This window comes from Oncorhynchus tshawytscha, linkage group LG09 (assembly GCF_018296145.1).
Source record: "Oncorhynchus tshawytscha isolate Ot180627B linkage group LG09, Otsh_v2.0, whole genome shotgun sequence".
NCBI classification, from domain to species: domain Eukaryota; kingdom Metazoa; phylum Chordata; class Actinopteri; order Salmoniformes; family Salmonidae; genus Oncorhynchus; species Oncorhynchus tshawytscha.
Window position 1 is genome coordinate 29,921,660 of NC_056437.1, and position 128,563 is coordinate 30,050,222.

The window sequence follows — 128,563 nt, forward strand, 5'->3', positions numbered from 1 at the left end:
ATTGTAAGTTTATTTAATAGACTTAAATGCTATACAAATCAAATTGACATTCCGCTTGGGATTAAAAGGCAGCCAGAGATCCCACACCCTACACTCCCTTCCACCCCATGATACAAATGTTGCAAGCCTGATGCCTAAGCACAGCTAGATTCCTCTGTGCTAGGTAGCGGCCATGCTATCCTGCCCTCTGATGTCACACAGCACTTCATCTTTAAATCATAGAGCCCTTAGGGCCAGGGTGGGAGGAAAGAGGGAGGCATGCTCCGATTTCTGTCAGTTAGGATATTAATTTGCCCAATTGAGTGTTTTGAGCGCTGAAATGAAAGAGGAAGCTGTGGACTGAAGTGGTTCAGCTACACCTGAGGGGAAGAAGTGTTGGGACACAGACTAACATGAATTACTATGGGGATTAGAGATATTATTTGCCACATTGTAACGCACCCTCCACTCAAGAGGTGTCTATCCCATTAATTGCACCCGTTTACTGTAGGTGAAGTATACCTGAACCTCTAGTGAAAACATACATTGAGGAGAGTATCCATTCAGGGCTATAGTGCTAGGTTAGGAGGGATGTGAGACTCTTTCAACAGATCATGCACCTTCGAGCATGATTTTAGTCCAAGGCTTAATCTGTGTCCAGGTAACCAGACTCAAATGGCTGGACTGAGTTACTCTGCTTTGTATTTCTATTGTATCATTATCTGCCTGCTTACTGTACCTCCGGACACAGAGCGGGAGAAAACGAGAAGTCTCTGAGATCTCCAGGAGGATCTGCTGTTAGCTCTCTAGTCTTTCCTCGAAGTGGTAATTCTTCGATATGTTAATTCAAATTGAGGACATTTTCAGCTTTCGGTGAATATATATACATACATACATACATACATACATACATACATACATACATACATACATACATACATACTTACTTACTTACTGTGAAAAAGCTGAAAAAGTCCTCAGTTTGAATTACCATATCATACTGGTTATTACAATTGTTAATTATTATCAATCTCCTTTGATATGTATGGCCCCAGTTCCATCTCTCTTATTCAGACAGACCGAGGTATGAGATCGAGGAGAGACTAGAGAGCCAACAGCAGATCCTCCTGAAGATCTCACAGAGACTTCTCGTTTCCTCCCGGTAATTCAAACTGAGGACTTCTTTCAGTTTTCGGTAAATATATACAGTACATCATGTATGAGCCTTTCAAGAACCCACAGGGCACCAGTGTTTTTCCTTCTAGAAAATGATTGATGTTGAACAAAATGAAATGGATGTAAAAAGTTTTTGGGAATTCAAGGGATTACACCACCTCAGCAGTAACTCTGAAAGGGGAACAACTATTACATCTGCGGCAGGTAGTCTAGTGGTTAGAGCATTGGCCAAGTAACCGAAAGGTTGCTAGATCAAATCCCTGAGATAACGAGGTAAAAATCTGTTGTTCTGCCCCTGAACAAGGCAGTTAACCCACTGTTCCCCGGTAGGCTGTCATTGTAAATAAGAATTTGTAATTAACTGACTTGCCTAGTTAAATAAAATTTTAAAAATGTACACCTCATCCTAGATAGGATGAGTTATGTAGACTGCTATAATGGGATGTTGTGACGACTGCGTGTGGCAAAATATATTGAAAGCCCCTTTTCTTGCCAGTTGTTTTACCTTCCTTGATATTGACAGATTTAAGCAGATATTATGACAATAACCAACATTTTTCAAATATTGTATATTGTGTGGTGAAAAAACAATGTAGATCCAGTAGGCTAGGCTACCAAAGTCTAAATATAATATTGAACTACTCACAACATTCACTCTCAGCCTTGACTCTTACATGAGAATTAAAGCAACATTCGGAATACTGAAAGCACATGTTAGAAGTACTTATAGCAACAAAGTGGAACCAGGTGGGCATAATATGACCTGAACACCACAGAGGTGATGATGAGGACAGGAATCCAGGAGAAGATCCTCACACACCTGAACATCCCTGATAGAATCATGTTTTCCCTCTATCTGACCAGTTCATTACATTCACCCCACTGTAGTTTGCTAAGGCAAAGAATGGTTCACATTTCAGGACTATGTCAGACTGAGACAATATGTCATGTATGTAGCGCCCCCTGGCAGTGTAGAAAGTTGGAATCATGACGTACTCGTGGGTAGATGCAAAGTGGGATCCTTGGGACAACACTACCCTAAAACCTAACCATAACCAAAGGTTGTTTATTAAATTGAGAAGATATTGGAGTGACCACTCCAACATGTCCTCAAAGATGGAAAGCCGGTGGAAGGCAAGATCAGGTGGGACCATTCTAGCCAATGAGAGGGCATACACGCGTTTGAACAGGCCATTGTGATAGAGGACGCATATTTGCCATTTTTCAGTAGCGTCTGCAGCATGGGCAGCACCATTGAGGCTCTCCATTCTAAAGGAGTCAATTTTCTTCATTGGCTGATCGCTCCTAATTTATAGGAATCCCCACCCAGTAACTACTTTAAAATGGTGGAAATCCTCAATGGCAATGTCCATGCTAAAACGAGTCCTCTCTGACAATATGCACAACTCCGATAGTTTATTTTTTTCAAAGTTGCCGAAATGCCACATGCGTCGTCCACTTATACAGAGAACACAGAACATTAGCAACACCTTCCTGATATTGAGTTGCATATTTACCCAAAGTATTATTTCTAAGTCTTTTCTGTACTGTAAAAAGTGCTACCGAGACCCTTTGAACTGTGAAGAATGTCCTTAATACATAAAACCAAACATTCCTATGTAGCCATTCAAAAGTCAATGTGGAGAGGAGATTTTAATACAAGTTTATGGATTTGATATATTGAAAAGGTAACTAATGTTACTATAGCAAGGCTGCAATCTTTAATGCTTTAGAAAGCAAATTGAGTTACAGGTTGTATAGTCACATGATTTATAAAACATGTCAGGATGTCCATGAACTTAAGATGCGTATAGTTTGTCAAAAACATATGCAGGTGTGCCTGTTCAGAATTATGAGGTTACTTCAAGTCACCTTAAAGATGCACTCCAGGATCCTAAGCCCTACAAATTCGTATCATATTGCACAAATTGGATTCATAACATGTCACACGAATTGTATATCATACAAATGGCAAAATTTGTAACGTCACACAAAATGGATGACATAGTACTAAAAAAAAGGGGGGGGGGGATCCGTTTTGGCTCGTGAACACTTTCAAAACTAGTGGCTGAAATTATACAAAATTATACACCCTGACTTTTCAAGAAACAAGGATTTTGTATACAGTTGTGACCAAATATATTGGCACACTTGCACTTTTCTTAAGAAATCCCCATTCTGAAAGACCTGGTTATTGGATTCTTTGTCTATTTAAATGTTCATATTTATTTTAGAAAATAAAGATAAATGGCATGGACAAAATGATTGGCTCCCTGAAGTTGCACAGCCTTTGGCCAAGATAACTCCCGACAAATGCTTCTTGTAGTCATCAATGAGCTTGCTGCTCCTTTCAACTGGCAATGAGGCCCCTTCAGCAGAAAACTGCTATAATTCTTCAACGGTTGAGGGGTGCCTCCACCAACTGCTGTTTTCAGCTCTTGCCAGAGGTATTGGATGTAGTTCAGATCTGGACTCCAGAATAGTCCAGTGCTTCTTCTTGAACCATTTCGGGGTGCTTCTAATGTGTTTGGTGTTGTTGTCCTGCTGAAAGACCATCTTTCAACAGAGACCCCGTTTTTGGACATTGGGTTGAACATTGCACTCAAACACCTTGATAATCTACCGATTAAATGATGTCTTGTACACGTTCAAGGCCCCCAGTATCAGAGGCAGCAAAGAAATTCCACAGCATTATCGAACTTCCCCCATGTTTGATTGTAGGGAGGGCGCTCTTTTCTTTGAATGCTTCATTTGGGTCACTGGTAAATATAGACCACAATACTGAAGGATACACAAATCTTGATTAAATTTCTAAATCCTGGGGAAAATGTTCTGTGGACCATTGGAAAAATACAGTTCAGCTGTTTCTCGATGACCATATGAAGCATTCAATTAAAAGAAAACCCTACCCACAATCAAACATGGGGAAGATTGATAATAATGTGGGGTTGATTTGCTGCCTCTGGTACTGGAGGCCTTGAACATGTGCAAGGAATAATGAAATCAACAGATTATCAAGGTGTTTGAGTTCTACCCAGTGTCTAAAAACAGGATCTCAACTTAAGGTTGTGACCCCAAACACACCTCAAAAAGCACCCAGGAATGGTTCAAGAAGAAAATCTGGACTGTTATGCAGTGGCCAGCAAAGTGTCCAGATCTGAATCCCATCCAAAACCTATGGTGAGATCTGAAAACAGCACTTGGAGGCCACCCCTCAAACATACAGCAGTTTGCTGCTGATGAGTGGTCCACATTGCCAGGAGAAATGTACAACAAGCTCATTGATGGCTACAAGAAGTGTTTGTCTGCAGTTATGTTGGCAAAGGCTGTATAACCAAGAACAAGCTCCATGGGTGCAAATAAGTTTGTCCATGTCATGTCTTACTTTTCCTAATTAAAAACTTAAGTTTACAAAAATATAATTGGTTTTGCAATGTTGAAAATCCAATAACAAGGTGGAGACCAAATGCATTTTAAGTTAAATGATTTCCTATTTCTTCTAAAATAAGTTTAAGAAAAGTGCAAGGGAACCAATATATTTGGCTGCAACTGTAGCAGACCCTTAAAACTAATGTCTCTCTATAAAACATGGTGATACTCACAGGATCTCCCATAACAATTTATTTCAATAACAAGGATAAAAATATATTAAAAGCATTCATCTAAAGCATCCATATTTTGAATTCACAACATTACTCTCAAAGTATTCCTTTTTTTAAAGGGGGGTAGAAAGTAGTATCTGGCATCTATACTCTCAAACAATGCTGGACAGTAAGTCCTTCAGTTAAGTTCAAGGCTTGTCCTTCTGACTCTGCATCCTCCTTCATATTTTGTTCCTGCATGCGGGTCCAAGTGGAGCCTGGAAACAAACAGACATTGAGTTTCATTACAGTTAAGAGACTCCAGCACTTGAGGATGAAAATAAAACGCTAACTCACTTATCTCTGAAAGCTTCTGTAATCAGTGTCAAATCTCCATCAGGTTTCCTGTGATGAGAAGAGAGCAAGAAGACAGCAACATGTACCAGCCATGCCTCACCTCTGCATGAACACAACATTCTGCTGTCAAGTATAACCGTAATTCAAGCTAGTTAGCTGGGGAAGTGTCCTACCTCCCGTCAGCTTCGTCCTGTCCATCAATGTCAACGCATAACCTCTTCAGGGGCAGAGCTCATATCCAAACTCCTCTTCAAGGACCAACCACTGTTGTTCACCATTGTATTAATCTTCTGGAACTTAGAGGTCTGCAGAGGAAACAAGATGTAGAGAACGTCATTTTCGTGCACTGGACACAATTTATGTTTTGGTCCATTTTAGGAAAGAATCTTTTCCACTATGTGGATGAAAGTGATCACGTACCCCAAAGGATTCGCCGATCGATACCAGGATTCTAAAAAAAGAAAAGGAAAAAAAAGTGATTCATATCATTTGAAAAAATATATATATATTGATAAGGCTAAAATCAAACATGGACATTACCATAACAAAATAAGATAAATAATATAAATTCAAATTGATACTCGTATCTTTGCCAGTTTGGAACTGAAAAGTCTGTATAATGAGCTGTACCTCAGCCATGTCTGTGCATCTCACTCACATCCCCACCCAGTGAGTCAGTCTGGTTCATGGGTGGTAGGGTACTGACCTGGTGTGTGGGGTCATGACCCCTGGAGACATGCGCGATGGGCTCTTCATGGGAGAGATATAGACGTTGTTGCTACCATGCACTCTCATGGGGGAGTTGGGGAACTTGTAGGGGATGTGATGGTTGGGAGACATTGTGTGGGGCTGGGGGAGAGAGACCGTAGTGAGTGTGTCAGAGAATACTAGCACATTAGGTAGGCAGTCATTTTGAACATGCATATGAGAGATCAGGACCATGCGAAGTATGTTATGATGCCAAATGGGTCTCACCCTTGGAGAGTCGTACTGCAGGATGTTGGTCGTCAGTTTCTGCATGAACACCAGGTTGTAGAAAACGATGATGGACACATACTGGCCCTTCCGGAGAGAGAGAGGTGTGTCCATTTATGAGGGAGACAGAGTGTGTGAGGAAGGGAGGAGGGAGAGTGTTGGTCTGTGCTAAGAGTAAAGGTTTCATGCAGTGTTCTCCCTTTACTACCACAATGACATGTAGATCATTATGCATGTAGTGGCAAGAAAAAGTACGTGACCCCTTTGGAATTATCTGGATTTCTGTATAAATTGGTCATAAAATGTGATCTGATCTTCATCTATGTCACAACAGACAAACAGTGTGCTTCAACTAATAACACAAGTATTGTATATCTTTCTTGTCTATATTGAATGCATCATTTAAGCATTCACAGTGTAGGTTGGAAAACGTATGTGAACCCCTAGGCTAATCAATTAGCTTTTGGTGAATTCGAGTCAGGAGTCAGCTAACCTGGACTACAATCACCGAGACGAGATTGGAGATGTTGGTTAGAGCTGCCCTGCCCTATAAAAAAACTCACAAAATTTGAGTTTGCTATTCACAAAAAGCATTGCCTGATGTGAACCATGCATCGAACAAAAGAGATCTCAGAAGACCCAAGATTAAGAATGCTTGACTTGCATAAAGCTGGAAAGGGTTACAAAAGTATCTCTAAAAGCCTTGATGTTCATCAGTCCACAGTAAGACAAATGGTCTATAAATGGAGAAAGTTCAGCACTGTTGCTACTCTCCCTAGGAGTGGCTGTCCTGCAAAGATGACTGCAAGAGCACAGCGCAGAATGCTGAATGAGGTTAAGAAGAATCTTAGTGTCAGCTAAAGCCTTACAGAAATCTCAGGAACATGCTAACATTTCTGTTGACAAGTCTACGATACGTAAAACACTAAACAAGAATGGTGTTCATTGGAGGACACCACAGAAGAAGCCACTGCTGTCAAAAAAAAAACCTGAATTTCGCAAGAGCAGCTGGATGTTCCAGTAGTGCAAAATATTGTGGACAGATGAAACAAAAGTGGAGTTGTTTGGAAGGAACTCAACACTGTGTGGCGAAAATAGGCACAGCACAGCCACATCAAAACCTCACCCCAACTGTAAAGTATGGTGAAGGGAGCATCATGGTTTGGGGCTGCCTCAGGGCCAGGACAGCTTGCTATCGTCGACGGAAAATTGAATTTACAAGTTTATCAAGACAGCCTTACATTCTCCTGCAAACTATCTGTCCGCCAATTGAAGCTCAACAGAAGTTGGATGATGCAACAGGACAACGACCCAAAACAGAAGAATATCAACAGAATGGCTTCAACAGAAAAGTCAGATGAAGAGTCCTGACCTCAACCAGATTGAGATGCTGTGGCATGACCTTGAGAGCGGTTCACACCAGACATCACAAGAATATTGCTGAACTGAAACGGTTTTGGAAAGAGGAATGGTCCGAAATTCCTCCTGACCGTTGTGCAGGTCTGATCCGCAACTACAGAAAATGTTTGGTTGAAGTTATTACTGCCAAAGGAGGGTCAACCAGTTGTTATTAAATCCAAGGGTTCAAATAATTTTTTCACCCAGCACTGTGGATGTTTACACGGTGTGTTCAATGAAGACATGAAAACGTATAATTGTTTGTTTTACTAGGCAGATTGCGTTTGTCTATTGTTGAAACTTCGATGAAGATCAGATAAAATGTTATAACCAATTTATGCAGAAGTTCACATTTTCTTGCCACAGTATATTCCCACCTCCCATCCCTCCAGCCAAATCACAGGGAGGTCTTTGCAAATATTATCCATTATATGCAGAATTCTATTACACAGTGAACAGTGTGAAGTTAAATTCTATGTGTTGTATTGAGTACAAGTGTGAATATCAGTGACATGTGTTGTGTAGCACATGCACATAACTTAAAAAAACGAGAACAAGTGTCGGGGGCCACTGAATTCCCCCTGTGGTATTGCGATACTACTCAGCATCGTGACACTTGGCCTGGTATCATTAATACAATTTTAGTATCATGACAAGACTAATGTCTAGTGTGTTTTGATTGCATGTCTGAATTTGCTTTTGAGTATGTGTGTGTCCAGGTGGCGGTCTCTCATCAGTTCATACTAATGTTGTAGTGTGTGCTGAAGCAAAGTCCACATGATTGGTTTCAGCTCAGGGTGAGAGGTCAGCAGGTGTGTGTAGAGCATCTTCAGCCTCATGTAGGCCAGACGGTACACTACAGAACACAGACAAGTTAGAAACCCGTTAAAGACACAGCCAGTCATACACAAACACCTCACAGAGGACTACTGTAGACTCAACTATTATCTAGTGAAATGTTTAAATTTTTTGTAGAAGAGGCTGAGAGAGTTTGACTTGGGGTGCCAAGGGGTCTGATGGTTTGCCGTGGCAGGGGGCTGAGAGGGAGGGAGGGCCTGGAGATTCAGGTGCCGTCTGGGGTCTGTTTCTGGGGCGCACAGGGGAAAAATACCTGAGAGAAAAACTATATTAGAAAAACAATATCACAAGCATTAAGTCATAACATTGAGATGGATCAGTGATGCACATCGATTTCTTATACCACAATGTAAAAGGTTAAATGGTCAATATCCTAGAGAAAACTTTGAAAGGTTTTCAACCTGACTTCTGACCAGTCTTTCTTAAAGCTCAGGGCATTGATATGTGTTAGTCGGTCAGTGTTCATGTGGCCAGACAAGCCTATTTCCCCCCCACCCTGTTCAATTCACCCACTCACATACTTAACATTCCACAACTACTCAGTTTCTGCTTTGTCAGGGCTCAACAACTTTAATAAAATGCAATGTTGTTCCTAAATGCAGTTACAAGAGGACAAGGCGAGGACAGTGCCTTTTCATGAGAATTCAAGTGCAAATCAATGCATCTTTTTAACCTCAAATTGGTGATTATCAATCAGTTGGGCAGAATTACAACACTTGCCTGCCATCCCCAGCCTGGAAGGTATGCCACTTGAAAAACAAACATTTACTACTCAGATCTCTGGCACCCATCCCTGCTACACAGCTTGACCCCATCTTACCCCAGCTTTGTTTACATGCTAACATTCATCGTCTGCATGTAAACAAAGTTTGTGAGTGTTTGAGCCAATCGCTTATGAGCCAGCATCAATTACAACTAAAGGGCGATTCAGAGCATGTCTAAACCAGATAAGAACGCACAGGTCCAAAGCTGCTAACAGAGTGAGGGGCAGCCAGTAGGAGTATGGGTTATGAGTTTTACTAGTCTACATAAATTGGGTTGACATAAGATTAGGGTTGGGCGACGTCAACTTTTGTCCTATCATGATCGCCTGGTAGACAATTATCGCCCCCCTAGTGGCCATCCATTAAAAATAAAAATATATATAAGTCAGCTAGCACGAGCTCGCATGCTATGAGAGGCACAAGAGGAACCATGACATTGACAAAAACTTGGGAGTATAGTGTAGCCAAATATCTTCTAGTAGCCTATTCCACTCTGGTGTAACCGTGGCACGAAAGAGAGAAGTAGGCCTGAGTGCCGAAGTGCACGGATGGAGCGAGGGATATACAGTCAACGAAACTCGCTGGCGCTGCCTGCGAGTCGTGTGATGGGTTGTAAAATCATGGGCTACAGTCTGCAGAGCAAGCAACTCTGCTGTCCATAGAACTGGATAATTAAACTGATTCACATCCTCCTCACTTATTAGGCCTAGGCTACTATGCGATGGAGGTAGGTTGCACATTACTAAAATAATATGGGGGGCCCCAGTGTTGAGGATCAGTGGCAAACGTGTTGTTGCCTACCCTTACCACTTGGTGGCGACCCATCAGGAATTCCAGGATCCAGTAGCAGAGGGAGGTGTTTAGTCCCAGGGTCCTTAGCTTGGTGATTAGCTTCGTGGGCACTATGGTGTTGAACGCTGAACTGTAGTCAATGGACAGCATTCTGACATAAGTGTGCCTTTTGTCCAGGTGGGAAAGGGCCGTGTGGAGTGCGATTGCGTCATCGGTGGATCTGTTGGGGTGGTATGCGAATTGGAGTGGGTCTAGGGTATCCGGGAGGATGCTGTTGATGTGAGCCATGACCAGCCTTTCAAAGCACTTTCATGGCTACCGACGTGAGTGCTACAGGGCAGTTCATTTAGGGAGGTTACCTTCGATTCCTTGGGCACAGGGACTATAGTGGTCTGCTTGTAAATACAGTTGAAGTTTACATACACCTTAGCCAAATACATTTAAACTCAGTTTTTCACAATTACTGACATTTAATCCTAGTAAAGATTCCCTGTTAGGTCAGTTAGGATCGCCACTTTATTTTGTGCTTCTACAGTACATACAAATCATTAAAATCAAGACAGAAAATATTTACACAAGAAGCAATCTAATATCACACAGTCAAAACTCTCCCGTCGTGCTTCTACACCGGCATTGCTTGCTGTTTGGGGTTTTAGGCTGGGTTTCTGTACAGCACTTTGAGATATCAGCTGATGTACGAAGGGCTATATAAATAAATTTGATTTGATTTTAAGAATGTGAAATGTCAGAATAATAGTAGAGAATTATTTATTTCAGCTTATATTTCTTTAAATCACATTCCTATTGGGTCAGAAGTTTATATACACTCAATTAATATTTGATAGCATTGCATCAATTAGTATTTGGTAGCATTTAAAATTGTTTAACTTGGGTCAAACATTTTGGGTAGCCTTCCACAAGCTTCCCACAATAAGTTGGGTGAATTTTGGCCCATTCTTCCTGACAGAGCTGGTGTAACTGTCAGGTTTGTAGGCCTCCTTGCCCGCACATGCTTTTTCAGTTCTGTCCACACATTTTCTATAGGATTTGAGGTCAGGGCTTTGTGATAGCCACTCCAATACCTTGACTTTGGAAGTATGCTTGGGGTCATTGTCCATTTGTAAGACCCATTTGCGACCAAGCTTTAACTTCCTGACTGATGTCTTGAGATGTTGCTTCAATATATCCACATAATTTTCTTTCCTCGTGATTCCATCTATTTTGTGATGTGCACCAGTCCCCCCTGGAGCAATGCACCCCCACAACACGATGCTGCCACCCCCGTGTGTCACGGTTGGGATGGTGTTCTTCGGCTTGCAAGCCTCCCCCTTTTTTCCTCAAACATAACGATGGTCATTATGGCCAAACAGTTCTATTTTTGTTTCATTAGACCTGAGAACATTTCTCCAACAAGTATGATCTTTGACCCCATTTGCAGTTGCAAACCATAGTCTGGGTTTTTTATGGCGGTTTTGGAGCAGTGGCTTCTTCCTTGCTGAGCAGCCTTTCAGCTTTTGTCAATATAGGACTCGTTTTACTGTGGATATAGATACATTTGTACCGGTTTCCTCCAGCATCTTCACAAGGTCCTTTGCTGTTGTTCTGGGATTGATTTACACTTCGCACCAAAGTACAGTCATCTCTAGGAGACAGACCGCATCTCCTTCCTAAGCAGTATGACGGCTGCGTGGTCCCATGGTGTTTATACTTGAGTACTATTGTTCGTACAGATGAACGTGGTACCTTCAGGCATTTGGGAATTGCTCCCAAGGATGAAAGAGACTTGTGGAGGTCTACAATGTTTTTGGCTGATTTCTTTTGATTTTCCCATGATGTCAAGCAAAGAGGCACGGAGTTTGAAGGTATGCCTTGAAATACATCCACAGGTACACCTCAAATAATGTCAATTCGCCTATCAGAAGCTTCTAAAGCCATGATATCATTTTCTGGAATTTTCCAAGCTGTTTAAAGGCACAGTCAACTTAGTGTATGTAAACTTCTGACCCACTGGAATTGTGATACAGTGAAATAATCTGTAGACAATTGTTGGAAAAATTACTTGTGTCATGCACGAGGTAGATGTCCTAACCGACTTGCCAAAACTATAGTTTGTTAACAAGAAATTTGTGGAGTGGTTGAAAAACAAGTTAATGAATCCAACCTAAGTGTATGTAAACTTCCAACTTCAACTGTATTACAGACTCGGTCAGGGAGAGGTTGAAAATGTCAGTGAAGACACTTGCCAGTTGGTCCATGTATGATTTGAGTACATGTCCTGGTAATTCGTCTGGCCCAGCGGCTTTGTGAATGTTGACCTGTTTAAAGGTCTTACTCACATCGGCTACCGAGAGCGTTATCACACAGTAATCCAGAACAGCTGGTGCTACATTGTTCTCTTGCATTCTGTAAATATAACATTTATTTGAATAGGCTATAGCAAATAGCAATATAGGCAATTTACTGTGAATGTCACCCATGCACTGCCTTGCTCTTTACTGCATGGTGCCAGTCAAGTTGAAATAGGTATCTTCTGTCGTCACATCACAATGTCGTCACCATTGACGATGGCTGTCAATCATCCTTGATAGACTATGCCACCGTAATATTGCCCAATCCTACATAAGAACTAGCTAGCATAACAGACAATACTCATAAACAATGTTCCCCCAAATGTTTTTTGGCACTGAGCAAATTGAACATTGTTAAAATTACAGTGCATGTTTACTGTGAACACTGAGGCTGTACCCGCTTTACGTTAGACGGTGGTCAAGTAGGCCACTATGGCTACTTGATCATAATCTAAGCCTACCATCAGCCAATGTGTGGTGTTCAATGTAGGCCAACATTGTATGAGACTTAAAAAAAAATAAAACATGCAGAGCTTGCGATTAACCTGTTTATCCACTTGTCCTTCAGACAAAGGAGGTGACTGAAAATGTTGTTTGATGCAAGAAACCACTTTACAAAATAAAAATGCATTATTATTCCCATACCATTATCACAGAGAATCAGACAAATGTTACCCTCTGCCTATTTGCTACTTAGCTCATTCTCAAAATTACAACACTGCCCCTTTAAGACAAAAAAAACTCTTTACCTGATTCACTTTTCAACATGTACTAGAAATGTACATGTTTTGTGCTAGTGTAGGAAGCAATCACTCCCCTATTGCTGACTACAAATAATCTATAAGAGGCCTAAAAACTTACTAACTAGCAAAGGATATGAACAAATGTGCACGTGGCTACATGCAGCTCTCGCTTTGATAAGTGCATCTACTCACGACCGCTCATGCTATAAACACAGTCCAATTCAAAGAGAATGGCACAGATCCATATATGGCAATGGTCTATTTGCATATAGACCTACTGCAGTTCTGATTGGTTATGCGGCACCGGTCTGTGTAGAGTACAGGCTGAGTCATGTGTGTCAATGCAACATAATCCTACTCCAATGTGCTCTGCCTACAACAAAATCTCTTGCGTTGTTAGTTTTGCATACTAAGTCTAGTTCGTTTTGTTTCGGTATGTTGCATTGAAAGTGGCTAATATTGCATTGATTCGATCCCAATTCCCACAGTAAAGAGAAATGTTGATAATGTGAACTAAGGGGAAAAACACCAGAAATTTGAGTGAGGTTCAATCTCGTGCTTCTCTGCGTGGGCTGATATTTCTTCTGTGTAGTAGTCTGCACATGGGCACAGCTTAGGGGGGAACATTGCCCATAAAATACCAAGGAGATTTCAGAGTAGGACTGGAGGCTACTTTCCTCTCAATACTTTCCTATATGAAGTCCCAGGCCCCCTTCCCCTTCATCCTACCTACAAATAATCCGAGAAAGAGGTGGACTAAAGTTTTCTGACCAGGTAAACCTTGGGGCCCTACAAATAGGTGTACCACAGTCACACCATTAGACTTGAGGAAAATCGATGGTCTTGGCACTTCCAGTGAAAGGTTAAGATGATTACTGTACAGTACCAGGCTTTTCTCCAACACCAGAGAATTGTGTACACAACTTTTCCAGTGTGTCTTATCTGCCCTGTATTTTGTAAAGCTTTGCATCCCAGGCTTTTCTCATACAAATAAAACCTCAAAGCCAAGATGCTCATCGTAGAGGCAGAGTTCTAATTCACTGGCCTATTTACAAGTTTAATTCACACAAACCAAATGACAGAGGGGAAGATGAATGGAACCATAAGTCTGGTTTAAATCACATCATTGGTTGAGGGTGGCAGGTGGCTCAGCCTGCTCCACTGGACCCTCCTCACGAGTTTGTCTCAGCAGCTCAAACAGTGGACAGTCCTAGGGAGAAACACACATGGAAGAGCATTCATAAGATAGGCACTACAGCATTACGAAAACATCAACACTATGTAATCCCAAGGTCATGGAACTTGTTCCTAAAGCACAGGGGCCATGTTAATGCAGAATTTGTTATTTTTCCACACAGGAAAAAAAACAACAACCAGGGAGCGTGTATGTGCCGGAAGTCTGTCAGTGGCATTGGCAACGTGTTTCCAGCACACGCTCAGCTTGCGGCCCTTGCTGTGGTCCTCCCTTTGTCCAGTGTTCCCGCTGAAAGGGGATTCAGCTGCCAGGGTGAGATGAAGTAAGATGGGTTAACATGCTGACCACAACGCAAGCATTGCAAAAATAAAATGTACACCTACATGTTATTCAATCATTTTATCCAAACTGCTCGCACATGTCTGTGAAACACAACGTGGTTCCATTTTTTTTAACGCTCGATGTGCTGCAAGTCCCGCCTCTCCCATCTCTTCATTGGTTTTAGGAGCATATACCCACATGGGTGATTGAAAGCTGAACTGAGGGCCACACTCCAGCCCAGTTGGTGGAGGAAATGCACCTTAAAGTTGGTTGCCAACCGCCATACTGAAGGAAGGATTACTAGAAACTAACTAGGATTAATTGTCGGAGTAGGAGGACCTTCTACATTTCAGGTAAAATAACCTAATGTTTATATCCCAGGACAAATTAGCTAGCAACAGCAAGCGAGCTAGCTGTCTAAAATTGACATGAATGTTTCATGCGTTTTGACCTGTCCCCAAATGAATATAGGCGGTGGAGTTTGTTTTGATATTTCAACCTGCACGTCCTGAACGCATCTGTTGTGGATGGACAAAAATCAACACGAACGCACGTGCGTGCTCGCTCTAGTCAGCATGTAAGTGTGCATATTTAATGTTGACAATGTTGTAGCAATTCACACTAGTTTGTTTGTTACATTGTGGTTACAATGAAATCCAACCCCTTTCGATGCGTGGAACGGATGTGGGTGGGGCTAGGTCTACATAAGGGTGCTATTTATAAAAACACACACAAAAGCTCTGACGAATACAGTGTGCGGTTTCCCTTTTCCTTCATCTTGTTCAACTGTTACCATGCACCTACAAAAAAGATTGCTCAGATGTGCGAGTGCCTTTTGAATAATGAATTCATTAAATGCATATGGCGAGCTTGTAATTTTTCCAATGCACCTACAGCATTCGTATTTCATCAACACTTGAGTACAAGAATGGAGGTTATTATATCATTCAGATGAATGAATGTTGTGATTACTTTTTATTTTTTTACCGGGTAAGTTAACTGAGAACACGTTCTCATTTACAGCAACAACCTGGGGAATAGTTACAGGGGAGAGGGATGAATGAGCCAATTGTAAGCTAGGAATGATTAGGTGACCATGACGGTATGAGGGACAGCTTGGGAATTTAGCCAGGACACCGGGATTAACACCCCTAGTCTTACAATAAGTGCCATGAGATCTTTAATGACCTCAGAGTCAGGCCCCCTGTTTAACGTCCAATCTGAAAGACGGCACCCTACACAGGGCAGTGTCCCCAATCACTACCCTAAGGAATTGGAATATTTTTTTAGACCAGAGGAAAGAGTGCCTCCTACCGGCCCTCCAACACCACATCCAGCAGCATCTAGTCTCCCATCCAGGGACTAACAAGGACCAACGCTGCTTAGCTTCAGAAGCAAGCCAGCAGTGGGATGCAGAGTGGTATGCTGCTGGTTTTACAATGACATAGGTTAAAGAAAACAAAGTTGTTTCCACATAGCACCCTCTTCAACTGACCCATATTTTCATTGTCAGTGTGTTTAATTAGAACGCAGGTGAAATCTATTAAAAACACAGATTTCCGGAAAGTTCTGCATTTGGAAAATGTGGTCCACATAACAGGACTCGAAATTAGACACGGAACCGCCTTCTTTAATGGTTATTCTACAGCCCAGCTGTGTCCTCAGACTGCACTGAGGGAAGAAAACACTGAATGACTCTGGTTTCAGCTATTCCCTCAATCTCAAGTATGCTGTCCTGACAAAGGGTTCAACTGCAAGAGGGGAAAGAATGTGTCTGTTTTGACCTTACAATCCTGAACATTATGTGTGTTCGTATGGAACAAGCAGTTTATATTGCCCTACTCCATCCAGAACGTTTTGACTATTGCCAGAGCCACTCTCAGGGTCAATAACGTTGTTTAGCCTTCAACGGACTGTCAAGAATAGATGAATTCATCATTGACACATTTTGAAAAATTGTTACCGACTGTGTTCCTTCCTATAATAACAAGAGAATTTCACACCCCTATTCAATGAGGCTATCTTAACCCACAGGGTTAACAACCCCTGTTCCTTGTTGCCATTGGTCATGTTGGGTTTGACCTTTGGAACACAGTTGTCAGATCTTATCAGAAACATTATTCACTTTAATTCCCTACCGGTCAAAGGTTTTAGAACACCTACTCATTCAAGGGTTTTACTATTTTCTACATTGTAGAATAATAGTGAAGACTCCAATACTATTAAATCACACATGGAATCATGTAGTAACAAAAAAAAAAAGTGTTAAACAAATCAAAATATATTTTATTTGAGCTTCTTCTTTGCCTTTGACAGCTTTGCACACTCGGCATTCTCTCAACCAGCTTCACCTGGAATGCTTTTCCATCAGTCTTGAAGGAGTTCCCACATATGCTGAGCACTTGTTGGCTGCTTTTCCTTCACTCTGCTGTCCGACTCATCCCAAACCATCTCAATTTAGTTGAGGTCGGGGGATTGTGGAGGTCAGGTCATCTGATGCAGCACTCCATCACTCTCCTTCTGGGTCAAATTGCCCATACACAGCCTGGAGGTGTGTTGGGTCATTGCCCTGTTGAAAAACAAATGATAGTCCCACTAAGTCCAAACCAGATGGGATGGCATATCGCTGTGGTAGCCATGCTGGTTAAGTGTGCCTTGAATTCTAAATAAAATCACAGACAGTAACACCAGCAACGCACCCCCACACCATAACACCTCCTCCATGCTTTACGGTGGGAAATACACATGCAGAGATCATCCATTCACCCACACCGCAAATAGTGCTATCTTCTGTATACACCCCCCCCCACTCACTACCTACCTACCATGTCACAACATAACTGATTGGCTCAAACACATTAATGAAAGTAATTCCACAAATGAACTTAAGGCAGACCTATTCATTGAAATTCATTCCAGGTAACTACCTCATGAGGTTGAGAGAATGCCAAAAGTGTGTAAAGTTGTCATCAAGACAAAGGGTGGCTATTTGAAGAATATCAAATATATTTTGATTTGTTTAACACTTCTTTGGTTACTACATGATTCCTTTTGTTATTTTATAGTATTGTCTTCACTATTATTCTACAATGTAGAAAATAGTACAAATAAAAGTAAAACCCTTGAATGAGTAGGCATTCTAAAACTTTTGACCGGTAGTGTATATTCATAGCTGTATGGAAGAGTTTGTGTTTATGAAAGTTAGATAAAAAAAAACATTTTTAAAGTAACCTTTTATATAACTAGGCAAGTTAGTTAAGAACAAATTCTTATTTACAATGACAGTCTACCAAAAGGCCTCCTGTGGGGACAACAGTGTTGAGTGTTTGTTGCAGCTCGTTCCAGTCGCTAGCTGCAGCAAACTGAAAAGAGGAGCGACCCAGGGATGTGTGTGCTTTGGGGACCTTTAACAGAATGTGACTGCCAGAATGGGTGTTGTATGTGTAGGACGAGGGCTGCAGTAGATATCTCAGATGGGGGAGGGGTGAGGCCTAAGAGGATGTTTTATAAATAAGCATCAACCAGTGGATCTTGCGACAGGTATACAGAGATGACCAGTTTACAGAGGAGTATAGTCCTATAAAAAGGAACATTGGTGGCAAATCTGATGACCAAATGATAAAGAACATCTAGCCGCTCGAGCACCCTTACCTGCCGATCTATAAATTACATCTCCGTAATCTAGCATGGGTAGGATGGTCATCTCAGTCAGGGTTAGTTTGGCAGCTGTGGTGAAAGAGGAGCGATTACGATAGAGGAAACCTAGTCTAGATTTAACCTTAGCCTGCAGCTTTGATATGTAATGAGAGAAGGATAGTGTACCATCTAGCCATACTTCCAAGTACTTGTACGAGTAGGCCTACATGGTTTACAGTGAGACTTCACCGGCAACTAGATCCAGCCACAGACAAAATGAGGCTGTTTTTCAAGCAGCATTTTGAATGAAAATCAAAAGGTGTGATATTTTATTTAATACATGCATTTCCACATGCACATAAATAAAAGCATACAGCACATCTGTATCTGCGTCAGAGAAAACCGCACCTAGTCCCCTGCCTCATCTCATTAGTCTGCACGCTCAGGCTTGCTATCACTGGAACCTTCCCCTTCCTGTCGTTCTGAGGCCGCTGCCCACTAACATTGACTAATAGAAAGTACACTGTGCTCTGGGGCTCACAGGAGAGTAGGACTTAATTGACTCCTTCCGCCAAATAGAGCAATCAACTGAAAAATGTCCACTGTTCGGGAGTAGGCTAGCTCTTAGATGAAAATCCAATATATAAAGGAATTTGAAAGTTTGAACAAAACACCCTACATACATTTCATTGATATTTTCATGAGATCCTGAAAGAATGCTAAGGGCACCAAAACAAGCTAACAAATCCTTTTCACCTGACACCTGATTTACTCAACAAAAAAGGCAAATCAATAGGTAGTCCAGGTAAGTCATGACATGGCACAAGTGTGGAGGTGGGCCTTTCCCCTTTGTTCTCTATTGCTCCACTGTTCCTCAAGCAAGGGGGGAGGCCGATGACATCACAACTTCATCAAACCAACTCCTTGAAGTATCCAGTTTTCAAAAAAAAAAAAGATTTCTCAAAACATATCGTTTTACCGTTTGGTGTGTGTACATTAGAGATATCTGAAGTATAAATAAACTAACAGGAGAAGTTAATTAAATAAATAATTACTGGAGGACGTCTTTAAACATTCAGAACCCCACCCGTCTCCCGCCAAGCCTAGCCAGAGACAAATCTCTAAGGTGATTACATAGCTAAAGCAGTCAGATGTGGGAGGGCCTTGGATGGGTGGTAGCCTACTCCTCCCAGTGTGTAAGCAAGTAGTCAGTTAAGCTTCAGTCTGTGGTAGAGCTTCAGAACAGAAGACTGACTCCACTGACTGTTAGGCCTGGAAAGGCTGTATTTTCTGGTGGACAGAACAGACAGTCTACAGCAGAGCCCGTCTGTCTACAAGTGTAGGGTCAGTAGGAGCACCATGCCCCCAGGGGCTGCAGCGGGATCAGACAGGAAGAGGGCTGCCAGAGGCCTGGAGGGACCAAGAGGGGCAGCACAGAGCCTCTCAGACACTCAGCTCACAGACCCAAGGAGAGGCACATGACTCCCCCCTCTCTCACTAAAGCAAGAAACACTGCTGACTCTGGGGTGAGAGGAGAAATGATCCAGACTCCGAGAAGCCAACATCAAGCCTGTTCACAGAGGACATAAAAACAGGCTTGGGATCTTAGAATTACGTGATACATCATACACGTACCAATGGATTAACAGGGGACTGGTCTTGTCTTTTTGGATACAAGCACAGGTATTGATGGAATTACTTGTTATTTTTAAAAACACTGGACATGGTGGTGTTCACATGAGGACATTGTGCTTATGAACATTGGATACGAGAGTAGGTGTGGTTATTTTTTTTAATGCTGGGGGAAGATTGGAAATGACAACTGATGAAATTAAGGACTGAAATTAAGGACACATCAGTGCTCCATTCTTTGGAATTAACTTGTACAAGTGATCGATGCTTTCCACAAAAACATTCCCATTGTTGTATTGACATTCAGCAACACTCCCATCCTCTACTCCTCTCTAAAGATGCATAATAGCACTCTAGAGACTGATGGCATCAGTGCTCTTGGTTTGACCCAAACCAACATTAGCTGTATTAAGAGTGATGGCTTTAAGTACACCCTGTACACAGCGGTTTTCAGCCTGGTCTTCATAGTCGGGCTGCTCTTCAACATGGCTGCCATGTACATCTTTGCCTGCACGCTGAAGTTGCGCAACGAGACCACCACCTACATGATGAACCTGGTGGTGTCCGACCTGCTCTTCGTCCTCACCCTGCCATTCAGAATCTTCTATTTTATCAACCAGGATTGGCCGTTTGGCAGGGGGCTCTGCCAGCTTTCGGTCTCCCTATTCTATACCAACATGTACGGTAGCATTCTCTTCCTCACTTGCATCAGCGTGGACCGCTTCCTGGCCATCGTCCACCCATTCCGATCGCAGGCGCTGCGGACGAAGCGGAACGCCAAGCTGGCCTGCTGCGCTGTTTGGGTGTTGGTGCTGTCTGGCAGCCTTCCGACAGGCTTCCTCCTCGACACCACCTCGCTCAGGTACAAAAACTCCTCCGTCAACTACTGCTTTGAAAACTTCTCCAACAAGCAGTGGAAGTCCAGTCTGTCCAAGGTGGTGGTGTTTATTGAGACAGTGGGATTCCTGATTCCGTTGTTACTCAACATCTTCTGCTCCGTTTCGGTCCTCCAGACACTGCGTCAGCCCCAGGCTATAAGCCGTGGGGGCCAGCTCAACAAGACCAACATCCTGAGGATGATCGTGGTCCATCTTCTCATCTTCTGCTTCTGCTTCATCCCCTACAACGTCAACCTGGTGTTCTATGCCCTGGTCCGCACCAAGCTGCTGAAGGGCTGCGCTGTAGAGTCGGTGGTGAGGACCATCTACCCCATCGCCCTCTGCATTGCGGTCAGCAACTGCTGTTTCGACCCAGTCATCTACTACTTCACCTCCGAGACCATCCAGAACTCCATCAAACGTAAATCTATGGCGGTTCGCAACAAGAATAAGCTGGACAAGGGTCTTCAGACAAATATTCTGCAGAGCCAGAGCATAATTCAGAACAACCCAAGGACTCAATTTTACCTAGAGTCCACCGTGTGACATCACCCACATGAGCCAAATTAATGAGGCATCAGTGCGACATTTGACATCAATATTTCAGTGAGTCAATATTTGGTGCAATACGCCCAGATGATCGTAACAGATGGGAGATGAGTGGTCTTGAGTGGATTCTATAGGAACCATGCCATCACAGGAACAAAGTGAGAAAACCCTAAAGAGAGGTTGCATGAAGGGTACCATCCTTGCAGTAAGTAGTAAGTACAGTGACTCAGCTCTGAGGGTTCTCGTGTTAAAGGGGTACTTTGGAATTTTGGCTAGCATGCTAGCAGATACCCATAGACTTCCAGTCATTGTGCAAATCCTAGTTAGTATAGGCTTGCAAAACTACCTCGTACTTCTTTCATACTGGACACAGAACAATACAAATGTTATCCACAAGTTCATCTGACAATGGGGAAGTAGATAAAGGGCCTCATTAACAAAATCCAGAAGTATCCCTTTAAGTATTGCATCAATAGCAGTGTCGAGTGTGAGGATTAGCCTACATGATGCAGGTCTGGGGGAGGAAACCCTGGAGCTACAGATTTACAAAACAAAACAAAAAAGTGAAAATGTACCCACAACACACTTTGTGACTTGTCAAACAGTGGCCGGGGTCTCTACATGTTGCTCTATTGAAAGATTTGATACCAGGCAGTTGTCAGTGTTTTACCTGTGACTAAATTCAGTAGATTAACAACCAAAATTATGAAATAGCACTATAGTGCAAGATATTTGACTTGCAAACTATTTCTCCCAATACTGACGGTGCCTTGAATGAATAAAAAGAAAGCAAACAAGTTCTCATCTGTTTTCTTAAGTCACTATGAACAAATGGTGGTAAATGTATGACATTACCCAGGTTTACCTTTGCATGCCATATATTGATTTGTGGGTAATAAATATCTTGAGATATTTAGAGCATTTTACAAAGGTAGGTGGTTCAGTCTTTCAGTTTTATGACATTGCCTCACTAGCGTAGCAATAATACATCCTCCCCTGCTCACATGAATCATACAACTAACAAATAGCTAGTGCACACAGAAACCACCTCAAACCATTACCAAGCATGATAACGGATGTCTGGCTATCCAGTGATAACTGGTTGAATCATTATTTTAAGGAGTGGCACACCATAACCAATGTCGCCATAGAGACCATAACAATGACTAAGAGTGTGAAACAAAAACAAAGTAAGAAAGTAGATTTAAGCCTGATCTAAGATCACTGGTTAGCTATTTTACATAGAAAACCCCCAAAGTTAAACCAAAGAGAAAAGGCTAGGAACACATTCTGGCCCGGTTAAGATACATAGAAAACCAGACGGCTACAACCAGAAAACTGCTCAACAGCATCAGCCATGTGGGAAATGTGAGAAACATCTGGCCTGTTATATTTATTCATAGATTGGGTTTCAACTCAGTATTTCATATCTGGGTTTCTTTGTTAACACCATGTAAGATGATACATATGAGCAATCCATGGCTTTACTATGAGAATATCTATGTTGGTAAACTTCCCATTCTCTCAGCTGAAAGATCACCATGCAGTTTGGGCCCTGGGGGTTGAACTACATGACAGACACACTGCTCTTCACTACTCACTCACCTGATGGGAAGGATTGTGAAACCAAAGCAGTCAAGTGAGCACACGCTTTTGTGGGGAAAGTGTGCTGACTGTTGGGATTTGGCACCAATCCTCAAACATACAAGAGGTGATATAAACACAAAACAAGTCAAACAGTCCTACACATCTATAAAACACTGGAAGAGTGATAGGTTGTTCCTGTCCGTTACAGTACTCAGCCCAATTAACAACACTGAAACTAGATCAAGTATAAATGTATAGAAGATAACAGGCACCAGAGAAATTGTCTTACAGTATGTAGACTTTACTAGCAGCTCCAGGATATTGCCTTGCTTTAATTATGCCATACTAGTTAACTGGTCAATGAGGCGCATTGAGAGGGTTGCCTGGGAGCTGGGAGGGTGAAGTTAAACACCACTATTGCAGTGTAACCAAAGGACAGAATGTGTGTGTGTGTGTTGGAGAGAGACTGCATGTACTGTATGTGGGTATCAAGGTGTCCGAACATGGGAGTAAACTGAAATGGTTACCGTAGACCATTTCAAATGGACCAAGAACACAGTCAAATCAAACCAAGCACCATTTCAATCGAGGACTGAGGTTGGACACAAAAACACAATATTTCCTTTGAAAACTACTTAACGTGGAATAAGATAATTTTGGATTATCACAATCTTTCCAAAACATAAGTGAATGTCTCCATGTACTAAACACCCTGCTTGCGCTCAAAAGATGACACTTTACACACATTTCTTATAGCCTCAAAAGACGGGAAAATCAGAAGTGTCATTTAAGACAGTTTTGTGCATGGGATTTACAGAAATATCCTTGTTTGAATCTCAAATCCCTGAAGAAAATATTAAGATATTGTGCAGCTAAGAATATTAGGCTATAGAAGTTCTAGTCTACAGAGAATGTAAGAGTTCCTTTTCCAAGGAACTAGGAAGGAGAGACACTAAGGAAAAGGCTTGTTCTCCAGGGTAATGCTAAGTGCATCAAGTCTGGGCATTTCTAAATATTTTCTCTGCCTGGAGCATGTGTTGAGTTCTTCTGAAAGACACACACAACAATCTTGGAGGAATTTGACTAGTCTTCTTTCCTAGTAAATCACCGACAAACTCCAGAGTCATAACAAAAGGTATGACAAATAAGTCTGGCAGCCCAACTGATTGGCAAGCGTACTGCAAATTAAGAAATCATGTGACTAAGCTAAATAAAAATAACAAACTATACTATGACAAATACATTATATAAAATAATGTTAGTAAAAAGCTTTGGAACACAAATTAAATTTTTGGGAAAAAAAGCCAACTCGTGTCCATCATTCACTGAATCAGATGGCTCATTCATCACAAAACCCACTGGTAATACTTTAACTACTTTAATTACTTTTTCATTGGCAAGATAAGCAAACTTAGGGATGACATGTCAGCAACAAACGCTGACACTACACATCCAAGTATGTTGGACCAAATTGTGAAAGACAAGAATTGTACTTTTGAATTCTGTAAAGTCAGTGTGGAAGAGGTGAAACAATGATTATCGTCTATCAACAATAATAAGCCACCGGAGTCTGACAATCTGGGTGGAAAAGGACTGAGGATATCTCTCTGTCCCAGCTTTGATGCACCTGTACTGACCTCGCCTTCTGGATGTAAGCATGGTGAACAGGCAGTGGCTCGGGTGGTTATTGTCCTTGATGATCTTTTTTGCCTTCCTGTGACATTGGGTGCTTTAGGTGTCCTTGCGTGCAAGTAGTTTGCCCCCAGTGATGCGTTGTGCAGACCGCACCACCCTCTGGAGAGCCTTGCAGTTGTGGGCGGTGGGTGCAGTTGCCATGACAGGCGGTGATACAGCCCGACAGGATGCTCTCAATTGTGTACCTGTCGCTGTTGCCTTCTTTACCACACTGTGTGTGTGGACCATTTCAGTTTGTCAGTGATATGAACACAGAGGAACTTAAAACTTTCCACCTTCTCCAATGCTGTTCTCTTTGCTGTTTCCTGAAGTCCACAATCATCTCTTTTGTTTTGCTGACATTGAGTGAGATGTTATTTTCCTGACACCACACTCCAAAGACTCTCACCTCCTCCCTGTAGGCTGTCTCGTCGTTGTTGGTTGATTCATTGTCAATCATAGTCTGCTGCTGGAAAAACTTGTTTTATTACTTTATACCCCCTGCTATAATGTGGATAAAGAGTTAGAGTTACTTGTCTAACAGAACACAGTGTGTCCATGTATGCGGATGACCCAACACCATACACGTCAGCTACTACAGCGACTGAAATGACTGCAACACTTAAAGACCTGCAGTTAGTTTCGGAATGGTCAGCAAGGAATAGGTTAGTCCTAAATATTTCTAAAATTAAAAGCATTGTATTTGGGACAAATCATTCACTACACCCTAAACCTCAACTACGTCTCGTAATGAATAATGTGGAAATTGAGAAAGTTGAGGTGACTAAACTGCTTGGAGTAACCCTACATTGTAAACTGTCATGGTCAAAACATAGATACAACAGTAGCTAAGACGGGGGCAAAGTCAGTCCATAATAAAGCATTGTTCTGCCTTAACACTATCAACAAGGCAGGTCCTACAGGCCCTGGTTTTGTTCAGTAGTGTGGTCAGGTACCACAAAGAGGGACTTGGGGAAATTGCAGTGGGCTCAGAACAGGGCACCACGGCTGGCCCTTAAAAGTACACAGAGAACTAACATTAACGACATGCATGTCAATCTCTCATGGCTCAAAGTGGAAGAGAGATAGACTTCCTCATTACTTGATTTTGTAAGGTGAATGTACCGAGCGGTCTGTTTAAAATAATAGCACACAGCTCAGACACCCATGCATACCCCACAAGACATGCCACTGGCCTTGAGTGCTGTAATTATATGCCATAATTTAACTTTATGTGACGTGTACTATGTAGAGCTGGGCGATATGGCCATAATATCATCATGGTATATTCCCAATTTTTGACGGTATTTGATGTTTCTAAGTAATACACCTCTAAACATGCTTTATGGATAGGACATGACAACAAATTAATTGTAAGTGTTCAATGGGCTTTCTCCATTATGATTGCTTTATACTGTTCAACCAAACTTCAACCAAAAATAATAGGAAAAACTGACAGTGAAGTAGGCCAATTTGTAGAACATTACATAGGAATCTAAATCCTCTTTTGTAGCCTCAATCTTGTACTCAACCAATGGTTTCCATTTGCATAGTTATTTGTTGAATTACAGCATTCACTTTTATTTTCCTCTTTTATAACACGCGGTGTCACGTTTCTTTTGTCTTAGTATTCCTCTATCCCCCCCCAAAAAAAAAACTATTCTCCTGACTGTTTTCAATTATTTGGCAAGCTTACCCTCCCGAAGTTGTTGACTTGTTGTGCTAGCTAGCAGTTCTCAGCTGTTAGCAGTTTCTTACTGGCACTAAAAACACATGATTGCCATCATTTTTCCCTAGAGTCATTACTGAATTATTTAATGTAACAAATCAAACATTAAAAATACCATTATAGAAGGTAAAGTAAAAATCCAAACTTGTCCGTGAATGAATACCGGTATATATTTTTTACGGTTTACCGAGCAGCCCTAGTACCATGTGGTGATGAGACGGGCTGTGAGTAACGTACCCTTCTCCAGGTAAGTCTCCATGATGAGGTGTTCGCAGAGCTCCATGTGCTTGACGATGTCTTTACTCCGGCTGGGCTCAGCCTTGATGAAGCTCTCAATCACCTTGTAGAAGTCAAACGCTGTCAGCTGGAACACATCCAGGATCCACGGGAAAAACAGGTCCGTCTTCACGGGGAGACTACCACCATTGTTGTAGCCACTATTCTTGAAGGAGCACTGGACAATTGATAGCTCATCTGTGTCCAATTGATTATGATCCAGTATATACATGTTATTAAAGGGGAGTTATATACTGTACATTGTAACCTGCATGTTTGTTGCTAATTCTATCAATATTATTAGAAATGTTCAATGAGAAGTTAGTACATGGCTATTAAAGGCTGGTAGAATGATCAATACTAGGTTCATCCAGATGACTATCTGTTAGCAGTGAGTGAATGTGGTACTGGAGAGACTTACCGCCATAGGTTGCCATTATGACCTCCAAAGCACAAGCCAGGAGTGAGGTGTGGAATGTGCATTCATTCAGGAGTTTACTGTCATGGAAATCACACGACTTAGGTCAGAGAAAATGGGCAATAGCACACTCCATAGATTAACAGTACACTGTGTATACACTGCAACTATTTTTTTTAAATGTATTTGTTTAAGTCTAATTTAAGAACTAATCCTTTTAATTCTTGTGAGATTAGCATATTTTGTTATTTTGCATACCTGAAATTCTGCCCTGACAGCCTCTTCTCTTCCTATAGGGGAAAAAAATAGATTTGTCAGACATGTAAGAAAATATGGAGGTAAAACCGAAATAAGACCATGTCATTTACCGATTTCAGCATGGACCACATGACTCTGTAATACAACCGGACACCAAGGGTGAACCTCTGATGAAGAGAAGGAAAATACATTAATGGGTTATATGGACTACATCAGTATGTCATATAGTAGTCTGCCCACACTGGGGTGTATCAACCGAATATCATAGGTCAGTTTCACAAAGTGGCATGGTTATTATCTCTGTCAGTATAGTGTGATTACATACAGCACACTATACTGAGGAATTACATTACTTGAGACAAGGTGGCAAGGTGGTATAAACTGTTGATACAGAGTTAGAGATTTAGTCAGCCACCAATTGTGCAAGTTCTCCCACTTAAAAAGATGAGGCCTGTAATTTATCATAGGTACACTTCAACTATGACAGACAATTTAAAAATCCAGAAAATCACATTGTAGGATTTTTAATGAATTTATTTGCAAATTATGGTGGAAAATAAGTATTTGGTCAATAACAAAAATGTATCTCAATACTTTGTTATATACCCTTTGTTGGCAATGACAGAGGTCAAACGTTTTCTGTAAGTCTTCACGAGGTTCACACACACTGTTGCTGGTATTTTGGCCCATTCCTCCATGCAGATCTCCTCTAGAGCAGTGATGTTTTGGGGCTGTTGCTGGGCAACACGGACTTTCAAATCCCTCCAAAGATTTTCTATGGGGTTGAGATCTGGAGACTGGCTAGGCCACTCCAGGACCTTGAAATGCTTCTTACGAAGCCACTCCTTCGTTGCCCGGGCAGTGTGTTTGGGATCATTGTCATGCTGAATGACCCAACCACGTTTCATCTTCAATGCCCTTGCTGATGGAAGGAGGTTTTCACTCAAAATCTCACGATACATGGCCCCATTCATTATTTCCTTTACACGGATCAGTCGTCCTGGTCCCTTTGCAGAAAAACAGCCCCAAAGCATGATGTTTCCACCCCCATGCTTTACAGTAGGTATGGTGTTCTTTGGATGCAACTCAGCATTCTTTGTCCTCCAAACACGACAAGTTGAGGTTTTACCAAAAAATTATATTTTGGTTTCATCTGACCATATGACATTCTCCCAATCTTCTTCTGGATCATCCAAATGCTCTCTAGCAAAATTCAGACGGGCCTGGACATGTATTGGCTTAAGCAGGGGGACACGTCTGGCACTGCAGGATTTGAGTCCCTGGCGGCGTAGTGTGTTACTGATGGTAGGCTTTGTTACTTTGGTCCCAGCTCTCTGCAGGTCATTCACTAGGTCCACCCGTGTGGTTCTGGGATTTTTGCTCACCGTTCTTGTGATCATTTTGACCCCACGGGGTGAGATCTTGCGTGGAGCCCCAGATCGAGGGAGATTATCAGTGGTCTTGTATGTCTTCCATTTCCTAATAATTGCTCCCACAGTTGATTTCTTCAAACCAAGCTGCTTACCTATTGCAGATTCAGTCTTCCCAGCCTGGTGCAGGTCTACAATTTTGTTTCTGGTGTCCTTTGACAGCTCTTTGGTCTTGGCCATAGTGGAGTTTGGAGTGTGACTGTTTGAGGTTGTGGACAGGTGTCTTTTATACTGATAACAAGTTCAAACAGGTGCCATTAATACAGGTAACGAGTGGAGGTCAGAGGAGCCTCTTAAAGAAAAAGTTACAGGTCTGTGAGAGCCAGAAATCTTGCTTGTTTGTAGGTGACCAAATACTTATTTTCCACCATAATTTACAAATAAATTCATTAAAAATCCTACAATGTGATTTTCTGGATTTTTCCCCCTCATTTTGTCTGTCATAGTTGAAGTGTACCTATGATGAAAATTACAGGCCTCTCTCATCTTTTTAAGTGGGAGAACTTGCACAATTGGTGGCTGACTAAATACTTTTTTGCCCCACTGTGTGTGTGCATACAGGCACGTGGAGGCCACACACTACTGAACCTCATTTTGACTTGTTTTAAGGACATTACGTCAAAGTTGGATCAGCCTGTAGTGTGGTTTTCCACTTTAATTTTTAAGTGTGACTCCAAATCCAGACCTCCATGGGTTGATCAATTTGATTTCCGTTGATAATTTTTGTGTGATTTTGTTGTCAGCACATTCAACTATGTAAAGAAAAAGTATTTAATAAGAATATTTCATTCATTCAGATCTAGGATGTGTTATTCTAGTGTTCCCTTTATTTTTTTGAGCAGTGTATATAGATTAGTGCCAGCTATATATATAATCTATATACACTAATCTATATACACTGCCCCAAAGAAATGCCACCCCACACCATGACTGACCCACCGCCAAACCGGTCATGCTGGAGGATGTTGCAGGCAGCAGAACGTTCTCCACAGCGTCTCCAGACTGTCACATGTGCTCAGTGTGAACCTGCTTTCATCTGTGAAGAGCACAGGGCGCCAGTGGCGAATTTGTCAATCTTGGTGTTCTCTGGCAAATGCCAAACTTCCTGCACGGTGTTGGGCTGTAAGCACAACCCCCACCTGTAGACGTCAGGCCCTCATACCACCCTCATGGAGTCTGTTTCTGACCGTTTAAGCAGACACATGCACATTTGTGGCCTGCTGGAGGTCATTTTGCAGGGCTCTGGCAGTGCTCCTCCTTGCACAAAGGCGGAGGTAGCGGTCCTGCTGCTGGGTTGTTGCCCTCCTACGGCCTCCTCCACGTCTCCTGATGTACTGGCCTGTCTCCTGGTAGCACCTCCATGCTCTGGACACTACGCTGAGAGACACAGCAAACCTTCTTGCCACAGCTCGAATTGATGTGCCATCCTGGATGAGCTGCACTACATGAGCCACTTGTGTGGGTTGTAGACTACGTCTCATGCTACCACTAGAGTGAAAGCACCGCCAGCATTCAAAAGTGACAAAAACATCAGCCAGGAAGCATAGGAACTGAGAAGTGGTCTGTAGTCACCACCTGCAGAACCACTCCTTTATTGGGGGTGTCTTGCTAATTGCCTATAATTTCCACCTGTTGTCTATTCCATTTGCACAACAGCATGTGAAATGTATTGTCAATCAGTGTTGCTTCCTAAGTGGACAGTTTGATTTCACAGAAGTGGGATTGACTTTGAGTTACATTGTGTTGTTTAAGTGTTCCCTTTATTTTTTTGAGCAGTGTATATATAAAAATAAAACTCTGCATCAACAGTTTAGACCACCCCCTTGTCTCAAGTAATGTAATTCCTCAGTATAGTGTGCTTTATGTAAGCCAGGTGGTACCCATTTGCCCAGCCCCACACAAGGTGGTCCCACAGCATGACCAAACATCTAGCTGAACAACTGACCCAGACGCTCCACACGCTGCAACACCCTCTGTTGGGTCCACTTTGCAGTTCCGGCAGGACGAGGAGAGGGTTAAAATAGAAGGAACATACCCTCAATATGACTTGAAGTATATGAGTCAATGGTATGGCAGGTGAAGTTAAACCTTAAACTAAGTTGTACCATGAAATACACAGCCAGGAAGGCAGAGGGCTGGTCACCAGAGGTGGTAAGATCAAACCTCAACTGCACAATCGAGTTCATGTCAGATCAGTGTAGATTTGGGTGAAAATGAATGATAAATACAATATTAGAACTCAACGAGACAACAGAGACGTAAATAAACTGATTGGATGTTCAGGGTCATGTACGATTTAGCACAAATCTTATTCTAATTCCAGAACACCAAATATACACAGAGTACATGATTGTGTATGTGTGTCATTCAGAGGGTGAATGGGCAAGACAAAATATTTAAGTACCTTTGAACGGGGTATCGTAGTAGGTGCCAACGCTGCTGGGTTTTTCAACGCTTAACAGTTTCCTGTGTATTTAGACTGGTCTACCACCAAAAGGACAACCATCCAACTTGACACAAAAGTGGAAAGCGTTGGGAGTCAACATGGGCCAGCATCCCTGTGGAACGCTTTCGACATCTTGTAGAGTCTATGCCCTGACAAATTGCAGCTGTTCTGAGTGCAAAAGGGGGTGTGGGGGGGTGCAACTCAATATTAGGAAGGGGTTCGTAATGCTTGGTATACTCAGTGTATACACACAACTAATGTTCAAATCCATTAACTTATTGTGTGAAAGTCATTTGTGTGCGACTTTCAACCCCTGAACATTACTTGTAATAAATAGGAGTCATTAAGAGACGTGTTGGGCTTCGACATGCTTTCCCCCTTCGTTTCTTAACCCCTCACGTGAGCCACATGAAAACATAAAAGCACATCTCTCCTTGTGGTATTCAGGGTCATGCAACCTGATCCCATTCATAAAGAGCATGGGTGGAGGTGATTAATTAAGAACCAATTTCATATCTCCAGGGTTTTTCTATGAATAGCTCTATATTCTGTAGTATGAAGCAGCTTGATGTACAAGTATACCACCTGGGCTGGATTTTCAAATATCAGGAGTAAACATCTGTCTGTCCAGGGGAATGTGCTGTTCTAGGCCAGTTACGGATGGACTGTCAGCTGGTGGTAAGGGCTAAGCAGTGGAGGTCAGAGGGGGCTCACCTGACAGGCGTCTGTGGGGGGGGATGAGAACAACATCCTCTTCAGGCAGGTTCTTCCTCTGTGTCCTTTCCACCTGCACTCTGAAAGGAGGCGGCATTATACTGTACTGTTGGTTAAGGGCTTGTAAGTAACACCCACCCGTAGCACACGCTCCAGCAGGTGTATCTCACTGATCATCCCTAAAGCCAACACCTCATTTGGCCGCCTTTCGTTCCAGTTCTCTGCTGCCTGTGACTGGAACGAATTGCAAAAATCGCTGAAGTTGGAGACTTTTATCTCCCTCACCAACTTCAAACATCTGCTATCTGAGCAGCTAACCGATCGCTGCAGCTGTACATAGTCTATCAGTAAATAGCCCACCCATTTTTACCTACCTCATCCCCATACTGTTTTTATTTATTTACTTTTCTGCTCTTTTGCACACCAGTATCTCTACCTGTACATGGCCATTTGATCATTTATCACTCCAGTGTTAATCTGCAAAATTGTAATTATTCGCCTACCTCCTCATGCCTTTTGCACACAATGTATATAAACTCTTTTTTTCTACTGTGTTATTGACTTGTTAATTGTTTACTCCATGTGTAACTCTGTGTTGTCTGTTCACACTGCTATGCTTTATCTTGGCCAGGTCGCAAATGAGAACTTGTTCTCAACTAGCCTACCTGGTTAAATAAAGGTGAAAAATAATAATAATAAATAAATAAATAAAAGTAAGTAAGCATTTCACAGTAAGGTCTACACTTGTTGTATTCGGCGCACGTGACAAATTTTGATTTGAGACTATTTCTTTGTCAAAGGAATGACTTAAAAAAGTTAAGTGAATGTCATTGTTTGAGGTTCTACTTACAGTTCTACTTTGGGAGTGAGAAGTGTCATCATTATCCAAGAATAGCCTGCTGTTAAAAGTCTCTGCTCTTGAGATAAAGCTCCTCATACTGCTTGCTGAGGTCAGTCACCTAAAAGGAGAACAGGAGGTTGCAACAGGCTCTGAGAGGAATGAAACAACATCATGGATAGTCCAGGTAAATTTCACAATCCTACAGAAACGTCAGCACTTTAGTATGAATCATCAAGGACTCACATGCCCCAGCCATGAGCTGTTCTCTCCCTTAACGTCAGGTAGACAGTTTCTAACAGACCTCATGCTCCGATACCATCTACAAGCCGTCAGACTGCTGACCACATGAAATGGACTGACCACCTGCTCAAATTCTCCACACCGACATCAGAAGTGCTGCTACCAGACTTAGTTTATTTCCTCTCCATAGCTACCCCTGTAATATACTGTCCTGAGATATCACATCTAATGAAGATTTAACTGCTCATGTACCGGTTTCCATGACACTGTCCTTTCAAAAGATAAAAGTTGCAGTATAACACATCCTGACAGAAAAGCTTTTTGCTTGACATCGTAGGGAAAACAAAAGAAATCAGCCAAGACCTCAGAAAAAAGATTGTAGACATCCACAAGTCTGGTTCATCCTTGGGAGCAATTTCCAAATGCCTGAATGTACCACGTTCATCTGTACAAACAAGAGTACACACGTATAAACACCATGGGACCACGCAGCCGTCATACAGCTCAGGAAGGAGACGCGAAGGACCTTGTGAAGATGCTGGAGGAAACAGGTACAAAACTATCTATATCCACAGTAAAACAAGTCCTATATCGACATAACCTGAAAAGCCGCTCGGCAAGGAAGAAGCCACTGCTCCAAAACCGCCAGAAAAATGCCAGAATACGGTTTGCAACTGCACATGGGGACAAAGATCATACTTTTTGGAGAAATGTCCTCTGGTCTGATGAAACAAAAATAGAACTGTTTGGCCATAATGACCATCATTATGTTTGGAGGAAAAAGGGGGATGCTTGCAAGCCGAAGAACACCATCCCAACAGTGAAGCACGGGGGTGGCTGCATCGTGTTGTGGAGGTGCTTTGCTGCAAGAGGGACTGGTGCACATCACAAAATACATGGCATCACTGAAAAAGCGTGTGCGAGCAAGGAGGCCTACAAACCTGATTCAGTTACACCAGCTCTGTCAGGAGCAATGGGTCAAAATTCACCCAACTTATTGTGGGAAGCTTGTGGAAGGCTACCAAAAACGTTTGACCCAAGTTAAACAATTTAAAGGCAATGCTACCAAATACTAATTGAGCGTATGTAAAACTCTGACCCACTGGGAATGTGATGAAAAAAATATAAGCTGAAATAAATAATTCTCTACTATTAATCTGACATCTCACATTCTTAAAATAAAGTGGTGATCCTAACTGACCTAAAACAGGGGATTTTTATTTGGATTGAATGTCAGGAATTGTGAAAAACTGAGTTTAAATCTATTTGGCTAAGGTGTATGTAAACTTCCGACTTCAACTGTATGTTCCAAAGAGATACATCCATCTATATGAGCGTATCGCTGAAGAATACTGTGGTAGCCATGCTGGTTAAGTGTGCCTTGAATTTTAAATAAATCACAGACCGTGTTACCAGCAAAGCAACCCCACACCATCACACCTCCTCCTCCATGCTTCACCATGGGAGTCACACGTGGAGATCATCCGTTCACCTACTCTGCGTCACACAAAGACACGGCGGTTGGAACTAAAAATCTCACATTTGGACTCAGACCAAAAGGACAGATTTCCACCGGTCTAATGTCCATTGCTCGTGTTTCTTGGCCTAAACGAGTCTCTTCTTCTACTTGGTGTCCTTTAGTAGTGGTTTCATTGCAGCAATTCGACCATGAAGGCCTGATTCCCACCGACTCCTCTGAACAGTTTGGGCTCCCGAGTGGCGCAGCGGTCTAAGGCACTGCATGTCAGTACAAGAGGAGTCACTATAGTCCCTGGTTCATATCCAGGCTGTATCACATCCGTCCGTGATTGGGAGTCCCATAGGGCTGCTAAATAATGATTTTTAATTTAAATAGTGTCCTTCAAACTTTCCTTTCATCAAAGAATCCTCCATTTACAGCCTTGCAGACCTTTGGCATTCTAGCTGTCAATTTCTTGAGGTAATCTGAAGAGATTTCACCCCATGCTTCCTGAGGCACCTCCCACAAATTGGATTGGCTTGATGGGCACGTCTTACGTACCATACGGCCAAGCTGCTCAATAGGGTTGAGATCCGGGGACTGTGCTGGCCACTGCATTACAGACAGAATACCAGCTGTCTGCTTCTTCCCTAAATAGTTATTGCATAGTTTGGAGCTGTGCTTTGGGTCATTGTCCTGTTGTAGGAGGAAATTGGCTCCAATTACGCATCGTCCACATGGTATGGCATTGCAAAATGGTGTGAAAGCCTTCTTTCAAGAACCCTTTACAAATCTCCCACTCTACCACCAAAGCACCCCAGACCATCACATTGCCTCCACCATGCTTGACAAATGGCGTCAAGCACTCACTCTAGCATATTTCAAAATGTTCTGCATCTCACGGATGTTCTTCTTTGTGATCCGAACACCTTAAGCCCAGAACACCTCAAATTCGTCTGTCCATAACACTTTTTTCCCAATCTTCCTTTGTCCAGTGTCTGTTCTTTCGCCCAGCTTAATCTTTTCTTTTTATTAGCCAGCCTGAGATATGGCTTTTTCTTTGCAACTCTTACCTAGAAGGCCAGCATCCCGGAGTCACCTCTTCCCTGCTACCAGTTGAGGACATGTGAGGCATCTGTTTCTCAAACTAGACACTGATGTACTTGTCCTCTTGCTCAGAAGTGTACCGGGCCTCCCACTCCTCTTTCTATTCTGGTTAGAGCCAGTTTGCGCTGCTCTTTGAAGGGAGTAGTATACAGCATTGTACAAGTTCTTCAGTTTCTTGGCAATTTCTCGCATGGAATAGCCATCATTTCTCAGAACAAGAATAGACTGATGAGTTTCAGAAGAAAGTTATTTGTTTCTGGCCATTTTAAGCCTGTAATGAACCCACCAATGCTGATGCACCAGATACTCAACTGGTCTAAAGGCGGCAAGTTTTATTGCTTCTTTAAATCAGCACAACAGTTTTCAGCAAACATAATTGCAAAGGGTTTTCTAATAATCAATCAGCTTTTAAAATGATAAACTTGGATTAGCTTACACAATGTGCCATTGGAACACAAGAGTGATGGTTGCTGATAAATGGGCCTCTGTACGCCTATGTAGATATTCCAGTAAAAATCGTTTCCAGCTACAATAGTCGTTTACGACATTAACAATGTCTACATTGTATTTCTGATCAATTTGATGTTTTTTTAATTAACCAAAAATGTGCTTTTCTTTCAAAAACAGGTACATTTCTAAGTGACCCAAAACTTTTGAACGGTAGTGTATATTCTAAAATAGTAACAATAAAGAGGCTATATACACAAGGAGTACCGGTACGAGGTAGTTGGGGGGATTGATTGAGGTAATATGTACATGTAGGTTTGGTTAGGTGATTGATTGAAGTACTATGTAGGTAGTGGGTGAAAAGCAGAAAGTCCGGGTAGCCATTAAATTAACTGTTCAGCAGTCTTATGGTTTTGGGGTAGAAGCTGTTCAGGAGCCCTTTGGTCCCAGACTTGGCACTCTGGTACTGCTTGCCAAGCGGTAGCAGAGAACAGACTGACTTGGGTGGCCGATGTCTGACAATTTTTAGGGAATTCCTCTGACACGGCCAGGTGTGGAGGTCCTGGGTGGCAGGGAGCTCGGCCCCAGCGATTTACTAGTCCATACACACTACCCTCTGTAGCGCCTTGCGATCAGATCCTGAGCAGTTGCCATATCAAGCAGTGATGCAGCCAGTCAGGATGCTCTCGATTGTGCAGCTGTAAAACTTTGAGGATCTGAGGGCCTATGTCAAATCTACTCAACCTCATGAGGGGAAAGAGGCATTGTCGTGCCTCTTCACAACTGTGTCGGTGTGATTGGACCATAAGTCATCAGTGGTGTGGAAACCGAGGAACATGAAGCTCTCGACCATCTCCACTACAGCCCTGTCGATGTGAATAGGGGCGTGCTCGGTCCTCCGTCTGTGTGTCTCCGTCCCATAGAGGCCATTGTTTGTTGACATATTTCTATATAACTTGGGGCATAGCAATAAGCTCCAGCATTTAATGCAGTGTTTGCATCCTACCTGGGGAAGGTCCTGAGTCCCAGAGAGGCCTATGGAGTCCAGAAAAGCAGAGAAACTGGTCTGGTACACATTCTTCACCTGGAACACAAGTACAACAGATGACCAATGAGATGACAGACACAGAAAACCCAAACACAGAATTCTCAGCCATGTAAATTTACTGTCTGAACCTCACCTATTCTGTGTGACAAATGACAACAAATCTTAACCTTATAAGTGGATGGATTGGGTGTTTGTCTTAAGTAAATGAAAGAGAATGTCAATGTGAGGGCATGAGGCTTGCAGTAGGAAGGGGAAGTCCGAGACTGAAGGTCAAAAAGTCTTTTTGTAAAGTGGCTGCAGCAGGCTAGGAGGGCAGCGCCTGATGAAGAACTCCAGAACACACATGCCATCAGATGGAAGGATATGACCACATCACCCATCTGCTAGAACCCTTCCTGCAGATAGCACAGACAATGCACATCAGCAGCAGTATCATAACACAGGCCTGTCTTAACAGCGTCATGGGGGAAAACAGACCCATGGATAGAAACCTGCAGCTCACCTCACCAGAACTCTGACTAGGCATGAAGAGGGAAAGTGTATGTCTTTGTTGCTCTTCGCCTTGCAAAAAAAACAAAATTTGCAACATTAGTGATCAACAACCACTGACCCACCTTTTGCCAAAAGGAAGATTATCCAGCAGCCCTGCGGGATTTCTTTCCACCTGGAACAAAGAACTGATCTGATCTGGGCACTGGCGCTGACAAAGGCCCCAATGGTACTCCTGGATCTACTACTTACTTCAGATCCACTGCCTTCTGGACTTGAGTGAAAGGTAAAACTTGCAACTTCCACAGCCACAAACAAGCAAGCACCACAAAGCCATTTTTGAGTGTCCTGTGTTGACAGAGAGAGAAGAAAAATGTAATGTATCGTCAATCTCTCTGTGAATAACCTTGAATAAAATGTATATCAGATACAAATAGTTATTGTTCAGTTGTTTATTCACTTGTTATATTTTATCCATCAGAGCATACAGAAATGGTATTAGTAGATTTTAAAAAAAGTTTATTTTCTACTAGTAACTTGAGGACAATGAGTGGATACGTACAGGGACTTTGTCCACTGAGGCCTGAACTGCCTTCCATATTGCCCAGGCACGATCACACACTGCATCTGTCAGTCACAAAGTCAGCATCCTTCTCTTTGTGCCTGATGGTTCAAAAAAAGTTTAAAAAGAAAGAAAGAAAGTTAGACACATTTAGATAAACCATACACTGTTATGACAGTCATGACTTGAGGGGAGCAATGAGTACAGGTAGTTAGTTGTTGTGGCATTCATGTTTTTTAGTCATTGTCTGTAAACCTTAGTTGCTACATGCCTTTTGGACATAATGATAAAAACCCATTGATTTTAGTTCAACTGTCATACCACACCAGAACACAAAATAGAAGCTTGTTTTACTCCAATGTTTAAACAATGTAAGCGTAAAATGCCTTAAAAAGCTGGACTTTTGATATCATTAATAGCCAGTCTTTGCATCCATAGCGGTTTCTGAATTTGAGAGTGGTTACATTTAGCCTCTGCATTTCTCCAGGCCAACCCCTCAGCTTTTTGACCAAAAACAGAGGCAGGGTAACTGCTTTGTTATTCTTTCAACTAAGGATGATTGCTAGTTTTAAACGCCATAATTCTAACACTTAATGGTAGGAATTGTAATCCAGTCCCAAATGGTGTGTCCATGCTTACTTACTAATGTTGAACAAGACTACTGAAGTGGGAAATAATATCTATGAACCGAGATCAAATCGACTGGAGTAATTTTAGTGGGGGGCATATGAAAGCCCCATCATATTAGCTCATTTATTTGGCAAGACAACAGTACCCAAGATCCTTAGCGTACAGTAGCTAACAAAACGACTGGCATGCCACATATTCCCAAATGCTGTAACTACAACAGTAACATGTTTTCCCAGCTGTTCGACTCGACTTGTTTTCGTATGGGATGTTGTTGGTAGGTAGCTCGCAAACAATTACCAATTATAATTTTACCTACAGAAAATAACGTTATATTTTAGCCAGTAACATAACAGGGTAGCTAGTGTTTTACATAATTAATTTGACTCGGTATCTTGTTAAATACGATGGATAGATGGGAAGTTTACCTTTCTATCGATAAATCAGGCTTGTCCGAGGAGGCATTTTCTATGCTGGGTTTAATTTCCTTGTCCTGTGCTGCTCCAGAGTTGCGTTTTCTGGGTGGCATCTTGGTGTGTTAGATTATTAAAACTAAATACAAATCAGTAACTGTCGTTCTTCTATTTTATCTCAATCCGATATCGTACAACCCTCGGTTTTCAATTGTCCGCTGACTCGCGGCAGAAAGAAACCGCAGAAAAAGTTGCAGACGCACATCCACCTCCACCCCCATCCACCAGACGCACATCCATCTACACCCCCCCCTCCCCCCCAAAAAAAGAGGGTTGACGTACGAGGCCTCCTGGCGGCCATGTTGGAAGACCACCGCATCAATTATTTCGACAACTGAATGGTAACAGTACCTAAAATTCTTATTTGTGCAGGATTTGGCTGCTCTAACAAGAAAGACAACAGGAATAACATATTCTTTACAGATTAGCCGTATATTATTACATCAGAAAAGCAAATCAACTTTTTGCAAATCAAGACCTGAACCCAGACAGCTGCAAGTCATGTGTTGCAGCCTTGCTATAATGTTTTAGGGCTCTCTTCATGTACTGTTGTTGTGAAGTGTGTTTTGTCCTATTTTTTTAATCCCAGCTCCCATCCCTGCAGGAGGCCTTTCATTACAGTAAATGACAAAAAAGTATCCTTCTGGCTGGCAGGGCAAGATTCCTGGACAGTGAAATCCATTATCGGTCTCTTCATACACACAGCTCTGTAGGTGATGATACACTCTCCACCAGTGAAGAAGGGTCATGCCTGTCCCATTTTCCCAGGTCATAGCTGCAAAATCCACCTCAAGGTTGAACGTGTCTGTCAGGTTTACCGTGAACAGAGCCTTCACCCTCTACTCGTTCCTCTCCCCCTCCATTGTTGTTCAAGTTGTTCACCCTCCAGAAATTTAGAGGTCAAATAGATTTCTTAAAATAATGAATGGAGAGAGAAAGAGATTAATAAATACATTTTTATAATGAATGGGATTTGACTTTGTATATTTTCCTTACTGATGTAAACCCATGGTTTCACAATAGGCGGTCGACGGGTGATTTTTCTGAGCAAAAACGCATACAGTACCAGTCAAAAGGTTGGACACCTACTCATTCCAGAGTTTCTTTATTTTCACTATTTTCTACAATTGTAGAATAATAGTGAAGATATCAAAACTATGAAATAACACAATCATGTAGTAACCAAAAAGTGTTAAATCAAAATATTTTATATTTGAGGTTCTTCAAAGTAGATACCCTTTGGTTTGATGACAGTTCAGCTGGAATGCATTTCTAACAGTCTTGAAGGAGTTCCCACATATTCTGAGCACTGGTTGGCTGCTTTTCCTTCACTCTGCGGTCCAACTCATCCCGAACAATCTGTTTGTCAAATACTTTGTTTGGTATTACTGCAGTCAATTTGCAGTGTACAAATTATTTAACTATGTTCTGGCCTCCCGACCATCCGCTCGAGGAAATATCGGCTGAATGTAATTTGTGACTCCTGTCCTACATTATTTGCACACTGGCAGCCTTTAAACTATCAAGGGTTTCATGTGTTCTTAGTGTGGCTCCAGTATTCAATCCATTTCAATACAGCTTTATTTGTCCCCTTAGGGCAAGAGTGGGGGACGTCCGGCCTCCGGGCCTTATACGGCCTTCAAGACAGTTTGATCAGGCCACCGAGCCAATTCATAAATACATTTATATAAAAAAGCTCTAGACATCGTTTTTAACTCATTCATTTTTACAAATCCATCCACCTCCCCCAAGGCCTTGGCGCTACCAGACAGCTCATCATCGAGCACCTGTACATCATGTACATCAGAAAAATGGCTACAGTAAAGACAAGTCAATGCAGAGTGTAATGTTTTCCAAGACAAATTCATATGGAAAGGCAAACCTGTATGCCTAGTTTGTGGGGATGCACTTGCAGTAATGGAAAAAGGCAAATCTGGAGCATCATTACAGCTCGAGACATGCTAAACTGAATGAGTTGCAAGGACAACTTTTTGTGGATAAAGTCATTGCTCTTCAGCGGGGTTTTGGTGCCCAACAAGCCGCCTTTACAAAACATTTCCCCATCCAAATGAGGTTATGCAAGCAAGTTGTGGTGCACGAGCTTATCGCAAAGAAACTGAAGCCTCATTCGGAAGGAAAATTTGTAAGAGTGTCTCCTTGCCACTGCAGAGTTCCTAGCACCAGACAAAGTTAAATGGTTCCAAAGTGTCCGTTTATCTCGAAGAATCGTCACGGAGCGGATAACTGACATGGCACAAAACATTGGAGAACTTCACAAGAAATTGAGTTTCTCTTTGGCATGTGATGAAATGACTGACAACAAATAATGCCCAATTTGTGCGTGGTATTAGAGGAGTTTGACACAAGGGAGGAATTGCTGTCTTTGGAAGCCATGCATCGCACCACCAGAGGTGAGGACTTGTCTCAGCTATGAGCAAATTTGAGCTACAGTTTGAAAAATTAAGTGGCCTTAATACAGATGGAGCGACAGCCATGGTTGGCTCGAAAAAGCGGTTAACCGCATTAGTGAAACAAATTAATTAGTTCTCAGTCTTGATCAAAGTGATTTAATTGTATGCGACTACATCATACAAGAAAGTCTGTGTGCACAGTCGCTGAAGTCGAACAATGTAACGGCAACTGTAGTGTCGTACATCAATGTATCTTTTGATAAAGGGCTGAACAACCGCCAGTTTAAGGAGCTACGGAGTGATCTTGAATCGGAGTATGGTGATCTGGTTTACCACTGAGGTGCGATGATTGATTGAGCCGTGGAAACATGCTTGCGCGGTTTTATGACTGAAGGATGACGTAAAACAATTCATGAAGGGGGAAACCTGTTGTGGAACTGAGTGATGGACATAACCAAGTAGCTGTCTGACTTGAACATCAAGCTCCAAAGGCCGAACCAGCTTCTCAGCGATCTGCTGTCAAACATGAAAATGTTTGAAGCTAAATTAAAGCTGTGGCAAGTACAACTAGAAAAGGGTAACAGTACATGTTCCTACTCTGCAAGGACAAGAGCCTGAGATTACGTTTAACGTCAAACCAGCAGATGTGCCGGATTTCCTACAGCACAAAGTCATTGAGCTGCAAAGCAATGACAAGCTCAACCCCAGGTACAACAACCCCCCTCTCCTTGAGTTCTACAAAATGTACGTTAGCGCTGAGCATTTTACTGTTCTGAGGAGACATGCGCTTAAATTCGCATCCGTGTTCGGGACGACTTAAACTGACTCTTGCAAAAACTCGATTCCGCTCAAGACTGTCTGACACAAACCTGGAGAACCAACTGCGAGTAGCGTCATCTTCACTGCCAGCTGACAAACGCCTCGTCAGAGTTAAGCAGTTTCAGCCATCGCAGTAGAGGTGAGTTTCAACAAGTAATTATAACATTATTTACAATACTAATATTTATTTAAATAGGACTTGCACTTTTCTAAATAATCAAGGACACAAGTCATATTTAAACTAAAACCAATGTCTGATTAAAGTCCGATTAAAACATGAATAAAGCAGAAAATAGCACATGTTAATAATATGGCCCCAGAATAAATGTATAAATATCCAAATGGCCCTTGATGGCAAAAAAAGTTCCCCACACACGCCTTAGAGCAATTACTATAGCAGTGTAACATGGCCTGGGTGATGAGACAGAAAATGGGGCGGACGATACTGATGTCTGTGTCCCAGACTATTTGCTGATGGCCACGATGGCCAACATGGGGATCCTTGCCCCAGCGGGATACACGTAGGCACCATAGTGCAGCTGGGTGTTGTACATCTCAATGAAGATATAGGTCAAGATGAACTGGAAGCACAGGGACACAGAAACAGAGAGGTGGGGTGAAACAAAGGCAACAGGAATGAAAACATCAGCAATAAGAATTTGCTCATAAAATACACACAGACATACTGAGGGGTGATTGAAAAGAAGCCCATAGAGAACACAGCTGGGGTGAAAGGGGATAGATGGCAGTTTCTTTCAATTATTCACCACTGAGGGTGGATTTCAGACAGAGAGGGATGCTTTCCCAGAGATATAATGTAAAGGTCAAGGGTAAAATAAATCTGCCTGACTGACCAATTTGAGAAATGAGGTGCAGAATACCCAGCATGCTTGAAGTAGAGCAGCACTTTGCGGCACCAGGGAGGGCAGAGACAGATCATTGCAATGATGTCTTGGCAAAACTGGTTCACGCATGTGAATATTAAGGAATGCAGACACTTAGTCAAAGTATCTGAATACACCAATGACATACAGTAAGTGTGGGGCATGTCTGAATAGTGGTTAGTATGTAAAATGTAGCATGCAGGGTATGGAGTTGAGGTGCATGTTGCTGTGTACCATAGAAGGAGATGCCAATGAAGCATAGAAGGAGATGCCAATGAAGAGGGTAATGAGGCAAAAGCTAGTGGCGAATGAGTCGATGAGGGTGAACCAGTAAATCCCTCCCTATGGAGAGACGGACACCAGCACTAAATCAAATTTTATTTGTCATATACACATGGTTAGCAGATGTTAATGCGAGTGTAGCGAAATGCTTGTGCTTCTAGTTCCGACAATGCAGTAATAACCAACAAGTAATCTAACTAACAATTCCAAAACTACTGTCTTATACACACAAGTGTAAGGGGATAAAGAATATGTACATAAAGATATGAATGAGTGATGGTACAGAGCAGCATAGGCAAGATACAGTAGATGGTATAGAGTACAGTATATACATATGAGATGAGTATGTAAACAAAGTGGCATAGTTAGTGGCTAGTGATACATGTATTACATAAAGATGCAGTAGATGATAGAGTTCCTCACTAATACACACGGGATCAACAGCAGTCCCATTAGACAGAAGCCGAAACACAGAACTCCCAGGAACAGAGACTTCTCCTTCATGTTAGCTCTGAGCTGTAGGAACTCATCCAGCATGGCCATGGTGATACCCTCCATGTCACCAAACTACAGGGATGAGGGCCAGAGAAACAGGGAGCGCGGTGTTAGATGTCTGTGTTTGGTGGGTTTAAAGCACTGTCGTTTACCAGAGTGTCGACCCCCAGCATGAAAAAGGAGAGGATCGACCAAAACAGAGCCTGGCAGGTGAGGAAGAGGTTCTGAGTATGCCACAAATGCCAAACCGGGACCTGGCGGAAGAATAATGAGCTTATATTTGCCATGGTAATCACAATACATCCAGTTATTATCATGTCATAAACATAAAATAAATGTATTGTTAATTCAAGAGTGATTTGCTCATTGTGAGCTACCAGTGTCTTCCACCTCTCTAACAGGCACTCCCTTCCGCCAAGCCATGTGACCCAGGATTGAAAATATGGCGAAGCCCACAAAGAGACTGGTGCTGCAGTTCCCTATGGTGATGACCAGACAGTCCCTGAAAGCAGAACAATGTTAGAATTGACTCCATTTCTCAGCATGCCTGTAGCCTCAGAGTGCATAGAATAGTACTACTGATCTGATGACATTGTTATCAAACTTATTGTAGGAGGCCGTGCAGAGCAGCCCCCCCAACACCAATCCCCAATGAGTAGAAGATCTGGGAGGAGCATCGTTACCTACATGGTATGAATGCCCGGCTATGAAAAGCCAAGTGACATTTACTCCTGATGTACTGACCCGTCTCACCCTCTACAACCACGGATTATTATTTGACCCTGTTGGTCATCTATGAACGTTTGAAAATCTTGGAGAATATTCTGGCCTTAATGGCCATGTACTCTTATAATCTCCACCGGGCACAGCCATACAGGGTCTGGCCACCCCTCAGAGCCTGGTTCCTCCAGATTTCTTCCTAGGTTCCACTTTCTAGGGAGTTTTTCCTAGCAACTGTGCTTTTACATCTGCATTGCTTGCTGTTTGGGGTTTTAGGCTGGGGAAACTGGATAATTCAAGCGGAGACATTCCTCATTCGTTTGTTTATACACTGAGCTGATGCACGTATACACTGCATGTAAGGACAGTTCCTACAAACAGCACTATGGCTTTATAATCACTTACTACATCTGGAATGTTGCCAGCCAACACAAGAGGATTCATCATTCATTCTATTGAAGCATCAGCATGTACTAGCTTCACATGGAGAGCTGAAGGAGACCAACAGTAGACTGACTAGGATGTGTTTGCGGTAGCAGAGGAAGGGAAACCGCCACACGTTCCACACAGTAGCCGATACAGGAGAGCATAAACTCATACTTCCCACCCCACTGCTCTCTACTGAGAATATTTGGGTCTGGTGCGGGACTCAAACTGTGGCTGGGATGAGGGATTGGTGACATCATGAGCTAAATTAAACCCAGTCAGCTGTGCTGGACTCTAGAACAGATAACACATTTAAAACTGTCAGACAGATCCTATAACGGTGTCATGCCTTGATTTCAAAAAGTATAATTCCATGTCACAAGTTTAGTACTCCCTCTCCATTTTAACGTGTATGAGACACTGGGACTGCACACTGTTTAGGGTTAATACGGTCAGCAACAATGGTAGGAATTGCTATGTAGTCCAGATCAACAGATATGGGTGTGGTTCACACATCAGGAAATGTGAGTTGTCAGTGGACCAGTAAAAAGACTGCAAAGAGATTAACTAAGTATGTCAGGTTAAAATGGTAGTTCAGTTTTTAGAACAGCAAATAATTTGATTTAGGCCACTACCATCTGCCTCCCTTCAACATCATGACACATTGTAAGTCATACAATGGGAATAAAGAGTACCCTACAGGTAGTTGATATAAAATGTTTTTTTTTTAACTAGAGCTGCACACTCTAGGAGCTCAGATGCAAAAATATGTCCAACATTGACAGACAAGCTTTCTTCATCATGGTATAATGACAAACACTGTGGGATGACTCATTTATATAGAGTCAAAAGACACAGGTGTCTGTAATCATGGCCGGGTGTGGCCTGATATCATTGGCTAATTCTCATTAAAATAGCATACACAAAACATAACTGGATAGCGTACAATCACAGATCCAATTTAGCTACATAAGCCTACAAACATTTACAATAGCAAAATCACAATGGCTTCAGATCAAAGTCTACATTAAGAACGAAGGGAGCAAGGGTTTTTAAATTAAAGCTTCAAGTAGCCTCTCGTTTTAAATTTTTTTTGTCGAGGTCACCCCCTCTCCTAGGGAGGGTGACATGTTCGATGCCAACATAACGTTGAGACGAAATCGAGTTGTTTTCTTCCAAAAAGTGGGCCACAACGGGGCAAGTCGAGTTTTTGCGCCTAATGGTGCTACGATGCTCCAAGATACGTACTTTTAATTCGCGCTTTGTTTTACCCACAATTTACACCACAAGGACAAGTTATAAGATAAATAACTGCCTTAGTGGAGCACATGATAACACCTTTGTGGTCCGTTTCCGTGTTTGGAGGATCATCATTGAAAGTGCCATTGCATTGAGCACTTGTAGTTTCCAGCCAGTAGGGTAGCAAATACGTTGTGCATGCATATCGTGGGGTGGTAAATCAGAGTTTTAAGTTTGAGATTTCTGCCCCGCGACAATACAACCAAGGGAAGGTCCGAAAACACATTAACAATACTATCATCGGATCTTAGAATATGCCAAAGTTTGAACGATTCCCTTAATTTGTTCAGAGAACTTTGATTTTTGCGAGACCGACCTTATAAGGTCATGTTTCGTTCTGAATTTTCTCATCGGCAGTATTAATCTGACCATTTTTGTTCCCCCTTTCCCTGAATTTTATTTGCGTCTCAGCCATATTTCTGTTGACATCTGCTTTTTACAAATGATTTTGATTCGACAGAATTGGCTGTAGGGCAAACTGTTTTTCAAGGGAAGTTGGTGACAGTCTTGTAAAGATCATTGTATGGAACATTATCGTCACACAAGATCAAGAAATCTGATACACGTCAAATCAGTTTGCAGAGTAAATCTCAGATGCTCAGAACAGGAGTTAATAAAAGCATGGAACGCCTGGAGCTGTTTTGCGTCACCCCTCCACAGAACAAAAATATCAATATACCGTTTCCAAATGATGTTAGGCAAGAAAACATTTGAGAAGGTTGAAAATAGACTAACCCACATACAAATTAGCATAGTTAGGAGCCATGGTGGATCCCATAGCAATACCCGTTGTCAGAATAAAGAAATAATTTAGAAACGTAGTTGTGTGTGAGTACTATTTCAGCCAATGTTATAATGCATGCGTAGTTCATTAGGGTCACGTTGCAGAAGAAAATGTTCCATAGCTTCAATACCGGCCTCGTGTGGAATTTGTGTATGACAACTCAAAAGTAACTAACAAAGTGTTCTCTGGGAGAGGATCAAGAGATTCAATAAGATTTCATACTGCTGGTGTCAGTAGGCACAAAATATAACCCTTTATTAAGCAAGGAGATATGGGCAGGGCTCAAGATCTTGCTTGATAAATTAAAGACACCCAGTCCCATAGGTTCTGGGACCTTGTGAACGGGCCCCTCTACCTCTGGTAGTAGTTTCTTCTTACCCGGTCGGGTGCGGCATCTCGTCGGTGCGCGTGTCCGCGACCACCTCTGCCCTTCCGTCGGCCCAGTCTCTCGTTGGATGAAAAACTGCCACTGGAAACAGGTGAGGCGCAGGTTGTAGAGCGTTGGTCAGACTGGGGTGGATAGAAGTAAGCGGCATCCCTCCTGCGTCTGTCATGGAGAGGAGGAGCAGGACCTCGTTTGTCAGAGTTTCTCCAGAAGTAGACTTTGTCCTCTGCCTTGTCTTTTTTGTCTTGATTGAATTTCTTGATTTTAAGTAACTTAATTTCTGAGACAGCTTGTCCTGGAGCGCTTGGTTAGTTTATCAGTTCATTGAATATGCCATCATCTCTTCAATCGTGTTATACATTTCAATAATATCATTTTTCAACTGGTCAACAATTAATGTCATTAAATCAATAGAACATTTGTTCAAGATGGCACACCAGCGCTCACAAATCTGTGCGCTGTCCCAATGATGGTTATTTTTCACCGGAGTCCCCGTGGAATAATGCCTTGACGCACGTAATCACTAAGAGTGACTATATGTTGATGCATTCTCGTCTGGCACTTAGATAAATGTAACAGTTCTTTCGAGAGGTCATAATTACCCCTGGCATGTCAAAAAGGGACTCCGATACAATTATCTTATCACGTTCCCTTTGGCTATATTCAAAGTAATCTTGTTTAGGTCTTTGACCAGTGTCAGGAAAATAATTATAATTCGGCATCGTTGTAGAGCTTTTTGTCGGTAGGGTGCTGTTTACTGGGTAATAGATTAATCTAGAGGCGAAAGAAACACACCTATATAGCGAGGTGCTGGCTAGCGGAGTGGAACGCTTAAAAAAATAAATGAGAGCCGCAAACACTTGGAGCTCCGATGCAAAAATATTTATGCCCAACGTTTCGACAGACAAACTGTCTTCATCGGGGTATAATGACAAACATTGCGGGATGACACATTTATATAGTGTCAAAAGACATACAGGTGTCTGTAATCATGGCCGGGTGTGGCCTGATATCATTGGTTAATTTTCATATTAAAATTGCATACAAAAAACTATTAGGCCACTACCATCTGCCCCCCTTCATTATCAACATCATGACACATTGTAAGTCATACAAGGGGAATAAGAGTACCCTACAGGTAGTTGATATAAAATGGGCTATAATATGTTATGCAAAACTAACAAACGAGAGCATAAACCGTTAAATATGTCTTTGAAATAAAAATATCTTTGGATTGTCGATATATTGCTAAGAGGAAAAGTTCCATAGAAATATATGTGGTTTGGATATTTTCGTCAATGATGATTGAAATGGGCACATTTGGTAATGACCGGGAAATTACAGTTGAGCGCAGAGCACAGGAAGTCTTGCTAACGTCAGCCAAGCTAGAACGCAGGTGCAGTCATTGAACAATTTTTAAATATATATAAATAAACACGCCCTCTTTGTACAGACTCATCTTTACCGTTGGTGCACCCGATATCTGTGACTTCGGGACAAGTCTCTGATTGTCCTTGAGTGGCCCAGCCAGAGCCCAGACTTGAACCAGTTCGAACATCTCTGGAGAGACCTGAAAATAGCTGTGTAGCGACGCTCCCCATTCAACCTGACAAAGCTTGAGATGATCTGCAGAGAAGAATGGGAGAAACTCCCCAAATACAGGTGTGCCTAGCATGTAGCTTCGTACTCTGCTGTAATCGCTGCCAAAGATGCATCAACAACGTACCGAGTAAAGGGTCTGAATACTTATGTATATGTGATATTTCAGCAAAAATGTCTAAAACTGTTTTTGCTTTGTAATTATGGGGTATAGTGTGTCGTTTGAGGGAAAAAAATAAATACATTTTAGAATAAGGCTGTTACGAAACAAAATGTGGAAAAAGTCAAGGGGTCTGAAAACTTTCCGAATGCACTGTATATCTATTTAGGATTCTTGCGGTCATATGATTTGTAATTATGTTCTGCCCTCCGACCATCTGCTGAAGAAAATAATTGTCCCGCGGCTGAATCTTGTTGCTGATCCCCGTTTTAACCCATCAGCTACGAGTCTGTAACCTCTGTTGAGGACAGCCAGCAGATGAAGATGAAAAGCCCAAGAATGACCTAGCAGCAAACTTTTGAGCCTGAGCTCATGACCAGATAAGACTCACTTAATTCAAATAGCCCAGGACAGGAAGAGATGGGAGCCATTGTGGAAGATATGCTTATGAAGGTTATAATATATTTATATTAGTACTTTATAATATAAAGTTGAATTGTACCTTCATTATAAAATTACACAGTTCCCAATTTATAGTGTGGATATAATGTTTTGTTTCAAAGGGTCTCTGACAAGCCAGGCTTCTATACAAACAGGGTATTGAAACATACAGCAGAGGGTGCTATAGCCTAACTTGTGCACATGGACTCACTGCCATTTTTAATAAACTGTTAATTTTGTCAAAACAACGGAGGAGCAATGCAGTCACTTTGTAAGTTAAAAAAAAAATAACCATAACCACATTGTCTATTGTAATATACCCATTTTTAGATAGAATAACAAAGAATCTAACAATTCGTGTATTTGCTGGGAAACATTTTAAAGTAGACTTGTGCAAAGGTGAATAAGGGTATGTTGTTCAAGAATGTAACTTATTAAAATAGTTTTATGGTCCTCTTACTGTAAGATGTCTTCTAAGAAATGTCTCTGAGCATTCATCATCCTTATTTGATCAGTCAGTATTGTAAAGAGTAGGTTGATGATGTCGTCTAATTCAGTGTTTGCCAAACAAAGCTAACCAACCCACAAAGCAAATTACCTAGCCTACGTTTCAAAATATCCCGCCAGATTTTGTTTATGGTGACAGCTGACTGAAACACGGAAACTAACGAGAACTAGCCGCTGTAATTGGTTTAACCAAAGATTATGGATAAACTGACAAGATACGAATGGGAGTCGTTGTCCACAAAACGGCACGGTGAGGTGTCTAGCGCCCGCCTATAATTTCTTTGGATTGGTGGATACATCTCATTATTGTAAACTGTCTGTATTCCATGGAGAGATCCTATACTACTAGCCTCATGCCATGAATATGCTGCAGACTGTCACGTGTTCTACTTATATCAGTACACTCGTAACAATGTAAAGCATTACCAAACTTATTTTTGATCAAATAAACATCACGTAGAAAATAAGCCATTCATTTTTTGTTGTTGAACAAATTCGAAACTCTCATTGACCTCCATACAACAGCTCCTTGCTTTGTGGACGAAAAAAATATCACTTGCTGGAGGGAGACAGATTTTCCGCCGAGTTGGGCCTCTCCAAAGATGTTTATAACCAACCATTGTTCTGTGGCTTCGTTCTTCCTCCTTCCTCTGATTGGCTACAAATGTTGTGCCAAAGGAGTTTGTGGCGGGTTATTTCAGTTATTCGCGCTTTATCCTCCTCATTTGAAGTCAGCGGCGGTTGCTAGCGTAAAATATTGTATTATTGTACCGCTACATTCTAAGCTATATACAGTATTAGTGTTATTCTTATATTTCGCACTTTCTCTGGCAAGAAAACAACCCTTGTCAACATGCATGTGATAAAGCGAGGTAGGTCCTTTATGGTAGGAATGATAGCAAGTTACTGTACTTGTCTGTGTCTTGATCTCATGCTTCTTCGTACAAGCAAGCTTTAGTATTTTACTGTAGTTAGTATATACTTTCAAATTAACCACGTTGAATGACTTCGCCTAGTTTGGTTGCTAGCTACTGTCAGCTAGTTGGCTAATCTAGCTTTCTGCGTAGCTATAATGCTAACCTAGTAATCTAGTTAGCTATAATATAACACATGTAATGTTGTTGGCTAACAGTAGTTAACACATGTCAGTATTAATTGAAAATATTTTTTGAAGACCACGTAGCTAATTTAGTTGCTTAGGTAACTTCACCCACCAATTCAGAAATCGAACTGAACGCGTTAACTAGATCAAGACAGGAATGCTCAGTCTTTGTCAAACTTGGCGCCTAATTGTTAAAAATGTTGGTTAGCTAACCTCTACATAGGTAATTTGATTGGAAGTGATTTATTATCCCATCAATTAAGTAGTCATATATACAGTAGCTAACTAACATTTTCAAGTATTTCAATTTTGTTACTTTTCCCCAAAACAGCTTTCTGGTTTACAAAACAGGACGTTAGCTGGCTGAACAAACATAAACGCAACATGTAAAGTGTTATAATATAAGGTTCCAGAAAATTTACATATGCTCAAAAAAATGTGTTTCTCTCAAATTTTGTGCACAAATTTGTTACCATCCCTGTTAATTTTTCAGAAGTGTGCAATTGGCATGCTGACTGCAGGAATGTCCACCAGAGTTGTTGCCAGAGAATTGAATGTTCACTTCTCTACCATAAGCCACCTTCAATGTCGTTTTTAAAGGATTTGGCAGTACGTCCAACTGGCCTCACAACCGCAGACAATGTGTATGGCGTGTGGGTGAGTGGTTTGCTGGTGTCAACGTTGGTAACAAGGTGCCCCATGGTGGGGTTATGGTATGGGCAGGCATAAGCTACTGACGACAAACACAATTGCATTTTATCAATGGCAATTTGAATGCACAGAGGCACCGTGACGAGATCCTGAGGCCCATTGTCGTGCCATTCATCGGGCACCATCACCATGTTTCAGCATGATGATGCACAGACCCATGTCGCAAGGATTTGTACACAATCCTTGGAAGATGTAAGTGACTGTTCTTCCATGGCCTCCATACTCACCAGACATGTCACCTATTGAGCACGTTTGGATGCTCAGGATCGATGCGTACGGCAGAGTGTTCCAGTTCCCGCCAATGTCCAGCAACTTCGCACAGCCATTGAAGAGAAGTGGAACAACATTCCACAGATCACAATCAACAGCCCGGTCCACTCTATGCGAAGGCGATATCGCGCTGCGTGAGGCAAATGGTGGTCACACCAGAAACCGACTGGTTTTCTGATCCATGCCCCTACTTTATTTTTTATTTTTAGGTATTTAACCTACAAATGCATATTTGTATTCCCAGTCATGTGAAAGCCATAGATTAAGGCCTAATGAAGTTATTTCAATTGACTGATTTTCCTTATGAACAGTATCCCAGTAAAATCTTTGAAATTGTTGCATGTTGTGTTTTTATATTTTTATTCTGCATAGATACCAGTCACGAGTTTTAAAGCTTTGGGGAAATGTGACTGACATTCACTTCAATGTTCTTTTTCCATGGCACACATTCATGTTATTGAAGTGATTTCTGACTAACACTTCAGTCTTTACATAATTTTCAGATGGGCGCCAAGAGCGTGTCATGTTTGACAAGATCACCTCCCGCATCCAGAAGCTGTGCTATGGACTCAACTCTGACTTTGTCGATCCAGTAAGTTGACATTTTTTGTTCAATGTATTTCTATTGTTTGTCAATTGTAGCATTTTCTGTGTGCACCATAACCCTATACTCTGCCTGTTAAACTTTTCAGACCCAGATCACCATGAAGGTCATCCAAGGTCTGTACAATGGGGTCACCACAGTGGAGCTGGACACGCTGGCTGCAGAGATCGCTGCCACACTCACCACCAAACACCCAGACTATGCCATCCTGGCTGCCCGCATCGCAGTCTCCAACCTGCACAAGGAGACCAAGAAGGTTTTCAGCGGTAAGTCTCTCTCGCACTTGCTCTCTCTCAAACTGTAATTCTTCTGACCTTTGTTCTAAAAGTTATGCGTACTGCTCAGTTATCAGGCTCGGTCAAAGTAGCATATTTTAAGCCACCACATTCACTGGCTCAGATATCCAACTTGCCAGTGAGCTGACAATCTCACTTTGGTTTTTGAAAAACATGGTGTGTAAAAGTAATGTCTAAGCCATGGGCGTGCCCTGGGTGTATCTCTGCTTATTTCATGGAAGAGGGGGGGAAAAAGCTCTGACCAGGTACACATTTTTTGTTCACAAATGGACTTTTATTTTTGTCAGGAGGTAAGCAGAGGGGAATATGGTATATAACAGACCCATGCTTGGAAAGTATGTTTAATAATATGCTCATTTAGATATTGACTCAAATTCCCTGCACCATATTGATCAACAATCCTGCCTACCGGCGCAATTGAAATGGAATTGTATTTCATTTCTGGCTTCCCACTGACTGTTTTTGTGAAACCCAATACAATTGAAACCAATGCTAGTGTATGTACAGTGCATTCGGAAAGTATTCAGACCCCTTGACTTTTTCAACAACAAAAAAAAATGTTACAGCCTTGAATTAATTATTTTTCCCCCTTATCGATATACAAACAATACCCTATAATGACAAAGTGAAAGCAGGTTTTTGGAATTTTTTGCTAAATAAAATAAACTTAAATACCTTATGTGAATAAGGTTTGCTACAGTATGAGACTCAATTGATCTCAGGTGCATCCTGTTTCCATTGATCACCCTTGATGTTTCTCCAACCTGTGGTAAATTCAATTGAATTGACATGATTTGGAAAGGCATACACTTGTCTATATAAGGTCCCGCAGTTGACAGTGCATGTCAGAGCAAAAACCAAGCCATGAGGTCGAAGGGATTGTCTGTAGAGCTCCAAGACATGATTGTGTTGAGGCACATATCTGGGGAAGGGTACCAAAATATTTCTGTCCCGTTGAAGGTTCCTAAAAACACATTGGCCACATTCTTAAATGGAAGAAGTTTGGAACCACCAAGACTCTTGCTAGAGCTGGCCGCCTGGCCAAACTGATCAATCGGGGGTGAAGGGCATTGGTCAGGGAGGTTGCCAAGAACCCGATGGTCACTCTGACAAAGCTCCAGAGTTCCTCTGTGGAGATGGATGAACCTTCCAGAAGGACAACCATCTCTGCAGCACTCCACCAATCAGGCCTTTATGGTAGTGGCCAGAATAAAGCAACTCTTCAGTCAAAGGCTCGTGACAGGCCGCTTGGAGTTTGTCAAAAGGCATGTAAATGACTCTCAGACCATGAGAAACCAAGATTGAACTCTTTTTCATGAATGCTAAGTGTCACCTCTGGAGGAACCCTGCTACCATCCCTAAGGTGAAGCGTGGTGGTGGCAGCATCATGCTGTGGGGATGTTTTTCAGCGACAGTGACTGGGAGACTAGTCAGGATCGAAGGAAAAATGAGCGGTACAAAGAGATGCTTGATGAAAACCTGTTCCAGAGCACTCAGGACCTCAGACTGGGGCAAAGGTTCACCTTCCAATAGGAGAACCACCCTAAGCACATAGCCAAGACAATGCAGGAGTGGCTTTGGGACAAGTCTCTGAATGTCCTTGAATGGCCCAGCAAGTTCCCGGACTTGAACCTGTTTGAATATCTCTGGAAAGATATGAAAATAACTGTGCAGCGACACTCCCCATCCAACCTGACAGAGCTTGAGAGGATCTGCAGAGAAGAATGGGAGAAACTCCCCAAATACAGGTGTGTCAAGCTTGTAGCGTCGGAAATTATTTCATACATTTTAGAATAAGGCTAATGTAACAAAATTTGGAAAACGCAAAGGGGTCTGAATACTTTCCGACTGCACTGTAAATACACCTGCGTTGCTAGAAGCACCTAAGAGTCCCAATGGCTGAAGTCAGGCCTAGTGCTCAAGTTCTGGTCCAAGTGCTCAAGTCTGAGTTTAACAAAGTATACCACATTAATATTTAACAACTTTTTATGTTCTTTAAACATTTGGTGTTTTGGTTAGGCCTACTGCTGTTTTAGTTTTTGTTTGCTAGCTCGATGATCATCTGTTGCTAGATTTGCACCTGTATTGATTTGGCAGAAATCTGTCCTACAACAACTAGTGGCGGGATGATTTTTCATGTGAGCATTTCCTTCTGTTGCACAATGGTCATATTTGCCTGAAATATGCAATAGCATATGAAAAAATTCATGTTCTCACACACATATATTTAAATGATTTATATATATTTTTTACCTTTTTTATTTAACTAGGCAAGTCAGTTAAGAACAAATTCTTATTTTCAATGATGGCATAGGAACAGTGGGTTAACTGCCTTGTTGAGGGGCAGAACGACAGATTTGTACCTTGTCAGCTCGGGGATTTGAACTTGCAACCTTCCGGTTACTAGTCCAACGCTCTAACCACTAGGCTACCCTGCCGCCCCAATATAATGTTCAATAGTTATGTCAAATTTGTACAGGTGTTTTGACGGGCAAATGTTCTCTAGACTGAATTGGCTATTTCTCCTGTCAGATTGATCAGAGTATTATTTGCAATAATTGTAACAGGCGCTTGGCTACTTTTTTTTGTGATGGCCCACAAATATTTATATTTTTTTAATGTTTATTCCAGAGTGTGAACTAAAGGGAGACATGGGAAAGTGGGAGCGTAGAGAGACATTACACATTCAAAGACAGCCTACTTTTCAATACTTATGGGAAGAGACTTTTACTTTTAAACTCAAGAAACAAACAGCTTCATGAAATGTAAAACAATAGTATTAACTAGGCAATGCTAAATAGTAGGCTGGTGGTTACAGGGACGTGAGTTGCTTGCGTAATGTCTAGCCTACGGTTGGTGGCGGAGTGGAGCCTGTCTGCCCACACTCATTGCTTGTGTCACCGAAGTTCACCTTCTGATATGGGCTGCGTGTGCCGGTGTGGCGCATCAGTCCTATTACTAGCTAGAGAACAACCCTCGCTGCTCTGCGTACCCAGTGCTGCTAATATTCTGCTTATCATAGTAGCCTTTCCAGTGCAAATGCAAGTCCGATTTACCAATGGTAGTCAAAAGTCATGAAACTCGAGTCAGTCCTGGGCTTGCGTACTACAGCACTGCAAACTAGTGTATCCGAAAAATCTATTTTTAACCATCTTATTTTCTTCGTCAATGCTGTTGCAGATGTGGTGGAGGATCTATACAACTATGTCAACCCGCTAAACAAACGGCACTCTCCCATGGTCGCCAAGGAAACACTCGACATTGTCCTAGAAAACAAGGACCGCCTCAACTCGGCCATTATCTTTGACCGGGACTTCTCCTATAACTTCTTTGGATTCAAGGTAATTTTTACAGTACATGGTTTATGAGCAATAGCAATTTAAGTCAATTCTGCAATTGTAGGAGAGTAAACAAATTTGTATTTTTCTACATAGACACTTGAGCGGTCCTATTTGCTGAAAATTGATGGGAAAGGTGAGTTGGCTCATAGATACATTCCCTCCCTGTCAGAATTGACTTCTTTTCATGACATGAACATATGCTACGTTGGATTAGGGCTCATCACCAGTGACACTTGGTCAAACAGACACATTATCGGAGCAACTTGTGGAAATATGTGGTTCAGATGAGCTCCAGCCGTCATGCTGATCTGTCCTGTTATTGTGTAGTTGCTGAGCGACCACAGCACATGCTCATGAGGGTGGCAGTTGGGATTCATAAGACTGACATTGATGCTGCCATCGAGACTTACAACCTGCTGTCAGAGAAGTGGTTCACCCACGCTTCCCCCACACTCTTCAATGCTGGCACCAACCGCCCACAGCTGTCTAGGTAAGCGCTTACTAACAGCCATCCTACTATAAGCCCTTCCTCAGTGTAATGGCTATGATTACTGAATTATAAACTCAGGGGAAAAAATAACCTTCCCTTTTTCAGGACCCTGTCTTTCAAAGATAATTTGTAAAAATCCAAGTAACTTCACAGATCTTCATTGTAAAGGGTTTAAACACTGTTTCCACATGCTTGTTCAATGAACCATAAACAATTAATGAACATGCACCTGTGGAACGGTCGTTAAGACACTAACAGCTTACAGACGGTAGGCATTAAGGTCACCGTTTTTTTTTTAAACTTAGGACACTAAAGAGGCCTTTGTACTGACTCTGAAAAACACCAAAAGAAAGATGCCCAGGGTCCCTGCTCATCTGCGTGAACATGCCTTAGGCATGCTGCAAGAAGGCATGAGGACTGCAGATGTGGCCAGGGCAATAAATTGCAATGTCCGTACTGTGAGACGCCTAACACAGCGCTACAGGGAGACAGGACGGACCCTGGTTCTCGCAGTGGTAGACCACGTGGAACAACATCGGTACATCTGAACATCACACCTGCGGGACAGGTACAGCATGGCAACAACTGCCCAAGTTACACCAGGAACTCACAATCCCTCCATCAGTGCTCAGACTGTGCATAATTTCCTGCAAGACCGGAATGTCAGTGTTCTGCCATGGCCAGCAAAGAAAGAGCCCGGATCTCAATCCCATTGAGCATGTCTGGGACCTGTTGGATCAGGGGGTGAGGGCTAGGGCCATCCCCCTCAGAAATGTCAGGGAACTTGCAGGTGTCTTGGTGGAATAGTGGGGTAAAATCTCACAGCAAGAACGGGCAAATCCAGTGCAGTCAATGAGGAGGAGATGCACTGCAGTGCTTAATGCAGCTGGTGGCAACACCAGATACTGACTGTTTGATTTTTGACCTCCCCCCTCCCTCTGTTCAGGGAAACATGTATGTGACTAACAGAAATTGAATAATGTCTGTGGAACTTGTTCAGTTTGTCACAGTTGTTGAATCTTGTTATGTTCATTCAAATATTTACGCATGTTAAGTTAGCTGAAAGTAAACGAAGTTGACAGTGAGAGGGCGTTTCTTCTTTTTTTTTGCTGAGTTTAGAAACTATAGACATTGACCGTTCCAGGTGCAAACCAGAAAAGTGCTTGATGGGTTTTATATGGGTTGTCCTTGTTGATTTTCAGCTGTTTCCTGCTGGCCATGAAGGACGACAGCATCGAGGGCATCTACGACACCCTGAAGCAGTGTGCCCTAATCTCAAAATCAGCAGGGGGCATCGGAGTGGCAGTCAGCTGCATCAGAGCCACGGGCAGCTACATCGCTGGGGTGAGGATCACACGGTCGCGTCTTATAAATAAGACTGGCCCTTGAGGCGTTGCAGTCTGACTGTAAGTGTCGAGCCTGTGTCATGAGGGGCAGAGAGTGATGGCTATGTCTACTCCAACAAACCAGAACAGTGGACGATTGATTGCTCCGACATGGTGGGGGAAGGCGTTTTATAAATAACCAGAAATGCCTTTTCATTGTAACGCTTGGCAAGTCTCTCATTAACTAAGGCTTTTTACATGTTTCTTTTTCAGACAAATGGCAATTCCAATGGGCTTGTTCCCATGCTCCGAGTGTACAACAACACAGCACGCTACGTGGACCAGGGAGGCAACAAGGTGAGAAAGAAATTAGATTTGCTAGAGGTTGTGTTATTGACTCTGGCCACAGGATGACCTCACAGATGTGCATTAGCCTTCTGTGCAAAGATAACCCATCCTCTACACCCAAGGCTGATGGCTCTGAGAACTTTCATACTGTCTTTCAGACTCTGTGGCCTGTGTTTACTGTACATTCATCAGACAGTTAACGCCCTCTCTCATTCCCCTCTCCTCAGAGACCTGGTGCGTTTGCCATGTACCTGGAGCCATGGCACTTTGATGTGTTTGACTTCTTGGACCTGAAGAAGAACACGGGGAAGGAAGAGCAGAGGGCCAGAGATCTGTTCTACGCCATGTGGATCCCTGACCTCTTTATGAAGAGAGTGGAGAGCAACCAGGTATGCAGCAACATCCGTGTACAAACTGAATTGTTCAAACGGGATATGGAATTTAGTGATAAAGAAAGGAATATGGAATGGTTTTATTTCTTTCTGATATCTTCAAGATATCAGTACTCATGGTGTATTGTACCCACAGGACTGGTCCCTGATGTGCCCCAGTGACTGCCCTGGACTGGATGAGTGCTGGGGGGAGGAGTTTGAGAATCTCTATACCAGGTAAGACTGGTATAGAGATACATACCAGATACATACCAGTCTCAGCTTTGTGTGCAGTGTCTCACTGGTCCTGTCTTACCCCAGGTATGAGCAAGAGGGTCGTGTGAAGCGGGTGGTAAAGGCCCAACAGGTGTGGCACGCCATCATTGAGTCCCAGACTGAGACGGGCACCCCCTACATGCTCTACAAGGACGCCTGCAACAGGAAAAGTAACCATCAGAACCTGGGAACCATCAAGTCCAGTAACCTCTGTACCGAGATTGTAGAGTACACCAGCCATGATGAGGTGAGGGAAACAGATTACCTAAACTTATGGAACTACTGAGGCTGTGTCTGAAATGGCACAATATTTATTTTCTCCCAGACAATTGGCAGGTGTCAATTTTATTCATCGGCTTTTTTAAATGATTATTATCCTCAAAAGCTGGCTATTAACGGCTAATGGAAACCTTTAAAAGCTGGAATCCTTCAGTGAATGTAATGTCATGTAAAGGCACAAGGTGATGTATATGATAGAGGGTGCGTGTTGTGTATTTTTGGGGGGCGGCATGTTTGCCTACTTGCCAAAAATATGTGGGGAGAAACTCCCCAAATATAGGTGTGCCAAGCTTGTAGCGTCATACCCAAGAAGACTTGAGGCTGTAATCACTGCCAAAGGTGCTTCAACAAAGTACTGAGTAAAGGGTCTGACTACTTATGTAAATGTCATATTTTTATAATTTTGCGAACATTTCTAAAAACCTGCTTTTGTTTTGTCATTATTGGGTATTGTGTGTAGGTTGAGAAATATTTAATCCAATTTAGAATAAAGCAGTAACATAACAAAATGTCAAGGTCAGAATACTTTCCGAATGCACTGTAGATTTTATGTAATTGATTTTGCTCTAGTACACCGAAGAAAATTATGCGAGTACTCAGTCAAAAATTAAAATGCCCATCCCTACTATCTATCACCCAAGGCTGCTTTCTGAGAATATCCATACTTAATCCCAAAACATTTTGAATGACGTCCTTCGATTTCTATATTGTTGAAAAAAAATGTTGATCACACAAAACAGCTGTTTTTAAAGTGTGATGCTAATCTATCTGGCTCCTGTTTCCCAATCTCAGGTGGCAGTGTGTAACCTGGCGTCAATCGCCCTCAACATGTACGTCACCCCAGAGAAAACATTTGACTTCAACAAGCTAGCCTATGTCACCAAGGTCATCGTTAGGAACCTTAACAAGATCATCGAGATCAACTACTACCCTGTGATCGAGGTACGGTCTATAATTAAATGTAGTGGTACTAATAATGATCAGCAAGACAGATGATTCTACAAGTTATGTCTTCATGTTGACCTGTAACTGATTTCCCATGCCGGTTCTTTCTAACTAGGCTGAGAACTCCAACAAGCGCCACAGGCCCATTGGTATTGGTGTCCAGGGTCTGGCTGATGCCTTCATTCTGATGCGTTTCCCCTTTGAGAGTGCTGAGGCCCAGAAGCTCAACACTCAGATATTTGAGACCATCTACTACGCTTCTCTGGAGTCCAGCTGTGAGCTGGCTGCTGAGCTTGGTGCCTACCAAACCTACCCAGGCTCCCCTGTCAGCAAAGGAGTGAGTACCACCACACTAAAACCTAACTGGGATGTTAGATAGTGTGTGTAGGATTTCTGGTTTTGGCTAACTTGTTAATTTCAGGCCTTTCTGGTTGGTGTCTTGGGCTTAAACTGTTATCATTTTTCCTTAGATCCTTCAGTATGACATGTGGGACAAAACCCCAACTGACCTGTGGGACTGGAAACTTCTCAAGGAAAAGATTGCCAAGTAAGTTGTCAACCTTGTCCTCCATTTTACCAATGCAACTACAGTTAGTCTCAACACATACATTACCAACCAAGCCCTCCATGTGGACTTATATGTCCTAGCCTTTGTCTCATCACCACTTCACTTACCCCCCCTTCTCCAGGCATGGTGTCAGGAACAGTTTGCTGCTGGCCCCTATGCCCACCGCCTCCACAGCCCAGATCCTGGGCAACAATGAGTCCATCGAGCCCTACACCAGTAACATTTACACCCGCAGAGTCCTCTCTGGGGAGTTCCAGGTCAGTATCACTCTCTGGGGGTTCCACAGACACTTAGACCTCTGCTGACATACACAGCATACTCAAACACTTTAAGGATTTGAGTAGGGGGGTGTGTGTGAGCGCTAATGTTTTGGTTTTGTGTCACCTGCAGATTGTGAACCCCCACCTGTTGAAGGACCTAACAGAGCGAGGGCTGTGGAACGAGGAGATGAAAAACCAGCTGATTGGTCAGAACGGATCCATCCAGGTGAGAACCCAGACCCATCACATTACAGCTCTAATCAATGAAGAGCAATTGGAGTGCAATTATGCCCTATTGACTGTATGTTATGTCATGTGTGACTTTTTGTTAGATGTGAAGTGTTATCCTTTTCCGTAGACATTGTTCTAATTACATTGTTACTTGTCTTTAGGGCATTGCTGAGATCCCAGATGACCTGAAGGAGCTGTATAAGACTGTGTGGGAGATCTCCCAGAAGACTATTCTGAAGATGGCTGCTGACCGCGGTGCCTTCATAGACCAGAGCCAGTCCCTCAACATCCACATCGCTGAGCCCAACTACGGCAAGCTCACCAGCATGCACTTCTACGGCTGGAAGCAGGTGAGTCTGCTTGACTATTGAAATCTATAGAACACTACATGGTCCCAGCCCAGGGCTATCCTCAACCCTGGGCTAAAATGGCTGCTCGAGGCGTTGCAGTCCGACTAAGTGTCGAGCCTGTGTCATGAGTGACAGGCCGACATCTACGCCGAGGACCTTGGACAGCTGGCACTTGGGGTGATTGATAGCACTTTTAAGGGGGGGGGGGTCAAAGCAGTGCTAAATATAAACCGAACGCTGCTGTTCTTTTCTCAGGGTCTGAAGACAGGCATGTACTACCTGAGGACCAAGCCTGCAGCCAACCCCATCCAGTTCACCTTGAACAAGGAGAAGCTGAAAGAGTCTCTGTCGGTTAAGAACGAGGAGGAGATCAAGGAGCTCAACAGAGCCGCTATGGTGTGTTCCCTGGAGAACCGTGACGACTGCCTGATGTGTGGCTCTTAGACCGGCCCATAACTCCTTCTCCTATCCTCACTTTTAGTTAATTAACTATTGCGGTGGACCACTGAACTCCTCAATATCATTGAACCCCACTCTGATTGTCTTTAGGCCAGTTAATGGCATAGTTATCTGCCCTGATCTCAGATCATAGGCTCACGCTTGGGGTTTATAGATCAGGCTATAATGGTTGTTTTGTGGGCATGCTACTGTAGCCTAAGTAGTGCTGTACATGGTGCGCTTTTGTCTGCCTTATCACAGATTATTAACTGTAGGCAGTTTTCTATTTATCGCTCTTGGGGACACTGTCTGCTTGATTTGTATAGAATTCGGTGTTTAAAAAAAAAAAAATGAAAGTGTGAACTCCATTGTTAGTATGTAAATCTAAGGATTTCATCATTTGAATTTCATTCAAGAAGTTAACTTCAATGGTGTATTATTTGTATTGGGTGCTTTGTAATTAAGTTTTGACATTCATGCAATGTCCTGTGGTACTTATGGTAAGGTATACAGTACATCAGTGACCATTTTAGCATGTAAATGTTGGTGGGGCAAAAAAAGCTACATAACACTAAACTATACATTTAATTGAACTATAACGGTGCTCACAAACTGTTAGGGCCTATATAAAGCTTCCCTAACAGCAGTCCCAACATCTTACCACTGCTTCACCTAGCTATCAGCAGAGCCTTGTTTGGCAGCGAAACAGTTCATTCAGGCACATTTACTGACCTTTAAAAAATATATATATATATTTTTTTTTTATAAACATAGCTGACTTGCTTAAACAAATGTGGGTTCTACTGACAATTGAGATGTACAAACTATGGCATAAGGGGACAACGAGCGGATAAGAGGCAATCCATAATTCCGATTAAGACAATGAACAAGCTAGGATGGACGTAGTCAATCTATTTGCTCAGCACTTTTGCAATTTTCAGCGACAGAACTCAAAACATGGGCCCTTAGTGTTCTCCCTGTGCACCAAGTCAACCGTAGGATAAATAAAGGGGACATATAAGTAGACCATGAAAGCTCTTACAATATTTGATTACATTACTCTAAAACAGGCTATAGGCTACATGTGCATCACCAAGTCTGAACTGTAGCCTATGTTATGAGGTGAAAAGGGACCAAATTATTAGGGTGAGAAACATGGGCTACTAACAGCTTATTACACAACATACTGTAGCTAAGTAATACTATCTCCCTGACATTACATTTATGCAGCGGTATACATTTTTGGACTCACCTTATTGTACTGTGCTCACTTGAACAGGAAAGTGGCGTGGCTGTCCTTCGTGGGAAAATTGTGTCAAACTGTGTCATAAGTCTGGCATTCTCTGGATTTTTGGTGCTTTCAAAACAACTGGGAACTCGGAATAAAACAAGGTTGAATCATGACGTTAGTGATCTTCAGATCTGAGATTTTACAGTTCCGAGTTTCCAGTTTTGAAAGCGGCAGAAGTCATGATGGAATGACAGCATGGCCAATGTTGAATGTTTATCCTTGAATGTTTATTAAGATTGGAAAAGAGACCCATAAACCCAGACTTGCACCACACATACACTCCACTGAATAGCATGTTAGTGATTGCTCTGCAATGCTTGCAGTTAGCCAATGATTCCTTCCAAACCACTCATTGTTGAATTTGCAATTTCTAACTTGTGTAATGTTTATGGCCGATGAGCACTGATACGTTTTAGCAATAATTTCTCTTCAAATGACAAGGATTGAAAAGGATTTGCCAGTAGATTGTCGACTTGATTCAAGATGACTGCTAGCTTGCTAGTTAAGATTTTGAAAGTATGATGTTGACATGATCAGTCCAATCAAACCTACTGTAGATATGTAATTTTATCTGTGGCCAATGACCTTGAGCCTTCTTGGATGGGCACTTCTAATGTAACTTTATGGTAGCACCCAAGGGGCTTGCTTGAATATTCGAGCTCTCCCTGTAGATTTTGCAGTGACGTAGTGTCCCCATGAGTGACAGAACACTGAGCCAATCACGGCGCAACTAGAGAACATTACCAACCCCTACGCTCTGTATTTTCCTCTGGCTGCCCCACCACCACAGAAAGCACAGCGGTAGGCTGAAACACCTGCATTTTGTAGCTGCCTTACTCAAGAAAGCAAAAAAGAGACCATGTTTGTATGCAGCTTTATTAACTCAATATTTTGTATTTATTTATTGCAAACTGATATGTGACATGTATTAATGCCAAAATAACATGCAAAACAGGTAACATGAAAATAAAATGAATTTTAATTATTATTTATAACTTTAGCTAAACCGGTAGGGCTCTGCCCTGAATGACGGGTCGCAACTGCAGTAGTTTAACAATACCAGTACATGGGCACAAGGTACTTGATAGGCATTGCATTAGGAAGATAGGGCTTCTTTCACTCTGGATCTTCTAATCCTAAATCCAGAAGTGCTATAGTGAGTGTTGGGCCCGATCCGAAATGGACACCTATGCACTTGTGGAGATCTGAGAATGTTATTGATATTAGAAATGTCGTGGAAAAGTTCTTACACCGAGATACTCAAAGTCAAACGTAAATGAATAATTATCAGCGTGCTGGAGAGGTTCCAACCAACTCAATGCACCATAGTACACGTCTGTCAGAAGCTCTTCCTGGGTAGACCCAGCAGTTGTCTTCTATACGGCTATAAACAGACAAGTTATATTTGCGTGTGATGGGTTTGGATTTGAAATATTATTAATCATTAGTTATGTTAGATACATGAGCAGTGCCATAGGGTTCACACCAGAAGTTAATGTGCAATTAAGCTTGGAATGTGCTGAGTGCAGGGGGAAAAGTCACATGTGGCAGCACTGATAAAGGGAGAGACCTGTGGATGAGTGAGGAAGGGGGTAGAGGTCAGGTCGCTGTAAGGGAGAAGGAACAGTTTATTGCCTGTATAACCATTTCCTGCCTAGTAATAAAGATGTAATGTTTAAAGAGGAAGATACCACTCAAATTGGGGTATATGTCTTTGTTCAGCTGTTCGATCCTTTGGGGTGAATAAACTTGGTTTAAGCTTTCATAGTGTCTGTAGAGTTCTTACTCTGATATTTAGAGCCTAACACATGATTTAGCATAATGAATTCATCATTACTGTTTTGTTTCATTCATGCGACCAACCAATACTGTTTCATAACGTGAGTTTGTTCTCAAAACAAGGTCTGGGCATACTGCCAAATTGCAGCTACTGATAAGAGGATTTGTTCAGTCAACCACTTGCATGAACACAGATATTGGTTTATAGAACAGCACTTAAATAGAACACAGAAATGAGTTATAAGAAGAGCACAAATTTCCATGACAGAAATATGGCAAAACTTCCACTTAGAATATCAGAGGGCAAGTTGGAGCTATTACTATATTGCTTACACTCGTCAAATCCTCTGATCTTCACAAGTGGTAAGGGATCCATTTGGGATTGGGCATTCATTTCTATGACAAACCCCTAACAAAGGTATTCAAATAACTTTATCAAGCACATGTATTTTTTTTATTTTTAAATGCAGTTTAAAGTGCTTAGCAAAAGTAAAAAATGAAACCATTTCTAGACAAATATTAAATTAAGAAAAAATATACAACTGGACCTTAGAGACCAATGCAGCAATAAAGATAAACATGGATTAAGTAGATAATAGCTGAAACAACAAAGCACCCTAGGTAAAAGCCCAGAATTGTGTGAGACATTCTACAAGTGAGACTCAACATAATGTACAGATGGCGGCATCTCCTAGAAATGTATTGTAAGATGTCCTATTGGTTGGAAGTTAGGTATACATCCGCATATGAAGGCCTACAATCATTCAATACATAGTAGTGCAAGTGCTGATCAAATCTAGGGAGGGTCTAGATGTTTAGCTAGAGCTCCGTGATGGGAACAGGGGGATGATATCAGCCCGTCCCTGATGCTACATCAGCCTACTGTGCCACTGGGAGCTAAAGGCCAGGTGGGTTTTTTTCCACAGTGGAGGAACTCCGGTGTGGTGTGAAGCCTGGGAACAGGAGGGAATGTGATGCTCCAGGTGATGAATTAATGAGCTGCTGCGGCAACCTCTGGGGAGAGGAAGGTGTTCTGCAAGCTGAGACCTGCGCAAGGCAACATAAAGATACAAACAGACTAACACAGCCTGATGAGGGGGCAAGGGGGACTGAGGAAAGATTAATCATCTTTACCAACAAGGAAGAGACTGTCAGAGCTGTATACAGTGCATTCGGAAAATTTTCAGACCCCTTGACCTTTTCCACATTTTGTTTCATTCCAGCCTTATTCTAAAATTGTTTAAATCATTTCCCCCTCAAACTACACACAATACCTCATATTTACAAAGCAAAAACTGTTTTTTAGAAATGAACTGAAATATCACATTTACATAAGTATTCCGACCCTTTACTCAGTACTCAGCACCTTTGGCAGCGATTACAGCCTCGAGTCTTCTTGGATATGACATTACAAGCTTGGCACACCTGTATTTGGGGAGTTTCTCCCATTCTTCTCTCCAGATCCTCTCAAGCTCTGTTAGGTTGTTAGGGGAGCAGTGCTGCACAGCTATGTTCATGTCTCCCCAGAGATGTTTGATCGGGTTCAAGTCTGGGCTTTGTCTGGGACACTCAAGGACATTCAGCGACTTGTCCTGAAGCCACTCCTGGTGTTGTCTTAGCTGTGTGCTTAAGGTCATTGTCCTGTTGGAAGGTGAACCTTTGCCCCAGTCTGAGGTCCTGAGCGGTCTGGAGCAGGTTTTCATCAAGGATCTCTCTGTACTTTGCTCCATTCATCTTTCCCTCGATCCTGACTTACTTACTGACTTTATTGTCCTCATGGGGAAATTTTGTTGCAGTGTCATGTACACATTTAAAGTAGCATTTAAATACAAAACAAAAATGACAATACAACTTACTGACTAGTCTTCTAGTCCCTGCCACTGAAAACATCCCCACAGCATGATGCTGCCACCACCATGCTTCACCATAGGGATGGTGCAAGGTTTCCTCCAGACGTGACGGTTGGCAATCTGTCCACTCTACCATAAAGGCCTGATTGGTGGAGTGCTGCAGAGATGGTTGTCTTTCTGGAATATTCTGCCATCTCCACATCTCCTCCCTGACCAAGGCCATTCTCCCCCGATTGCTCAGTTTGGCCAGGCGGCTAGCTATAGGTAGAGTTGGTGTTTCCAACCTTCTTCCATTTAAGGATGATGGAGGCCATTGTGTTCTTGGGGACATTCAATGCTGCAGACATTTTTTGGTACCCTTCCCCAGATTTGTGCCTCGACCCAATCTTGTCTCGGGCGCTCTACGATTAATTCCTTCGACCTCATGGCTTGGTTTTTGATCTGACATGCACTATCAACTGGGATCTTACAAAGACAGATGTGTGCCTTTCCAAATGATGTCCAATCAATTGAATTTACCAGGTGGATTCCAATCAAGTTGAAGAAACATCTCAAGAATTGATCAATGGAAACAGGATGCACCTGAGCTCAATTTCAAGTCTCATAGCAAAAGGTCTGAATACTTATGTAAATAAGGTATTTCTGTTTTTTATTTTTAATGCATTTGCAAAAATGTCTAAAAACCTATTATGGTGTATTGTGTGTAGATAACGTAACAATGTGGAACGTAACATAACAATGTGGATAAAGTCAAGGGGTCTGAATACTCCAAATGCACTGTAGCCAGTCTTCCTGAAAAAATGTACCTTTTAATTTATAATGAACACACAAGGACACAATGTTTATTTTGGGTATTTTAATATTGGTTTGAAAAGCTATATTTAAAGTGAGATAGCTTTTTGTAATATATACTAAACAAAAATCTAAACGCAACATGCAACTATTTCAAAGATTTTACTGAGTTACAGTTCATATAAGGAAATCAGTCAAATTAAATTAATTAATTATACCCTAATCTATGGATTTCACATCACTGGGCTGGGCGCAGCCATGGGTGGGCCTGGAAGGGCATAAGCCCACCCACTTGGGAGCAAGGCACAGTCAATCAGAATGCATTTCCCCCCTCTAAAGGGCTTTATTACAGACAGAAATACTCCTCCGTTTCATCAGTTGTCCGGGTGGCTGGTCTCAGATGATCCCGCAGGTGAAGAAGCCAGATGTGGAGGTCCTGAGCTGGCGTGGTTAAAAGTGGTCTGTGATTGTGAGGCAGGTTGTAAGTTCAGCCAAATTCTCTAAAACAACGTTGGAAGTGGTTTATGGTAGAGAAATGAACATTCAACACTTTACATGTTGCGTTTATCTTTTTTTTCAGTATACACATCTTCGAATGGTTTGTACCTCCTTTTACAGCAAAAATGTTCCTGTGCTACCAACTGCAAGTGTATATTGCTGCGTTGATGTAAAGCATCTCCTGTGGTCAACCAATTACTGTACTATGGATTTGACTGAAACAACGCTAACTGGCTGACACCTCTAATCTGGAGATGATGCACTCAGATATGCGGGTCTCATTGGTCCTCCATTGATGGACCCCTCCCCTTCTTGTGAGCCGAAGCCAGTGTCCTGTGAGCTGCTGCTGCCGGTCGGGGAAGGAACCACCTTCTCCCCCAGGATATTCACCCCATCCCTGGCAGTATTCTCCACCACCACCATGCCAGCCTTGGCAGCCTTCCTCTCAGTCACATTCTCCTCGACTGCCCTCCCCTCCCCCTTATTCCACCTCTCTGCCACGTTGATCTTCCCCACCACTCTTTTCTCCTTTAGTTCCATCGCTTTGACCTTCCTCTCTACCTCTTTCACATCTTCCAATCCCATGTCCACTTTACCTTCATTCCCACATCCTCCCATTTCATTAACTGTTTTGTCACCTCCTACAACTCCTTTGTCCCTGATTGTATTATCCACACTGCTATCTACCTTTTTCCCTTTGTCTTTCACTTCCATCCTTACCTCTGCCTTACTAGCCTCTCCCTCCACCCTTTTCTCCACCATCTCATTGGTGCGTGCCTTATTTATCCCCTTCTCCCCCTTCCCGTCACTGTTGCCTCTCCTTTCCATCTCGTGCTCTGTCTCCTTTACCATTTCTTCCACTCTTACCTCTCCCTTTCCTCCATTTTCCATGTTCTGCTCTGACTCCTTCACTACCTCCTCCACCCTTCTCTCTCCCAACCTTCCATCAGCTCTCCCCTCCTCCATCTTCACAACATCCATGTCTCCTACCTGTTTCGTCCCCTCTGCTCCATCTAGCCCCACATCCACCTTTACTTCCTGTTTGACCACCATCCCTCCATCCTTTGCCTCCTTTTCCATCTCCACTGTTTTGTCTAGTCCCATTGCTGTCCTTCCATCCTTTCCTATCTCCACCTTTCTGTCATGTTCCACCTCCATCCCTTTGTCATCTAGCATCACCACTGCTCCAGCCTTCTCTTCCGCTACTTTTCCCTGTTGTCCCACCTCCACAGTCACCCGTAGAGGTGTGTGTTTGTTGTCCAGCCTGTTGTCGAACCCCCTGAAGTTGTTCTTGGCTCCCATGATGTATTTCCCCAGGATGGAGGAGCCATCAGTGTTGGGGATGTCTCCTGCAGCCTGGCCAGAGTCCACCAGAACCTGCATGATGGCCTTCATCTCAGCATGCAGCCTGCCCACCACCTTGTTTAGCTCTGTGATCCGATTACCCACATCTGAGGAGGTAAGAACAGACCAAACCAATGACACTGAATGCACCACAATGCTATTTACATACATACAGTACTAAACAGAGTATGCGTGTGTGAGGCCAAGTCAGTACTTCCTCTCTGTTTAACTGACCTTTAACACATAAACATGTCTTAACTGAAGACTTGAAGGCCCTAAGGCTGGGTCTGGAAACATGATGTGTTACCTTTTCTCTTGGTCTCCTCAAACTTCCGACGTTCAGACTCAATGTAGCGCTGCACCAGAGCCCGTATCACCTGCTGGCGATAAGGTATCTGGTTCTCCCCGGACCCTCCACCATCCACCTCCTTCCCGTTCGACTGGACAACGAAGGGAACAGACACATTCTCATTGGTCTGCATTCTGTATGTCAAGGCCATGTCAAATGAGCTGAGGTGGAGTTCTTACCATGGAGGTTATGGGGGGATAGTCTGGTGTCGAGTTCAAAGTACAACAGCAGCAGATCTGACGAAAAATACCCCTGGGATAAACATGAAAACAGGAAATATGAGACGAAACTGACCTTTGAGATAGAGGTTGTTCTATTGTAGGTAGAGGAAGTTGGCTGTATAACAGTATAACCTACCGTAGGGCTCTCCAACCCTGTTCCTGGAGAGGAACCGTTCTGTAAGTTTTCACTCCAACCCTAATCTAGCACACCCGATTCTAATAATTATCTGGTTGATAAGCTGAACCAGGTTAGTTATAACTGGGGTTGGAGCGAACAATTACAGAAGGGTAGCTCTCTAGGAACTGGGTTGGAGACCCCTGACCTACCGTATGAGATAGAAAAAGGCCTTAGGTGAGGGGATGATGTTGAAGGGGACAGGCATAGTGAGACCTTCTCGGAAGTAACTCAGATAGAGCTTGGATCGGGCAAATTTCCACTCAACGTCAGCATCATCCTGAGAGAGGACAGGTACAGAAATCAGTAGTCAGTGCACATTCTAGAATCCCTTCTAAACTTTACTGTGTAATCATAAAGGTCTAGAGTTTGAGCTTTGAAACAGTTTTATCTGCTACAGTGGAATGCAGTTTCTTCCATTCAAAGGCATCTGTCCTGCCCTTGAGGTGGACCAACTGAGAGCCAAGTTTCCTGAGTGCAATCTTTCTCACCTCAATCTTCTGGAAGGAGTTGGTGATCATTGCAATGAGCATGTTGAGTAGCACGATCACAATCACCAGGGTGAAGATGCCGTAAAGGATTCTGCCCACAAACTCTGCAACCACAAACTCAGGCATGTCCACATAGTCCTGGTTGGCCACCCCAAACATGGTCCAGAACAGGAAACGAAAGGTCTCGTTAAACCTAAGGAATGGAGTTAGGGTCGGGAGGTTTATGATTGTCATAATGATTTAATAAGATAATTATGGAGCTATGTAGTTAAGTATAGTTTACTTTAAAATATTCTTTACCTTCCAAGATATGGTTGGGTGACATAAGGAACATAGATGTTATTGATCCCACAGAGGAAAGCAGTTCCAATAATCATCAATATGAACATGAACCTAGGGAGAGAAAAGAGACTCGTATCTATCAACCAACCAATATTGGTTTATTTTGTGAGGAAAACAGCACAATCACATACAGACAGTACCTCACAGTATATATTGCACAACATCTCAGTGGACAGCATAGCCTGAGCATTTCATCCTACCTCATCATGTCATCGATCATCTTCCCTATGGAGATCTGGAGTGTACCCAGGGACTCCTGTGCAGGCAGGATGTAGGCCAAGCGGGTGAAGCTCAGCATACTGGTCACTGCAAACAGTACCTCAGCTATGAGCTGGGGGTCCTCCTGATGCCAGTCTTGGCGCACTACAGGGTAGTGGCAAACAATATTAGCCAGTTTACCCCAGGAAACATGAACATGTATTGCAAGATTAGGGTCAATTCCATTTCAATTCAGTCAATTCTGGAACAGGAAATAAACTGAAATTCCTGTTTACTTCCTGAATTGAAATGGAATGGACCCCCATCCTGGTAAAACGTCAACTTCAAATCTAACACCATGATAATGACCCAAATCCATGTCTCTGGTTGAATAAAGCCTTTTTCTCTCACCAGTCTGGGTGAAGTAGGCACACTCCTCAGTCCCGTCAGGGGCCTGGCACAGGAAGTGACCTTTGAGCATGATGAGGACACGCAGAGTGAAGGAGGCCAAGTACATGCTGAGCACCATCATGTCCATGCAGTTCCACCAGTCCAGGAAGTAGCTCCGCAGACCTTCAATCCACACCTCCTTACATTCATACCAGAAGAACCCTGTAGATGATAGACAGTACAATATGGAGTACTTGTCACTTGACTGATAACTGCTGTATGCCCAATTTTCAATTTCCCCATTCGACCATAAAGGAAAAACTGTATAAATATTGGTATTTCAATATTCATAGTAATAACAGAGTCTGTGTTAAGGGAGAAATAGCTAACCCACCGACCACCCACACCATGTGGAATGAGCTGTGCAGAATATTCTGCTGCCGCGAAGCAAACTGATCTCTGTACAACTCCATGGTGATGGACTCTCCCAACAATGTGATGAGGAACCACATGTAGGAGGCAGAGTGAAGAAGGAACTTGATCACCGGAATCTTCAGTATCTTTCCCACCTGAGAGAAACACAGTAGAGTACATACAAAGCAAAATCAAATACATGAGAAAATGTACCCATACATCTGCAGGCCCAAGACAGACCCACACAGAGTCACACAAGGCCCATACAACATCACTACCTTTACAGAACTTGAGGCCATCTGACCTTGGACTTGGGTGCAATCCAGTAGACGAGGCAGAGGAGGGGCATGGTGAAGAAGATCCCCACAGACACCAGCAGCTTCCAGGCCGTCTTGCTGCCTCTCCAGCCAGACAGGTTCCCACACCAAATAGAGGACAGTACCTGCTGGCAGATAGGGTGGGCTACAAACTAGAAAGAGAGAAATTCACAAACAGGACATATGGAGAGGAATGCACCTTTCATCTCACTGAACATGTTCAGCAACCCAAATAATGGCACTCAGAATCTAGGTCTATGTACAGTATAAATACCCAGGGATGGTCTTGTCTACTAGCTCCGTATATTACTGTGGCTCTACCTGTTTTTGGTTGCGGTTGACGGCAAGCCTCAGGCGGGTCAGGTTGGGGATGCCCTCCTCGAAGGCCTGCTGGTCAAGGGCATCCTGGCTTTCATCTCCACAGCTGTTCAGGATGGTGGTGACCTCACTCTGGTTACGGCACATCCCCAGCAGCTCCACCGCAAACTCCTGGCACAGCTCCTCCAGACCCAAGTACTGAGGCTGCGGGAGAGAGAGAACACAAACAATCACGCAGATAAACAATCTAATAGCACTTCACATTACAGCACCGAATAAAATGGTAATGGTATGGTAACAAGTTCTAGTTACTCACAATGAAAACATTTATTTCCCAGGATAGTTATATTCTTGTTCACGGGTCATCTCAGTGAACCCAGAACTACATTTGTGCGTCCTTTATGTTTACGTAGTCTGTCCACGTGAGATTTGTTCCAGGGTAATACACCACATACTTTGTGCAGAGGGACTATATGGGCATAAGCACAAACAGGATCTAACCTTGAACTCGGGTTCCTTCTTGGAGAGTTTGCGTAGCTCCCTGCTGAGGCCGAAGGCACTGAGCATGGCGTCCTCTGAGGTGATGGACAGGTAGGCCCGGCTGGCAATGCCACGGTAGGTGTTGATGCGAGACAGGGAGAACTTCAGCAGGTCATACTGTCGCCCGTTCCTACACTCTAGACAGGCACAGGAGATCTTGTGTGGCCGTGGGATGATGTGGCCCTTCTGGGTCAGCATGGTGACAATTTCATACAGGTCCTTCTGACAGGCCAGGGTCAGCGGGGTCACGCCTGGGGCGAACTGCGAGTCGTCGATAGAGTGGTCGAAGATGGCCAGGGAGAAGGATCGCACATCCATCTTGTTGCCCTTCTCCTGGTCCAGGCGGTCGAGGAGCCTTTTCACCACGCGGGGCTGGTTGGTGTCCACGGCAACCAGCAGAGCTTCATGGATCTGGCGAAAGTCAAACTTGATGCCCTGGAGGAGGGCGTCCATGGTGTCCTCGTTGCCCAGGCGGATGGACAGGTTCAGGGCCTCTCTCCACAGCCGGTCCTCGGAGTCGTCCAGCTGGCGGATGATACCGTCACCAGTATTCAGCAGGCCACACACCATCACTATGTTCCCCTCCTGGATGGCACTGATCAGCTCCAGAGGGAAGCGCATCTTCTTGTTCACTATCTCCCGCCATTGCTCCGGCTAAAACCACAAGGAGAGGAGCTTATTGCTTTAATGTCTCCAAATCTAAATGACATTAATCCAAACTAGAATCCTTAGTTGCTACATCAATTTTTTTAATGTATAAATTAATGATATATACCCATTGATTCTGGAAGAAAATTACTTATAACTGCCTCATGAGCTTAGTTCAACTATCGTACCCCATCAGAACCCTAAATATGAGCTTGTTTTACTCCTGTTTGTAAACAACGTAAATGTAAACAATCACTGTATATCTTCAAAACATAGTAAAAACTAGACATTTGATATCATGGGTAATCAGTCCTTACGTGCATAGCTCCGTCTATACATTTGATATCATGGGTAATCAGTCCTTACGTGCATAGCTCCGTCTATACATTTGATATCATGGGTAATCAGTCCTTACGTGCATAGCTCCGTCTATACATTTGATATCATGGGTAATCAGTCCTTACATGCATAGCTCTGTAATACATTTGATATCATGGGTAATCAGTCCTTACATGCATAGCTCCGTCTATACATTTGATATCATGGGTATTCAGTCCTTACGTGCATAGCTCCGTCTATACATTTGATATCATGGGTAATCAGCACGTGCATAGCTCCGTCTATACATTTGATATCATGGGTAATCAGTCCTTACGTGCATAGCTCCGTCTATACATTTGATATCATGGGTAATCAGTCCTTACATGCATAGCTCCGTCTATACATTTGATATCATGGGTAATCAGTCCTTACGTGCATAGCTCCGTCTATACATTTGATATCATGGGTAATCAGTCCTTACGTGCATAGCTCCGTCTATACATTTGGGGGTGGTTACATTTCTCCATCCAAATCCCTTAATTTTTTTGCTAAACAGGGGTGTGGAAAATGCTTTGTTATTGATTCCAATTAAGGATTCTAGCTTTAATTAATACAAATGTTTATTATACAATAGGACACAAATCACTAATAATTTGTCTGCCCTGGGTAGCCTAAACAAGAACATTGACATTCATAAATGGGATTACCAAGCAGGTATTATACAGTAGGACAATTGCATTATAATGCAATTAATAATTTAGCGCCTTGGATGTGAAAAGAAAATCACTTTACAAATTAAATGAATTATTATCTGAGCATTTAACAGGAATACATACTATGAGAACATAAGTAGAAAACATGTCATATTATTTTGAGGCCCATCCCTAGATAGAATGGAAAGATATCGCCAAGACCATCAGTGATAATGGTTTCTATTCTAGTACATCTGGTCATATTCATTCCCAATGCCCTTTTCTTTCATTATTTGCATACAACAAATATTTGCATCTTTTTAATCGTTTGTAGAGCACTTTGGGTTGCAACGTGCAAATAATATAAGAAAGGAGCTTTTACAATTGAAGTTTATTAGAGTATTATAAGCAGACAAATTCTATTACATAATTGTTTTTATTATGTTGAAATACAGACACATTTCAAATCCATTTCTTAACATCATCTTTCTTTTCTATGAAAAGTTTTTCAAATACACTCACTGTGAGGTTTTCCATGTTTCTTCAGGAAAATTGACCGATAATGGAGTAATTGTCCCTAGTGTGAAGATGACCTCACATTATTGGTGGAAATCCAAGCTCCCCGGTTATTCTTGAGGCTGAGAAGAGTAGACGAGAACGGCAGTGGGCTCCGCTGACTGCTGTTTTGGGCTCCGTCAGTGTGCAGAAAATGGATCACTGTGGTCATGTGCTCTCGGCTGACTACACAGAGCTAGGTTAGAATGACTCCCCACAAACCAAATAACACATCTCTACTCCCCTGGGACAGGACCAATTAAAAAGCAACCATTTCAGTGTGTTTCATGCCTGGCTAGGCCCAAACCAGGCAGTGGCCCTTGCCTTCCTTACCAAGCCTCTATTAAAATGAACACTGCAATGCTCCCCAGTGGAAACGCTGCAGGTGAGATGGCTGTTAACTAACAGGTAGCAGCAGTCATTAAAGTTCCCCGTGGGACAAGTTCAGAGTGGTGAAAAAAAACAAGGAGCCGCCAACAAGACAAGATAAATCAATGAATTGAATTGATTATTCCGATTATGATTGATTACTTCCGAAAGAAATGTACTGAACACAGTCTATTGTTGTTGTTTATACTATACAATATGTAATAGATAATCATTAGCAGACATATGTGAACAGTGCAAGCAAGAACAAACTGAGCCTTCAATGAGCTCAGGAGAGAACCAAACACTCAGAGCAGAGTGGGGAATAAAGGGAGGCAGAGAGAGATTATTTTCAACGAGTATATATCTACAGAACTAGTCAGTAAAATACAAATGTACATACAGTATATTCAAAACGATAGCATATCCACGTTTGCAGCACTGCCCACTAGATAAAAGCAGAAACATGTAAATATACAATGCAGTCATTCCGAGTCCACCCATTTGACATGGGAGTCCACGTGGTCACCATCTGGATGTAGGACAGAGGGAACCTGAAGGAGCAGAAAGGGCAGTAGTGTTGTCATGATACCAACATTTTTACAAACGATACCAAGTAGTATCGCAAATACCACAGTGAAAAAAAAAAAATTGGCCTAGCATCCTGTTCGCCCCGTCGCCCGGCCGCTTGTTCACATTTTCTAAACGTTCTCAAAAAACCTGCTCACTGAAATGTAGACTTCTACTCAATACAACACATTGAATTTAACTTCACACTGTTCAGTATATAATAGGATACTGCATAGAATGGGTGATTTGCTTATTTGTGCAAAGACCTACCTGTGATTTGGCTGGAGGAATGGGAGGAAGGAATATACAAGCATGTCATTGTGTCAGTAAGGGGAAAACACTGAATTAAAGCTTTACGCTTCAGTTAACACAGACACACTCCCTCTGTCTACCTCACTTTCATAAACACACACACACCTCTCTCTCGTTAGGCACCATTCAGAATTGAAGGAGCGCAATAAATAAATCAAGTTTTAATATAGTTTAGGCTTATATTAGACCTATATGAATCCTACCTTTGAAGCACATCTCTTGAGTAGCAGACGCTTTGTATTTCTTCCTGTGCCAATCAAATTAGCCTAAACCTACAGTCAAGTTACCACGTTGTTAGATAGCTAGGTAACATGACTTAACAACGTTGTTTGTTATCAAATCAATAATTAGCGACCTAGGATTAGTTTAAAACGGCCTGAAGCATGGTTTAGGCTAGAGAAAAGCTGTTTTTTGCTGTAAAGCTGCAAGTGTAACCGCAAGTGTAACAAATTTGTGCACAACATTTGAGAGAAATAAGCTTTTTGTGCATCTGGAAATTTTCTGGGATTTTTTTATTTCAGCTCATGAAACATGGGACCAACACTTCACATGTTGCGTTGATATTTTTGTTCAGTGTAAAAAGACTGACGGCGGAATAGACACGCATGAAGAGGGGACAGAGAGAAGCAGGTGAGTAAAAGCCCATTCATGCTTGATCCGAAAATGTGGTCGGAAGGTGTGAATGTCATAAGCCTCTCAAATGTTGTAACAATGTGCAGGGCTCCATATAGACCCCTTTCTGTGTTTGCAAACATTGATGCACGAGGGCAATGCATGCAAGTTGGTGGCAGAACATGGGGAGTTCTTATAGGATGCCAGCAAAAATGCCTCAATTTACGTGTTGTTTATGAGTGCATTTCACATTACTTTTGGATTATAATTGGATTTTAAGGCTTGTATAAATATCCTGCTTAATATAATGTTTGTGTCATCATCACAAATCAACTGCATTATACTTAAAGGGCGGCAGCCCGGTAGCCTAGTGGTTAGAGGGTTGGACTAGTAACCGGAAGGTTGCAAGTTCAAACCCCCAAGGTACAACAGTAGGTTAACAGGCAGTTAACCCACCTTTCATAGGCTGTCATTGAAAATAAGAAATTGTACTTAACTGACTTGCCTAGTTAAATAAAGGTTGAAAAAAACACTTCAACCAGTAAAATGGCTCTTTGGCTAGCTTTTGCTAACAACGTCTGCATCCAAAATAGTTATTTTGCAGAGATCACAGCCAAATATAATCTTAGCGACTGTTCAAGTAAGAATCAACACATCTTTGTAAGCATATGAGAACCCCAAAAAGTTATTTTGTTAAGAAGTAATAAAAACGTAAATCTAGGCTATGTTGAATGGGCACAGATGGTGATAGCTTTCTTACTGCAGCCAAGAGTCTTGCACATCTGTGGGTGATGTCAGTGTGTTGTGTACTGGAAAGGGGTCTATAGCTCCGCATTGACATGATTGGTTGACATTAGGTGGGGGCGTGAGGTCCAGTATAAGCACAAATTCACTTCCTTGAAACCAGCTCTGCTAAGTGCAAAAAGTATGAAAGGCCTGGCATCTGCAGTAAATGCTGGACTGCCACTTCAGACATCGGATTGACCATGCAGCGCCTTGCAGCCAGTGTATGCTTGATTCAAAAATGTGGTCGGAGTCTCCGTATGGAGGGTGTGACGTAATTGTGGAACCTCTGGAGGCATGCAGAGACCAAAACAAGCTCAGTACAGCATCGCTGTGCAAAGGGCTCCATATAACTCCGCATTGACATGATTGATGATGATCGGGTCCGAGTGTCTGGGCCGGAGCTACCTGGGAGGCTTCAGCCGGTGGGTTCGAAGGATTCCCGTGCCTCAACCGAGGCAACTGGGGAGGTCTCAGCCGGTTCGTCAGGTGTCTGCACCTCAGCGGAGGTGACCGGTCCGCTCCTGTTCCCCGGGATCGTCCCTGTGGTTGGCGTCCTACAGCTGGAGCCAAACGCACTGGAGAGGGGGTTCTGTCACGTTTGCTCTCTCTCTGGCACTCTAGGTTGCCATGCTCCCGCGCCAGCTGGATCGTCAGGTTTCCCGCGCCTCAGCAGAGGTGACCGGTACTGTCACATGTGATCCCTCTCCGGTCTCTAGGTCACCAGTCTGCTCGTCATGGCGCACACCTGTCACCATTGTCACGCGCATTTGCGCATTATGACATTCACCTGGACTCCATCACCTCCTTGATTACCTGCCCTATAATTGTCACTCCATTTGGTTTCTTCCCCAGTCGTCATTGTATCTGTGTCTGTTTCATGTTGGTGCGCTGGTTGTGTTACGTGTTTGTTTAATTTATTAATTAAATGTTTTCACTCCCTGAACTTGCTTCCCGACTCGCAGCGTAAATCGTTACATGGACATCAGGACTGAGATTACTCACCATATTTTTTTTTCCTTTCACGGGTCTGACGAGCCCGACGCGAATGATATACTGCTTTCTCTGGAACAGGCCCAGATCCCTGTGATTTCTGTGAAGAGGAGGCAGAGAAAAAAGGGCCAGAGGGTGGGCTGCCTTCTGAGAATTTGTAGGCGATTGAATAAACCCCACTTCTTTCCATTCTGCTAGCAAACATGCAATCTTTGGAGAATAAAATCGATGACCTACATGGAAGATTAAACTATTAACGGGACATTCAAAACTGTAATATCTTATGCTTTATGGAGTCGTGGCTGAATGGCGACACTATCAACATACAGCTGGCTGGTTATACGCTGTACCGGCAGGATAGAACAGCGGCGTCTAGCAAGACAAGGGGCGGCAGACTATGTATTTTTGTAAATAACAGCTGGTGCATGATATCTAAGGAAGTCTCGAGCTATTGCTCACCTGAGGTAGAGTATCTCATGATAAGCTGTAGACCACACTATCTACCTAGAGATTTTTCATCTGTATTTTTGTAGTTGTTTACATACCACCACAGACTGAGGCCGGCACTAAGACAGCATTGAATGAGCTGTATTCCACCATAAGCAAACAAGAAAACTTTCGCCCAGAGGCAGCGCTCCTAGTAGCCGGGGACTTTAATGCAGGGAAACTTACATTTGTTTTACCAAATTTCTATCAGCATGTTAAATATGCAACCAAAGGGGAAAAAACGTTTACTCCACACACAGAGATGCTATGACCATAATTCTATCCTCCTGATTCCTGCTTACAAGCAAAAATGAAGCAGGAAGCACCAGTGTTTAGATCCATAAAGTGGTCTGTTGAGGCAAATGCTAAACTACAGGACTGTTTTGCTAGCACAGACTGGAATATGTTCTGGGATTCCTCCGATGGCATTGAGTACACCACATCAGTCATTGGCTTCATCAATAAGTGCATAGATGACGTCGTCCCCACAGTGACCGTACGTACATACCCCAACCAGAAGCCATGGATTACAGGCAACATCCGCACTGAGCTAAAGGGTAGAGCTGCCGCTTTCAAGGAGCGGGAATCTAACCCGGAAGCTTATAAGAAATCCCGCTATGCCCTCCGACGAACCACCAAACAGACAAAGCATCAATACAGGACGAAGATCGAATCGTACTACACCGGCTCTGACATGTCCGATGTGGCAGGGCTTGCAAACCATTACAGACTACAAAGGGAAGCACAGCCAAGTGCTGCCCAGTGACACGAGCCTACCAGATGAGCTAAACCTCTTTGCTCGCTTCGAGGCAAATAACACTGAAACATGCATGAGAGCACCAGCTGTTCCGGATGACTGTGTGATCACGCTCTCCACAGCCGATGTGAGTAAGACCTTTAAACAGGTCAACATTCACAAGGCCGCAGGGCCAGATGAATTACCAGGATGTGTACTGCGAGCTTGCGCTGACCAACTGGCAAATGTCTTCACTGACATTTTCAACCTCTCCCTGTCTGACTCTGTAATACCAACATGTTTCAAGCAGACCATAGTGCCTGTGCCCAAGAACACTAAGGTAACCTGCCTAAATGAATACCGACCCGTAGCACTCATGTCAGTAGCCAATAACTGCTTTGAAAGGCTGGTCATGGCTCACATCAACACCCTTATCCCAGAAACCCTAGACTCACTCCAATTCGCATACTGCCCCAACAGATCCACAGACTATGCAATCTCTACTGCACTCCACACGGCCCTTTCCCAGCTGGACAAAAGGAACACCTATGTGAGAATGCGTTTCATTGTCTACAGCTCAGCGTTCAACAACACCGGGCCCTCAAAGCTCATCAATAAGCTAAGGACCCTCGGACTGAACACCTCCCTCTACAACTAGATCCTGGACTTCCTGACGGGCCGCCCCCAAGTGGTAAGGGTAGGCAACAACACATCCGCCATGCTGATCCTTAACACGGGGGCCCCTGAGGGGTGCATGCTCAGTCCCCTCCTGTACTCCCTGTTCACTCATGACTGTACGGCCAGGCACGACTCCAACACCATCATTAAGTCTGCTGACGACACAACGGTGTTAGGCCTGATTACCTGATCACCGATAGCAGTGTGGTGCCAGGACAACAACCTCTACCTCACCGTGAGCAAGACAAAGGAGATGATCGTGGACTACAGGGAATGGAGGGCCGAACACGCCCCCATTCACATCGACGTGGCTGTAGTGGAGCGGGTTGAGAGTTTTCAATTCCCCGGTGTTTGTGTCGGGGGGCTAGGGTCAGTCTGTTATATCTGGAGTATTTCTCCTGTCTTATCCGGTGTCCTGTGTGAATTTAAGTATGCTCTCTCTAATTCTCTCCCTCACTTTCTCTTTCTCTCTCTCTCTCTCTCTCTCTCTTTCTCTCTGAGGATAAGAGCCCTAGGACCATGCCTCAGGACTACCTGGCCTGATGACTCCTTGCTGTCCCCAGTCCACCTGGTTGTGCTGCTGCTCCAGTTTCAGCTGTTCTGCCTGCGGCTATGGAACGCTGACCTGTTCACCGGACGTGTTACCTTGTCCCAGACCTGCTGTTTTCAACTCTCTAGAGACAGCAGGAGCGGTAGAGGTACTCTGAATGATCGGCTATGAAAAAAAAGCCAACTTACATTTACTCCTGAGGTTGCACCCTCTACAACCACTGTGATTATTATTATTATTATTTGACCCTGCTGGTCATCTATGAACATTTTAACATCTTGGCCATGTTCTGTTATAATCTCCACCCGGCACAGCCAGAAGAGGACTGGCCACCCCTCAGCCTGGTTCCTCTCAGGTTTCCTCCTAGGTTCCGGCTTTTCTAGGGAGTTTTTCCTAGCCACCTGCATTGCTTGCTGTTTGGGGTTTTAGGCTGGGTTTCTGTATAGCACTTTGACATCAGCTGATGTAAGAAGGACTTTATAAATAAATTTGATTGATTGATGGTCCAAACACACCAAGAAAGTTGTGTAGAGGGCACGAAAATGCCTTTTCCCCCTCTGGAGACTGAAAAGATTTGGCATGGGTCCCCAAATCCTCAAAAAGTTCTACAGCTGCAGCATCCTAACCGGTTACATCACCTCCTTGTATGGCAACTGCTCTGCATCCGACCGTAAGGCACTACAGAGGGTAGTGCATACAGCCCAGTAGATCACTGGGGCCAAGTTTCCTGCCATCCAGGACATATATATTAGACGATGTCAGTCCACCACCACTCTCACCTTCCCGGGATCCATTTGCACACTCCCTGTGGCGATGATGATGGCCCAAAAATATGTCAAAGACTCCAGTCAACCAAGTCATAGACTGTTCTCTCTGCTACCACACAGCAAGCAGTACCGGAGCGCCAAGTCCAGGTCCAAAAGGCTCCTTAACAGCTTCTACCCCCAAGCCATAAGACTGCTGAACAATTAATCAAATGGCCACCCGAACTATTTACATTGTTTTTACACTGCTGCTACTCGCTGTTTGTTATCTATGCATACTCACTTTACCCCTACCTACATGTACAAATTACCTCTACTATTTTTATTTATTTATTGAACCTTCATTTAAGTAAATTCTTATTTACAATAACGGCCTACCAGAAGGCAAAAGGCCTCCTGCAGGGACGGGGGCTGGGATAAAGAAAATACAATTAAAATATTGGACAAAATTATTAATAAATAAAATAAATAAATAAATAAGTATAACAAAAATAAATATTAACTGAAAAAAGTTTTAGAAATAAAAAGGGACTAACCTGTTCCCACGCACATTGACTCAGTACCCCTACCCCTGTATATCGCCTCGTTATTGTTATTTTATTGTGTTACTTTATTTTATTTAGTAAATATTTTCTTAACTGTATTTCTTGATCTGCATTGTTGGCTTGTAAGTAAGCATTTCACGGTAAGGTCTACACCATGTTTTTCTCCATTAGGAGGGGGACTAAATGTTGTAGACCATTGCTGAATCTTTTAACCATACCACCTGGTTAAACTCTTAGACTATCGATACCGACAGAATGAGAACAAGTCTTTGATACTAATTACTAGTCTGCAGCTAGGAATTCAGCATCATTGAACGCAAAGAACGACAACCGCCGAAACATCCATTCTATAATGAATGTCACTCTGAACTATCCCCTCTAACCACAACCGAGAGAGAGAGAGCGAGAAAGAGAGAGAGAGAGACGGACAATTCTGCAAAAGAAATGAACTTTTCACCAACGATCAAGACAACCCACTGAGCGTAATCAATATATATTGATTGCAATTGTTCCCGACTGAGTGAGCGTTCATGTGTAAGGATTAGCATTTTAATTGTTATAATTATTAACTCTGTCGTGACTTCTTAGTCGACCCCCCACTCCCCTTTTGTCTAACAAGCCGCCATGCCGGTTCAGCCCACTAGGGCACATTCTATCATTTCATGTAACCATATTTACTGTTTATTTATGCATTTCTCTGAATTACTTAGTTAGTAATTGATGTATGGATGACTCATAGTGAAGACTGGGTTCGTGCAGATAACCAACAATTTACAACATTTGGAATGAGACTAACGTGAGGTAAAATAAATCAATCATTAATCATAAGACTATTGATCAGATATGAAAATATCTGAAAGGTTATATTGGGAAATTATAACTTTGTAATCTGAATACTTTCCTTGGTGCCCCAACTTCCTAGTTAATTATAGTTACATGATTATTCAGTTTAATCGAGTAACTAATTACAGAGAATCTTTGATAAAAACAAAGTCTTCAGTTAAATGATAGTAAAGACACGACACCTGTTGTATTCAAGGCATGTGACGAGTAAAATTGGATTTGATTTTGATTAGATACATTCAATAGATGAGTTAATGTTGTTTCCTTGGCGCTGTTCACACGCTGAAGTTGGAGACTTTTATCTCCCTCACCAACTTCAAACATCAGCTATCTGAGCAGCTAACTGATCGCTGCAGCTGTACATAGTCTATTGGTAAATAGCCCACCCATTTTCACCTACCTCATCCCCATACTGTTTTTATTTATTTACTTTTCTGCTCTTTTGCACACCAATATCTCTACCTGTACATGACCATCTGATCATTTATCACTCCAGTGTTAATCTGCAAAATTGTAACTATTCGTCTACCTCCTCATGCCTTTTGCACACATTGTATATAGACTCCCCCTTTGTTTTCTACTGTGTTATTGACTTGTTAATTGTTTATTCCATGTGTAACTCTGTGTTGTCTGCTCACACTGCTATGCTTTATCTTGGCCAGGTCGCAGTTGTAAATGAGAACTTGTTCTCAACTAGCCTACCTGGTTAAATAAAGGTGAAATAAAAAAATAAATATATTGAGATTGAACATTGCTTTGTTATTTGTGAGGTTGATCTTATAACTTGATATACTGCTGAATTGTCTGAATATACTTAACAGATTAGGGAGGGATTGTGATACATTCTCAAGGTACAACAATATGTAATCTGCATATAATGAGATTTGGTGGACCGTGTCCTTACTAGTTGTCCTATATCTTGTGATTGACATATTTTTGGAGCTAAAGGCTGCAGGGATACGGCAAATAGGAGGCTGGATGTTGGACAGCCTTGGCGAGTTCATCAGGAATCAAGGTAAGACCCAGATGAAGACACGTCAACTTAACAATGTTTTAATATTCCAACAGGGGCTGGCAATAGACAGGTCAAGGCAGGCAGGGGTCAGTAAACTAGAGGTGGGGCAACGGTACCGGACTGCAGGCAGACTCAGGGTCAGGGTAGGCAGAGGTCAACAATCCTGAGGTGGGGCAAAGGTACAGGCCGGCAGGCAGGCCCAGGGTCAGGGCAGAGTGGTCAGGCAGGCGGCTCAGAGTCCGGACAGGCAAAGGTCAAAACCAGGAGGGTGAGAAAAAGAGACTGGGAAAGCAGGAGCTGAGAACAAAAACGCTGGTTGACTTGACAAACAAGACGACCTGGCAACGGAGAACACGGGTATAAATACAAAGAGGATAATGGGGAAGATGGGCGACACCTGGAGGTGGGTGAAGACAATCACATGGACAGGTGGAACAGATCAGGGTGTGACAGAGCTCCCAGTTTCCACTGCTCCAGAATCCAATGGTGGCGAGCTTTACACCATTTGAGCCGACGCTTGGCATGGTGATCTTAGGCTTGTGGCTGCTCGGCCATGGAAACTCATTTCATGAAGCTCCCGACAAACAATTATTGTGCTGACGTTGCTTCCAGAGGCAGTCTGGAACTTGGTAGACTGTGTTGCAACCGAGGACAGACGATTTTCTGGAACTTGGTAGACTGTATTGCAACCGAGGACAGACGATTTTTACGTGCTACACCTTCAGCACATGGCGGTCCCGTTCTGTGAGCTTGTGTGGCCTACCACTTCGCTGCTTAGCCGTTGTTGCTCCTAGACGTTTCAACTTCACAATAACAGCACTTACAGTTTTCCGGGGCAGCTTTAGCAGGGCAGAAACTTGATGAACTGGCTTGATGGAAAGGTGGCATCCTATGACTGTGCCAAGTCACTGAGCTCTTCACTAAGGCCATTCTACTGCCCATGTTTGTCTATGGAGTTTGCATGGTTGTGTTTTTGATTTTATAAACCTGTCAGCAACGGGTGTGGCTGTTTTAGTAGAATCCACTCATTTGAACGGGTGTCCACATACATTTGAATATATAATGCATGTAGGAGACGTCTTAGATTGTCTGACACCAATCTACAGTATGTTTGACAAAACCTGTTTGATCAGGATGAACTATTTTGGATAAAAATATTTTCAAGACGTTTGGCTAGAATCTGAGGGAGAGAGGCCTATGACTTGAACAGAGAGTTGGGTCTTTACCTTTTTTATGTAACAGAAATAATTGCAGTATTAATATCTATTGAAAACCCCCCATTTTAATAGATGTTTGTACCATTTCTAATAATATCGGTGTCACGACTTCTACCGAAGTTGGTTCCTCTCCTTGTTCGGGCGGTGTTCGGCGGTCGACGTCACCGGTCTTCTAGCCATTGCCGATCCATTTTTCGTGTTCAATTTTTTTTGTCTGGTTGTCAACTCACCTGGTTTCAATTCCCTAATTACATGTTGTATATGTTCCCTCTGTTTCCCCATGTCCTTGTCGTGCATTGTTTATTGTAAGTTTTTGTGCCTTTGTGTGACTGGTGCATTATGGGTTTTGTGCCCATGTGTTTGTTGTTTTTGTATACCGGTAGTTATGAATATTAAACGGCTCCGGATATATCAAGTTCTGCTCTCCTGCGTTTGACTTCCCTGCCACCAGTTACACACCCTTGACAATCGGGCAAAGTTCAGACCAAAAGGTTAAATAGAATTCCTGTGGGATGCCATCCCATCCAGTGGATTTATCTTGGTTCATGTCTTTTAATGCATTGTGCAGTCCATTGAGCATTATAGGTGCATCATCGGAGGAGAGTTGCAGTAGATTCAAGCCCTTGAAAAAGGGTCTAATGCTGTCTGAGGTATTTTGTACATCAGAACTGTATTTTTCATATAATAAAAAAAAAAAGTAGATTGATTGATGGTGCATCTTGAAAGAGAACACCATCATCGGACTGAATGGAAATAATGTCAGCAAGACTATCATTATTGCATAATTTACTAGCTAAGAGGAGGCCAGGTCTATTACCGTCCAGATAATCAGTTTGGCTGACTCTATGAATTAGAAATTCATAGAGGAATGTAACATTGATCTGATAATTAATAATTCTGTCTCCTTCTCGGCGGAGAAACTGTTATGCTGTTGACAAATTAGTAAGGATAAAGTGGACTCCAGTTCTGAAATATTTATTTTAGTGAAGACTGTTGAGGAGGATAAATTAATGTAAATCAGACCTGAATTGCTTACAGAAATCAACATTAATAACTTCTTCAGGATTGGTAGGTCCCCTGGGAAAGGTTGAGCTAACGTAGGCTAATGCAATTAGCATGAGGTTGTAAGTAACAAGAACATTTCCCCGGACATAGACATATCTGATGTTGGCAGACAGATTAACAAGAATTTAAGCTATCTGTACTATCCAATTTACAATAGCTATTACAGTGAAAGAATACCATGCTATTGTTTAAGGCGAGTGCACAGTTTTGAACATGAAAAGTTATTCATAAACAAATTAGCCACATTTGGGCAGTCTTGATAAAACATTTTGAACAGAAATACAATGCTTCAGTGGATCAGTCTAAAACATTGCACATACACTGCTGCCATCTAGTGGTCAAATCGAAATTGCACCTGGGCTGGAATAATACATTATGGCCTTTCTCTTGCGTTTCAAAGATGATGGTACAAAAGAAATACAAAAAAAATGTTTTTTTTCTTCTTTGTATTATCTTTTACCAGATCTAGTGTGTTATATTTTCCTACATTCCTTTCACATTTCCACAAACTTCAAAGTGTTTTCTTTCAAATGGTACCAATAATATGCGTATCCTTGCTTCAGGGCCTGAGCTACAGGCAGTTTAATTTGGGTTATTTTAGGCGAAATTGAAAAAAAGGGGGCTGATCCTTAAGAGTGAGATTAAATCTCCACTTTGTTGCATGATTTGGAACATTAGGTATACATTTTATAATTTGGAACATTAGTTATACATTTTGATAATTTGTATAAATTTGCATGATGATCAGGCATAGACATATACCAACTTACACCTTCTGAATTAAATGCAATAACTGTGATGAAAGTAATATGTAATTTATCTTTGAAAATAATTGGTGCATAGTGGAGTAAAAAGTATATTATTTCAGCTGTGGATTATGCACTCTCCATATATCTGCTAGTGCAAAATCAGAGACCATATTTCACAACGCTAAATGCCTACTGCTTGCAAAATTTAAAAAAAAAACTTTAAAAAACTTTTTCTTTGCAGGACAAGGATTGTTCTGACTTTCAAGAATGCCTGAATTGCTTCGTCTTGCTTTTCTGGTTGGCTGGCAAGTTTCACCATCCAATTTTTTCAGGAGTTCAAGTTTCACCATCGGGATATGTTTTCTGGAGAGACCTGAAAATAGCTGTGCAGCAACACTCCCCATCCAACCTGACAGAACTTGAGAGGATCTGCAGAGAAGAATGGGAGAAACTCCCCAAATACAGGTATGCCAAGCTTGTAACGTCATACCCAAGAATACTTGACTGTAATCGCTGCCAAAGGTGCTTCAACAAAGTACTGAGTAAAGTGTCCATACTTATGTAATATTGTATTTTTTATACATTTCTAAACTGTTTTTGCATACTCATTATGGGGTATTGTGTGTAGATTGATGAGGAAAAAATACATGTAATACATTTTTGAATAAGGCTCTAACGTTCCAAAATGTGGAAAAAGTCTAGGGGTCTGAATACTTTCCAATTGCACTGTAGGTGGGAGGGCACACAGGCTGTCTCAATTTGCCTAAATGGGTAATGGAAACACTATAACCACTACATTTTTAATTGACCCTGACGTCATTACGTCCATCTGTTTTTATCGACACATGATACTTAAATGGTAACATACTCTAGCAGACAATTGTCACATCGATCTTCTATGCGAACATTCTAAATGTAAAAAATGTTTAATCACTTGGTAAGTTAATAAAAACAACTATACTGAACAAAAACAAAAACGCAACAATTTCTAAGATTATACTGAGTTGCAGGAAATCAGTCAATTGAAATAAATTCATTAGGCCCCAATATATGGATTTCACATGACTGGGAATACAGATATGCATCTGTTGGTCACAAATAAGTGGTGTGTGGACCATTCCGTATCTGGTGTGACCACCATTTGCCTCATGCAGCGCGACACATCTCCTTCACATATAGTTGATCAGGCTGATGATTGTGGCCTGTGGAATGTTGTCCCACTCCTCTTCCAATGGCTGTGCGAAATTCCTGGATATTGGCAGGAACTGGAACACGCTGTTGTATGTCAACCCAGAGCATCCCAAACATGCTCAATGTGTGACATGTCTGGTGAGTATGCAGGCCATGTTTTCAACTTCCAGGAATTGTGTACAGATCCTTGCGACATGGGGCTGCGCATTATCATGCTGAAACAAAGGTGATGGCGGCGGATGAATGGCACGACAACAGGCCTCAGGATCTCGTCACTGTATCCCTGTGCATTCAAATTACTATTGATAAAATGCAATTGTGTTCATTGTCAGTAGCTTATGCCTGCCCATACCATAACCCCACCGCAACCATTGAGCATTCTGTTCACAACGTTGACATCTGCAAACCGCTCGCCCACAGGATGCCATACTGCGGTTGTGAGGCCGGTTGGAGGTACTGCCAAATTCTGGTAGAGAAATGCTTATGGTAGAGAAATGCACATTCAATTATCTTGCAACAGCTCTAGTGGACATTCCTGCAGTTAGCATGCCAACTGCACACTCCCTCAACTTGAGACATCTGTGGCATTGTGTTGTGTGACAAAACTGCACATTTTGGAGTGGTGTTTTATTTTCTCCAGCACAAGGTGCACCTGTGTAATGATCATGCTGTTTAATCGGTTTATGCCGATATGCCACAACTGTCAGGTGGATGGATTATCTTGCCAAAGGAGAAATGCTCACGAACAAGGATGTAAACAAACTTGTGCACAAAATGAGAGAAATAGGGCACACATTATCCTGTCATTTCTTTCATTGTGTTGTTTTCCACATTTTGTACAGATATGGCATCTAGTGTGACCTGATGTTCAATGTTGCCCTCATGTGAAAATGTGAAGTATTATTTATCTTTGATAAATTGGTGTTTAATTAATTACATTTGTGTCTAGTTTTCGGTCACAAAGAACCCATTCCTCATTCACATAAATTGGTGTTTAATTAATTACATTTGTGTCCAGTTTTCAATCACAAGGCAACTGTCACTAATTTAGACACCTGAAGGACATCATAATACAAAACCAATTAACAATATAGCTGTGAGCAGCCATGGCTGGGTTCAAGCTTAATCTAAACTCAACTAGTAATTTACAGTTTAATCTAAATGTTGGTTGTAATTTACAGTTCCTAGGGCTGTGTCACGGCAACATAACACATGGCTACTTAGTTATGCATTATTTACAGTTGAAGGGGTGTGTTCTTGCTTATTGTCCCCCACTTTCTCCTTTTTTGGCATAATCCCCGATTTTGCCCCCTTCCTCGACAGAGAAGATTGAGCAGGTTAATTTGCACAGGGTACCAGTTGTTCAATCTTCTTGGTCTAACAGTTAGGATAATGGGACAATTCGGAGTACAATGCATGTCTCATCCCTGGATTGAGGTACGATTTCCGAGCCATACCTTGCCCCCGGCTCCGCAGTGTCTTAATCTAAACAGGAAGCCTGTCCGACCCTAGTGCAGCTGTAAGCAAGCGGGTTGGATCTGCTGGCTAGTTGACAGTTAAATTCAAGAATTTACCTGTGAAGTGAATGAAACAAGATGTTTAATTTTCACTTTGGCCATAGTAAGTTCAAATGAATTAGCTGTCTATCTAAAATGTCAGACACCTTTAGCTGAACAGTTTCATACTTGTACAGTTTTCCCTCCACCTGAAAACAAATACATACCACAGAGTCTTCGGGTTGGTTGTTTAGCAACAAAACCGAGGCCTGTACAACTATGGGGCAAAAACAGGGCTGCCATGTTTGCGGTTTTCCTGGAAATTGGGTTACTTTGAAATGGATGTCGTGGGTGAAAATGTGTTGGTCATGGGTTGTGGGTTTTTGGCCTACTTCTACAGTAAGTTGCACTGTGGCCACCATGGCATTTCTCTTTAAAAAAATAATATATTTCACTGTGACCTGCTGCTGTTGACTATCAGGCAATGAGGCAGGCTGTAAATGGCCATGTTTAGTTAATTCAATTGGAAGTTATCAGAGCTCTGTCGCAATTGCCGATCAGTTGTTAGAACGTATTAGACTGACGGTAACAGTCAGTCAGATTAGGCTTTAGGTAAACAAAAATAAATAAACACTGGCTGTTGTTGACAAGCATATTCAGTACATATGCAGTGAGGGGAAAAGTATTTGATCCCCTGCTGATTTTGTACGTTTGCCCACTGACAAAGAAGTGATCACTCTATAATTTTAATGGTAGGTTGATTTGAACAGTGAGAGACAGAAAAACAACAAAAAAATCCAGAAAAACACATGTCAAAAATGTTATAAATTGATTTGCATTTTAATGAGGGAAATAAGTATTTGACCCCTCTGCAAAACATGACTTAGTACTTGGTGGCAAAACCCTTGTTGGCAATCACATAGGTCAGACATTTCTCGTAGTTGGCCAACAGGTTTGCACACATCTCAGGAGGGATTTTGTCCCACTCCTCTTTGCAGATCTTCTCCAAGTCATTAAGGTTTCGAGGCTGACGTTTAGCAAGTCGAACCTTCAGCTCCCTCCACTGATTTTCTATGGGATTAAGGTCTGGAGACTGGCTAGGCCACTCCAGGACCTTAATGTGCTTCTTCTTGAACCACTCCTTTGTTGCCTTGGCCGTATGTTTTGGGTCATTGTCATGTTGGAATACCCATCCATGACACATTTTCAATGCCCTGGCTGAGGGAAGGAGGTTCTCACCCAAGATTTGACGGTACATGGCCCCGTCCATCGTCCCTTTGATGCGGTGAAGTTGTCCTGTCCCTTTAGCAGAAAAACACCCCCAAAGCATAATGTTTCCACCTCCATGTTTGACGGTGGTGATGGTGTTCTTGGGGTCATAGACCGCATTCCTCCTCCTCCAAACACAGCGAGTTGAGTTGATGCCAAAGAACTCAATTTTGGTCTCATCTGACCACAACACTTTCACCCAGTTGTCCTCTGAATCATTCAGATGTTAATAGGCAAACTTCAGACGGGCATGTATATGTGTTTTCTTGAGCAGGGGGACATTGCAGGTGGGCGCTGCAGGATTTCAGTCCTTCGCGACGTAGTGTGTTACCAATTGTTTTCTTGGTGACTATGGTCCCAGCTGCCTTGAGATCATTGACAAGATCCTCCCGTGTAGTTCTGGGCTGATTACTCACCGTTCTCATGATCATTGCAACTCCATGAGGTGAGATCTTGCATGGAGCCCCAGGCCGAGAGAGATTGACAGTTCTTTTGTGTTTCTTCCATTTGCGAATAATCGCACCAACTGTTGTCACCTTCCCACCAAGCTGCTTGGCGATGGTCTTGTAGCCCATTCCAGCCTTGTATAGGTCTACAATCTTGTCCCTGACATCCTTGGAGAGCTCTTTGGTCTTGGCCATGGTGGAGAGTTTGGAATCTGATCGATTGATTGCCTGTGTGGACAGGTATCTTTTATACAGGTAACAAACTGAGATTAGGAGCACTTCCTGTAAGAGTGTGCTCCTAATCTCAGCTCGTTACCTGTATAAAAGACACCTGGGAGCCAGAAATCTTTCTGATTGAGAGGTGGTCAAATACTTATTTCCCTCATTAAAATGCAAATCAATTTATAACATTTTTGACATGTGTTTTTCTGGATTTTGTTGTTGTTATTCTGTCTCTCACTGTTCAAATAAACCTACCATTAAAATTATAGACTGATGATTTCTTTGTCAATGGGCAAACGTACAAAATCAGCAGGGGATCAAATACTTTTTTCCCTCACTGTACATATTAATATTTAATTCAGTGATTAAAATTATGACCCCATCCTCAGTAGCCTATTCCAGCAGGCTATTGGGAAACATAAGCACTTTTTACCTCGAAATCACCAAACTTTTCATGTTGAATAAATGAGTCTGTTAATTTGAACTAAGCAAGCTGCTAAATCATTCAGTTTCATCTTACATACATTTTGCCTAGGCTACGGTAGACTATCTGAAGATGTACAGTAGGCCTATAAGAGGCTCTAAGCTACCTGCATCTATCTAAGCAAACCATGGCAAAGTTGAATTACAATCAGAAACCCAGATTTTAGTCTGTAGCCTGCCTATGCCTATTGAAATGACAAGTCAACCTCGGGAAATGGACAATTTTATAACTGCTTGTAGTCTTAAAATCTGGCACATAATAACGGAATAATTGCCAGAAAATAGCCTAACATTGTTTAAAAAAAAAGTTTGTCCAAGTGTTTCTTGCTCCTGTCTGATTCATCTGTAGTTATGCACATGCACAAAGGGGATTTATTTAAGCAATAGGCACGAGGACATGTGGTATATGGCCAATATACCACAGCTAACGGACTCCGCTTTGCGTCATGCTTAAGAACAGCCGTTAGCCGTAGTATATTGGCCATATACAATATCCACTCGTGCCTTAGTGCTTAATCAGCAGTCAAACAAGTTAAATCGACATCCATTGATGGAAAATTATCTGGTGAGTAAGCTATATTTAGTCTCCAATGTTTATTGAAAACATAAATACATTTGCGTAATGAGTACTTGTTGTCTCTGAAATACATCCTTCCAGTTGTTGGCTAGTTAGTTAGTCATATTAGCAATTGACAAGAAATCAGTCAAACTAGACGGATGAAGAACATGATGAAACGAGTTTAAACCAGCCACTTACGATTCCCCACATGGCACATTCTTGACATTCTTGCTAGCAATCTGGCTATCCAGAATCACAACAACACGCTGACTTCTGCCCCACGGAAGCGCGCGCATCGTTTCGTGATAACATCAGCTAACCCATCTATACCACAGATAGAACAATGAGACAGAACAGTTTTGCATTTATTTTGGCATTGTCTACATGTAAAGAAATTATGGAAAGATATTCAAAGTTGTATCATTGTTAATATTCTTGATGACTTTTGTTTTTTTTTATGGGAGAATGCGCTGCTTGGTTTCCTTAGCTATAGTAAGGATAACGAAAAACAATTTTACCTCATAAATGTATTTGTGCTGATGGCAAAATGTCATATTCATAAATGTAAATTCACTAATAAAAAAACACTCTTCCATGTTTTCTATGAGGAATTTTAGCAGTACATTAAGACTATTCTACATTCTTATAATAAGAAAGCTTTTAAAACAATCAATATGTGTGTATTTTTAAATTTGTATAATCTGTCCTTTGTTGTACCCCCTAGTGTATGTTATCATTGCCTGTTTGTATACTTCTTGTGTGGTTTTTCTTCAAAATATAAATAAAATAACAATATTTCACCAGATGTATACATGTAAAGCATCCGGTTGGTGTTTCCACTCACTTCCAAATATGGTAATATGGTGATGAGCTGAAGCCCAGTGGCCGGCAGTCGAAGAAGATGAAGCAGATAGATTTTTGCCGACATTTTGCACATTTTTCATCGATCTCCATGCAGTTTTTTGTTTCCAAAACTAGAATATGTAACAGAATTGACTGCATTTTGTAGACTTTAACAGTTTCTAAAAATTGCAATTTTTACAAGGAGTGCAAGGGCGAATTGAGTTATTCATAGTGGTGGAAAAAGTACCCAAAACTCATACTTGAGTAAAAGTAAAAATACTTAAATAGAAAATGACTCAAGTAAAAGTAAACCACTAAAATACTCCTTTAGTAAAAGTCTAAAACTATTTGGTTTTAAATATACTTAAGTATCAAAAGTAAAAGTACAAATAATTAAAACAATCCTTATATTAAGCAAACCAGACGGCACAACTGTCTTGTTTTTAAAATGTATGGATAGCCAGGGTCACACTCAGACATCATTTACAAACAAAGCACTTGTGTTTAGTGAGTCCACCAGATCAGTGTCAATAGGGATGACCAGGGATGTTAAATACACCACGGATTATTCCACACACGCGCTTCTCAGAGTAGGCGTTCCCTAACGGACATATGCAAACAAATGCTAGAATACGACAATAGGATCTGACTAGCTCGTGCTTGGCTCTGCCCATCTCCATTCTCGTTTATTCTCACAATTATACATTAATCTTGGGTTAGTTATAAAAAGTCTTTGTCTAACCTGTTTACAAACGGAAAAGAACTCGCGTGCAGTATTTTGATTGGCCCTCGTGTTTTCCAAACCGGAAATGGCATCCGTTCGGAATTGACAGCACTCCCGAAGATGGCGGGGGTGTTTGAGGTGGAGGTTGATGGTGTAGAACACGATCATGGACTCGGACATCACGATGAGCCAAATCAGGTTAGGGTACCACATCTGTTACTGTTGTAGAATCCGAAAACAACGAACAGCATGAATTGTGAAGTGCTCACATTGCGTTGCAGCCAATATGGACTAGACCTGCCTCTTGCACCGGCTAGTGAACGTCACACGATGTTAGCTTTGCTAGTTAACTTCCCAGTTCTCTTCCCTTTTAGCTAGACAGGTAGGATATCATTGAGTGCATTAGGAAACCAAGTAATATTATAGTGCAGTCAGCTAAAACACAAACGTACAACTTCAAGGGCCATCATCATCACGCCCTTGTCTTGTACGTGGTAGCTGATAGCTAACGTAAGCTAACTATTTAGCTAGGTTGCTATATAAGTAGCCACAGATAGCTAACTAAATTGATAATTCTGGTTTAGCTGCCCCCAAATTGCTGCCTTTGCTTGACAACCCGTTTCCTATTGCAATAGCATCAATGATGTAGCTAGTACTCATTAGATGTCACGCCATGTAATAGCTGATGTGGCAGACAGAGTCAAAGGTCATCTAGTTGACGCATAATCCATCCTCTGTCCTGGTAGCCTGAGCTCTCTAAAAACTGTTTTGGACCAAAGGCTAGTTAGTGTTCTCACCATTTAACTATAATGGACAGAAACCGTGCCTCTTTGTTGGCCAGCAGTGTTCATCCCTTTTAGTATTCACATGTCTGTCCACTACCAACAGCCTCCCAACCCACATGATCAGAATACAGACTGATTTAAAATGACTATTTTTGATGCAATAATTGTAGTTTGTAGATATATTGTGACTGTTTAATTCAGAGGTTCTGTTTGACTGTATTTGTATGTAGATTTCTAACTAATTGATTTAGAAGCATTTGGAGTAATTGTGAATGTCTGTTTGGTTTGTTTTCACTTTAGGTCGACTTGTCCCATCTGTCACCGGAGGAGAAGTGGAGGTCAGTCTCTTCCCAATTATTCATTCTGACTGCAAATTAGATTTACAGTTGAATTCGGAAGTTTACATACACCTTAGCCAAATACATTTAAACTCAGTTTTTCACAATTCCTGTCATTTAATCCTAGTAAAAATTCCCTGTCTTAGGTCAGTTAGGATCACCACTTAATTTTAAGAATGTGAAATGTCAGAATAATAGTAGAGAGAATGATTTATTTCAGCTTTTATTTCTTTCATCACATTCCCAGTGGGTTCGAAGTTTACATACACTCAATTAGTATTTGGTAGCATGGCCTTTACATTGCTTAACTTGGGTCAAATGTTTCAGGTAGCCTTCCACAAGCTTCCCACAATAAGTTGGGTGAATTTTGGCCCATTCTTCCTGACAGAGCTGGTGTAACTGAGTCAGGTTTGTAGGCCTCCTTTCTCGCACGTGCTTTTTCAGTTCTGAAATCACACATTTTCTATAGGATTGAAGTCAGGGGTTTGTGATGGCCACTCCAATACAGTGACTTTGTTGTCCTTAAGCTATTTTGCCACAACTTTGGAAGTATGCTGGGGGTCATTGTCTATTTGGAAGACCCAATTGCGACCAAGCTTTCCTGCAGCAAAGCACCCCCACAACATTATGCTGCCACCCCAGTGCTTCATGGTTGGTATGGTGTTCTTCGGCTTGCAAGCCTCCCCCTTTTTCCTCCAAACACAACGATGGTCATTATTGCCAAACAGTTCTATTTTTGTTTCATCAGACCAGAGGACATTTCTCCAAAAAGTACAATCTTTGTCCCCATGTGCAGTTGCAAACCGTAGTCTGGCTTTTTTATGGCGGTTTTGGAGCAGTGGCTTCTTCCTTGCTGAGCGGCCTTTCAGGTTATGTCGATATAGGACTCGTTTTACTGTGGATATAGATACTTTTGTACCTGTTTCCTCTAGAATCTTCACAAGGTCCTTTTGTGTTCTGGGATTGGTTTGCACATTTCGCACCAAAGTACGTTAATCTCTAGGAGACAGAACGCGTCTCCTTCCTGAGCAGTATGAAGGCTGCGGGATCCCATGGTGTTTATACTTGCGTACTATTGTTTGTACAGATGAACGCGGTACCTTCAGGCATTTGGACAATTCTCGCAAGGATGAACCAAACTTGTGGAGGTCGACAACATTTTTTTCTTAGGTCTTGGCTGATTTCTTTTGATTTTCCCATGATGTCAAGCAAAAAGGCACAACGTTTGAAGGTAGGCCTTGAAATACATCCACATGTACACTTCCAATTGACTCAAATTATGTCAATTAGCCTATCAGAAGCTTCTAAAGCCATGACGTAATTTTCTGTAATTTTCCAAGCTGTTTAAAGGCACAGTCAACTTAGTGTATGTAAACTTCTGACCCACTGGAATTGTGATACAGTGAGTTATAAGTGAAATAATCTGTCTGTAAACAATTGGAAAAATTACTTGTCATGCACAAAGTAGATGTCCTGACCAACTTTCCAAAACTATAGTTTGTTAACAAGAAATGTGTGGAGTGGTTGAAAAACAAGTTTTAATGACTCCAACCTAAGTGTATGTAAACTTCCGACTTCAACTTTTCATCACAAAAGTTAAGTCAGGTTCAACATTATCTTGTTTTGATGCAGTCAGATTTTTGATGTACTGTAGAGCCCTTAGTTTATTAATGTTTCCTACCAATGGAAACTAGTATGAATGTAACTATTATAAGAATCTATCCAGATACTTAGTGAATGATCATATTGGATACCCAGGCCTGAGCACTAGGTTGATTGTAGTATGTGTGTGTGTGTTCATAGGTTGGAGCATGCCAGGATGCATGCAAAACACAAGGGTCATGAGGCCATGCACGCTGAGATGGTGCTGATCCTCATTGTCACCCTGGTCATCGCCCAGCTGGTCCTTGTGCAATGGAAACAGAGGCACCCCAAGTCCTACAATGTAAGACACACAGACAATCACTCCCACACACTGCACAGTCATGCTCACTCAGACACATAAACACACGCTGACTTGCGTGCAAAAGAGGAAGCCCACAGCATGTTCTGCAAATACCTGCAGGTAAATAATCCAAATCACAGTTCACGTACTGTACAGACAAAACGTCCACAGACCAGCTTCTTCAACTCTACACAGTCTGGTTCTCTGGGTTATTCAGCCTCAAATTGAACTATAAGTGTCTGTGTGCGTCTGTACTTTAAAATGTGTGTTCTCTTCTAGCTGGTGACTCTGTTCCAGATGTGGGTGGTTCCTCTGTACTTCACCACCAAGCTTCACTGGTGGAGGTTCCTTGTCACGTGGTTCATCTTCTCTGTGGTCACTGCATACGTTACCTACCGGGCCACACGTAAGCCACTGGAGTGCACTACGCCTAGGTAAGGCCCCATACACAAGGCCAAGTAGTGTCTACACACACTCATTTGACCTGCCAACATGCACGCATTTTGCGTACCAACTACGCAATTCTCTGTCCATGTACAAGATCCGAGTTAAAAGTATGCAGAAATGAATAGGGCCTTATTTTTTTACGTTTTCAAATCCACTGAGTAAATCTAACATGGATCCTGATTCCCGAGCTGCAACACAGACATGTACAGAGTTTGTGTCAACGGACATGGAGATGAATACATTATTTGTAGTAGATACTACTACTAGTGTCTGCCCCTCCTCCTGTTTGTTGTGATGCTGAGTTTGCCGACTGTCAGCTGTACGTAAACACATGGACAAATCCATTTTTGACTCTGTGTTGTGGAAAGGTAAACACTAATCACATTTGCTAGTGAAAAAATTAAATACAAATACGAAAAATAACTGGTCGCATTTGAGCGAGTGTGATATACATTTAATTCTGCGTCGCGTTCGTTGTATTTTCCGCGTAACACTACGAGGATCACGCAACCTGATAGACTGTAACTGTAAGCAAAAAAGTATAAAGTTAAAGTATAATCCAAAATAAATCTAAACATCTTGACATTAAATGGATTCTGGAGTTTAGAAGATGAAGAATGAATGAGTGTTCGGTATTAGCTATAGAGGCAATGCTTCTAAAATACCATTCCACTAGATTTGAGATTTTATCAATTTCTAAAATCTGAAATGATGTATACAATAGGCACCTTTACATAGGCTGAAACAGCAGACTCTTCTAGTGAACAGTGTTCAGATCCTCTTTGCTCTAGCCTACTTAAGCTTTGTGTAGCCAGTTTGCGGTCTGTGTCATTGCGCTCATTTGTTTTTGTTTTTATGTTTTCAAATTATTTTGCTTCTAGTGTTGATTAGGAACCGTGTTTAAAAAGCCAATATTTGTGAGCTGGCCCTTGTGATTGGCCCTGTTTGAGAGGTGACAAGCGTTCCTCTACTTTAAAGACTAAACTTGGGGGCATGTGCTAAGAAAAAAACGTTTAGGGGAAAGAGAACCCCAATTCGGCGAGGGCTATGCGTGCGAGTTTAATCTCCAATTTGCCAATTGCGTCTAGCATTCTAAAAAGTTGTCAGGTCTGGATACCTCATAATATACAGAATGCCTAGGTGATGCATGATTAAACGGTCATGGTAAGAGGTCAAAAGCCTCAAACCCAACCTGTCTTGCAGTAAGTGCTACTTTAGTCAAAGAACGGATCTATGTCTCTTCACATTCACCTCAGTTAGCTGCAATATGTCTGAATGTTCTTGTTTCTGTGGACAGGCTGGTCTACAAATGGTTCCTCCTCCTCTACAAGATCAGCTATGCCACAGGGATAGTGGGCTACTCTGTCGTCATGTTTACACTGTTTGGCATCAACTTGATATTTAGGTAAGTTCTAGTTACTTCTTGGAACAATTGTGTATTTATGGACAATACTCGTGGTTAACAAGGATCAATCCTTGTGTTGTTAGTCATTTTATCTCAGAATCTTTTAAATACGTTTTGATTTATAGAAGTGGCGCCAGAGCTTTATTTGAGAAGTTGTAACGTTTGAATCATGTTAATAGTGTTGATATTGCTGTTTATTTTCAGAATAAAACCGGAGGACGCAATGGATTTTGGTGTGTCCTTGCTGTTCTATGGTCTGTACTATGGTGTCCTGGGTAGGGACTTTGCTGAAATGTGTGCAGACGTCATGGCATCGACAGTGGGGGTAAGTATCCAGGGCCTGTCAAGTTGATAGTTGTTTAACATTATTTGTTGTAAAGGCTGTGAATCTGTCCAGCAACATTACATTGTATCTCTGTCTGTCCCTGTCTTCTCTAGTACTACAGTGCGTCTGGAATGCCCACCAAGCACCTCTCTGACAGTATCTGCGCTGTGTGTGGCCAGCCCATTCTGGTCGACGTCAGCGAGGAGGGAATCATCGAGAACACCTACAGACTATCCTGCAACCATGTGTATCCTTTATCATCTAAGAAATAGTCTCTGGATAAATATGCATGTTGGAGCGTGATGTGGTAGAACTGGTTTGTCTGTACCATGTGACCATCTCACTTCCTGTTTCTATAAATAATGGTGCCCTATGTCGTCTCCTGTAATGATTCCCTGTAATAGTCTTCCATGAGGTGAATTGTCACATGTTTTATGGCATTTGTGGTTTCTATGTTCACATTGACGTCATATTTTAATAGCTTACTGGTCTGAGCTTACTGATATGGTTATTACAGTGTGCCACAGGGAAGTAGGAAAAAAACGTCCAGTATTCTGTATTTTACCAAGCAGTGAGCTATGCCTACAGCATTTGACCAGATATGACCTAAAGTCATATTTGGCCATATTTTGCAGTTATTCTCATGTTTTGTTTTAGGGTTGAATACACCACACCTCCACCTTATACCTGGCTCCTTAACTCTCTCTGCCTCAGATTCCATGAGTTCTGCATACGAGGATGGTGCATCGTGGGAAAGAAGCAGACATGCCCGTACTGTAAAGAGAAGGTGGACCTGAAGAGAATGTTCAGTAACCCGTATCCTTTGCTCTTCTGCTCTCATGAGGGTTTGATGTCTAATATGTTTCTCTATCATATTGTGTATGTCTCTATCTTTTGCTTTCATGTTGCAATTTGTCTCAGTCATTGTGACTCATTGTTTCTGTTGGTTAGCACGACAGGGGGTCACACAGTACAGAGGGTCACACAGTACAGAGGTTGTTAGTTTCACTCTGCTTGACAATTATGGGAATAGGTTGTGTTGTCTATAATTGCTGCAGTTTTGGGAAGTTTATGTTGATGTTGTTCATGGGAACTTTGACCTACATGTAAACACAAACTGGAACAGGACATTATGGGAAGGGTGGCTTTATGGGACAGATGTGGCTTTGTCTCCATGGATACACATTGAGTTATTTAACCCAGTTCCTGTTAGTGGCTGTAGAAACTGTCAACATTTAGTAGCTGCTGCCTCTTCTGCTTTAGAGGTGACACATCGTGTTACCACGGGAAACACGCAATACACCTCCCAAATCCTTTCTTGACAACATAGCATACATATTTAATTTCACACACTTTTAATTTAAACAACACCCAAGGCGAAGAGATTTTTCCTATGGTTTTAAAAAGGGTAGGATATAGTTATTGGAAGATGTTATTGTCCATTCTCCACTATCAAGCCTGATTCTATTAAGGTCCTGAAAGATATCTCAATATATTGTCACAGACTGGATATGTGAATTGGTTTGGTTCGGGGGTGGGATCGTCACTTGTTTATATCTCCTTGACCCATAATATGAAGCTGGGAGAAGCCACATGTCATGTATGGACAACTCCTGGACTGGCTCCGCTACCTTGTTGCTTGGCAACCCGTAATCATTGGACTTGTGCAAGGCATCAACTATATCCTGGGCCTAGAGTGATCTGGGAAAGTGGAGGAGAGGGACACACAAGCCGTATGGAGAAGATACTGCACTGGTCTGACTGAGGGAGACTTGGAGGCCTCACCATGGACTCTACAAACATCTATTATAAACTGTGTCTATACCTGTACTATTTGTATAGATTTATAGGCACATAGTATCTGTATTTAAGATTTATTTGAATTTTACAAGTAATCTGGGTTTAGATGTCGGTTTCATTTTTGTTTAGTCAGTCGCAACTAAACCAAATGCAGTGTACATTTCTTAGCTTAGTAAAATGGTTTTTTCATGGAGATGCTTTTTCCCAAAATAATTTGTCTTAACTTTTCTTGTTGATATTTGTTGGATTCTATGGCAATGAGTAGTTAACACTGCTCAGATGAATGAGTGGAGCATTGCAGAGTGACAGTCGTTTTGTGTGTTAAATCTGCGCCTTTTGTTAGTGAAGGTCCTGGTTGAATGTGGCTGCTGCAGGGAGAGTTTCCGGTTCCTCAGGAGCACTAGTCTCAGACAGTGTATCCTATCCTACTACAGTCATATTATTAAGAAGGGCACTGCTTTCTCCAATATACCCTCCTCACGCCTCCCTCAGATGGCCTCTCCTGTCTGTATTCAGCCCAGATGGCTCTCCAGGAACAGATACTGGTAAAGACAGTGTTTGCAAGAAGGTGAATAACATTTGATCATTTTGGTTGGGTTTACTTTCTTGTCATGTTTCTGTTCTGTTAATAAACGTGACACAGTCAAGATCAGGTATAGACATTTACTTAATTTAGACCCGATTTACTAGAATAGCCCATGACCTGGGGGATTTTGTATATACCTTCTTGTATGTCTATTTCTGGGAAAGAAACTTACCAGACCGAAACCACTGGATCAGGATTGGGGGTCGCCCACTGAAATATTGTGTTGTCAGTTCTGTGAGAAAATACAGCATGTTAAAAAAACATTTGTCTGTATTCAACCACAGTATTTCACATTTGTTAAATGATTCATGTTCATGTGTTAAATGAATCACACTTCATATTATGCTTATGACTTAGGACGCATGATGAACATGACTTGATTGTGTCAAAAGCCACCCTATTCAGTCTGCCATAAATGAGCATAATAACTTGCGCACAGGGAATTCCCTGTGTGTGTGCCAGAGTGCATGTTTATTTAGGGTGGGTGGTTGAGGAAGTGATTGTGTGTGTATATATAGTAAGTACATGAGGTAGTGTTGTTAGAACCAGCATTTGTTGACCATCTCACAGCAGTCAGACAGAAGCCCAGTATGAAGTTAACAATTTCTCTCACAGGTAAGCGATCTAACATTCTCACACACACACCTACACTGATGTATGTTCACTATGGGTATATGATTACTTTCTGCTGCATGTGCATCTACATTTCTGTGTCTGTGTGCCTGTTACACAAAGGCTTAGGGTCTGCTCCATCTCTTCACTACAGCTTTCATGGGATTTTTCTGGGTCCTGCCCTCAGAGGTCTCTACAGGTGTGTGTGTGTATATCTGCCTGCCTACATGATTTTTCAACATTTCCTAATGTCTCTAACATCAATTGTTATTGTCTAGATAATACACAGGTGCCATCTCCCAGAATTATCCAGCCCATAAGGTCCAGAATAGGAGCTGTTCTAGGTAAGGAATTCTGCTATCTCACAGTTTTTATTGAAATGGTAATATCAATCATGGCTATGGGTACTCTGAAGTGTTTATAATCACAGAACCCCTAGTCTTTACCACCGAGATTCAGAACTTGGGTTCTGGGTGTATGGTCTGATAATTATATTCTGGTGTAGATAAGGACCAGTTTTTGGCAAACAGGATGTGCTTGTCATACACAGGAAAGCGGTTGGTTATTGAATGTACGGCAGACCCAGGCCTTCCTGATGAATTTGCCCTTGTCTACTGGCTGGTCAACGGCACATTCCCAAATGTAGCCTCCACTGATGGCAGAGTGTCAGAAACAGAAGAGTAAGTACTGGGGTTTGCATCACATGCAGACATTATTGGAAGCTTTGAAACCTATGCCAAACCATGACTCTTACACGCGTAGAGTAGGCAAATTGTTCTGTTCAGCTCTTGTACTATATAATATGTGGAAGGAGTGTTGGCTAAGTGTTATAAATGTGTTGGTTTCAGGTCAGTTTTAGAGGACGGCAGGGTGATCCAGAGGAGTCTGGTGTTTAAGAGCGTGACTGCAGAGGACTTCAGGTCCACCTTTACCTGTGTGATAAACAGCCCAGCTGGGCTTGACCAAAGGACTTTCACACTGGCCAATCACAAGGCTCTATTTCCCCCTCCTTCACCCACTCCCAAAACCGAGGAGAGAACAATGAGAAAAGACACAGGAAAAGGGATCACAGGAAAAAGGATCACAGCAAAACACACTAGCAAGAAATGAGAAGACGGATGGACTTAGTCCACTCATGTATCATCCATAGTTAAGTGAAAAAGACAATGAACACTTATTGACAACAATCCCTTCTATTGCTGTATCTCGTGGCAATAGTCAAGTATGGATTATAATGCAATAATCTAGAGGATTAAAAAAAACTGACTAAGAAAAGATGGATGAAAAAGAATATTCAAATTGTGACCATACACATTTATTTAATGAACTGACTCTCAGAACTATGTAACCTAGGTTAAAGACAATTTAGTTCAAGGGAACTTCTCTTCATCTACTGTTATTCTTTCACATCTCTGTTAGAAATGGATTAAGTTTTGTTTTATAACAAAGCAACACCATACATGTCCTGGAAGTAGGCAGCCATTGCAAATAAGATTGCATCATGTCATTTGTGTAAACCTTGTAAACACATCCCAATCATTGATAAGTGTGTTTACATTAGCTCACTATTTATGTAAAGCATCATAATGACAATGTTATATTTTGTGTATAGTCAATACATGTGTAATGGCCTATAAATATACATTTCAATGGCTTAATTGGTTTCATACGTCCCTTTTACTCTTATTTTGATAACCCCTCACTGTAGCCCAGTGACCTCACTTCCCCTCTTAGTAGTATAGTGTACTGCTACTGCCACCTTGTGGCTGCTTTTTACATTACAGATTTGCACTTTTCCACAGTTATTACTTTTTTGTTACAAAGCAACCCTGAAGTATCCATATGTTTCTTCCCCAATTCCATTAACCTAACAACACTCTTTGTCTTTATAAATACTGTCATCAGAGTATTACCAGTCAGTGGTTATTCACAAAGTTAGAGCGGCTGTGAGCTTCAGCACCAACCCCTAGCAATTTTAGACAGCACTGCAGGTTGGCGTTCTGTCAGGGTGATGGTTCTTCTTTTTGATGATGGAGGCTGTCCTCAGAGGCTGACGAGCACTTGCTCTTATTGGGTAGGAAGCGTTGCAGCAGCTCTGATTGGCATTCAGGGCTATGCTCAAGAGGAAGCGCAGGTAGACGTCCAGGTTTCCATCGGGGCTCTGCAGGCTCCTCTCTATGGCACTGCAGACTGGGGTTCTTGAACATGAGTGAGAACATGCTTTTCAGCGGCTGCTCCAGGATGTTCTTCCCTGTGCACCTCCAGATGAGGAACACATAGAGGGCAGCCGGGTATTCCTGGATGGTGGGGTGGATGAAGGTCTGGACCTTCTCTTGGTACATGACAAACTGTTCGATCAGGAACTCAATGCACAGGCCACTCTTAGTGACAGCCTCAGCGACCTCCACCCCACAGTCATTCCAGGTGGCCTTGCCAATAACCATCTGGTTCTTCTCGAGCATTGTGAAGGCCAGCTTGCCCAGCTTCATCAGAAAGTCCCTCTCCTCTTCTGGGGTGTGAGAGGCCGAGCCCCTGGCTCCACGCACACGCAGGTGCACCAAGAGCAAGTGGGTGTACATCAGGGTCAGCCCCTTGGGCAGCTCTACATCCGGCCCCTTCTCCCTGAACGTGCGCTGGAATAGTCCGCACACCACCCAGCAGAACATGGGCGGATGGCACATGATGTGGAGGGTCCTGCAGGAGGTCAGGTGGGCGATCACCGTATCAGCCTGCGCCAGGTCCTCAAATCTCCTCCTGAAGTACTCCTTCTGTTCGTCAGTGAAGCCAAGCACCTCTAACACCTGGTACACAGCTTCTGGGGGCAGGAGACTGGAGGTGAGTGGGCGGGAGATGATCCAGAAGGAGGAGGGGAGTAGGTTGCCCCTGATCAGGTTGGTCAGCACCACATGCATCATGGCCAGCTCGGTGCTATCACACCAAGTCTGTGCGGTGAAAGTCCAGGGGACGTGCATACCCGTCCAGCCCGTCACAGACGAACATGACCTTGCAGTCGCCTCACTCGAATGTGGGCAGCACCTTGGTCTCAGGGTAGAGGGCGTGGATGATCTCCAGGAGGCAGGTCTTTAGGTCCAGCATGAGGTTGAGCTCTTTGAAGGGCAGTGGGAACAGGAAATAGACATGCTTGTGCTTCCGCTCCTCAGCCCAGTCCATAATGAACTTCTGCACAGACTTCCCCACCCCGGCGATGCCATTGGTGACTACAGACCTGACATGCTTCTCATAGATCATATTGGGGTCAAATATTTTCCTGCAGGTGATCAGCTTCTCCTTGTGATTGGTGGACAACTTGTCAATCTTTCGGACATCGTGCTGGATATTAGGCCCAGCGTTGCCTTCGTCTGTTATGTAGAGATCATTATAGATACTGTCAAAGGCCTTATGTTCTCCCTGCTGGGCAAATCCCTTGTGTATACTGCTCTACTTCCTCAGCAGAGTGCGTCTCAGCTCATAATGCACCTCATCTGCACAGAGAAAATAGGGGGAAAGGAGAATAAAGGCTAGTATATTCTAGTATATCTAGTATAATCTAGTATATTTCTCCTGTTCAATGGCCATTTCAAATACAGATATGCATGCATCTATTGGTCACAGATACTGTAAAAAAAAGGTAGAGGCATGGATCAGAAAACCAATCAGTATCTGGTGTGACCAAAATGTTCCTCATGCAGCACGACACATCTCCTTTGCATAGAGGTGATCCGGCTGCTGATTGTGGCCTGTGGAATGTTGTCCCTCTCCTCTTCGATGGCTGTGCGAAGTTGCTGGATATTAGCGGGAACTGGAACACACTGTCGTACACGTCAACCCAGAGCATCCCAAACATGCTCAATAGGTGACATGTCTGGTGAGTATGCAGGTCATGGAAGAACTGGGACATTTTCAGCTTCCAGGAAGGGTGTACAGATCCTTATGACATGGGGCCGTGCATTACCATGCTGAAACATGTGATGGCGGCGGATGAATGGCACAACAATGGGCTTCAGGATCTCGTCACGGTATCTCTGGGCATTCAAATTGCCATCGATAAAATGTAATTGTGTTCGTTGTCCGTAGCTTATGCCTGCCCATACCACAACCCCACTGCCACCATGGGGCACTCTGTTCAGAATGTTGACAACCACAAATCGCTCGCCCACAGGATGCCATACAAGGTGTCTACGGTTGTGAGGCTGGTTGGACGTACAGCCAAATTCTCTAAAATGACGTTGGAGGCGGTTTATGGTAGATAAATAAACATTAAATTCTCTGGCCACAGCTCTGGTGGATATTTCTGCAGTCAGCATGCCAATTGCACGCTCCTTCAACTTGAGACATCTGTGGCATTATGTTGTGCCTTTTATTGTCCACAGCACAAAGTGCACCTGTGTGATGATCATGCTGTTCATTCAGCTTCTTGATATGCGACACTTGCCAGGTGGATGGATTATCTTGGCAAAGGCAAAATGCTCACTGACAGGGATGTAAACCAATTTGTGTACAATATCTGAGAGAAATAAGCTTTTTTTTGCGTATGGAACATTTCTGGGATCTTTTATTTCAGCTTATGAAACATGACACCAACACTGTACATGTTGCGTTGATATTTTTGCTCAGTGTATATTACATTCATCAAATAAAATAAAGAAGATGTGCATACTTCTTTTGCAAATGTCCCTGGGGAAGTCAGCCAGGCGCTTGAGGCCCATGTCCTCCGACAGGGCCTTGGTGAGCTGCAGGGCCACCCCTAGGTCATAATACTCCAGCAGCCTGTCCAACAAGTCACCATGTCCATGCCCTGGGGAGGAGCACTGAACAACAACTCTGGGTAACGCTTCCACAGCATGATCTTAAACTTCCTTCCCCAGTGTCTTCCTGGTGGCCTGGGAACCACAGAATGAAATAAAAAGAAGAGAAAAGAAGAGCAATTCTCTAACTCATCAACTCAATTATTGTTGACATTTGTGCCTGAACATACAGTACATCAGCCTACCTTGAAGGTGAAGTCTACAGTCAGGGCAGGGTGCCTCTTCTCATCTGGGTTTTTGATCAGCTCTGGTCTTGGAGGAAGTTCCACTGCAAGAAACTTTGAGACCTAGAGAGGTAGTGGGAGATGAAACTACTACACATACTGGTGCATGAGCCTAAACATAGATATGACCATTTTGTAAACAAATGGACATACATCCACATTATATTCCCACTAAACCCAGCAACAAATACTCACATAAACATATACATAATTACACCATAAAAACACACTTAAACATAGTTTGCATCCTGTCTGTGACTGATCAAACATGGAGGACTGTTCTTACTTCCTGTTTCTGGTTACAAGCATTTCGCTACACTCGCATTAACATCTGCTAACCATGTGTATGTGACAAATAAAATTTGATTTGATCTCACAGTCAACTGTCCACAGAGTAGCAGCTGGAGTACGACTCTGTTCTTTGCTGCTGGACTCTGTACATAGAACATCACATGGACAATGATCGAGCCCTTTTCCTTTTCATGCCTACTAAACACACACCAAATATCAATGATTGAGGATGGATGATGAAAGGATCATCAAACAGGAAACATTACTGTGGACACGTGACATGCGCCGTGTACATGGGTCTCAGGCCATTGCCCAGGTCCAGGGAGGGTCTCCTTTCAGGCATATAGAAAGCCTCCTCTCCCTCATCAGACACAGAGATACTACTTCTTCCTCAGCCAGACATCCCCTCTCCAAATGGAAAAGTGACATCTGATATTGTGCCTCCTCAATCATGTTCCATCATGTCAGCCCCTCACCCTACCATCCTGGAGAACCTCAGGAGTACAGGTTCAGGGTCACAGTCCAAAGTCAATGGCTACTTGACCAGTGCCAGACAGCACATACCTGTGGATGTAAAAAATAAATAAACATACACCTGTAGATGAAGGTTAAATATTGACAATAGATGAAATGCATGTAAATGACAGACTTGTTGCCACTTGCGTGTAGGTCTCTCTTACCATGAAGAAATTCAGAAATACTGACATTTTCTGTTTCAGGTGAGCTTGTTTGGAAACCTCTCTGCTACTAAATGCACTTTTTGTCTCACTTAAGCCGATTCAATTGACTAAAACATATTTATTCATTCAAAATACACATAACACAACACTAGGGACAAAAATAATAACTCAAGTGTCACAGTTCAAATTCTACATATTTGTCTAGACTAGAGACAAGGCCGTACAAAGATTTAGGTCCGACAAAGACGAAACTGTAATAGGCTACGTTCACTTTCAAAGATACCTCCTACTCAGGGTTGCCAAGTCCAGTTGAAATTTCTAGCTCAATGATCTATCAAAACCCGCTCACGAAGCCTGAAAACTAGCCCAACATTTTGTTTTCGAAGCAAGAGAGGAGCTGCCACATTTATTTTATGAACCCTTTATCCATAAGGTTGTCAAGCATTTTAAGAAGGAAATCTAAGTAATTTCTAATGACATAGGCTAAGAAGCAAAATGTGGTTTTCCATCAAAATAGTAATGATTGAGAGCTTAAAAATGAAAAATATGTTGCAAGAGAAAATATAATTTGCCCTTAACTCGCCAGATAATTTTCCGTCAATGGATGTCGAGTTAACTTGTTTTGACTGCTATGATTAAGCAACAAGGCCTGAGGAGGTGTGGTATATGGCCAATATACCATGGCTAATTGTTGTTCTTAGGACACAGCCCTTAGCCATGGTACAGTGCATTCAGAAAGTATTCAGACCCCTTCCCTTTTCCCACATTTTGCTACGTTACAGAGCAAAAACCAAGCCACGAGGTTGAAGAAATTGAGCCCCAAGACAGGATTGTGTCGAGGCACAGATCTCGGGAAGGGTAGCAAAAAATGTCTGCAGCATTGAAGGTCTCCAAGAACACACTGGCCTCCATCACACTTAAATGGAAGAAGGTTGGAACCTCCAAGACTCTTCCTAGAGCTGGCCGCCTGGCAAAACTGAGCAATCGGGGGAGAAGGGCCTTGCTCAGGGAGGTGACCAAGAGCCCGATGGTCACTCTGACAGAGCTCCAGAGTTCCTCTGTGGAGATGGGAGAAACTTCCAGAAGGACAACCAACTCTGCAGCACTCCACCAATCAGGCCTTTATGGTAGAATGGCCAGTTGGAAGCCACTCCTCAGTAAAAAGCGTGACAGCACCTAAAGGACTCAGACCATAAGAAACCAGATTAAAACCAAGATTGAACTCTTTGGCCTGAATGCCAAGCGTCACATCTGGAGGAAACCTAGCACCATCCCTACAGTGAAGCATGGTGGTGGCAGCATCATGCTGTGGATATGTTTTTCAGCGCCAGGGACTGAGAGACTAGTCAGGATCGAGGGAAGGATGAACAGAGCAAAGTACAGAGAGATCCTTGATGAAAACCTTCTCCAGAGCATTCAGGACCACAGACTGGGGCGAAGGTTCACCTTCCAACAGGACAACGACCAAGACAACGCAGGAGTGGCTTCTGGAGTAGTCTCTGAATGTCCTTGAGTGGCCCAACCAGAGCCCGGAATTGAACCCAATCAAATATCTCTGGAGAGACCTGATAATAGTTGTGCAGTGACGCTCCCCATCAGCTTGAGAGGATCTGCAGAGAAAAATGGGAGAAACGCCCCAAATACAGATGTGCCAAGCTTGTAGCGTCATACCCAAGAAGACTCAAGGCTGTAATCGCTGTCAAAGATGCTTCAACAAAGTACTGAGTAAAGGGTCTGAATAGTTATGTAAATATAATATTTTAGTAAAAAAGAATATATACATTTACAAACATTTCAAAAAAACTGTTTTTGCTTTGTCATTATGGGTTATTATGTGTAGATTGATAAGGGATTTTTTTAAAATACATTTTTGAATAAGGCTGTAACGTAACAAAATTTGGAAAAAGACAAGGTCTGAAAATATTCTGAATGCACTATATATTGGCCTACCACAAACTCCTGAGGTGCCTTATTGATATTATAAATGGGTTACCAATGTAATTAGAGCAGTAAAAATACATGTTTTGAAAGTTGGACAGAGAACCTCAATCTCTGTGCAAGAAACACTTCAAAAAACAAATGCTAAGTTATTTTCTGGCAATGGTGCCATTATCATGTGCCAGATGTTAATGTTTTACTTCTTCGGAATCGGTGTCCCTTCCACGGGACGGTTGAGCTAACGTAGCCTAATGCGATTTGCATGAACTTGTAAGTAGCAAGAACATTTGCCAGGACATAGACATATCTGATATTGGCAGAAATCTTAAATTCTTGTTAACCTAACTGCACTGTCCAATTTACAGTAGCTTTTACGGTGAAATAATACCATGCTATTGTTTGAGGAAAGTGCACAATTGTGAACAGGAAAAGTTATTAATAAACAAATTAGGCACATTCGGGCAGTCTTGATTCTTTTTTTTTTTTTTTACAGAATTACAATGTTTCATTGGATCAGTCTAAAACTTTGCACATACACTGCTGCCATCTAGTGGCCAAAATCTAAATTGCACCTGGGCTGGAATAATACATTATGGCCTTTCGCTTGCATTTCAAAATGATGGTACAAAAAAATTACAAAAGAAAGGTTGGTTTTTTCTTTGTATTATCTTTTACCATATCTATTGTGTTATATTGTCCTTCATTCCTTATACATTTCCACAAACTTAAAAAATTGTTTCGTTTCAAATGGTACCAAGAATATGCATCTCCTTGCTTCAGGGCCTGAGTTTACAGGCAGTCCGATTTTGGTGTAATTTCAGATGTAATTTTAGGCGAAAATTGAAAAAAGGGGCGGATCCTTAAGAGTACAACCCGTTCTAAATGGCCTACTTGCGAGATTGACTTGCTATTTCAATAGGCAAGTCGACATTAGAATGCAGTTTACTTTATTAAGCTACCTCTGAGCAAATGTATCTTAAAGCGCTCTAGTATGCTGAATGTCGTTTTCCAGTGCTTTGTCGCCTTTATATCAGTTCTAGCGCGTTAATATCTTTTAAATAAAAAGGGTTGGTAATATGTGTCTCCATAATGAACAATATAAATAGCCTACATACAACTGGTAAAAAAAAATGTCACGACTTGTGAGCTGGTCTCCGTGACTCAGCTGTCTGCTGCAGTACTCTCTCAACCAGTGCTCTCAACACACACGCATAAACTCCCGGCCCTGCCCCTTCCCACCACTCCCTCGGTAACAGCCTGCTCACTGCCTGATAGTCAGCAGCAGCATGTCACAGTGAATAACTTAGATTTATTTAAGAGAAATGCCATGGTGGCCGCGGTGAAATTTAAAGGCGCTACATGGTCAATCTGCCGTCTGCATTGGCCGTGCAGCATGTACGGTGATACGGCCTCTGTCGAAGGCAGAGGCTCTTAAAGGAGTAGTGCAGAGCTATTGTGATGGAAGTTGTTAATTAAGGAAGTCACTGTTTTCATACAGGACCTCCCGACCCCTCCTACCGTCAACCGATCATGCCAACGCAGAGCCATAGGGAGCCCTCCACATTTTTACAAAATTTGGGCTGAGCATGGTTATGCAGTACTGAGCGCAATTGCGTCACACTCTCTTTTTTTCTACTGTGTTATTGACTTGTTAATTGTTTACTCCATGTGTAACTCTGTGTTGTCTGTTCACACTGCTATGCTTTATCTTGGCCAGGTCGCAGTTGCAAATGAGAACTTGTTCTCAACTAGCCTACCTGGTTAAATAAAGGTGAAATAAAAATTAAATTAAATAGGCGCCTACGACCACATTTTCGGATCAAGCATAAGTTGGCTAAGAAAAACCAGCAACCCGCGACAAATGTTTTCTCCGCAGCATCGTTTTCAAAGTAGCCCAATTTTGGGAAAACGGGGACATGGCAACCCTGCTCCTACTTCCATGTTCTCACTGGTCGTAGTTAAAGAGACCGCCGAAGGTTAGACCACAGCGTTTCTAAACCCAGAGACGCAACATCGCAAGACTTCCGGGAACGCAGGCCGGGGTTTGAGAAGTCAATGAGAAAAGTGAAAAAATATTAGTTGTTAATTTTCTCGAAAGCTAAAGGCACAATCGAGATTCGAGTCAATGTCTTAAGTAGTTGAACATGCTATTACGCCAACCTTGTGAAAGTGACAAACTGACGTGTTTTCATTTTCGTTAAAAACAACTTTATATCAAAGGAGTGCATTTGATTTGATGACATACACATGCGCAGTTTGGCGCGAGACGACCCGATGACGTGATTCTACACATAAACTTTCTAACCAACGTTGCCATGACGTCGCCGACAAGTATGATCTGGGATCTTTTGGAGAAGCAGTTTTAGCCTATCTTAATACTGTACTGTCTTTGGTTAGACCTTGGAGATACAAAATGTAGTCTGAATCAATTTCATAGTTTACCAGCGAAGACTGGACCTATCCGAGCCGCACAGACTCCTCCACGCGCATCACTGAAGAGTGAAGAACAGAGGAAGGTGACAATCGGTGCCCTGTCAACTGTAGCCTAGGGTCGCCACTAGTTACCACAGCCAAAGTCATAAACCCAAGTTTATCTTAAAATCGGATTTAAGCCTAACACAATCCCTTACCTTAACCACACTGCTAACCTAATGCCTAACCATAACCTTAAATCAAGACCAAAAAGCTAACTTTTGTTTTCATGATCTTTTACGATATAGCCAATGTAGACTTTGTGGCTGTGGTAACTAGTGTAAACCGTAGGCAAGGGGTTAACTTTATCTTGCAGAGTGGAGGTTCAACACCTAGGGAGGTCCAAGATTTCTTTATACAAAAAAAAGAAGAGAAAATGGGTGTGGAATGGTTGTTTCTGGTGAACTCTGAAAGGAAATGCACCCAAAGCTTTCCTGATAATTTGGTCAATATATCCCAACCAACTGAAATACCAATAATTTCTGTATAAAAGGCACAGGGCGAGACCCAGATGCAGTCCAGGAGGTACAGAGTGGCAGGCAGGCTCGAGGGCAGGCGGGTTCAGAGTCAAGGCAGGAAAGGATCAAAAAATTTAAAAAAGGGGGAGGACTAGCAAAAGAGAGATAAGAAAAAGCAGGCGCACAGAAAAACACACTGGTTGACTTGACAAGGCAAACTGCCAACAGACAAACAGGGAACACCGGAATAAATACTCAGGGACTAATGGGGAAAACGGGTGACACCTGGAGGTGGGTGGAGACAATAACAAAGACAGGTGAAACAGATCAGGGCGTGAAATTCTGTATTACTTTAGACTGTTGGTCAACTCTACCAGTTCACCAACACCCTGCTTTAACTAAAAATGTCATAACCTTGTATGTGCTAATTTTGTAGACTCTCATAAAGTCTGTTCTGGTCATTTTTCTACTCCCCAAAAATGTATAAAAATGAATGAAAATAAAAGAATGCTGACACCAGCAAAAATATGATTTCCCCCTCCAGACATGAGCCTGTAACAATGGTTAATGTAATAACACCAGTTTCTGAAATAACTTTTATCTTTGTATTAACCTTTAGATTTGTTATGTAATAAAACCGGTAGGGCAGCACACAATTGGTCCAGCGTTAGGGTTTGGCCGGGGCAGGCCGTCATTGTAAATCAGAATTAGTTCTTAACTGACTTTCCTAGTTAAATAAATGTTAAATATAAATAAAAAATGTAATAGCATGAAGGGCTTAACGTAATAAAATGTTGAACGGTTAACATAATAACGTTTTCTGCTAAATGTAATATTACATTAATGGGTGGTTATTACATGAACTGATGAGTAACAACTTTTTTTGATGAATATTGTTATAACTTCAACCAATCATGTAATAACATACCAAAATCAATATTTTGATGTACTACTTTCCTCAATTTGATGCACATTTACCACCCACTGCCAATTACAACACAAGCAAACTCATGCACATCATACAGGAATACTCACACGAGACACTCACAAGCACACATTGAAATGTACACACATCAGTTTGCAAACAATGTAAAAAAAGAAATAAATCACTGAGTTAATAAAGCCGTATACAAACATGGCCTCTTTTTTGCTTTCTTGAGTAAGGCAGCTCCAAAATGTAGGTGTTTCAGCCTAGGTCAGTGCTTTCTGTGGTGGTGGGGCAGCCAGCGGAAAATACGGAGCGTAGGTGTTAGTAATGTTCTCTAGTTGCGCCATGATTAGCTCAGTGTTCAGTCACTCGTGGGGACAGTACGTCACCGCCAAGTCTAAGGGTAGACCTAGAAAATTCGAGCCCCTTTGGTGCTGCCATAGAGTTACATTAGAAGTGCCCATCCAAGAAGGCTCATGGTCTTTGGCCACAGATAAAATGACATCAATTCACGTTATATTTACAGTAGCTTTGATTGGACTGATCATGTCAACGTCATACTTTCAAAATCTTAGCTAGCATTCATCATCATTAATCAAGTCGACAATCTACTGGCAAATCCTTTTTAACCCATGTCATATGAAGAAAAATAATGAAGCGAAATGATAGGCCATTGGACATAAACATTACACAACGAGTTGGAAATCGCAAATTCAACAATGAGTGGGTTGGAAGGAATCAGTGACAGTGGCTATCTGCAAGCATTGCAAAGCAATCACTAGCCTGCTATTCAGTGGCATGGCTGTATGGTCCCAAATCTGGTATTAAGTGTCTGTTTTAAAGTTTAAAATGATAAACATTCAGGTGCTTCTACACCTGCATTGCTTGCTGTTTGGAGTTTTAGGCTGGGTTTCTGTACAGCACTTTGAGATATCAGCTGATGTACGAAGGGCTATATAAATACATTTGATTTGATTTGATTTGAACATTAGCCATGCAGTCAATGAAGCTTGATTTGTGCCACGCTCAAAACAACTGTTAACTCGGAACTGCAAAAACTTGACTTCAGTGAGTTCAAGACAACCGGGAATTCCGGAAAAAACGAGCTCCGCCTGGAAAATACGTTTTGAACGGTTATCCAACTCTGAATTGTAAATCGGAACTCTGGACTCTTTCTAGAGCTACGACCTGAAGATCAATTACATCATCATGATTCAGCCTTGAGTTCCTTGTTGTCTTGTTAGCACCATAAATCCAGAGAATGCCAGACTTTGATGACAAAATTTGCCCACGAAGGACCACCGTGTCACCTTCCTGTTCAAGTGAGCACAGCACAACAAGGTGAGTCCAAAAATGTATTGTATGCTGCTGCATAAATTATGTAATATGCCAGCGAGATTTGTATACTGTAGCTAAGAAAGTAATACTAAGTGTATTTTGTGTAGTAAGCTGTTAGTAGCCCATGTGCCTCACCCTAATAATTTGGTCATTTGACCCCTCTTAATTTTGCCTACTGTTCTGACTTGGTGGTATACATGTAGCCTATAACCTGTTTTAGAGCAATGTAATCATAACATTTTGTAAGAGATTTCATTGTCTGCCCCCTTTATGTATCCTACGGTTCTGACTTGGTGTACAGGTAGAACACTGTAAGAACGGCCCATGTTCTGAATTCTGTCGCTGTACATTTCAAAAGTGCTAAACAAATAGTTATATTGACTACGTCCATCCTAGAAATTATGGATTGCCTCTTATCCACTTGTCGTCCCCTTATGCCATAGTTTGTATATCTCAATTGCCATTAGAAACCACATTTATTGAAGCAAGTCAGCCATATCAGCTATGTTTTTGAAAACGATAGTAAATGTGGCTGAATGAACTGTATTGCTGCCAGACAAGGCTCCGCTGATAGCCAGGTGTAGCATTGGTAAGATGTTGGGACTGCTGTTGGGACAGCTTTATGTAGGCCCTAACAATTTGTGGACACCGTTTGTCACCGTTATAGTGCAATTAATGTATTGTTTAGTGTTGAGTTGTGTAGAGGCTTTGATGGCATGCATCCTATTTATTTATTTATTTTTATTTATTTTTTCCCCACCAAGATTTAAATGCAAATCCCTGCATCTTATCTAGGCCCTCTCCCCTTCTATACACCAAGTCACTTGGCTCTGTCATATCCTCACATGGTCTCTCCAATCATTGCTATGCAGATGACACTCAATTAGTTTTCTCCTTCCCGCCTTCTGAAACCCAGGTGGTGACATGCATCTCTGCATGCCTGGCAGATATCTCAGCTTGGATGTCGGCCCACCACCTCAAGTTTAACCTCGACAAGACAGAGCTGCTCTGTCCCAGGGAAGCCCTGCCTGCTCCAAGACCTCTCCATTACAGTTGACAACTCCAAGGTGTCCCCTCCCAGAGTGCAACATTTTTTGGGGCGTCAACCTGGGCAACACCCTGTCATTCAAACATTAAAGCAGTGACTCACTCCTGCAGGTTCATGCTCTATAACATCCTTAGAGTACGACCCTACCTCACACAGGGAGTGGTTCAGGTTCTAATTCAGGCACTTGTCATTGTCATCTCTCATCTGGCCTACTGCAACTCGCTACTGGCTGGGCTCACCACTTGTGCCATCAAACCCCTGCAACTTATCCAGAATGCTGCAGCCCGTCTGGTGTTCAACCTTCCCATGTTCTCCCATGTCACCCCGCTCCTCTGCACACTCCACTGGCTTCCAGTCGAAGCTCGCATCCATTCAAAGACCATGGTACTTGCCTACGGAGCAGCAAGAGGACCTTCCCCTCCGTACCTTTAGGCTATGCTCAAACCCTACACCCCAACCCTAGCACTCCGTTTTACCACCTCTGGTCTCTTGGCCAGTCTAAGGACTTCTCTGTTCTGGCACCCCGATGGTGGAATCAGTTTCCCCCTGAAGTCCCTGCCCATCTTTCAAAAACCTCTTAAACTCTTACACCCCCTCACCCCCTGTCAAATTCTAGCTAATTACTGACTTTGCTGATAGCTACTTTATTGAGAAAAAAATACTTACTATGACTGTGATATGTGGTTGTTCCACCTAGCTATCTTAAGATTAATACACTAACTGTAATTCGCTCTGGATAAGAGTGTCTGCTAAATTACTAAAATGTCAAATGTAAAAATGTACCCCCCCCACACACACTTCAATACATCTTTACTCCGGCCGGGATTTAATCTGATCGCCCCTTTTCGTCTATGCACCATTTAAAGGCAATGTTACCCCTGTTGTGAATATCGCATTCAAAGTAAACGCTACATTGCGGATCTTACACAGTCCGAATTTAATACTGGCTTTAGCATTGTTCAACTGGAATTGGTCTATTTGCTATCACAGTACCTAATCCCTGACACACCATACACACAACAGGATGTGTATGATGATGAGTAACTTTGCTTGAGAGTTTGTGGTTGACTGGGTTAGAGACACCTGGGCTAGAATCCAGTCTGTGCCCAGATGGGTCTAGAACTGTAACAGAGCTAGTTTGGTAGTTTGGTGAACCACACTTGAATGTTGAGTAACCCCAGCCCTAGGATTCAAACTGGCAACATGCCAGTTACTGGCCTGCTACTTTAACTTCTTTAGGCAGGGCCGGCCCCAGGCAAAGCAACATTTTTTGTTTGTTTAAGAAATAATGTTTAGAATTGCAGGAAAGTATCTCTAAAATGTATCTCTAAAATCGTCAAGAGGGGTGGCCAATAAAATGTTTTGCCCACAAGGTGGGGGGTCTCCAACAAAATGTAGCTTAGGGCCCCCAAAAGGCAAGTGCTGGCTCTGTCTTCAGGTATCAAAAAACCTTTAATCACGGAAGCATTTGTTACATTCCACCACCCATTTCACCTCCTCACAGATACTGTACCTATCCAAGTCACAGGACCAATGGGACAGAATGGTGTTTAACCTAGGTCTACTGCAGGCCACAAAACTGTGTTACCCTGCTAAGCTTAAGTGTAGGCATTAGCTCGGGGAGCTTACGCAAATCTTTAGGTCTCAGACAAGTTTAATTACACCTACAATACTTTTCAGGTGCTATAGCCTACTGCCTTGGTGGCCATGAGTAAGGCACTTTGCCCGTAAACTGCTACAAGGGCAAGGCTGACCCTGTTCTGCTCTAATACTGTTCTGTGTTTAGTGTGTCATAGGGTTTGGTACAGTGACAACAAAAAACAGTTACCATTATACAATATACTTTTATTTTGAAAAAAATGTTGCCTGAGTATGTGTGTGTGTGTGTGTTATTTTGTCACATGCCTATGTGTTCCTGTGAGTCAGTACATGCATGTGTTTTGAATACATGTTAAGTTTGTATGTGTGGGGATATACCAGTATGTGTGTTTTGGCAACTCCAAAGGCGTAAAGAATTCATAAGCCCTTTATGAAATCATTAATAACACCTTCATGAATGTTGCAGGATCATTCATAATAACCTTCATACCACATTAATACAACATCAATTATATGTCATCTTCAAAACAAAAGTTTTCATTACACTATTACAAGATATTTTTTATAAAAAATATATTTTGGGATTGAGCTGGATGGTTGCTGGTGTTACTGACTGGGTTACTTTTGCGCAGCACAAGACTGATCGCCTATGCTGAGACTAACCCAAGGAGTTAGCTTGTGGAGCTAATGCAAGTCTTCAGGTTTCAGGCAAGGTTATTCAACATGTTAAAATGACACCAATTGCCCTGATGCCATTCAGATCTTGGTTCAGATAGTATTTGAAATCGTTTAAATACTTTGAGCGTTTGCTTAAGCATGCCTGGAGTGCCAGATTGATGAGTTTTGCACTTTTGGGACTATTCCATGTCCATCAAAACAATGGAAATAATACATAAATACATTGATTTTGGCATGTTATTACATGATTGGTTGAAGTTATTAGCAATAACTGTTATAACCTGTAGCCAGGGCTCCAGACTAGCGTTTTCCCAACTTTTCATTTGGTTCGCACCAGCCAATGATTTGGTCGCACCAACATTTTGGTTGCAGAGTAATGTAATAGAATAAATTACTAATCATCTTATAAGGTCATTCACAGTGCTTTATTGAGAAATCAAAGCACTTTCTTGAAGACGTAGGCTACTGTTTGATCAAATCGAGGTTTTCGCCCACCCAAAAAATACAATTTACAACTCGCAATGACGCAACCAATTAAAAATGTAACTCGCACAGCCAATTCAAAGGGTCACTAAATGGTCGCAGTCTAGATAGACCCCTGCCTGTAGCGCAGGGGTCTAAAACAATAGGCTGAAGCATGGAGTTGCCCATATGCATTTGTGCTAATCATTAGCTAGATCAGTGCTTCTTTTTCAGTCATGCCCCCCTTTCATCGTGGGGGACCATCCTATCCACCCCCATACCCCCTCACCTCCCCCAATTGAATGAACTCTTACACAATTGTTACACAAAAATATAGTATAAGAATAACACAATTATTCTAATATAGTTAATACATTTGCCTTTTACACATCGGGAAACAGCATTGGGGGCGGCAGGTAGCCTAGTGGTTAGAGTGTTGGGCCAGTAACCCCGAAAGGTTGCTGGATCGAATCCCGAGCTGACAAGGTACAAATCTGTCGTTCTGCCCATGAGCACGGCAGTTAACCCACTGTTCCCCGGACGCATGCATCCTCTGACTAGGGAGAGAAACCGGTTTGCTTGAACCTACTGCCTAAGGTTCACGGGCTCTCTAATTCTGTAGCCTACCAAAAAACAGATATTTTAAGGTTTATAATACTACCAAAGCTGTCTTTGAACTAAAACAATTTAGCCAGTATATACTTGACCAATTATCATTTGTTTTGAGAAATAGTGCCCACATATCTAATAGAAACTTTCTCTATTTGAAAAAATATCATTGTCTATATCATTCTTATGCTTATGTACAGTATGTACCATGTTAAATTAGCCTGTACTATTTTATTTGTTCCAAGTTAGCTCACAAATTTGGGGGTTTGTTAGGAAGAGAGAGGAGAAAGTGTAACGGCTTTCCTCCTGGGAAGGAGAGGTGGACCAAAATGCAACGTGGTTGAAGTTCATGTTTTTTAATAAGAAAACTAAACATAATACAAAACAATAAACGTGGAAAAACCAAAACAGCCCTATCTGGAGCAACAAACACAAAGACAGGAAACAACCACCCACAAAACCCAACACAAAACAGGCTACCTAAATATGGTTCCCAATCAGAGACAATGACTAACACCTGCCTCTGATTGAGAACCATATCAGGCCAAACATAGAAATAGACAAACTAGACACACAACATAGAATGCCCACTCAGATCACACCCTGACCAAACAAAACATAGAAACATACAAAGCAAACTATGGTCAGGGTGTGACAGAAAGAGAGAAAGACAGGATATAGTGCATGAGGAATTGAGTAGCACTGTGTGATGTAAAGCCACAGAAATCCAGTATCTGCCTAGAGCTTTATGTCACAGTTTTTCCCCCTGGCGGCCACTAACCTTGCTCAACTACTGTATACATTTTATCTGTCTCATCTTCATTTTTTAAGTCACTCCAACAAAACAATTTTGAGGTAAATGTGTCTTATATTTTGTCATTTAGAAAAAGTTATATGATCTAGTGAAGTTCTATCTATAAATGTTTTATATACATACCACGCAGGGAGCCTAAGGATAAATAATTAACTTGTTTAGAGATCCATTTTTTAATCAGTTTTTAATAAAGCAGTCAAATGTAAGATAAGTCTCCCTAGGCTACGCCCATCGGCTACACAGTCTTCCTAGGCAGATGGGTTACCTCCCACTAGGTCTGAGATTTCCGAGATTAGTATACCTACAGTATGTCGCTCACTCAGCTTCACAAATTTGGCAATGGTTAAATACGTCTGTGAAATGTATTCTTACATAGTCCCAAGTTGTAATAACATTTTCCAGTTGACAAAAGGACTGCAAGGCGCACAGCCACAGTGCTATCCTCATCAGAGATTGAGGAGCACCTGAACCCATGGCTACCCCTCCTAGCCAGACTGAGTCTATGGGCAGCCATGATTGAGATAATTGGTCTCACCTGTCTGTCACACCCTGATTTGTTTCACCTATTGATGAGAGAATTTCCAATCCCAATGAATCAATCAATAGCTCTGACCAATTCCCGAGGTTTGTAAGACCATGGGTATAATAATAATTAGTCAAAGACTCAGCTTATACAAAAGGTTAGTACAGTTTATTCAGAGAACGTTCTAAAGTCAAGAATACAAAACAATTCATTTCATACTGACTTCTCACACCCACACATACACACAAACATACGCACACACATACACACAAACAAGTACTGCTACGCACACACTGTCTGTCTCACTACCCAGCCGACAGAGATAGTGACCTTGTCCTTGAGACATACTCCCCGTTCTCTCCCAAATCTCTAGTCAGGTTGGCACCAAGCTCAGACAGTCTGTGTTTAAAATACCATGAAGACATATTGTTTACCCTAATTCTGACTAGGACTACACATTTATTGATTATGATTTTATACAATTCCATACAATTTTATGTTTCAGGGCGGAATATTCTAATCATTCAATTAACAGACAATTCTCACCTATCACCTGTTCTTGTGATTGTCTCCACCCCCCTCCAGGTGTCACCCATTTTCCCCATTATCCCCTGTGTATTTATACCTGTGTTCTCTGTTTGTCTGTCACCAGTTCATCTTGTTTGTTAAGTCAACCAGCGTTTTTCTCAGCACCTGCTTTTCCCCAGTTGCTCTTCTTCTCGCCCTCCTGGTTTTGACCCTTGCCTGTCCGGACTCTGAGCCCGCCTGCCTGAGCACTCTGCCTGACTCTGAGCCTGCCTGTCGTCCTGTACCATTGCCCCTACTCTGGATTACCGACCTCTGCCTGACCTGACCCTGACCCTGCCTGTCATCCTGTACCTTTGCCCCACCACTCTGGATTATCGACCCCTGCCTGCCTTGACCTGTCGTTTCCCTTCCCCGGTTGCTGTAATAAACATAGTTACTTCAACATAGTCTGCACTTGGGTCTTACCTGGAACTTTTTTATTTATTTTTTTATTTCACCTTTATAAAAACTTATTAGGGATCAAATCCCGTTAACGGGATCGATTTGACAACAGCTAGTGAAACAGAAATCTCATAATTAAAATGACTCAAACATACAAGTATAATACACCATTTTAAAGATATACTTCTTGTTAATCCAACCACATTGTCCGATTTCAAAAAGGCTTTACGGCGAAAGCATACCATGCGATTATGTTAGGTCAGCGCCTAGTCACAAAAAAACATTAAGTTATTTTCCAGCCAAAGAGAGGAGTCACAAAAAGCAGAAATAGAGATAAAATGAATCACTAACCTTTGATGATCTTCATCAGATGGCACTCATAGGACTTCATGTTACACAATACATGTATGTTTTGTTCGATAAAGTTCATATTTATATCCAAAAACTCAGTTTACATTGGCACGTTATATTCAGTAATGTTTTGCCTCCAAAACATCCTGTGAATTTGCAGAGAGCCACATCAATTTACAGAAATACTCATCATAAACTTTGATGAAAGATACAAGTGTTATACATAGGATTAAAGATAAACTTCTCCTTAATGCAACCGCCTTGTCAGATTTCAAAAAAGCATTACGGCGAAAGCACACCATACGACAATCTGAGTACAGCGCTAAGCCACCAAAACAAGCCATACAGTTACCCGCCAAGTTGTGGAGTCAACAAAAGTCAGAAATAGCGTTATAAATATTCACTTACCTTTGATGATCTTCATCGGAATGCACTCCCAGGAATCCCAGTTCCACAATAAATGTTTGTTTTGTTCGATAAAGTCCATCTTTATGTCCAAATACCTCCTTTTTGTTCGCACGTTTAGTTCACTAATCCAAATGCACAAAGCGGGGGCACTAAATCCAGACGAAAAGTCAAAAACGTTCCATTAAAGTTCGTAGAAACGTCAATTGATGTATATAATCAATCTTTAGCATGTTTTTATCATAAATCTTCAATAATATTCCAACCGGACAATTCCGTTGTCATTAGAAAGGAAAGAGAACGATCGTCGCGCTCACGGCCACTCGTGAGACGCAACTAATGCCTTTCAGGCTGACCACTTGTTGAAACAGCTCTTATTCTCTCCCCTTTCACAATAGAAGCCCGAAACAACTTTCTGAAGACTGTTGACATCTACTGGAAGCCTTCGGAAGTGCAATCTGACCCCATTTACACTGGATATTGGATAGACAATCACTTGAAAAATGACAAACTTCAAATTTCCCACTTCCTGGTTGGATTTTTCTCAGGGTTTCGCCTGCCATATGAGTTCTGTTATACTCACAGACATCATTCAAACAGTTTAGAAACTTCAGAGTGTTTTCTATCCAAATCTACTAATAATATGCATATCCTAGCTTCTGGGCCTGAGTATCAGGCAGCTTTGGGCATGCTTTTCATCTCGACGTGAAAATACTGCCCCCTATCCCAAAGAAGTTTTAAACCAGGTAGGCTAGTTGAGAACAAGTTCTCATTTACAACTGCGACCTGGGCAAGATAAAGCACAGCAGTTCGACACATACAACAACACAGAGTTACACATGGAATAAACAAAACATACAGTCAATAATACAGTAGAAAAAGAAAACAAAAAAAGTCTATATACAGTGAGCGCAAACGAGGTAAGATAAGGGAGGTAAGGCAGTAAATAGGCCATGGTGGCGAAGTAATTACAATATAGCAATTAAACACTGGAATGGTAGACGTGCAGAAGATGGATGTGCAAATATAGATACTGGGGTGCAAGATAAATAAATAAATACAGTATGGGGATGAGGTAGTTGGATGGGCTGTTTACAGATGGGCTATGTACAGGTGCGGTGATCTGTGAGCTGCTCTGACAGCTTGTGCTTAAAGCTAGTGAGGGAAATATGAGTCTCCAGCTTCAGTGATTTTTGCAGTTCGTTCCAGTCATTGGCTGCAGAGAACTGGAAGGAAAGGCGGCCAAAGTAGCAATTGGCTTTGGGTGTGACCAGAGAGATAAACCTGCTGGAGCGCGTGCTACGGGTGGCTGCTGTTATGGTGACCAGTGAGCTGAGATAAGGCGGGGCTTTACCTAGCAGAGACTTGTAGATGACCTGGAGCCAGTGGGTTTGGCGACAAGTATGAAGTGATGGCCAGCCAACGAGAGCCTACAGGTCGCAGTGGTGACAAAACAGAGGGCACTGTGATAGACTGCATCCAGATTTTTGAGTAGGATGTTGGAGGCTATTTTATAAATGACATCGCCGACGTCGAGGATCGGTAGGATGGTCAGTTTTATGAGGGTATGTTTGGCAGCATGAGTGAAGTATGCTTTGTTTTGTGAAATAGGAAGCTGATTTAAGCTAGATTTAATTTTGGATTGGAGATGCTTAATGTGAGTCTGAAAGGAGAGTTTACAGTCTAACCAGACACCTAGGTATTTGTAATTGTCTACATTTTCTAAGTCAGAACCGTCCAGAGTAGTAATGCTGGACGGGCGGGCAGGTGTGGGCAGTGATCGGTTGAAGGTCCAGAAGCACCTGACTGTTGATGAACATCTGGATTTGAGGATGGATTTGCTATCATATCTCTGCTTTGCTCCTCCTCATTTTAGAACATGTGAAATTAACTGCACTGTTTGACAAACTCAAACAAAGATAGGCTATAGTCTACTGTGAAAATGTGATCACTAAAATTTCTCTATGACTCAAAGTCAATTAATGGTCAGTTGGCTTACTTTGTTTTAAAAGTGGCTCTATGATAGGCCTATATGTTCTCAAAATAGACCTACTGTTACGACTTCTGCCGAAGTCGGCTCCTCTCCTTGTTCGGGCGGCGTTCGGCGGTCGACGTCACCGGCTTTCTAGCCATCGCCGCTCCATTTTTCATGTATCCATTTGTTTTGTCTTGTTCCCTGCACACCTGGTTTTCATTCCTCAATCAATCTATATGTACAGTGGGGCAAAAAAGTATTTAGTCAGCCACCAATTGTGCAAGTTCTCCCACTTAAAAAGATGAGATAGGCCTGTAATTTTCATCATAGGTACTGTTACGGCTTTCTTCCGTCGAAGGAGAGTCGGACCAAAATGCAGCGTGGTTAGTTCGATACATGTTTAATAAATGAATAAACATGACAAATACAAAAACAAGAAACGGAACGTGAAAACCTATACAGCCTATCTGGTGAATACAAACACACTGAGACAGGAACAATCACCCACGAAACACTCAAAGAATATGGCTGCCTAAATATGGTTCCCAATCAGAGACAACGAGAATCACCTGCCTCTGATTGAGAACCGCCTCAGGCAACCATAGACTTTGCTAGAAAACCCCACTAAGCCACAATCCCAAAACCTACGAAAAAAAAACCATACATAAACACAACACAAAATAAACCCATGTCACACCCTGGCCTGACCAAATAAATATAGAAAACACAAAATACTAAGACCAGGGCGTGACAGGTACACTTCAACTATGACAGACAAAATCCAGAAAAAAAATCCAGAAAATCACATTGTTGAATTTTTTATGAATTTATTTGCAAATTAATAAGTATTTGGTCAATAACAAAAGTTGATCTCAATACTTTGTTATATACCCTTTGTTGGCAATGACAGAGGTCAAATGTTTTCTGTAAGTCTTCACAAGGTTTTCACACACTGTTGCTGGTATTTTGGCCCATTCCTCCATGCAGATCTCCTCTAGAGCAGTGATGTTTTGGGGCTGTTGCTGGGCAACACGGACTTTCAAATCCCTCCAAAGACTTTCTATGGGGTTGAGATCTAGAGACTGGCTAGGCCACTCCAGGACCTTGAAATACTTCTTACGAAGCCACTCCTTCGTTGCCTGGGCGGTGTGTTTGGGATCATTGTCATGCTGAAAGACCCAGCCACATTTCATCTTCAATGCCTTTGCTGATGGAAGGAGTTTTTCACTCAAAATCTCACGATACATGGCCCCATTCATTCTTTCCTTTACACGGATCAGTCGTCCTGGTCCCTTTGCAGAAAAACAGCCCCAAAGCATGATGTTTCCACCCCCATGCTTCACAGTAGGTATGGTGTTCTTTGGATGAGTTGAGTTTTTACCAAAAAGTTATATTTTGGTTATATCTGACCATATGACATTCTCCAAATCTTCTTCTGGATCATCCAAATGCTCTCTAGCAAACTTCAGACGGGCCTGGACATGTACTGGCTTAAGCAGGGGGACACGTCTGGCACTGCAGGATTTGAGTCCCTTGCGGTGTAGTGTGTTACTGATGGTAGGCTTTGTTACTTTGGTCCCAGCTCTCTGCAGGTCATTCACTAGGTCCCCCCGTGTGGTTCTGGGATTTTTGCTCACCGTTCTTGTGATCATTTTGACCCCACGGGGTGAGATATTGCGTGGAGCCCCAGATCGAGGGAGATTATCAGTGGTCTTGTATGTCTTCCATTTCCTAATAATTGCTCCCACAGTTGATTTCTTCAAACCAAGCTGCTTACCTATTGCAGATTCAGTCTTCCCAGCCTGGTGCAGGTCTACAATTTTGTTTCTGGTGTCCTTTGACAGCTCTTTGGTCTTGGCCATAGTGGAGTTTGGAGTGTGACTGTTTGAGGTTGTGGACAGGTGTCTTTTATACTGATAACAAGTTCAAACAGGTGCCATTAATACAGGTAACGAGTGGAGGACAGAGGAGCCTCTTAAAGAAGAAGTTACAGGTCTGTGAGAGCCAGAAATCTTGCTTGTTTGTAGGTGACCAATTACTTATTTTCCACCATAATTTGCAAATAAATTCATAAAAAATCCTACAATGTGATTTTCTGGATTTTTTTTCTCATTTTGTCTGTCATAGTTGAAGTGTACCTATGATGGAAATTACAGGCCTCTCTCATCTTTTTAAGTGGGAGAACTTGCACAATTGGTGGCTGACTAAATACTTTTTTGCCCCACTGTATGTATTCCTCTGTTCCCCATCATGTCTTTGTGTGAGATTGTTTGTGTTACTTGTGTAT

The 128,563-nt window shown here is 42.3% G+C and overlaps 4 protein-coding genes, 2 long non-coding RNA genes and 3 pseudogenes across 7 annotated transcripts; 4 read left to right on the top strand and 5 right to left on the bottom strand.

The window, feature by feature from the left end:
* Window positions 1-4,761: 4,761 nt before the first annotated feature.
* LOC112259105 lies at window positions 4,762-39,252 on the bottom strand (annotated as a pseudogene).
* On the top strand, window positions 19,283-21,979 carry LOC112257759 (lysophosphatidic acid receptor 6). Its single transcript, XM_024431586.2, has one exon. It carries the CDS (start codon window positions 20,094-20,096, stop codon window positions 21,177-21,179), a length of 1,086 nt encoding a protein of 361 aa, XP_024287354.1. The 5' UTR covers window positions 19,283-20,093; the 3' UTR covers window positions 21,180-21,979.
* Window positions 39,253-42,546: 3,294 nt separating the features above from the next.
* Window positions 42,547-44,574, bottom strand: LOC112259107 (annotated as a pseudogene).
* Window positions 44,575-47,349: 2,775 nt separating this feature from the next.
* Window positions 47,350-50,321, bottom strand: LOC121847158. Its single transcript, XR_006084079.1, has 2 exons — window positions 50,173-50,321; window positions 47,350-47,674 (listed from the first exon to the last, which is right to left on the bottom strand). It is a non-coding gene; the product is annotated as an uncharacterized LOC121847158 (long non-coding RNA).
* A 539-nt stretch (window positions 50,322-50,860) lies between these two features.
* Window positions 50,861-62,901, top strand: LOC112257760 (ribonucleoside-diphosphate reductase large subunit). Its single transcript, XM_024431587.2, has 18 exons — window positions 50,861-51,091; window positions 52,806-52,894; window positions 52,995-53,172; window positions 56,383-56,543; window positions 56,637-56,676; window positions 56,871-57,033; window positions 58,236-58,377; window positions 58,632-58,715; window positions 58,934-59,095; window positions 59,235-59,314; window positions 59,399-59,600; window positions 60,425-60,574; window positions 60,693-60,914; window positions 61,048-61,124; window positions 61,267-61,402; window positions 61,536-61,631; window positions 61,798-61,986; window positions 62,242-62,901. Exons 1-18 carry the CDS (start codon window positions 51,073-51,075, stop codon window positions 62,428-62,430), a joined length of 2,379 nt encoding a protein of 792 aa, XP_024287355.1. The 5' UTR covers window positions 50,861-51,072; the 3' UTR covers window positions 62,431-62,901.
* Window positions 58,411-58,532, top strand: LOC112259500 (annotated as a pseudogene).
* A 5,298-nt stretch (window positions 62,902-68,199) lies between the features above and the next one.
* On the bottom strand, window positions 68,200-76,976 carry LOC112257761 (short transient receptor potential channel 2). Its single transcript, XM_024431588.2, has 13 exons — window positions 75,917-76,976; window positions 73,695-74,387; window positions 73,197-73,397; window positions 72,863-73,027; window positions 72,539-72,713; window positions 72,166-72,366; window positions 71,757-71,919; window positions 71,515-71,607; window positions 71,215-71,407; window positions 70,876-71,003; window positions 70,507-70,579; window positions 70,286-70,418; window positions 68,200-70,085 (listed from the first exon to the last, which is right to left on the bottom strand). Exons 1-13 carry the CDS (start codon window positions 75,929-75,931, stop codon window positions 68,878-68,880), a joined length of 3,441 nt encoding a protein of 1,146 aa, XP_024287356.1. The 5' UTR covers window positions 75,932-76,976; the 3' UTR covers window positions 68,200-68,877.
* Window positions 76,977-95,522: 18,546 nt separating this feature from the next.
* On the top strand, window positions 95,523-105,367 carry LOC112257762 (RING finger protein 121). Of its 2 annotated transcripts, XM_042326764.1 has the most exons (13): window positions 95,523-95,664; window positions 96,552-96,589; window positions 98,393-98,534; window positions 98,814-98,968; window positions 100,279-100,386; window positions 100,591-100,711; window positions 100,825-100,958; window positions 101,426-101,527; window positions 102,291-103,712; window positions 103,864-103,908; window positions 103,988-104,053; window positions 104,260-104,389; window positions 104,558-105,367. In XM_042326764.1, the coding sequence occupies exons 1-9, from the start codon at window positions 95,587-95,589 to the stop codon at window positions 102,409-102,411; spliced, it is 999 nt and encodes a 332-aa protein (XP_042182698.1). In that variant the 5' UTR covers window positions 95,523-95,586; the 3' UTR covers window positions 102,412-103,712; window positions 103,864-103,908; window positions 103,988-104,053; window positions 104,260-104,389; window positions 104,558-105,367. The 2 variants fall into 2 exon arrangements, with proteins under 2 accessions (XP_042182698.1, XP_024287357.1); XM_024431589.2 differs by lacking the exon at window positions 103,864-103,908.
* A 2,877-nt stretch (window positions 105,368-108,244) lies between these two features.
* LOC121847309 lies at window positions 108,245-110,397 on the bottom strand. Its single transcript, XR_006084193.1, has 2 exons — window positions 108,700-110,397; window positions 108,245-108,589 (listed from the first exon to the last, which is right to left on the bottom strand). It is a non-coding gene; the product is annotated as an uncharacterized LOC121847309 (long non-coding RNA).
* Between the last annotated feature and the right edge of the window lie 18,166 nt (window positions 110,398-128,563).

Coding starts and splice junctions, on each gene's coding strand:
- LOC112257759 (XM_024431586.2), top strand. CDS start 20,094: ATGCATAATAGCACTCTAGAGACTGATGGCATCAGTGCTCTTGGTTTG.
- LOC112257760 (XM_024431587.2), top strand. Junction 56,544..56,636: donor ATAACTTCTTTGGATTCAAG/GTAATTTTTACA, acceptor TTTTCTACATAG/ACACTTGAGCGGTCCTATTT. Junction 61,632..61,797: donor GTCAGAACGGATCCATCCAG/GTGAGAACCCAG, acceptor ACTTGTCTTTAG/GGCATTGCTGAGATCCCAGA.
- LOC112257761 (XM_024431588.2), bottom strand. Junction 72,367..72,538: donor CCACATGGTGTGGGTGGTCG/GTGGGTTAGCTA, acceptor TATCATCTACAG/GGTTCTTCTGGTATGAATGT. Junction 70,580..70,875: donor GCCTTTTTCTATCTCATACG/GTAGGTCAGGGG, acceptor TGTTTATCCCAG/GGGTATTTTTCGTCAGATCT.
- LOC112257762 (XM_042326764.1), top strand. CDS start 95,587: ATGGCGGGGGTGTTTGAGGTGGAGGTTGATGGTGTAGAACACGATCAT. Junction 100,712..100,824: donor TCATGGCATCGACAGTGGGG/GTAAGTATCCAG, acceptor TGTCTTCTCTAG/TACTACAGTGCGTCTGGAAT. Junction 100,959..101,425: donor AGACTATCCTGCAACCATGT/GTATCCTTTATC, acceptor TCTCTGCCTCAG/ATTCCATGAGTTCTGCATAC.